Source organism: Glycine max, chromosome 18, assembly GCF_000004515.6.
Source record: "Glycine max cultivar Williams 82 chromosome 18, Glycine_max_v4.0, whole genome shotgun sequence".
NCBI classification, from domain to species: Eukaryota; Viridiplantae; Streptophyta; class Magnoliopsida; order Fabales; family Fabaceae; genus Glycine; species Glycine max.
The window spans coordinates 9,178,436-9,322,614 of NC_038254.2; the positions used below are offsets into that span (position 1 = coordinate 9,178,436).

General features: G+C 32.7%; 12 protein-coding genes across 13 annotated transcripts in view; 10 read left to right on the forward strand and 2 right to left on the reverse strand.

The window, feature by feature from the left end:
- Window positions 1-8,388: 8,388 nt before the first annotated feature.
- On the reverse strand, window positions 8,389-12,945 carry LOC100779533 (WRKY transcription factor 6). Of its 2 annotated transcripts, XR_005889798.1 has the most exons (7): window positions 12,541-12,945; window positions 12,362-12,457; window positions 11,907-12,047; window positions 11,335-11,628; window positions 10,775-10,888; window positions 9,191-9,859; window positions 8,389-9,108 (listed from the first exon to the last, which is right to left on the reverse strand). XR_005889798.1 is itself a non-coding variant. In XM_006602123.4 (6 exons), exons 1-6 carry the CDS (start codon window positions 12,742-12,744, stop codon window positions 9,272-9,274), a joined length of 1,437 nt encoding a protein of 478 aa, XP_006602186.1. In that variant the 5' UTR covers window positions 12,745-12,945; the 3' UTR covers window positions 8,389-9,271. The 2 variants fall into 2 exon arrangements, 1 of the variants encoding a protein (XP_006602186.1); XM_006602123.4 differs by having other exon boundaries at window positions 8,389-9,859.
- Window positions 12,946-24,413: 11,468 nt separating this feature from the next.
- On the forward strand, window positions 24,414-26,462 carry LOC100783637 (protein transport protein SEC13 homolog B). The gene is made up of 2 exons (XM_003551821.5): window positions 24,414-24,675; window positions 25,361-26,462. Exon 2 carries the CDS (start codon window positions 25,365-25,367, stop codon window positions 26,268-26,270), a length of 906 nt encoding a protein of 301 aa, XP_003551869.1. The 5' UTR covers window positions 24,414-24,675; window positions 25,361-25,364; the 3' UTR covers window positions 26,271-26,462.
- A 6,990-nt stretch (window positions 26,463-33,452) lies between these two features.
- On the forward strand, window positions 33,453-33,812 carry LOC102661325 (uncharacterized). The gene has a single exon (XM_006603118.1). It carries the CDS (start codon window positions 33,453-33,455, stop codon window positions 33,810-33,812), a length of 360 nt encoding a protein of 119 aa, XP_006603181.1.
- A 3,760-nt stretch (window positions 33,813-37,572) lies between these two features.
- LOC100527268 (stigma-specific STIG1-like protein) lies at window positions 37,573-38,390 on the forward strand. Its single transcript, NM_001250354.2, has one exon. The coding sequence runs from the start codon at window positions 37,688-37,690 to the stop codon at window positions 38,150-38,152; it is 465 nt and encodes a 154-aa protein (NP_001237283.2). The 5' UTR covers window positions 37,573-37,687; the 3' UTR covers window positions 38,153-38,390.
- Window positions 38,391-43,474: 5,084 nt separating this feature from the next.
- LOC121174069 (pyridoxal phosphate homeostasis protein) lies at window positions 43,475-47,558 on the forward strand. The gene is made up of 7 exons (XM_041012307.1): window positions 43,475-43,861; window positions 44,000-44,066; window positions 45,139-45,185; window positions 45,475-45,562; window positions 46,073-46,206; window positions 46,443-46,541; window positions 47,113-47,558. The coding sequence occupies exons 1-7, from the start codon at window positions 43,637-43,639 to the stop codon at window positions 47,185-47,187; spliced, it is 735 nt and encodes a 244-aa protein (XP_040868241.1). The 5' UTR covers window positions 43,475-43,636; the 3' UTR covers window positions 47,188-47,558.
- A 3,370-nt stretch (window positions 47,559-50,928) lies between these two features.
- On the forward strand, window positions 50,929-67,659 carry LOC100780600 (1,4-alpha-glucan-branching enzyme 3, chloroplastic/amyloplastic). The gene is made up of 21 exons (XM_003553012.5): window positions 50,929-51,359; window positions 52,274-52,345; window positions 52,599-52,663; window positions 53,109-53,768; window positions 53,881-54,053; window positions 54,173-54,262; window positions 54,780-54,855; window positions 55,984-56,091; window positions 61,697-61,787; window positions 62,010-62,111; window positions 62,436-62,538; window positions 63,263-63,400; window positions 63,526-63,597; window positions 63,679-63,783; window positions 64,103-64,180; window positions 64,266-64,376; window positions 64,669-64,749; window positions 64,978-65,082; window positions 65,712-65,797; window positions 65,907-65,961; window positions 67,007-67,659. Exons 1-21 carry the CDS (start codon window positions 51,064-51,066, stop codon window positions 67,037-67,039), a joined length of 2,700 nt encoding a protein of 899 aa, XP_003553060.1. The 5' UTR covers window positions 50,929-51,063; the 3' UTR covers window positions 67,040-67,659.
- A 3,584-nt stretch (window positions 67,660-71,243) lies between these two features.
- Window positions 71,244-79,433, forward strand: LOC100784529 (CCR4-NOT transcription complex subunit 9). The gene is made up of 9 exons (XM_003551822.4): window positions 71,244-71,564; window positions 74,408-74,479; window positions 75,124-75,213; window positions 76,311-76,353; window positions 77,364-77,470; window positions 77,757-77,852; window positions 78,478-78,668; window positions 78,796-78,865; window positions 79,051-79,433. Exons 1-9 carry the CDS (start codon window positions 71,367-71,369, stop codon window positions 79,159-79,161), a joined length of 978 nt encoding a protein of 325 aa, XP_003551870.1. The 5' UTR covers window positions 71,244-71,366; the 3' UTR covers window positions 79,162-79,433.
- A 7,602-nt stretch (window positions 79,434-87,035) lies between these two features.
- Window positions 87,036-88,098, reverse strand: LOC100785054 (uncharacterized). The gene has a single exon (XM_003551823.5). The coding sequence runs from the start codon at window positions 87,883-87,885 to the stop codon at window positions 87,343-87,345; it is 543 nt and encodes a 180-aa protein (XP_003551871.1). The 5' UTR covers window positions 87,886-88,098; the 3' UTR covers window positions 87,036-87,342.
- Window positions 88,099-106,724: 18,626 nt separating this feature from the next.
- LOC100785588 (GDP-L-galactose phosphorylase 1) lies at window positions 106,725-110,260 on the forward strand. Its single transcript, XM_003551824.4, has 7 exons — window positions 106,725-107,459; window positions 107,699-107,820; window positions 108,172-108,231; window positions 108,335-108,577; window positions 108,662-108,847; window positions 108,971-109,219; window positions 109,694-110,260. The coding sequence occupies exons 1-7, from the start codon at window positions 107,345-107,347 to the stop codon at window positions 110,024-110,026; spliced, it is 1,308 nt and encodes a 435-aa protein (XP_003551872.1). The 5' UTR covers window positions 106,725-107,344; the 3' UTR covers window positions 110,027-110,260.
- Window positions 110,261-132,554: 22,294 nt separating this feature from the next.
- LOC100781140 (stigma-specific STIG1-like protein 4) lies at window positions 132,555-132,983 on the forward strand. The gene has a single exon (XM_003553013.1). It carries the CDS (start codon window positions 132,555-132,557, stop codon window positions 132,981-132,983), a length of 429 nt encoding a protein of 142 aa, XP_003553061.1.
- A 641-nt stretch (window positions 132,984-133,624) lies between these two features.
- Window positions 133,625-137,632, forward strand: LOC100781687 (pentatricopeptide repeat-containing protein At5g15280, mitochondrial). The gene has a single exon (XM_003553014.3). It carries the CDS (start codon window positions 133,816-133,818, stop codon window positions 137,374-137,376), a length of 3,561 nt encoding a protein of 1,186 aa, XP_003553062.1. The 5' UTR covers window positions 133,625-133,815; the 3' UTR covers window positions 137,377-137,632.
- A 5,082-nt stretch (window positions 137,633-142,714) lies between these two features.
- The window catches only part of LOC100500353 (imidazole glycerol phosphate synthase hisHF, chloroplastic), a 13,968-nt gene continuing 12,503 nt past the window's right edge, over window positions 142,715-144,179 (forward strand). The window contains exons 1-4 of the mRNA XM_003551826.5: window positions 142,715-142,926; window positions 143,044-143,126; window positions 143,220-143,314; window positions 143,945-144,048. Of these exons, the coding sequence (XP_003551874.1) occupies window positions 142,776-142,926; window positions 143,044-143,126; window positions 143,220-143,314; window positions 143,945-144,048 (433 nt within the window). The 5' untranslated portion in view covers window positions 142,715-142,775. The remainder of the gene's footprint in view (window positions 142,927-143,043; window positions 143,127-143,219; window positions 143,315-143,944; window positions 144,049-144,179) is intronic.

The window sequence follows — 144,179 nt, forward strand, 5'->3', positions numbered from 1 at the left end:
GGATAGAAGTATGGTACTTGATAGAACATTATGGCGGAAGTTGATCCATGTAGCCGACCCCACCTAGTGGGATAAGGCGTTGTTGTTGTTGTTGTTGTTGTATAATTAATTAGCATGAAATATCATATCATATTTTTTAATCTACCCACAAGAATTAAGAAAAAAGAACATAATTTGATAGTTTTGTCATAAAGTTATTAAACGAGTCTAATTGAGTAGGACTTTAGCCAACGAACAAGTTTTATGTCACTAGATTCACGAATTAAGATGTGTTTGCATTGGTGAAACATGACATTTATTTAGTCTCAAATTGTCACGATGAACATGTATTTTTGAACTTTGTAGTTTCTCAATCTGTGAATATTTCTAATATCAAATGTGGTATTCTCGAGTTAAGGGGTGCCAATTATAAGGTTTGGAAGGAAAAAAGTTCTTTATTTGGGTTGGATGGACATTGATTATGCTATCAGGAAGAAAGAACCATCGGCTATTACTGAGGCCAACACTTCAGATGCGGCTGATCTTTATGAAAAAGTGGGAGAGGTCTAATCGCCTTTCTGTGACGTTCATAAAAACCAAAATTTTCGTTGGTATCTTGGGTTTTATTGACCAACATGATAAAGTCAAGGATTTTTTAAAGACTATAGTAAACAATTTACTACTTATGATAAATTTCTTTCCAACACCCTTATAATGCAGTTCTCATCCATGAAGTTCACTAGGATAAGAGGAGTGTGTGATCACATCATGCACATAAGGGTTATAGTGGCTCAACTAAAAGCCTTGGAGGTTACCATGTTAGATTCTTTCCTAGTACATTACATTGTGTGCACCCTACCTCATCAGTATGCCCATTTAAGATCTCTTATAACACACATAAGGATAAGTGGTTTGTTAATGAGCTTTTGACCATGTGTGTTCAAGAAGAGGAAAGGTTACTAATTGAAGAGGGCAAGAGGGTGAACTTGACTACCTTTGAAAAAACAAGAGGAATCATGCTAATCACAAGGGAAAGATTCTTGCTTAGCTAGTGATAAAAAATGAGGTTAAATGTTTCTTCTGCAAGAAGAGACATGTGAAGAAAGATTGTCCAAATTTTAAGAGTTGGCTCGAAAAGAAAGGTACTCTATTTGCATTTGTTTTTTATGAATCTAATATGGTTAATGTCCATCATAACATATGGTGGATTGATTCTAGTTCTACAATCCATGTTATTAATACCTTGCAAGCTATGGAAAACCTAAGGAGGCTAGTGCGAAGTGAGCAATGCATCTATTTAGGAAGCAAGATGAACTCATATGTGGAGGTCATTGGGGCGTGTGGTTTAGGTTTAAGTAGTGGTTTTATTTTGCTTTTAGAAAAGAATTTTTATGTTCCTAGTTTTTCTAAGAACTTGTTTTCTATTTCAAGACTTGCACCTTTGGGATTTTATTTTAATTTTTGGATTATGGTTTTACTTTATTGAATAAATATGATATTGTTGGTTTTGGTGAACTGCGTGATGATCTTTACTTTATTAATTTACAAAATTATGTTGCTTATAATTCTATGCATGTTTTTGTTGGGTTAAAATTATGTGTTACGAACGAGGATTCCTATATGTTGTGGAACCAAAGATTGGGACACATCTCCATTGAGAGAATTAAGTGATTAGTAAATGACATGGTACTCAGTACTTTAGATTTTGATGATTTTGAGACTTGTGTGGTTTGCATTAAAGGTAAGCAAACTAACAAGTCTAAAATTGGTGCAAAAAGGAGTTAAAACCTATTGGAGATCATTAATACAAATATTTGTTGCGCAGACAAGGATGAAAGTAGTCCGAGATACTTTAACACCTTCATAGATGATTACTCACGATATATGCATCTTTACTTACTTTGTTCTAAGGATGAAGCTTTGGATGCCTTTAGATTTTTTAAGGTTGAAGTAGAGAAACAATGTGGAAAACAAATTAAGATTGTGAGATTAGATAGAGGAGGAAAGTACTATGCTAGGTACATATAGAGCTGACAAGCACTTGGTTCATTTGTGAAATTTCTTTAAGAACATGAGATTGTTGCTCAATACACTATGCCTGATTCTCTATATCTGAATGGTGTGATGGAAAGAAGAAATTAAACTTTAATGGATATGGTGAGAAGTATGAGGAATAATGCAAAACTTCCTCAGTTCATGTGGATTGAACCACTTAAGATGGTTGTGTATATTTTAAATAGAGTTCTAACCAAGACTGCCTCAAAGACACCTTTTGAGTTATTCAAAGGTTGGAAACCTAGTTTGTGACACTTACACATTTGAGGATGTCTGTTTGAAGTGAGAATTTATAACCCACAAGAGAAGAAACTAGATTTAAGGACTATTATTAGGTATTTCATTGGATATGCTAAAAAGTCTAAAGGTTATAGGTTCTATTTTTCATCTCACAACACTAGGATTAATGCAAAATTTCTTGAAAATGACTTGATCAGTGAGAGTGATCAATTTCTAGACATTGCTTTTGAAAAGGGTCACTATGACGCTCAACCTTCTGGATCAAGTGAAAAAATTGTAGTCATTCATGCCCCTCAAGTTCAAGCGGGTGTAAGACAACCAATCATTGACGTTCCACAATTTGCTGAATATGATCATGTAGATCAAACTATTGATGAGGAACAAGTTCCTCAACAATATGATGAGGCAACATTAAGAAGATGAGGCAACCAGTCATTGACGTTCCATAATTTGCAAAATATGATCATGTAGATCAAACTATTGATGAGGAACAAGTTCCGCAACAATATGATGAGGCAACTTTAAGAAGATCTACAAGAGTCAAAAGGCCAACAATTCCTATGTAGTGTATCTACAAGAATTAGACTATAATGTTGGAGTCGAAAATAATCCTGATACATTTTCACAAGCCATGAGTTTTAAGGAATCAAATTTGTGGTATAATGCTATGAAAGATGAGATGGATTATATGGAGTCTAGCCAAGTTTGAGATCTTGTTGAGTTGTCTAATGGTGTAAAAGCCATTGGATGTAGATGAGTCTTTAAAATAAAGACTCACAAGGAAAGACTTGTCGCCAAAGGGTTCACTTAAAGAGAAAGAATTGATTACAGACAAACATTTTCTCTTGTGTTTAAGAAATATTCTCTTTGAGTAGTTATGACGTTAGTGGCTTATTTTGACTTTGATTTACATCAAATAGATTTGAAAATGACATTCCTCAATGGTGAATTGGTGATCTAGAGGAAAAGATTTACATGAAACAACATGAAGGATTCTTCTCTCGTGATGGTGAACACTTCGTCTGCAAGCTTAATAAATTCATATATGGATTGAAACAAGCTTTCAGCTAATGGTATTTAAAATTTCATGAGGTTATCTCTTCATTTAGTTTTGAAGAAAATGACATGAATCAATGTATATACTGGATGGTCAATAGGAGTAAGATTTGTTTTTTATTTTATATATGGATGATATTTTGCTTACGACTAATGATAAGGGTATGTTATATAAGGTGAAACAACTTCTCTCAAAGAACTTTGATATGAAGGATATGAGTGAGACATCTTATTTCATAGGAATTAAGATCCCCAAAGAATGACCTCGAGGCATTTTGGGTTTGCCTCAAGAGACTTACATCAACAAAGTTTTAGAAAGGTTTAACACGAAAGATTGTTCATTGAGTATAACTCCCATTGTGAAAAGTGATAGACTTGAATTGGGTTAATGCCCGAAAAATGACCTTGAGCAAGAACACATGAAAAGTATTTCATATGCGTAAGCTATTGGAGGCCTTACGTATGCTCAAGTTTGCACCAAACCTGACATTGCATTTGCTATTGGAGTTTTGGGAAGATATTAGAGTGATCTAGGTGTTGACCACTATAAAACTACAAAGAAGGTAATGAGATATCTTCAAGAATTAAAGGACTACATGCTCATATACAAACGAACTAATGATTTGGAGGTGATTGGCTACTCCAATTCAGACTATATCGGCTGCATTAATACCAGGAAATCCACTTCTGGTCATGTTTTTATGCTAGCTGGTGGAACTATATCTTGGATAAATGCAAAGCATTTTTTGAATGCTACTTCCACTATGGAGATTGATTTCGTTTTTGGTTTTAAGGGCACCTTGCATGGTGTATGGTTGAAGAGTTTTATATTCGAGCTTAGAGTTGTAGACTTTATTTCTAGGTCATTGAAATTGTACTATGACAACTTTGTTGTGCTATTTATGACTAAGAGCAACAAAAGTGGAAGTTGAAGTAAGCATATCAACATTAAATATTTAGCCATAAGAAAACATGTTAAAGAAAATAAAGTGGTCATTGAACAACATTTAGTTGATGATTGTTGATCCTTTGACTAAAGGCATGACACCAAAGAGTTTTAAGGATCATGTAATACGAATGAGACTTGGTTTCATGATGTGATATTAATTATGCATACATTTATAGTTTTGATGAAACTCTTATTCAGTTTGATGTTTTTTTAGCTATTTGTGAGCACATATTTATTTGTTTTGAGAAATATCATTTAGTTTTGACCTAGAATAAACATGTGGTTTATTCATTAAGTTAATAGCTAGTGTTGAGAGACTTAATATATTATGATACATAAGAGAGTTCTATGTTATTAACTTATTCTCTATTCTCGAATTTCATATAAAGAATTTTTGTAATCCATTGGAATCCAGTGAAAATCCTAGAAACTGACTCCTCATCATTTTTTTATATTACAGATTAAAGAAGCTAGAGATTATAAAATGTAGTGAACTCATTAAACAAATTAGGGAGAGACAAGTATGTGACTCAACTATTCACATTAGGTGCAAGCACAATGGCTAGCAAAAAAGGCAACTAACAAGTTCGCATTCTTTAAAGTCATATTAGAATATTATTATTTTAATCAACAACATAGTTAGTGTGCAGCACAATCTTTGCTTAAGTCAAATTTTCTAATGAAACTTACATAAAAAATCCATACATACTTCTCAATTAAATTTTTCATGAAATTGAAATGTAATTATCTCTTGTAATTATTTTTAATCAATTAATTTATTTATTTTTATTAAACCTAACTAATTCATAAAAGACTAAGTGAGAATTTTCACTCAATTTATTAATCACAATAGAGAAAGTAAGGGGGGGCGGGGGGGTACATAACCAATGGGTGTAGATATGAAATTTATTAGGCAAAAGCAAAAAAAGAAAAAATGGATTTCAACATAAACACTACAAAAAAAGGTATTTCTGACGGTAAAAATCCATTTGTAACTCTCAAAATCCGTTGGTAATTTAATATTTTCGACGAATCAAAATCCGTCAGTAAAATGCTCGTAGGAAATATCAGCTGACGAAATTTTATGTTTGTCGATAATTTCCTACGGATATATCCATTGGAAATACCAAAGACATTTTTCAACGGATATATCCGTCGGAAATTACTAAAGGACATATCTGTGGGAAATTTCCGAAGGATAGATCCGTTAGAAGTTACTGACGGATATATCTATCGGAAATTGTCGATGGAAATATCTGTGGGAAATTTCCAATGGATATATCTGTCGGTATTGCCCACGACCATATTTCTGATAGTAAAACCAGTCAGTAATTCTTTTTTTCCAAGAATTTATTGCTTCCTTTTTTCATTTTTATTATATAACATCGGTAATTTAGGAATATAATTTTTCCTTTATATTATTTAACATCAATATTTAAATTAATAGATACATGTAATTAGTGAAATGCTCAAATTCATAAATCTAAAACAAATGCTAAAACAAATTCACTTAAATTAATAAATCCAAAATAAAGCACAATGTCTAATATGTCAATAGTAATAAGTGTTGCTTAGTAAGTAATTAAAATATCCAGTGGCAGAGTGTCTCTGTTGGTCATCGTGTTGTTGCTACTGGTCATCTGGTTGGTTGTTGCTGCTGTTGGTCATTGTCTTGTTGTTGCTGCTGCTGGTCAGAGTGTTGACGTTGATGAATAATGTTTCGCGCTTTAGGTGGTAAGAACTAAAATACAACTAACTAAAACACTTGATTCATAAACATTCATTATTTCATAAATATAATAAACATTTAAAAAATAAAAAAGCATGCAAGATAATGGTCTCACATGTGTCTGCGTAGATCTATCATCGACAAATTGACCAGTATCCTTTTGTAGATGAGTTTGCTGAAAGACCTCATCAATGTATGTAGATCGACCAAACTCCTTTGACTATTTACGAATATTATAAAATAAACATTAATTGGTAAATTAAACAAGTACAAAGAAGTATATATTATAATTTTAATGTACATACCAAGCGAATGGTGTGATCCGGCAAGCTAATAGAACCACAAGTGTGCATACATCTACCTTTTTTGGATGTCCAATTTTTTTTTGGTTTGTGCACACTTGGAACAATAACTAGGTGCATTCCAATTTGATAATAGATCATTCCAGACACAATCTCCAATCCAATATAGCTTTTTATTTTTGTTTTGGGCATCCCTGCATATCTCAAAATGTCTATGAGAGACTTTCAAGTTAAAAGTTTTCTTAATTTCATTCTCTTCTTTAGGTCTCCATACCAATTTTTCCTAAAGTATCACAAAGTTATGAAATTGCACACATTTAGCAAAATACCCATTTGACCATTTCAAATGAAATAAAACAAAATCAACATTACTTATTATTGATTTTCTTGCACAAACGAAGGATATTAAATATAGAGCACAAATGAAGGATATTAACATGTTGAAGGAACAACCACATCATAATCACTTGAAGAAAACCTCCCTCACTCCCAATGTTTATGAATATTAAAACCATCAATTAAGCCACAAACAAAACGACAAATAAGTTATCATCCCAATTAAATTCCTTCCAATACAAGATCGCATCCAGCTTCTCATATTCCAAGATTCAACCAAAGACAAGACAAACAACACATTTTCATATACATATAATTTTGAAGTCTAAAGAATGAAGTGGTTGTTATCAAAGTTTCAATTATGCTACAATCTTATTTCCAAAAGAAAAAGCATTACCCAATTTTCAAATGAAAAAAAATCCTAAAACATGAGCTACCCATTTCAGCCATTGAACTAATTCATTAAGAGGTGAATAAGTTACCTTAAAATGCTGGAAGAAGAGTTCTTGATGATCTTTTGGAATTGCTCCCCAAGTAGGCCATGACTTAGCAAATTGTTGCCTAATGGACAATGTGATAGCCTTTGTCACAACCTTAGATGGATGAAACCTAAATAGAAAAAAAATTCATGAAAAATTAAAATATAAAATGATGTATGATATATAATGATAACTATTTCTTTTACTACTTACGCTTCATTGATAAGTGTAACCATAGGACAATCATTGAGGGGGGTCTTCCATTGCCATTTTTGGAACATCTTCATCAGTAGGCACGTTCCCTACAGTCGGGGATGAGGATGGTGTGGATGTAGATATCAGGGATGATTCATGTGCATTAATTGGAGATGGAGATGGTGTAGGTGCAACATCAGAAGATCTAGTTGGCATAGATACAGTAGACGATGATGGGATAGACGATGATAGATTATCTCTAGGTGGTAGTAGTTTAACCGCATATCATTTTCTATTTCCACTTGTCCTTTTCCTACTATTGTCATGTGACAGGATCGAAGAGGGTCAGAGTGATATATCTATATATAAAAAAATAATATTAAAATTTCATGAATCAAATTGAATGGGATGAATTAAAATTAGATAAGTAACATAATTTTATTTCATACAAAAAAATACACTAAAAAAGTGTTCAACTATCACAACAAAACAAAGATGATATTAATAATAAACATTAAGACGAACCAACAAACATCATGTCACTTAAAAAAACTAATACAATTACATAACAAAGGCAACAATTTCAAGAAAAATTATATAGTTTGTCTAATTTTTTTTAGAATTGTAAATTTCAAAGTCATCTTTTAATTCCCTTACATTGTCTCCTTCGAAATTATTTGATTCTCTCTTCAAATTATTTAATTCTCTTTGGTTTGGCAACATATTAGTAGGGTCCACTTCTTTAGCACTACCTCTTAAATCTTATAATCTAGAAACTCTCAACTTTAAAGACTTGGTTGACATGTGACATTTTCAGTACTTGGTAAGGCATGTCATCTTCTACATTATTAGATTCTATGTAATTCCTTGGATTCGTTTTAATTGCAACACGCTTGTCCCTTCTCTTATTGCTGGATTCAGCATATAAGACACTTGTCTTAAGTTATGTGGAACAATGGATGCATCAAACAGATTATATATCTTTTATTTAAATAAGCGAACAAGTCCAGATCTAGATTGTCGTCTTCATAAATTTCTTGAAAAGGCACTGTCTGTGTTGCCACGTATTTCTTGACCCTGAATGGTACGTGGACCCACAGATATCTGTTATGCCAAAGGTTGCTATCCAAATCTTCAATACACCTTTCTTAACCCTGAATGTTATATGAAGTTGCTGGATGCCATTTTGAAGGCGCTGGAGGTGACCTTCAAGGCTCTGACCCTGTCCCTCAGAATGTTGGATGCGACTTTGAAGGAGCCGGAGGTGACTTTTAGAATGGCGTCGAAACTGTTCTTCACAATTTTGAATGCGACTTTCGAGGTGATTTTCATGGTGTTGAACTTGTACTTCAGGATTTTGCATGCGACATTCATGGAGCTGAAAATGATCTTGGCAATCTTTAATGCGACTTCCAAGGAGCTGAATGTGACTTTGAAGTCACTGAAATTGGTTAAACTGTTCCTCAGAACGGTGAATGTGGCCATCATGACGCCTCTCTAGTCGATCACGGTCTTGATCCTCTGTTTATGGTGTTTATGTTTCATTCATGTCTTATTTATAAAGGTATATGAAGAAGAGAGGAACAAAACTGTTCCGATATAGTTCTATTTTATAACTCAGTTAATTACACACATCTAAATAGTCATTGCAAAAGCTTAAATAGAAAAACTATGAAGCTCCTTATTGGGAAAAGCAAAAAGTACTCTTGACTAAGCTAAAAAGAAAGCATAATGAGCCTGCAGCTACAACTTCTTTTTTTGAGCAGAAGCACCAAGCAATCATGTAAACTGCAAGGACATTAAAATATTTTATTATAACAACTTGGAAAAATCTCAATTGCCAACAAGTGCTCTAAAATTCAATTTCTACCTGGAACAATAGGAAAATGATTAACTGCACTTATTCCAAAACCAAGTGAGACTCGTAATTACAATTATTTAGTCTTAAATGTTATTGCAATGCTGGATCTCCACTAGTACCATTAATGTTTGGATGTGAACTTCCAATTATAGATGTTATGGCAGCCATAACAGCTGCACTGAATTTCGGGTCTCCAGTGATAGCAGCTGTAGCTGCATTTACCGTGTCCACAAATGAAGCAGTTTCTGTTCCCTGAGACCCATGCAAGCTAGAAACCTTAGTCTGGTGATTCTGATAAAAAATGTTGGTAGCTGATGACATAAACTTCTGAGCCAAAAGTGGGGAAAGGAGGCTATATATATGTTGGTTATCCTGTGGTGCCCCTTGTAGTAGCTGTGAGGAATTATTGGTAGTACTTTGAGTGAGATCCAAAGTTATAGTGGGAAATGGAGCTGAAGTTGAGAGGGTTGCTAAGTTCTGAGAAAACGGAAGTGATGCACTTTCTAATATGTTTGGGTATATAAGGCCATCTGAGCTTAGCATTGATCCTGAAAGTAGCATTGATGCAGCTGCTGATGTGGTGGATGCAATGGCCTTTGCAGTGGGAGGGAGTACATGATTGTGTTGCCCTTCATATGTTGTGATCAACACACTTAGATCCTCAGCATTCCTTTGTACCTTTAAATTAAAGAAACATCAGTCCACTAGTTAATTGGTGCAACTTCTTGGTAGCTAGAGATAAAAAAAATCATATGTTCTTCTTGGTAAAAATTTCTTTAAGTCAAGTGGCTTCCAATTTAATTTTTTCTTTATATGGATCTCAAATTTTATTTGTAATATGTCTAAATAGCAATTTGTCACAATTAGTTCAAAACTTATCCTACACGTGATTTATTTTTTTGGCAGATATTTTCTCTGGGAAATAACACTATTGTCAGATACTAAATGAGTACTGCTCTTCTAACAAGAATATGAATTCGCATAGTTATTGGAGTCTAGTCCCTTTACACTAAATTCAAATCTCATGTGATTTAATATACTATATAACTCAACACCTTAAACTTGTCAGGCCGAAGGGCGTAGTCAATGGACAACAGGTGAATATTCCTGTACTACCCTTTGTTGGTCCCGAGGGACGGAGGAGGCTAGGTTAGCCGAAAGATGGTTATCGGTTCAAGGATGCAAGGTGCCCCTGCTTTTTCAGGGTAATAAGGGATAGAGAAAATGTCTCGAGTCAAAGTTCCAGTATCAGGCGCTACAGCGCTGAAGTAATCCATACCATACTTCCAGGAAAAGCTCGAACGACCTTCAACAAATGGGTACCTGTACCCGAAATCGAAAAATAATGTATTGAGGTGTTTCCCTATTCAAGTTTTTTTATTAGTATTTTAAATGCTCGAAGGGTTAAATTAATTATATGCTATGTACGGATTGGTAAGTTCACGGAATCAAATTGAGTAATCTTAAATCACATGTAGTTTTCTGCTAGTGGCCTACGATTGGAGTGGGTTGTTTGCAGTTTAGCCTAACTTTCAAAAAAAAAAAGTAAATAAATTTTCATAAAGAGTGGATAGATCGAGAGAGAAAATATACTTGCTTCCGAACTGGACAAGCAGTTCCCATTGAGCAACGATAATAAGATCGCGGACATGGATTCCCTTTTGCCATCTTCTGCCCATACTTTCTCCATTGACATCCATCTGAAATCTGTGATGAATTCATGAAAAGAAAATTAATATCTAGTTGCAAGTATATATAAGTTATATATAACAGAAATTTTTAGCTTAAATTAAAGATATGCAATATCGCATGCAAAAATCGCTCTAGATTTGTTAGCGAATGCCATGTTTCAATATACAAATCAATTAAGCATTTATTCAATAAGAAATTGACATTTTAGTTACCAAGAACATGGCACGGATAGGAATATACATGCAGTTCGTATAAATAAATGATTCATCGTTTTTACATTATTATATTGTCAGAATTTTCGTTTATTTGAAGAGAATCTAGCTAGTACACATGTATGTAATATGGTGAGAAAATCTGGCATCTCGCACGACATCTTATAGTTTATTTTGTAAGTTTCCCCATTATACTTGTTGAAATAAATTAAAAGGAACTCAACTATATGTCACTTATTTTATACTAACCATAGATGAATCTGTTTTTGTTCGAACTGATACGCGAGCTTTCTTGATCATTGACATGGTTTCTGAACTCTCATGCTTATCTCTCCTAGATTTTGCACTATCCTTGCCAGAATCCAACTCAACAACATCTCTATTCTTGCACTCCATCAACTCAGTAATGTTTTTGCTTTCTTGCAGTTTTGCTTCTGAATGTTGTTGAGAAGGATCTTCCTTCGTAGCAATTCCAATATCCAAGAAAGACCTTGAAATAATCATATCATCTCTCTTATCCTTCTCCTCTATGGCTCCATTAATCTACATCAAAAACAATTTTGTCAGCAATTTGGAAACTGTAGAGGGATTTTATATATAGTTTATTAGATCATATTCGAAATATCATAAAAACATTCACCTAATATTTTTAAGTGGTCATAAAAGTAACTGTTAATCTTGATTTTATGTATAGTGGTACGTATGATCTAATTTAATAGTCTTTATTTCTCCAAATTATAAAAAGTATTTTCACTTACACACATGAATTACATGTATGCATGTGTATATCTTTGGTTTTCGTGAAGTAAAATTTTGATTACCTCATTTTTATGTTGTTTTTGCATAAGTTTCGTAAGATCCTTGTGCAGGTCATTGTACTTATTGTTCACCTGGTCAACCAGCTCTCTCAAGTGTTGATTTTCAGCATTTATGATGTGCAACTCAGCTAACATAGCTGCAAACTGTATCCATAGTAGGGAAAAAATATTATTCTGATATAAATCTCTTTCGTAAATTAATTATCCTAGAAAAAATTAAGATGCAAAGTAAATACGTGTGATGCAATTCAGCTAGCATAGCTACAAAATGCACCCAGAAAGAAAAAAATAATTATGATATAAATTTCTCTCATAAACCGATTATCACAAAAAACTTAAGAAGTAGAGTAAATACGCATGAACAATCTTGTATTATATCTCAAAAAAATTTCATCTTAAAAGCTATATGTTTGACAAAATTAAAAACTTATATACATGGCACAAAATAAGAAAAGTACCTTATTTCTCGTATTATCCCTTGACTCGGACGGTCCTTCTTCCATATTTGATCTATTGCTGGTTGAACTCTTCGTAATAAGGAGATCTAAATTGGTCTACAGATTAATAAAGAAGAAAATTAAAATAATTAATGCAGTAAAAACCAGAGAAATAAAGAAATATTCATAAGCCAGCCTACATTAATAGGAAGCTCCATTTGGTGGTGCACCAATTGATTATCAACGTCTTCACTTTTCTTCTTCTTCTCTGTGAAGAAATCTATCTCATCCACGACAAGTCGTTTCCCATTGAACGACATCATTGGAGAAGACTGTGTAACTGCAGCATTAGAGAGATCATTGTTGCAGGTATCTTCAATGTTGTTAGTTAATTTTTTATACATAACGAAGTTTGTATATATTTGAACTTTATGGAATGAGTGTGAATGGTGTACTAGGTTTGGGTATAGAATTACCACAAGAAAGTTGCTTGGGGACAAAGAAAGTGGTTGGATCAGTATTAAAGAAGAGTCCTATGTCTACTTTCTGCCCACAACTTCTGAAAGGAAGACGTGATAAAGAGAGAGAAGGGTTGAAGTCAGAGATAATGAGATGCAATAGACTCGGCTACAAATATGGCTTGGACTAAGACCAAATATTATGTGATATGAGTATTCATTAATATTAAAGATTTGGAAAATGAGGTAAGATGGTGCGTAATAGTGTCCACGTGGCAGTTTTCCATAGGGCTACAATCAGAAATATACTAACAAAGTCGTAACGACAGGTGTTTCAGACACAGTCTTATAGTAATATTGTTAATGAGAGACAGATCTTACTTCTAAATTCTCAGAATTCAGGGCAGCAACCTATGCTTTGTATAGAATTATTATATTATATATTAATTAGAATATGGTTCCTATATTATGTGTATGCAAAATGCTTTAATATAAATAAGTTAAGCTGAACTATTCAACCTCAACTCAATAATAACTTTATGTTTGTCTTTAAAGACAATTATATAAACAAAGTCAAACTTTATATAAGTCTTATACTTAGTTAAATTGCAATTTCATCTAAAAATGTTATCATTTCATATTTTATCTTCAAATATTTTTATTACTTTTATCCCATTTTGTACTATAAAAATGTATAATAAAAAATACTTTTTTTAGAATAAATACTAAATTAATAACATAGAAAACACTTTAAGAATAATTAAGAAGAAATAATGAATTTTTAAATGAGTTAAATAAGTCAAGTTTAATTTTCATATTTTCCCTAGAAGTCAAGCCTAATTTTTAAATTTGACCGTATTAAATAAGTTAAATTTAAACATATTTTTCTTTTTTTTAAAATCAAACTTGAAATTTAAAAATCTAATTTGACTCAAAATGTTTTCAGTCTTAGACAATTAAACCTATCAATCTCTGTATATCATAATTAATATTCCCTTCGTTCCATTGTCATTGTCATCCCAACTTATTTAATTAACACAAATAGAAGAAAAACTAATAAATAAATAAAAATAATAATAATTTTATAAAATTAACCTTATCACATTTAATTCATTTTTTTATTGTAACTCATATCATTAATATTATAAAGAATATAAGTGAAAAGAATAATTAATATTACATTAAAAAATTAAAATAATAATTATTTTAGAACAAATTTTTTCTTGTTACATGATAAGTATTATGAGAAGGAGGGAGTAATTAATTTTAGTTATTGAATGAGAGATAAGTGCAGACCCAAAAAAAGAAAGGGAAAAAGAAGATGGAAATCCTAAATGTACTTTATCCTCAGCATGTGCATGCTTCTACACTAGAACTACCCTATGTCTGTCGCAATGACTTTCATTAATCATAGTCATCGAAATTAGGTGATCAGCAATGAGAAGCATGCTAAAAACAGTGTTACATATGAAATGAATCCTTTGTAAAGTGTATTCCTTTAGAAGCATACATAGGATGAAGAATTCAAGATTCAACAATATTCATGAGCATGGATTTTGGCTTGGTTACATTGTCAAGGTTAAGAGGAGCTGCTCATCGGTCAACCACGTTTAATTGGAGAACTAATACTAGTAGAGATCTATCAATGGAGGAATTAATGCCAGGAAGAGGATCCAATAAAGATCGATATGAACTATATAGCTACATAAAAACATGCAGTGTCATTTAAAAATGAATGTATTCAATTACTACAAAAAAAAAAAAAAACTAATATCAGTGACAAAGCAATTTACATGTAATTTTGAAAATTGTCACCAAATGTTTTGTGATGTCAATATTAATGAATGACAAAAAGTATTTTCCGTCACTAAATTTTGTCACACTTTATTTATTGTAGTCATCAAAGGCCTCTCAAATTCAAAAAACTTCAATAAAAAAACTTTGATAATATCATATTTGGGTCATTATCTGGCATGCATATTTAATCTTTTTAACAACTAATTAAATATTTTTCTTCCTTGATCACAAAACCTATATTTGATCACCTAAAACAAATCTATTGACAAATTCCAACTTGTTTTCGAGTAAAAATAAAATAAAAATTAACAAGAAATAAATCAAAGAATAAGAATCGAACCGAACAATGAGAAGATTGTTGTTTACTGTACATGCATTGCTACTTATACCCACACTAGTTGAACCAATCGATCTGACTAAGAATCAGACTAGGGACTAGGTCGATTCACTTATTGGATTGGATATTCTAGAAACCTGGTGGTAATTAACGTCATAAAATCGAATTCAAACCGAATTAATCTGGTCTGTAATCCACTCAATCCAAATGACAAGGTTAGTGTCTATTGTGCAACACAAATGTCAAGGTTGTTGAACTAATAGCCCAAGGTATGAAAGTTGAATTGACGCGCAATCCTAATTCATGCAGTTCAACATTTGACTCAGTGGTTCTAATTCATGCAGCTTAATTATTGACTCGCTTGTTTAATCAATGATTCATCAATTAACTCAGTGTATCAATTAAGTGGATCACTAGTACGTCCAAATTCTAAAACAGTGGTTATATGATGATTTGATGACCAAAAGTATCATTAAAATATAATTTTATTCTCATTAATAATAAATTAAAATTCAATGAATTAATTACCCCAAAATTACTTTTTCCTCACAATTTTTAAGACCATTAAATCTTAATGATATATTTTTCAAAATTTACGTTTCATAACTAATTTTCATTTTTCTAGTAAAAACAAAGTTACTAATAAAATTCATTCGTAGAATTTTTAATTTTTTAGGAAAAAAAAATACAATTGACCATTCCTTTTGAGTTTTGTTATACATAATAATCTTATCTTACTCAACTCTAGTAGAGAATACTTAGGTTTATACTACAAAAAATATTATCCTCTCTTCTTTAATTTTTTTTAACTATACTTCTAGCTCTCTTCTAAGATATTAATATGATATCATTTAATTCATTTTAATGTGGGTTTGATGGGAAGGGAGAAAGGAAAAGAGATATCATGAATTTGAATTTCTCCTATTAACAAAAACTAAAAATTAAACATTTGATTAAAAAAAAATCGACTGTATGAAATTTGGGACTTCAAAGAATGGAAAGAAAAATTGTTAGTCAATTTTCAAAGTCAATAGAATACTTTGGTAGAATTAATATCTCATGTAAGAGGCATGTGACTTATGTAGGGACTAATAAATAAATAATTAAGGATTAAATTGTAATTGGGTTTAATAGGAAAAGTTTCTAATGCTACTTGATGAGAGTAATGGTTATAAAAGGGGATTAATACCCACTGACGTGAAATAAGGTCTCCTTCATGTGTTTTTTTCACCCATAGTCATCACGAACTTAGAGAGAGGCAGAAAGAAAGGTCTAAGGAAGTGAATCTTATTTCTCTTCTCTTTCAAGGAAATCAAAGTACAACAGAGATAAGTCTTTCTATGGAGAAAGATACAAGTCTTCAAAGGTACGCATTATCTATTTATTTATTGTTTATGAGAATCATAGGTTTTAAGATCCGGTTGGTTTCCTATAATTGATGATCTAGGAAATCCCTTAAAGTTTTTACATGTGGTATCAGAACATGTGTTATGAAATTTATGATTATCCAAGAATGATTTAATTTCTCCCAATTATGCATGAACCCTAATTATGAAATTTAGAAATTTTATTTTCCGTTGCATGTATTGTTTTATTGGCAATATTTTATTATTGTTGAATACCATTTTTTTTTGGAGAAAGATTATTTGAAAGCTACACGACATTACAAATTATGTTTCGTCTTGGAACGGAATGGAAAAAAGCACATATTCTTTTCGCGGTATGCCTGTAGGCCTACTTGTAATTTCAATGTTTTTGAAAAGCCGAGCGGCGTAGGATATGTAGGTAACTTTTAATTCCAATGTTTTTGAAAAAACTACCCCCGCTAGTAAGTTCGTTGTAGGAGAGAATGAATATTTTGGAAATTGCTATTTGCAACCTTTGTTTGCTATTTCTAATCCCACTTGCCTTTTTTCTTAAATGTTATTGAAGGATTGAAAGTTTGTCTTAGAATTAAATTAATGTGAATGTTTTGAAATTATTGGTAGTAGTAAATATGTATATGTTGCATATTTCTTTGAATGTGTTTGAATGCAAAACACAAATAAATGTGAATATTATTTTATGGCCTGAAATGAAATTAATAGAATGGCTATGAATTGTTAATAACAATAATTATGTGCAGACCATATATTTGGTTGGAATTAAATGTATGTTGAATTTGTTAGTCACCAAAGTGGCCAAATTTGTAAGGTTATTTTATTCCAAATTAATGATTATTTCAATTACTCATAGAATAATGGATGCTAAATTATATGATTATTGGTTTATGAGTAATGGAAATTCATTGTTATAAGGCATTTATGGATCGCCCAAAGGTTGATTAGTTGTTCTTATAATTAATGAATATAATTGTAGGCGATTTGTGTGTATCATTGGTTTTATTTATATACCCAAAGGAAATAGATACTACTAATTGATGCATATTTAATTGTCAAATAATGTTAAGAATTTTTATTAACATCATCATGTTTGTATGTTGTGTGTTGGTGTATCACCCAAAGGAGAACATCAATATACATTGACCGTTACCTGAATGAATCATATGTATGACATGTATTTTATGTCTCAAAATACTTATGTGAATTTTATTATGTAATACATGTTCTCAATTAACTGAATTCTTATGTATCATCTGTGTCAATTTTAATGTGCTTAACTTCTCTGACTAAAATGAGCAAGTCCAATTTCACCTCCGTGTTTTGGATCATGATCTTGCTATGTTGAAATAAAAGTTTGTTACTATTATTAATGCTAGTAGCAATGAAGAGAAAGCTCATTATAAAGTTTGGGAAATATCTAAGAGACTCACCCTAATGTTCATGAGAATGGCTATTGCAGACAGTATTAAAACAGGTCTTCCTAAGACCAATAATGCTAAAAAGTTTATGGGGTTAGTGGGAGAACACTCTCAAATAGCTGATAAGTCTCTTGCTGGGACATTAATGAGTACATTGACCACCATGAAGTTTGATGGTTCGCGTACTATGCATGAACATGTCATTGAGATGAAAAACATTGCAGCAAGACTTGACCTTGGGAATGGTTGTGAATGGGAACTTTCTTGTTCAGTTTATTCTAAACTCATTACCATCTGAGTATGACCCGTTTCAAATGAGCTATAATACCATGAAAGATAAATGAAATATACATGAATTGCACAGTATGTTAGTTCAGGAAGAAATGAGGCTTAAGAATTAAGGAAGTCACTCAATCCATTATGTAAGTCACCAAGGAAATCAAGGAGCTGGAAAGAAATTTATGAAGAAGCATGATAAAGGCAAAGGGTAATTAAAGATCAATACTCTGTGCAAATCCAGAGGAAGGTATCAAAGGGAAATAATTATCAATTTTGTAGGAAATCAGGACATTTCCAGAAAGATTGCCTAAAGTGCAAGTCTTGGTTCGAAAAGAAAGGTGAGCTTAATGCTCATGTATGTTTTGAATCAAACTTAACTGAAATTTCCCATAATACATGATGGATTAATTCTGGATGTACGACTCATGTTTCTAACATTATGCAAATATTCTTTACAATCCAAATCATAAACACAAATAAGAAGTTCATTTTCATGGGGAATAGAGTGAAAGCTCCAGTGGAAGCAGTTGAGACTTATTTTTAAAACTCGACATTGAACATTGTTTAGATTTACTGGAAACTCTTTATGTACCTAGTTTATCTAAGAATTTAGTTTCATTATCTAAACTTGATGTTATTGGATACTCTTTTAATTTTGGTAATGGATGTTTCAATTTATTTAAGCATAATCATCTCATTGGTACTGGTATTCTTTGTGATGGTTTATATAAATTGAAATTAGACAGTTTGTATGTTGAAATTATTTTAACTTTGCATCATAAGGTTGGCACTAAACGTAGTTTAGTGAATGAACGATCTGTTTTCTTGTGGCATAAACGTTTAGGTCACATTTCTAGAGAAAGGATGGAAAGATTAATAAAGAATGAAATTCTTCCTTATCTAGATTTTACAGATCTAAATATTTGTGTGGGTTGTATTAAGGGAAAACAAGCAAAACATACAAAGAAAGGAGCTACAAGAAGCACTCAGCTTCTTGAAATTGTGCATACTGATATTTGTGGACCTTTTGATGTTAGTTCTTTGGGAAAGGAAGGATTTATCATCATTATTGATGATTATTCACATTACGGTTATGTCTACTTACTGCCTGAGATTTCTCAGGCAATGGATGCCTTAGAAATTTACTAGAATGAAGTAAAAAAGGGAAATTAGACAGAAATGTGAAAATTATTAGATATGATAGAGGTGGTGAGTATTACAGAAGATATGATGAAACTGGACAACACCCAGGTCTATTTGTTAAGTTTCTTCAGAAACGTGACATTTGTGCGCAATACACAATGCCCCGTACACCACAACAAAATGGTGTATCAGAAAGACGTAATAGAACTTTAATGGATATGGTTAGGAGTATGTTAATCAATTTGACTTTACTCGTATCTTTGTGGATGTATGCCTTGAAAACTGCCATGTATTTGTTGAATAGGGTTCATAGTAAGGTAGTTCCAAAGACATCTTTTGAATTGTGGACAAATAAGACACCTAGTATAAGGCACCTGCATGTTTGGGGTTGCCAGGCAGAAATAAGGATTTATAATCCGCAAGAAATAAAATTGGATGCAAGAACAATTAATGGATATTTCATTGGTTATCTAGAAAATCAAAGGGGTATATGTTTTATTGTCCTAATCATAGTATGAGAATTGTCGAAACTGGAAATGCAAGGTTCATTGAAAATGGTGAAATCAATGGGAGTGCAGTTCCACAAGAAGTGGAAATTAAAGAAGTTAGAGTGGAAGTCCTTTTAGTTTGTGCCTCTAGCAGTAAGGTGATTGCTCCTTTTAGTTGTTGTTACAAAATTAATGAAGAGGAGCAAGACAATAATGAATCCATGATGCATAATGAACCTATTATGGAAAAACCGCAAGAAGTAGCATTAAAAAGGTCTCAAAGAGAAAGGAGACCAGCTATTTCAAATGATTATGGGGTATACCTACATGAAATAGAAACAAACTTAAGCATTAATGATAATGATCCAGTTTTGTTTTCACAAATTGTAAGTTGTGATAATTCTAAGAAGTAATTAAATGTCATGAAAGAAAAGATAAATTCCATGGAACATAATGGTGTTTGGGACATTGTAGAATTACCAAAGGGTTGTAAGAGAGTTGGTTGTAAGTGGGTCTTTAAGACAAAACGTGACTCTCATGGCAACCTTGAACGTTACAAGGCTAGACTTGTTGCTAAGGGATTTATTCAGAAAGATGGCATTGATTATAAAGAGACGTTTTTACCGGTTTCACGAAAAGATTCTTTCAAGATTATCATGACATTAGTAGTCCATTATGACTTGGAGCTACATCAAATGGATGTGAAAACCGTCTTTCTTAATAGAGATTTAGAGGAGAATGTTTATATGGACCAACCAATGGGTTCTCAGTTAAAGGAATGGAACACATGGTGTGCAAATTAAAGAAATCAATATACAGTCTTAAGCAAGCTTCCCGCCAATGGTATTTGAAGTTTAATGATACCATTGTTTTCTTTGGATTTAAGGAAAATACTGTAGATCAATGTACATATATCTGAAGGTCATTGGGAGTAAGGTTATTTTTAATTTTGTATATGATATCTTACTTGCAACTAACAATCTTGGTCCTCTTCATGAGACTAAGAAGTTTCTTTCTAGTAACTTTGAAATGAAGGATATGGGTGAGGCAAGCTATGTGATAGGAATAAAAATATTTCGTAATAGATCACAAGGATTTTTAGGCTTATCTTAGAAAACATATATCAATAAAGTACTAGAGAGATTCAAGATGGAAATGTGTTTAATATCACCTGTTCTAATTTAGAAAGGATACAAATTTAGTCTCTCACAATGTTCTAGAAATGATATGGAACGAAAACAAATGGAAGCAATGTTGTATGCATCAGTTGTTGTTGCATCTGAAAGCTGAATTTGTAGTATGTTTTGAAGCTACAATTCAGGCTAATTGACTGCGGAACTTTATTTCAGGGCTTGGAATTGTCTACAGTATTTCTAGGCCGCTGAAAATGTATTGTGATAACTTCGCAACAGGATTTTGTAAGAACAACAAGTACTCTAAGGGTGCTAAGCATATGAAATTGAAGTACTTTGTCGTGAAGGAAGAAGTTTAAAAACAAAGAAAGTCGATAGAATATATTAGCACAAACCTTATGATAGATGACCCTTTGAATAAAAGATTACCGCCCAAGACATTATAGAACATGTTGAAAGTATGGGCATTATTGTTATTGATGATCATTAAGTGTAATTTATCTTATGCATTTTAGTGACACTCTGAGCTCAATTATGATATGTTTCTGATTACCTATTCTTTATGTTTGCATGCATGTTTGTGTTAGAGTAATGTTAATAGGTTTTATCTTGAATAAAGACATTATGTTGGACCAGTTATGTACTCCTAACTAATGGTATATTAAGGAGAAGACTAATTTGTAGTACATGGAAGAGACTATGTCGATTAGATGATGTACAACCGCCATGACTCGAATTGGTTCATATTCTTAATTATGAAATTATGATGTACCCAATGTATAGAACAATTTAGTCATTTTTAATGCGCATCATGTTAGTTAATCTATTTGTTTATTTAGTCCATAATGTTTATTAATGTCACATGAGTCAAGTGGGAAAATGTTAGAATTAATGTCTCATGTAAGAGGCATGTGACTTATGTAGGGACTAATAAATAAATAATTAATAATTAAAGACTAAATTATAATTGGACTTAATATGAGAAGTTTCTATAGTTAATTATTACTTGATGAGAGTAGTGGTTATAAAAAGGTGATAATACCCACTAATGTGAAATAAGGTCTCCTTCCTGACAGAAAAGTATTTCTCTCACTCATAATCATCGCGAACGTAGAGAGGCAGAAAGAAAGCTCTAAAAAAGTGAAATCTTATTTCTCTCCTCTTCCAAGGAAATATACACCGAAGAAAAATCTTCCTACAAAGAAAGGTACAAGTCTTCTTATGAAGAAAAATACAAATCTTATTTATTGTTTATAAAAATCATAGATAATTGATGATCTAAAAAATCTTTTAAAATTTTTACATACTTCTTCAAAATATCATTCGTGACGTACATAATCAAATAGAACAAAGTTTAAAATTAGTTGTTAGTGCTATCAGTAATTAATAGACTCGTTTACATTGAAGTATGCTTCTTTTTTTTTTAAGTATGCTAAGTATATATACTTTAATTTCTTGTAGGAGATATATAAGTATAACTTTTGGAATAATAAAACCCAGAAAATGAAAATATATTTTGCTCTGAAAATAAATACAATATTTATGAAAATATTATTTATTTATGAGACATCATCGCTCACAGAGGAAATAATGGAGGAAAACTAAAGAAGGAAACATGACCTCATTAAGCAGTAACATCAATTTCAGGAAGGATTATAAGTCAAAATTAGTAGTTTTTTCATTACAATTTAGTAGTTTTTTCGTCTGCAAATAAAAAACATTTTTATTAAAGGTACCAGGAAGGATTATAAGTCAAAATTACAATGAAGGTAACTACTACTATCTCAAGTATATCTATATACTGGTCAAAGCTTTCTCATGAGTCTCACTTTTCTGCGCCTGCAACGATCAATTCTCAAGAAAGAAGAAAATATTGGCCGTTCCTAATCAATCAGTTGCGACATTTTAGATAAATAGCTATGACTTTCACGCTCAGATAACTGTAAAATGCACTGTTTTCTCTCGAATATAAAATAGAAATTATATTTATACGATAAAATTGTGCAATATTCTTTTATAGTAATACAAGTGAAATAATATAGGAGAAGAGGGAGAAGTATAAAACAAAACGGCAGGTTGGTGAAATAATAGAGAGAAATGTTGAAGAAGAAAAAAAAGAGTATGTAAAAAATATTATAAAAGCTTATGGATAATATTACTAAAAAACGAAAAATTCGAATGAAACTGCTAATGCACCACGTACTCTTTTATGGATCATTCGCACCTCCTTTAAAAATTCATTTTTTAAAATAAAAGAAAATTTAAATATAATATACGTTATGCATTCTTATTAATTGATAGAGATGCAATATTATACTAATATGCATATTGAAATTAACAAATTTAGATTCGTAATAACTTACGTATCATGAGAAGTATAGATAATGCGAGAACAATGTGTACCAAAATATCTACTATGCGCATTACTTAGTAATGCTTTTGCGTCTCTTTCTGAATTTTGAGGTGGGTTTTATCCTTCAACATTCGTTTTCCAAACACGCACATATCTAAGGTGATTTTTAAACCATAGCCTTTTACTCTTCAATTTCATGCTAGGTAGACCACTTTTATAATGATCAAAGGTGGTTATAGCTTTCACATTTTTGTTTTAATTCTCGCGTAACTAATATCAAACCACCCACATTGCTTACGTAAATTCAATGTTTGCCTGAATTGATCAAAGCTTTGGAATATACATTATAAGTAACTACCTATCTCACTTACCCATACACACTACCATTTCATTTCAAATAACAAAGATACACTACAAATAATTTTTTTTCCAATTACATATTAACTCTAATAATTTATTTACTGACTTAAGTATCAAAGTCTCTTTTACAGATATCTATCACTATTCGGAAGAGTCCGACATATTGAGAAGAAGTGGTAGAGATTAGTGATAAGAACACTTGTTGACATAATCAATAGTAAAAAAATAAAACTCATTTGGATGACAAAATCAATAAATATATCCTTAGTTCTTAGTAATTTAGTATTTTTTTGTTTTAGTCTTTATATTTATTTATTTTAGTCTTTGTAAATTATAGTAACTTATCCTAGCTAGTACACAAATCCCTCAAGTCACAAGTACAATTTGTGTAAAGTGGCTTAATAAAAAAGTTGGTTTGAGTTCCTTCTGACCAAGGTGTTTCATAACCCTACAATTTGTGAGTGTTGTAGGCAAGAATTGTAAGTCAAAGTGGCCTAATGAAGAAGTGAGGTTGAAAAGTCGACATATGTAATTTAAGGCTCAAAGTCAATGTAAGCAATGTAAGACTGAAAAGCTGATGTAGGTGTATACTGAATATGACATAATTGAGTAATAATAGAAATGTAATGGTAAAGTCCAAAATGAATGAACATGTTTGAAATTGATGAATTGGATGATATATAATAAAGTTTCTAAGTTCAAATCGAATGATGAATAATAGGTACTGATTTGAAGATGCATGTAATATGCGTGTTGATTTTAACATGTAAGTATGATAAAATGATAAATGAAATTGACTAAGTTGTGCAAGCATACAACAAAATTATATTTTCATTTTGTTAGAGAGTATAAAAAAATTACACAATAAAAATATATTTCCGTTCCACATGCGTAATTATACAATCGGATGTTTCCGTTGTAAAAATGGGGGTAGTTACACAAAATCAGGAAGTGCCAATAGCAGCTGCCTTATTAGAACAGTGAGAGACTCCTAGCCCATAAAATTAAAACAAATGAACAAAACGACAACGCTTCTTCTTTTTCTCTTCTCTCATTTTTCAGTTTCTCAGTTTCTTATTCGTTAGATCTCATCTTACACTCGCCGTCAAGTTCGTCTCGCGCCACCGTCGACGCAGCTCCGACCACCTCCTTTGGTTCCCTCACTTTCTCGCTCTTCTTCTTCTCAGGTTCCTTCTCTATCCTCTATCTCTCTATCTGTTGAAATCTCAACTTAGATCTTCCGATTTCGTACCCATTTCACGATTCTTCCTGATCATTAGAAATCTCTTTCTTTAAGGGACAATTTTCTCATTTAAATTCGCTTACGTGATTTTCCCCAATTGTTCTCGCAAGATTTTTTAAAAGAAAAATCTTTTTTTCCCATTTCTTTTTGTTTTAGGGGGTTTGGTTTTTTTAATTTTTCGAATTGTTCGCGATTCTGTGATCATTTACCGATCAAGATTCGCATGAATTTTCGTTTCAATTTTTCCAATGTGAAATTCGATGTAATTTTGTGCAAAATTAAACAAATTGTCTGGGTTTTCAGCTTTTCATCTGCGTGTGAATAGGGTTTGACTTTTGGGTATTATCGATGGATTCGTAATTATGTAAAGTGAATTGTTGTTTGAAGCTTGAATATCTGTTTACTTGGAAAATATTATATGTATATTGTATTAAATCTTATGGTTATGCTTTCGTTGATCCTTCATTGTCTTTTATTTGAGATTTGTTTTACCTTTTCAACATTGGACGTAACTAGTTAACATAGAGTTTAGTTTTGTTTTTGTTTTAGTTAGATTTTAGGTTAGTTAGTTTTATTTGCAAATGGTTGTTTGGAACTAACTGTTTGCATTATGTGTGTGTTGATAGCAGAAATATGCCTTCTCAGAAGGTTGAAACGGGTCATCAAGACACGGTCCATGATGTTGCGATGGATTACTATGGTAAGAGGCTGGCCACGGCTTCATCAGATCACACAATTAAGATAATTGGGGTCAGCAACACGGCCTCCCAGCATCTAGCAACTTTGACTGGTCACCAAGGACCTGTATGGCAAGTGGTGTGGGCTCACCCTAAGTTTGGTTCTCTTCTTGCGTCGTGTTCCTTTGACGGCCGTGTCATTGTTTGGAAGGAGGGTAACCAAAATGAATGGACTCAAGCTCATGTGTTTGATGACCACAAGTCATCTGTGAATTCGGTTGCTTGGGCGCCTCACGAGTTGGGTCTCTGCTTGGCTTGTGGCTCATCTGATGGGAATATATCTGTTTTCACTGCAAGAGCAGATGGTGGCTGGGACACTGCAAGGATTGATCAGGCTCATCCAGTTGGTGTCACTTCGGTGTCATGGGCGCCATCAATGGCACCCGGAGCCCTCGTCGGTGCAGGGTTGCTTGATCCTGTACAGAAGCTGTGCTCTGGTGGTTGTGATAATACTGTGAAGGTATGGAAGTTAAACAATGGACTCTGGAAGATGGACTGCTTCCCTGCTCTTCAGATGCACACGGATTGGGTCCGAGATGTTGCTTGGGCACCCAATTTAGGGCTTCCTAAATCTACCATTGCTAGTGCATCGCAGGATGGTAAAGTGATCATATGGACCGTGGCGAAAGAGGGAGATCAGTGGGAAGGCAAGGTTTTGAATGATTTCAAGACCCCTGTTTGGAGGGTCTCATGGTCATTGACAGGAAACATACTGGCTGTGGCTGATGGGAACAACAATGTGACATTGTGGAAGGAAGCAGTAGATGGGGAATGGCAACAGGTGACTACAGTGGAGCCTTAGAATGTGATTTTTCGTTTTGAAAATGGTTAGAGTTTTCGTTTTGAAATATAGTTGACATCTTGTTTCTTTGCATATTATACAGTTGATTAATTGTGCTTCATAATGCCACTAGTTCCTTGACGTTTGTGATCCATTGAGTATTCTGTGCTTGGAAGAATGAAAGTTGATTAGTTTGAGTTGTTTTAAGATTTATAATGATCGTTTCCAAGTATATAATTTGACAATATCTTATATTCCGGCAGTTGCATAAATTAATGGCTGTTGCGTTTAATTTTGGATTATCGAGATTAATCAATCACCATTACTGAATAATATCCTTGATAATTCGTTTTATAATCGAGACTAAATACATAATATGATCCATGTAATCAACCTTATCTTATGTAGTGGGATAAGGCTATTTTTATTGATGCTGCATTACATAGCTAGGGTAAGGGTAATATCTTTTATTTGACAACAATATATACGGTTAGTACTTCACTAATTATAACACAAATTGCTCTTTGTCACTGTCCTGTGATTCCAGAACTGAGTTGATGTATGGCAAAAGAATAATTTACTTTTAATACAGACATAATCAGAAGTGATATCTATGCAATAGAAGGGAACTACCCGTTTCCCCATTTTTTTGTATTCATAGGACAAATTTCTAACTTGTTAGATGCCGCAGCATGCTTGTTAACCACTTAGGTATAGATTTTTGCCCTTCAATTCTTTTAGGAAAATAGTATGCTATTAAAGCGAGAGTTACGAATTCACATGTAGCAGTTTTATTGAAAAGTGTTGTGCATTTTTAGTCACCAATCAATAAGGGTGGTCAGGTTGAGTTTAGACCAATTCACTAAACTTATGATTCAATCTAATTAAAATTTTATAGGTCTGATAGTATTTGTATAATTTTTTTTTAGGTCTAATCCAACCAACCCAATCAGAAACGAATTGGATTGATTGGATTTGAATATTTAAAATTTATTTTTAAATTAAAAATTTTTAGAACAAAAATTTGTTTTTGGGATTTGAATATTTAAAATTTATTTTTAAATTAAAAATTTTTAGAACAAAAATTTGTTTTTTCCTAAAGATGTGTAAATATATAATGACTAAATGTATTTAAAAGAGGTCAAATTATGATAATATTATTAATAAAATGAATGATTTCAATGCTAATTATTTTAGATAGAAATAATATATTATATTGACATGAAAAAACATAAATAAAATCAAGACAGATAAAAATAATGGCATAAAAAAGAAAAAAATCATAGATGGTTTAATTTAATAAACGATGTTAATTAAAAATTAATGTGTTTATGTTTAATAATTTTATTAATATCTGATCAAATTATTTTGATTTTCTTAATTAATTATCTAGGTTTGATAAAAAAAATTTAAATCTGATTCAATTCAGTTTAATTTAAACCGGTTTTGGTTGAATTAGTTTTGAGTTTCAGTCTTATTTTTATTTTTCTTTGAAAAAAATACTAAATAAATAGTAATATATATAATAAACACATTTTTCTTTAACTAATAGTAGTATAACTCTCCAAATATATACTGTTAAAAGTAAATTTACATAACTTAATAAGTAATAATTATATTTATGTAACTTTGTTCAATCAGATACATTTTTCACAAATAAATATAAGTTGTGATAATTTTATAAACCCAAATGCTGGATAGTACGAAAAAAATGATACACAGAAGATGTGGCTGAATGAAAACGATCTTTATTATATCATTAAACCCATATATGATTATAAATTCCTCTTATTGGTCTAATTCATTTCGTACCACGAGTATTCGTAAAAAATAGCATTGTTCGTATATAAAATTATAAAAAAAATAAATCTAAACAAGAGCAGTAACATAAATTTATTTATAAAAATATATATGTATATATAACTTTGATTTGGATTGGATTTCAAAATTAAATCTGAAATCTGATCCAATTCAATAAAAAATTTAGTTTTTTTTTTATAATTTTGATCCATTTAATGTTTTTGGTTTATTCAGTTTTTTATTTTTTGGATTGATTTATTTGATTTTGATTGAATTGGATCGATTCTTAATATATGATATTGATATAATATGATGGCATAACAAAAAGGAGCTGGTGACAGATAAGAGAGAGGGGGTGGGGGGAGGGGGGGGGAGACTGAGTGGACCATTGTGACCAGAGGGAGAGGTAGATAGAGAGAAGAGGTGAAAACGAGAGTGGATCCCAGACAGAATTACGTCTACACTAGGTTTGGACAACATGCAAATTGGAGGGAGAGAGACGACATCACAACCTTCTACTTCATGAGGTTCCTCGAACACACAACGGAGAAAGATCTTTGGGCCCAGTTCAAAAAAATGGGGGGATCTAAGGGAGATCTTCATCTCCAAACATAAGAACAAAGGTGGCAGGAGATATGGTTTCGTAAGGTTCAAAGGGGTGTCCGACGAGCGCAGACTAGAAAGACAGATTGACAATATCATAATTGAACTTAAGATGTACGTCAATGTCTCAAAATACTGGAGAGGAAATGAGAGGCATAAAGAACACAATGTCAAACCCAGGACCCAAGCGGATGGTGATAACAATGAAGTGGAAGCACCTGGACAAATGGCAATGCATTATAGGGCAACTTCCATGTCATATGCAAAAGCGGCGTCAACCACCAAAACGAACATCGGACAACGGAGGCACCCACAACCTATAACTCTCAGACCTGAGGGATCATACTCATCGGTCCAGCTCGAGATCCCAGCGGGGGAGAGGAAATGGTACACAGATGCATGGGTGGGCCGGCTAAAGAAATTGGGATATTCGAAAAAGTCGAGGACGAAATTCCCTGGGAGATAGGAACAAACGTGGTGCCGAAATACATTGGGGATGATATGATACTCCTCCTTGGTCTCTCGGATACCAAAGCGGAAGAGCTCATCATTGAAGAAACCAGACATGGCACATCCCCGTTCCATTCGTTAGAGAAGTGGAATCCGACGATGAGACCAGGACACAGATTGGTATGGACTCAATGTTGGGGCATCCCTTTAGAAGCGTGGGATATTGGGCAAATTCATAAAATCATGGCAGCAATAGGGGACTTGGTAGAGGTGGACCACGACATCGAAGAGCTGTGAAGGCTAGATAAGGCTAGAGTTCTTATCAGAACTCCATGGAGACCTTTATTCCAACATACGGTTGTAGTTCACATAAAAGGGGAGATGCACAAAGTACACATTGTTTAAGAAAATTGGAGCGATGCCGGAAAGTGCACTCACCATTATCGGAGTGCCATCAGGTCATCGGAAGAGATCGACTCTGACGACAGCGATAGCAGCACACCGAATGCAAAGACGATCGAAACCCCTGAACTCCACCACTCGCCCAACAGCTTAGCCGGCGACCGTATCGACGAAGTCGAGACCCAGCAGCGTGCACCATTACCCAACGGTCCTCGAGACATAGAGGACCCAATGGGTAACGACCGCGGTAGCTAGCCACATTTCCCCATTGATGAAACACGCGTGTGGTCAGATACGGAAATGGGAAAAGCACAGAACCCTGTGTCAACCCATAATTAAGTTGGGCCTTACTAACCACACCACTGCTACCTTATCACAAAATAATTGTGACAGCCCACAAGTTCACAAAGCTGATAATGGAAGTGCATGGAAGGTTTACTCGAGGAACAAGGGGTGCAGAAAGTAAGAGGCCCAACAAAATGGAAATGAAAATCTAATGGGCACAGTTAAAATGTTATTTAATCAACAACACCCCTTAGTGGATGCAGATTCAACATTTACAGGCTCCAAAGGACACAATTCTCCCATGGACAGAGGAACCTCACAACATGGAATGCAAAATAAAATTGTGGTGACCTCAACAAACACTGATGGAATCAGCACAGACCAACTACAGGAGGCAACATCCCAATGGGAGCTGGCAAAAGATATGGGGGTGACATTTGACACAAATCAAGCTATAATCATCAATAAAATCAGAGTAATGGAGAACAGAGACAAGAAGGAGGCAGAGGCACTGGGAAACAGAAATATTCTCTCATGAATATTGTATCCTATAATATAAGAGGGCTAGGGAGGGGGGTGAAATAGGCAGCAATCAGGAGGTTGGTCAAGAAACACCAAGTAGATATGTTATGCATTCAGGAAACTAAGAAGGAGCAAATCGACAAGACCATGTGCCAGGCTCTGTGGGGAGATTCGAAAGTTAGCTGGGGAATACAACCTGCAATAAATACAACTGGAGAATTATTATGCCTATGGAATGAACAAGCTTTTAAAGTGGAATGGAGGGTAAATGGAAAAGGTTTCATCCTATTGGAAGGAATGTGGATTCAAGAGAATCAGAGAGTCTTTATAGTTAATATATATGCTCCATGTGACATCCAAAGTAAGTGTGCTTTATGGGACTTTGTCAAGCAGCTGAAAAATCTAAGTCCTGATGGCTTGTGGTGTTTGCTAGGAGACTTCAACAGCATGAGACATCCATCTGAAAGAGTGGGTGTGTCTCAGAGGGGAGAGGATGTCAATACTATCAGTGAGTTTAATGACTAGATGGCTGACATAGAAGTAGAAGAGATACCAAGTATGGGGAGAAAATACACGTGGTTCAGACCAAACGGGACTGCCAAGAGTAAATTAGACAAAAAATTTTGTTTCCCACGAGTGGCTTAATAAATGGCCCGGATGTACCCAATTCATCTTGGACAAAAAAAAATTAGATCACTGTCCCATCCTGCTCAAATCCAAAAATATTGATTGGGGGCCAAAACCTTTTAGGGTTCTTGACTGCTAGTTGAAAGACAAGTCATTTGAGAAGCTAGTCAACGAGTGTTGGACAAACAAACAACCAAGGGGCTGGGGGGCTTTGCACTCAAAGAAAAAATAAAAAAACTTAAGGAGAGAATGAAGTTATGGAACAGGGAGCAGTTTGGAGATACACTCAAGAAGGTACAAAGGATTGAGGCCGATCTAGACAAGTTGGAAGATGCAAGCACTAATAGACACTTGTCCTCCCTAGAACTGATGACCTTCAAAAAACTACAAGAAGAGTTATGGTCAGCAACCCAATCACATGAGTCATTACTGAGACAAAAGGTGAGAGCAAGATGGATTAGAGAAGGGGATTGTAATTCGCGCTACTTCCACTTGTTGATGAATTCTAATCGTAGAAATAATGCAGTTAAAGGAGTATTTCTCGAGGGTTCATGGGTAGAAGATCCGATAAAATGAAAGAGGAAGTCCATAGGTTCTTCATGAATAGATTCATGCGAACCTGAGCAGTGCAGACTAGATCTTAATGGAATCAGATTTCATGGCATTGGACAACAGCAAAACGACATGCTGGTAGGGAGTTTTCGTGAGGGTGAAATAAGGGCAGTTGTGTGGGATTGTGGGAGTGAGAAAAGCCCAAGACCAGATGGATTAAATTTCAAATTCATTAAATAGTTTTGGAAGTTACTAAAGCCATATATCAGTAGGTTCCTTGATGAATTCCATGTCAATGGGGTCTTCCCAAAGGGCAGTAATGCATCCTTTATTGCCCTAATCCCTAAGGTGAAAGATCCACGAAACCTTAATGAATACAAACCTATTTCACTAATAGGTTGTGTTTATAAGATTTTGGTCAAGCTTCTAGCAAATAGATTGAAGAAGGTGATGCCAGAGATAATAGATGCAAGACAGTCCACATTCATAGGCGAAAGACACTTGTTGCACAGTGTATTGATAGCCAATGAAGTGGTGGAGGAAGCAAAGAGGTGCCATAAGCCATGCTTGGTGTTCAAAGTAGACTATGACAGAACATACGACTCTATCTCGTGGGATTTCCTATCATATATGATTAGGAGATTGGGCTTCTACCCCAAGTGGATTTGTTGGATTGAGGGTTGTCTTAACTCAGCCTCGATTTCTATATTGGTAAATGACAACCCCACAAACGAATTCATTCCACAGAGAGGCCTTAGACAAGGCGATCCCCTAGCACCTCTACTATTCAATATTGTTGCGGAAGGCCTAACCGGTTTGATGAGAGAAGCTTTGGATAAAAGTTTATTTAGCAGTTTCCTCGTGGGGAAAAACAAAGAGCTAGTCAACATCTTACAATACGCTAATGATACCATATTTTTTGGTGAAGCTACAATGCAAAATGTGAAGACAATTAAGACCATGTTGTGAAGCTTTGAACTTGCATCAGGCTTAAAGATCAATTTCGCAAAAAGTTGTTTTGGGACATCGGGAAATCAGATTAATGGCGGAGGGAGGCAACTGAATACCTCAACTGCAGTATGTTGTCCATGCCATTCCTGTATCTGGGCATCCCCATTGGGGCAAACCCAAGACGTAGCGAGTTATGGGATCCTATAATTAGAAAATACAAGAGAAAATTAGCCAAATGGAATCAAAGACACATATCCTTCGGGGGGAGAGTGACACTTATTAATGCAGTCCTAAAATCAATTCTCATTTACTTTTTCTCTTTTTTCAGGATACCCACAAAAGTAGTTGATAAACTGGAAACCATTCAACAAAGATTTCTATGGGGCGGTGGATCGGAACATAGGAAGATTGCATGGGTCAAATGGAAAATACTGTGTCTACCAAAAGTCATAGGGGGCCTCGACATAAAAGATCTCAAGACCTTCAACACAACACTGCTAGGGAAATGGCGATGGGACCTTTTTCAACAACATGGAGAACCGTGGGTCAGGATATTAGACTCTAAATATGGTGGATGGAGGACCTTGGAAAAAGGAAGAAGAGGTAGTCATGAATCCTCATGGTGGAAGGACCTGATTATAACTCACCAACAACAGTTGTACAATGCACTTAAAAAGGAAACAACATGGAAGGTGGGACGTGGTGACAAGTTTCGGTTTTAGGAGAACTACTGGATAGGCAATGATATACCATTAATGGTAAAATACCCAAGATTTTATCAGATTTCATGCCAACAATAGCAAATCATTATGCAGATGGGGAACAACACAAGTGCAGAATGGGAATGGAAGTTCAACTGGAGGAGACCTTATTTGACAGTGAAATTGCAATGGCTGATGACTTTCTTGGGGAGATAGCACAAAAAGAAATCCACCCACATAGAGCAGATACTTGGGTTTGGAAACCTGACCCAAGTGGACACTACTCAACAAAAAGCGCGTATGATCTGCTATGGGGAGAATCAATGGAGAAAATCGGGATGTTGTTTTTGAGGAGCTATGGAAACTTAAAATTCCAGCTAAATCATCAGTGTTTGCATGGAGGCTAATTAAGGATAGATTACCAAAAAAGCTAAACCTTAGAAGGGGACAAGTGGTGGTAAATGGCACGTTGTGCCCATTCTGCAGTAATAATGAGGAGGAGGCTGCCCACCTATTCTTCAATTGCAGCAAAATCCTACCTTTATGGTGGGAGTCATTGTCTTGGATTAACATAGTGATAGAACTCCCGCAAAATCCTAGGGATCACTTTCTGCAGCATGGAAATGGGAATGTTGGTGGAATAAAATCCACAAGATGGAAATGTTGGTAGGTTGCTTTAACATGGACCATTTGGCAGCAAAGAAATAAGATAGTTTTCCAAAATGAAACCTTCAATGGAAGCAAAGTGTTGGATGCTACAGTACTCCTAATTTGGACATGGTTCAAATCTATGGAGAAAGATTTTGTATTACACTTTAACCAATGGTCCACTAATCTAAGAGCAGATTTTTGTACCTAGGATAGGATAGTAGGGGCTGGACATTTATAATATGTTAGTGCGAAACTAGCTCGATTCCTTGTAACAACCAAAGGAACCAGTTGGATACATAACCCTCATTTTGTATATTTAGTACCACTGGTACTCCTAGGATATATATAAAATATCTAATTTTGTTGAGAAAAAAAAATGATGACATAACAAGAAGTCATATTCCTAAGATAACCAAGAGAAATCACCTTTATTGAAAAAGAAGCAAGTCAAAGGTTAACAATCACTCTCAAAGTGAGGATATCAAATATTGAAGTACTAAGTGATTCACATCCCTAACCAAGAATGACTTGAAAGAAAACAATTGACGCATATATATCAATTTTACTTTCATGTTGATTTTTTTTAAAAAAAAAAGACTTTAGCTTCAATATGGGTTTAAAAGTATATATGACAAGACATTTTAGTTAATTTTTAATTTTGTTTATTAACTCAAAAATTTACTTAATTGTTCTTTTTATCCAAAGCCCCTTACCTTAGTAGTTAGAGGTCATACATGAATGACTTAGTCTCTATGATGAGAAAGAATTAGGTTGTGTTTGGAAATTCTCTCTGGCACCGCTTAAACAATCGAGCATAAGGAAGATCCAACATTGAAGTCCGATCATGGTATGACTCCCTTCTTTAGAGGCTTTTAAGGCTAACTCCACAAGTTGGTATGAAGATGATGGACTAGCACTAGTCCAAGGCAAAGTCAAGTAAATCATGCATTTTTTTGTGACACATACTTAAAAATTTAAAGGCACTTTAGTATTTAAGTCAACAAATGAACCAATATAGTAACAGGATATAGAAAGTGAGTGGTTCTAGTAACCTATACTTGTGCTTTATTTATATAAAATTGAAATGCAAGGGAGCTACAACATCTAAGTGCAGGTGAATTTTCCAGAATGCAAACATTAAGAGTGTGTTTGGTTTGCAGTTGACAAACCTTGAACGTCCGTTCAGCAAGAAGTAACAAAATCATTTTTGTGCATTGAAAAATGGAAATTTCGGTTTGCATCCTTGCAAAGGGGTTCTCAAGCACACACTATATATTATGAAACTTTTAGCATGAAAAGTGTAAGTAGATATTGAAAATCCTCTGATTCAAGCAACATATGGAGTAGTGTTGACATATTCAGCTATTTGCAGGTTACTGACACATTGTGGCTCGAATAACCCTCGACCCAACTAAGGACTAGCTAAGCTAATTTGGACCTTCTTTCAACGGGGTGAGGCCTAGTGGGTTGAGCCTGTTTAATTGACTGGGAACAGACTTTAAATTGTCAGAATTATTACAACAAACTTTAACAACAATATATCAGACGTATGTTGCTTTTATGCAGATTTTTGTAATAAACTAATAATACGCCTTTAGCATTAGAATATTTCTTATATGTGTCATGTGTGTGGTGGCAAAATTAGGACTATCGTGTCTACATATTCATGGTTCTAGTCTTGTTTACATTTTACGTTTTTCTATGTTGATAAAACAAATTATTGCAATAATGAAAGCACAAGGACCTAAAAACTCCCTAGTCAAAGCAAAAAACAATCGGTCCAATATTCAAGGTCTATGTATCGATCAACCTATATTAATTATAAGGTGGCATTTGGAGCTCTTATATAGTAAATAGTTGCAAGCCCTTCTTTCAATCTTAATTGCTGATATTTGTTTATAAAAAAAAATTGTTAACGGGTCCTCAAGACATTATTAGTTTAAAAATAAAAAATAAATATTTATTATAAAAAAACGTAAAAAAATGTCAAAATTTATATACCCTAACAAAAATATTTTTTCTTTTAATTTCTTAATCAATACTTAGCATTTGATCATAAAAAAATGTTCATATTTGTGTGTGGTTTACACATTGCACGTGTACTAATACAACTCAAGTTCATTTTTTGCTTAAAGAAAAGTGGTATTCATAATGAAAATGCATCCAAATATATACTCCCAGAGAAAACACGAATAACATGTTGAAGCTACCGATAGAAGCTCACATAAAGGATTATTGTGTGTGCAAACTGCAGGCAATTCCACTTGTTAATTTACAGCTACGTACTCAAGACTCAACTAGACCATAGATGTTAGGAGATTTTTTTGAGAAAAATTGTTTACCAAACAAAAAAAAAGTGACTTCAAGAATTTGAATCCATACCTATAATGAAGCATGAGAGTATATTTTACTATATGTGTCTAGCCACATTTACATATAACATGAATTCTTGAAGTTTAGTTAACTTAGATAACGCATGCTTTAATTTGCCGACACAAAAATTGGTCAGATCAGTCCCACGGTAACCAGCCTTTCAGCCTTTGGACCCAAGTTTGTTTTAATTTAATTGGTGTTAGCATGTTAAACACGAAGAAGCGTAGTAACTGGATTTTGAGTTTCTGGAATTTGTTAAATATAAGCCCTTAACGTGTATGGTAAAGGCCCTTTGCTTATCATAGCAGCGTGTGCCTTAATTTCTTCAGGCCGTCCACTGCGGTTTCAACGTACAAATGGTGGCTGATGATGATGAAAAGTCATGATTGCCCTTTGACTTTCTCAAGAACTAATTAGAACTGGATACATGGACTAACTCGATCCACGGTTAAGTCACTCAAGTGCGTCATTGGTTCTCGGTTTTTCACTAAGTTGATTGGTTCTATGTTTAGTTTATTGTACATATTTAATTTTTGAGTTATTTAGAAACTCACAAATTATCCTAAATAAATTAGTTTTTATTAGTAAAACATCGTGGGTATTTCTAATCCATTAGATCAGAAACTAATTTGTTTATGGTGTGTTTATGTTTATGGTGTGTTTATCGTTGATCCAAATATTTTTTACACAAAAAGAATAAAAATACATCATCAATATATCTTTTTTAAATTTAAAAGATATAGATTAACTTAATGATTAAAGGATATTTAAGAGGATGAAAAAATCGTAGGTTTAAATCTTTCTAATAAAAATTAACAAATAAACAAATAATATTTGTTGATAAAAAGAATAATTTAAATTTGGCAAATGCTAAACCAATATGCTTTAAGGATATTGGTTAATAAACTTAAAATAAAAATATTTTTATTAAAAAATAAAAAATTATATTATTCTTAATTTTTTTATGATTTACACCATAAATATTTTTTTTTAATTTCTTCATCAATATCTTAAAGGTAGGTAGCAAGATCCTTTAAACTTTATGTGATTCAAACTTTCTTGGGCACGGTTACACATAAACCACTGTCCACAAATGGTAAACCCACCTTGCACAAGTACATAATAAACATGTTTTCATCATATAACTCATGAACCGAAGGGTATAATAGACCATACAGGAAAAAATGAAGTTTAAAAATGATGGATACTGTAGTGCTCAAGTTATATGAGTGGCGGAAGCTTTTAAAGGTCAAACCAATAGAATACACACTAAAATTACATCACACTCTTCCAATAGCATGCACCATGCAACAACCTCCCCACCTTTTACCACTTTTGCGGCGTCAACTTCTCCCTTAGTTCCCTACTTATAAACCCTAGCCCTCCCCATTCATTTTCTACCATCCATCTTCCCAAGAAAACAACACACAAAGAAGAATAACAATAACACACTCTTCTCTTCGATCATCTCCCTTTTCTCTGAGAGCTAGCACTCCTTCAAACTTTGATCCTGGCAAAGCCATGGGGTTCCTAAAAGCAATATTCATCATAGCAATAACCATGGCTTTGTCCATCACACTCACAATGAAAACCATCACTCATCAAGAGGAAGCAAAACCACCCTTTGTGCACCATGATTTGCCCTCATCAACCCCTCATCAAAAGAATCTCCTTCTTCCTTCCAAGAGGGTGAGTCGCTTCCTCGCTCAAGTGAAAAACCCTAATGCTGCTGATCACTGCAGGAAGGACCACGAGATTTGTACTTTGTCGGGTGTCAAGAACTCAACATGTTGCAACAACAAGTGCATTGATGTAGGGTATGACAAGCACAATTGTGGGGCATGCAAGATGAAGTGCAAGTTCACTGAGGTATGTTGTAGAGGGGAATGTGTTGATACCAACTTTGACAAGAGGCATTGCGGGGAGTGTAACCATCGGTGTGAAGTGGGTGCATATTGTGTCTATGGAATGTGCGGCTACGCCTAATAATTAAGCTTCATGCATGAGTCCCCAATACTATGTTATTATTATTATACGAGGTTTGTGATTTTTATTAAAAATGTTCAATAAAGTAGACCACATTTGTGGTGGTTCTCTAAGGTTCTCTAACCAGAAATACAATAGCATATAGTACCTCTTAAAGTTATATTGCAATCTTCTAAGTGTTTCCTAAAGCATAATTAATGCTATTCTCCAAGAAAATAAGTATATATCATCTCATCACACATTGTGACATGTTATGTGTTCTTTTTCACATTTCTTCTTCTTGATATATTATACAATGGATAGAGCTAGATAATCAAGACTACGAGAATGTGACAGAATATAATTTGTTTTGTTCTCGTTGTGTAATTAACTGAAAATTATTTTACTTGATCTCACAGACTTGATTAAATTAAGGTTGGAGTATTTTCTTATAGTTTCTTTTAATCAAATTTCGTACATGACTTACGAAAAAAATTACTCTTATATACACAAATGTTCAATGAAACATAAATTAATTATTGATAAAAAAAACTTCATATTCTTTTTCTCAAGTCCCATGTTTATTCTTCTCTTTGAAAAAGAAGTGTCAAATATAATCCATTCGCAATATATTGTTTAAATGTACAGTCACTGGTTGGGAGCACCATGCATCGATATATACGTACGCAGCGCAATTATTGGTGATTTTATATTACGATTTCGATCAAACTTTTCGTGTGTGTGCATTAAAGGTGTATTTGAATTATGCCCAAAAAAGTTTATTCCCGAGCTATACTTTGATTTTATTTATAATAAATTTTATTCAAAATTAACTATGAAAAGTAGTTTAGTGTTTAGATAAGTTAATTGAAAATGTCTAAATTAATATATTGTCTGAATAATATTAAAAAAATGTTTTATATATACTAAGATCTCAAATCAATGTATATTATAGACAAATAATGACCTTGAGTATATTTATCTCGAGCTAAATTTGGGTATTGAGTGTTGCTCAATCTTTTTTATATATATAAATTTGGGTATTAGAGTAAATTCCTGATTTATTTAAAATTTGTTGAATATTGAAGATGCTCTAAGAGTTGTGGGTAAATTTGGTAAAAATACGAAGACTACAATTCAGAAAAGAGTCATTTTTCAATTTGGAGTGTAGGATAAATAAAGTGCCACGAATCTGAAAACTTATCATTGAAGATAACAAATTGTCCAGCAAATTTAAGCGACCTTTATATAATTAACTACTAGTTATTAAATTGTTTCTGAAAAACGAAGATATCCAACTTAGTATAGATCAGAAGCAAATGCCATGGGCTTTTCCTCGAAATTCGCTTGCATTCACATGAATGCAGCCAATAGATCAGCTCCCGAAATCCAATGGATTTTCGTGCAAATGGGGCACGTCCACATGCATTCCAGTGTCTTCGTGAAGAAGATTATGAGAAGGGTAGTTGATCTTTCACTCTCTCTTGGAGGACAATTGTTTTATAATTGATCGATTGATCTTTGATTGTTGTTGGTGTCACACGTTCTTTTGTATTATTAAAAAAACAGATGTTGAAGTGTGTGATAACTGATAAATAAGGCTCAAAACAACATTTTTTTCTGCCAACAGAAGTAAAAAAATAAAAATAGCGGCTACCGGTCGGAGAGAATTTTGTTCTCCATAATAATTATATTTGATTTAAATAGGATTGTCTCTAATAAAAAAATATTTATGATCTAAATAAAAGAACAAGTAGAATGTTGATAAAAATTATTAAAATATTATTTCTAAAAAAATAAATTAAATCAAATCAATCCGTAATAAGTCAAATTGATTTCTGGGTTTAGACTTATTTTAACCTCTTTAATAAAAATAAAGGAAGTACATTGTACATGATAAAAATTTATTTTTATATAATTAAAATCATAATAAATAAATATTTTTGAATATATTCTAATTTGTAAGACTAGATACATTGTTATCACTCTTTTTAAAAAGATCTTACTTTTATGACATTTACACAAATTTATCTTGATAGGAGAGAATGTGTAAAAAAATAATGTTAGAGAATATATAACAACTTATATCTTGCATGGATATTAAGTTTACAATTTATATTTTTAATATATTTTTATATTTTGTATATAAGTATTTATTAGTATATATGCATATAAATATTTTAAAGATATATTAACATAGTTAAAATTAATATATATCTTTTATTATTTTGATTTATATAAATATTTGGTTCCAAAAATATTATCTTCTATAAATAGGTTTGCATTTGTATATAATTTAGATTTAGATATATACAATTTTTTTAAAAAAATATTAATAATAATAATTATATTTTATAATTATTAGTTTTTTAAAAAAATGTTTTTGTTATAGAGGAAAAATGAATAATATGGATAAATAATATAAAACAATCATTACTTTAATAAAACCCGTCTTAAATGTATTTATATTTAATATTCTAAGGTGGTTTTTATCAACATTTTAGAATGAATGTCGTAAAGTGTTCTTATTTTTACAATAATTACAAAGATGTCACCGCACATCTTTCTAAGGCGATTCTTTTATAGTTGTGTAAAAATCTTGTTGTAAAATGACATCTTTGTAGTAGTGGTTGTCTTTGTATTATTTTTTCTAGCAATTATAAATAGTACAAATATCATTACTTCTCATAAACCTAATAGAAAACCCTCGACAGTCATAGTCTTCATCACCAAAATCACGCCTTCGCTTCGGTCCTCCTCCTCGTCAATACAATAAGGATCTCTTTCTTTTTATTTTCTCATATTCCTCATTCCTTTAGGTTTTTGTTTCTTCAATCTTAGCTTGTGTAAATTTATTATCATTTCTAGCTCTAAACTAATTTTATGTTTCTTTCAAAAAATTTGTGGCACAACGCATGCTCAATCTCTTGCTTTTTTCTTCTTTGCTCGGTCTGACACTCGGTAAATTTGTCCCTGCTTATTTTTATTTTTAACATATTTTAATTAGATTGCAATGATATTTAAATGTCCTAAAAGAAAAATAGAAATTGACTAATAATGAACATGAATAAGAATAGAGAAATATAAATGTTGACATTCATCTAATATCAACATATTTGAATTAGATTACACTGATATTATATTTGTTATGCTGATATGTTTTCATGCTAAATCATGTTTATTTATTTTTATTAATTGCCTAGTACAATGGCCGTTGTTATTCTCTTTAATTTATAGCTAGTCCTTGTAATAATTCCTTGCAAATTGTATTAAATATGTTTCCATATTAAAGACCATTTTTAGATATCTTGTTCATTTGCATAGGATAATTACTCATTTACATGTGCTTGTTGTTGTTATCCCTCTGGTTGTTACGTCAGTATTTTATATAGTTACACATCTTAGTGAAACATTCCTAATTGCAAATTTTTTAATTTTCTTTTTAAAAAACAAATATTTTTATTTTATTGTAAGTGGGTTGGTGGATCAACTCGTGATGAGGCGAGCTAAGATATTTTTTTCTGGAATCAATTTTATGTGGGTAGGATTGACCCATTTAAGAGATGAATTGATGTGAGTTGAATTTATCAAGACTTGTTAACTCATTTTTGATAACTCTAGTTCTTATTTATAAGATTCAAATTAAAAGTAATATAACTTAATCCATTTTGTATCTTATATTAATTATTTTTAGACTAATGTATCTCTAATTAATTATACTGAGAAATAATTAAAAAAAGTATTAATAACAAAATAATTTAAAAAATATATAAATTTAGGATAAATATATTGTTATCACCTTTTCTAATCCCGATTAGGTCATATTTATTTTTAATCAAGGATTGTGCAAAATAAAGGATAAAATGTGGTTTAGATACTTATTTTTTGGTTTAAATTTATCTTAATCCTTATACTTTTAAATTAATGATTTGGTTATTTTATTTTTTATCACTCGTGTAATAATCAGTGTCATGCATTGGTGTTAATTAGTAATATATAATTTTTTTCATTTTTGCAATGTATTTTTAATTATTTATCATAATAATTATAATTATTTAAATGTAATTAATTTAATAATATTTAATAAATATAATAATTACTTTAATGACATCGATAAAAAAATTCAACAAATTTAAGAATACATTGAATAAAAATCTACTTTTTATATTATTGTATGTTTGTTTATTATTCATTATTTTAAGGCTTAATTTTAATTAAGATTTTAGTTTTAGAAATTTAGGATAAATTCAGTTTTTGTCTCTCAAATTGAAGAAAAAAAAAGATATTTCCCAATTTAAAAACGAATTAGTCACCTTAATTATCTATAACTATTAATGATGAAAATTATCTCATTTAGTATACATATTTCTCGATGAATAATTTTATCTTTAAACTATTTCTTAAATTTTCAAAATTTTCTTCTAATTTATATTAACTTTCCATTAGTTTTATATTATTAATTTTTTTATTCTGTCATTTTTTTATTAAGTATATTTAACTTGTATTTTTTATTATTTAAAAAATTTAGAGAGACACTCTTTCCTAGTTATAATTATTTAAATCTAATTATCTTAATGAAGTATATTTAATGATTTTTTGATCACTTTAATATTATAAAAAAATATTAATCACTTTAATTACATCAACAAAAAATTTCAGAAAATTTAGTAATTACATTAAATAAAAATCTAATTTAGCGGTAAGAAACAAAAAAGTAAATTAAAATTGATAAATAATTAAGAATATCAGGTATATAGGTAAAAATTTAAAAGACATTAATTTGATACAATAAAAAAAGAATTTTCTTACTAATTGTTTGTGAGAATAATCAGTAAAATTAATCCACATCTAAATAAGAAACAAAGTACGGAGTATTTTTTTCTTACCAAATAAGAAACAAAGTATTGAAATTATTTATAATGTGCATTGGATCATTATCTAACCTTCACATTTTACTGCAAAATGACGTTAAATTCTTTTGACAAATGCAACCGCTAATAAATTAATCATTCAATTATAAATTTATTTTTAATTAAAAAATTATTTTAGACTATCATTCAATTATAAATTAATCATTATGTAAAATATATTTATTAATTTTTATAATAATTATTTTAAAATAATGATTTTTTTTATTAATTTAGCTTGTAAAATTGTTATATGTCGTTAATATGTGGTTATTAAATTCTACTTTTTTAAACATTTTTTATTAACTAAAAATTATAATTATAAATAAGTACGATTACTTATTTAATGATTTTTTATTTTGCTATTTTTAATTAAATTTGACTAATAATGAAACGTATGCTAGAAAATAGTGTACTGCTTACATTGAGAAATTAGATTGAAAATCAAATTCATCTCTATCCATTAATATTCAATACTCTTTTTTCTTTTTTTCTGGCTCCTTTGGCCTCTGTTCTGTGTTCAGTCTTCAACCACCTCAACACATAGACGACGCGCCACTTGTTTTTGCTCCAAACCGCCCTCTGATTCCCGAACCCAATGACTTCTCCGCTGGTGGCGGAGGGCGCCGCCGTCACGGCGTTCCGATCGGTGATGCTCCGGGTGCAGCAGGCGGCGGAGAGATCCGGGTCCAAACCCGACCGGGTCCGGGTCGTGGCGGTTTCCAAGACGAAACCCGTCACTCTGATTCAACAACTCTACGACGCCGGTCACCGACACTTCGGCGAAAACTACGTCCAAGAAATCATTGAAAAAGCTCCTCAGGTGCTGCAATAATCACCTCTCTCCTTTTTTTTAAAATTGAAATTTTATAAGTTTATAATTAAAAATAAAAATGCTACGTTATTTTCGTCCTTTGTTGATAGAAATTTCTGATAATTTGGTTTTTGGGCATGCCTGCAGCTTCCCCCAGACGTTGAGTGGCATTTCATTGGGCATTTGCAAAGCAACAAAGTCAAAACACTTTTGGGTATTCTTTTTTTTTTCTTAAAGAATTTTGTTTCTCAATTTTATTTTATTTTTTTCGTTTTATTGATGTGGAATGAATGCGCTTCTATGCTTTCCCTGGGAGTTGAATTGAAAATGTGGCTTTTGATTGCTTTTGAATTTGATATTGGCATCATATCGGAGCTTCTTGTTTTGCATATATAATGTAGGAGACTACCTTGTTTTTTAGAAGGACTATGTTAGCAAACTACCTCCTTTGGGAGTATTTTAATAAAGAGTTTAATTTATATGCTCGGTCAGTCTAAAAATTTTACACTATCAATTTCAAGCATAGAATATTTACTCTTTAGTGAATCTCAGTTGTAACATTGCCAAAATACTTTAAAAAAAAAAAAAAAAAGAGTTTGATAGGAAAGCGTGGTCAACCGATCAAAAATGATCTTTAATACAAGTTTTAAGATAGCTATTATAAAAGTTAACAAACTTACCATGCATGCAGTTTGAGATTGGATGACAGTGTAACAAGCACCTTTACACTATCAGCATATATATTATTTATTCAAAAAATAATTGGGAGTATATTAATACATCTCTCATTTTTTAAAGAATATTTTATTGTGTTACACCACTGGGAGTATTTTAAAAAATCCAAAGTTATAACTTGTTAACATACTTCTAAAAAATCCATACAATTGATTTTAATTTGATTCTAATAAATACTAATTTTTGTTTTGAAAATGAGTGACACAACACAATTACCACTTTTGGTCCATTTACGTGATGATTATTTTTGTTTTAATCCCTATATGCCATATGAGCACACCATACCAATCTCATGGTGTTGTAACAGCAACAAATGTTAGAGATGAAATAGGGACAAAAATTCACATTTAAAGGTATTTGGTCCCATTCCCTGTTCAATTTTGCTATCTGAGTTGGGTGCAAAGTTTTGGACATCATTTCAGTTGGCTCTGTACTTGTTGAATATATTGCTATAGTTGTGTTATGTTGTTCTCTTGTTTGAGCTTGTTCAGTTGTTCCTTTCTTCAGCAGCCTTGTATTAGATGAATGTTAACCTTGCATACTTTATGCAGGTGGAGTTCCAAATCTGGCCATGGTTGAGAGTGTGGACAATCAGAAGGTAGAGATGTAGAATCAATGTTACTTGTAGCTCTTGGAGATATGAACTTGTTGCTGTTTATTTTATTTTATGCTCTAATAAAATTTGAAGGAATCTAGATAAATATGGTCTTCATGTTGTGCTCAATTATTAACTATGATTTAGCATTGCTGTTGCTGTGGTCAAGGTCTACACCTAGCAAACAACTAGTTAAAATTTCAAAACTGTGATTTTGTTACAGCTTATTTTTAATGAATATCATTAGCTATTTGACAAACCTTAAAGTGTTATTGTACCTCTGGAACTGCAGATAGCAAATAATCTTGACCGTATGGTATCAACCCTTGGAAGAAATCCTCTGAAGGTTTTGGTGCAAGTAAATACAAGTGGAGAAGAATGTAAGTTCAGCTTAAAATAATGAGTTACTCTAACTTCTTGTTACACTTTTTGGATCTTATGAGGTTTCCTCACTCCCTTTGGGTGTGAGGCAAATTCTTGCTTGAGGTATTGGAAATCCTTTCTGTGTATATTGTAACTTGTAAATTTGTGTTACTGACTTGTCTTCACGTACTGAGACTTCTTAATTTGGCATCAGGGAATTGTTATTCGTATTTAGCTCTTTAGCGTTTTCCATGGAAATCCATCAATTCTAATATAAATAATTCAAATATTTTCCCCATATCCCAGGTTATTGTATTTTAGATAATGACACAGTAATGTTACTTAATTAGTCACTGATTGCAGCTATTCTGTCATTGTATGTTAACACAATGTATCATATTCTATTATGTCTTGGCAGTTCATGTACTTTGTTGGCATGCATTATTTGTCAGAGTATATTAAAATGCTCTTTTTTCTTACATATTTTACATAAATAAACTTTGTTTATTGATTATTGTATTTTGCAGCCAAATCTGGTATTGATCCTTCCGATTGTGTTGAGCTTGCAAAACATGTGAAATTGAGCTGCCCAAACCTAGTGTTCTCTGGCCTAATGACGATAGGAATGCCAGACTATACCTCAACTCCACAGAACTTTCAGGTGATAAATTCTATTCTTATATTTTGAAGCATGTAGATAACTCCTTGAAATGGTGTTTCTTGTTTGTGAGAACTTATTTCAGAATTATATTTCATTTATTGCCGTATTATTGTTTTATTGAAAATTGATCTGCATTTTGCCATCATTTTGATGGTTTTGTAGTTCAGTTTTATGTGCCTTGTATTCAAAATTCTATTTGTCTATTTACTAAGGTTTTCTCCTTTGTTAAAAATCAGACACTATCAAATTGCAGAACTGAAGTATGCAAGGCACTTGAAATGCCCGAGGAGGAATGTGAACTGTCAATGGGCATGTCTGGTGATTTTGAGTTAGCGGTATGGAATAGTTTACTAAAGTTATTTAGCAGTTCAAATTTTCTTGATAGTTACGTTGCATGATTGCACCTGCAATTATCTCAGTTCTGGATGCTTTTTAGCTCATCAGGGAATGAATTGACGATTATCATAGGAATGGGGTTCTTTGATACTTGATGTGATGATGATAGTGTATGAAGATTCCTAACAAACAACACACTAACATATTCTTTATTATTGAATAGAATTCAGACAGGTCCCACTAAATAAATGAAAATCATTAAATTATACAGGGGGTAAGACCCACATCATTTAGTGAACCTCTCATGAATGCCACCCAACAATAGAGTAATAGATAGCTTGTTGTTAGCATTTTTTATGGTTTGTAGATATTGTTATGATGACTCTGGCACATTTCTTTTAATTAGTATTGGTTGTGATTGTGAAGCATTTTGGAAGTACTTATTGATAGATAAGTTACTAGAGTCCTTTTTTTGAACTACTTTTAAGATTTCTCAACTAGCTGATGTTCTTTTACTCTTGATCAATTGTATACATGCAACTGTTGAAAAATATCTTTTTGCCTTTTCAGATTGAAATGGGTAGTACCAATGTAAGAATTGGATCCACAATATTTGGACCGAGGGAGTATGCAAAGAAACAGTAATAGCAAGAATTGGATCCACAATATTTTCAGTTTTATGTGCCTTGTATTCAAAATTCTATTTGTCTATTTACTTATATACTGACTGTATACCTTAACACTTTGTAATTGATACGATGGAATTGGTAATAATAAAGTTCATAGTTGGTCTCTACAAAAAATGCTAACTAGAGAATGTGTGCGTGTACTTGTGTGAGTGAGACTGGGAGGGAGCGTAACAAATACAGTAAAATGGTATATAGTTGCAGCATACTATACATAATGTTTGGTTCCTGTTTCTAGCCGTGTCTTTTTTGTGGATTATAATTGTGCTGTAGGATGTTTTTGGTTCTTATCTCGCGTAAGAAATAAATATGTTTTGCTTCAAATTTTAATTTGCTATCTAGTTTGCATTGTGATTCATCTTGATGATCCTGTCTTGAAGCAAGCAATTATTTTATTCTGCTAGCTAACTGGAATATAGCTAAAGCTAGATGCTTTTTTAGCTTCGAATTATGTTTTGCAGGCCAATCCATGGTATTATTTGTACACTTGAAATTTATTTATAATGGGGGTTTAAAGATCATGTTATCATTTTTTATGTTAAATATATGTATAAAATATTCATTGTGGGTATTTTTTTAAAGTTTAATTGGAACACAATCACAGTGTAAAGATTCTTTTACATGAAATTATCATATAATTGAAAATTGTTGTCTTTTGTAACTAATATTTTTTTTAGGGATGTCAAAATGGTTTGAGCCTACTGGATTAACATAATTATCCCAAAATTAAACATGATTTGTGTTAATAAAATTTACCCTCGGAACTAGAAATGAAATGCGATGAATATTCAATAATGAGCTCCGATATTTTGACAGCTGCACAGTAACATAGAATCAGTAGACAGCTGCCTATGCGGTACTTTCTTTCTCTATTCTTTATTGAGTTTCATATTTTATTTAATTTTATCTTTAGAGAAAACTTTAACGAGGGAAAAGGAAAAAAAAGAGGTTCACCAAATAGATGAGGTTCAGTCCCTCGATACAAAGCACCAGACTGAAGGCTTATGAATTTTTTTAAATCGGCAAAATAAATTTTATATATATATATATATAATTAAAAGGGTACCTGTGGTACCATCGTATGATTACATAGATCCTAAAAACCGGTTATCTCATATTACCACTCTACTGCAGGTGTGATAAGATGGAAAAGAGAAAAAGATAAAGATCGGGCATATAATTTAAAAGTTTATGCTTATATAAATGATTAATGCAAAATTTTACATGAAAAACCATATAAACGTTTATGCAAAGGATTTCCTTATGACTTGTGCTTTATGATTCATGTATATATGTACACGTTAAGGCACTCACCAAGACATCGTCTCACTAGTTTAGTTTCAATATTCCAGATTAAGTAGGAATGAAAGATATTATGCATTAGACTTAAAGATTATTACGTCTTGATCTTTTATACTTAGAAGTTGTGTAATATAGGCCTAGTGTGAGATGCTAGTTTATATTGTTTTTGTTAAGGGATCTACCCTTCGTCTGGAGATGGCATTACATAGGGAATTATGATTATATTTTGGAAAATTGTATGTACAAGATTTATATCCTTAAGAAATGTCAGGTCATAATGTACGATTCTATCTATTTTCTTATACTTTAAGTGAAGGTAATTCTTAAGGTGTTACACTCATCCTTTCACCTATCAAGGTTAATCTATTGGAAAAAAATTCAAGTACTGTATTGGTTAAAAATAAAAACAACATAAAATATATATATAAATAAATTAATTATTAGATCAAAATTAATTATCACAAAATTTATTATCTAAATTTACGTACGTATTAAATATATATTAGAAATTTTAGTGTTATATATAACGATATTAATTATTTTATAATATAATTGACCTATTAACTCAGTTGGTTAATAATGCAAAAGTCGTAGGTTTGATTTGTGCTTAAGTCATTAATTTTAAATTAATTTGTAAAATATATTTTTGAAAAAAAAATGAATTGCCTCCTATCCATATCAGATTTATGAATTACTCAATCTATATCAATTTTATAGAAAGATAAAAAGAAAATTGTGCAAATTATGTTAAACGTACAAGTAATTTGCACCTCACTGTATATATGTTGGTGAGGTGAAGTCATGGGCAATGTTGGCTATCAACTCTCGATGTACCTTCCTTGAAAGCAACCCTTCTAGTATATATATCTGGTACTTTGGGTATAAGCCATATTGTATATGCATTATATAAATAAAAATTAACTGAATAACTTATTAATTAATCATTGATCATACATATAAAAAATATGTCAAGATACACAACGAAAAATCAGCAAACTAAAAAGAAAATGAACTAGACTGCATTGGAGAAAAAGATGCAAAAACTCACTAAAAACACAGAAGATTGTAGAAGAATAAGTGAGTAGATGAGAGAGGATGTGAATATTGAAGAAGGGGTGGGGGAAGGGGAAGGAAAAAAGTTTTTAAGAGGAAATGAGTGTGTGATTGAAAGTAGTTTAAGAATTATCTAAATTTTCAAAACATATAAGGGTGTGAAGAGTAAAAATAACGGTGCCAGTCGGCTTAGTTCACGAATCAATTAAAAGTCATAATTAAAATGTTTTCTAATGAAATGAAATAGCAAAAAAAAAGTTCATTTATAATTATTAATATTTTTACACTTCTAACTTAACATTTTACATATGTTTATAATTAAATTATTTTTTCATTATAAATATGTTCTTATCTTATATTTCATCAACTTTTTTCCAATAGTATTTTCTATTAAACATTAAAATTTAATTTGAAAAGTTCATATCCTTTTTCCTGTATCATATAAATACATGTTTCTAATCATTCCTAGGGTGTATTTTCAAAGGATTTTAATTTTTCTCAATGAAAAAGTCTTATATATTTAATCAAAACTTTTTAATTATAAAATTAATTTTTATAGTATTCAATTGGAGCACACTCGATATGATGTTAAGATAATTTGAAGAAATGACGATTTTGGAATCTATATTTGATAGTGAGATTTTAGGAATAATTTTTTTATCACCATGTCATTAGTGCAGAGTATTCACCCATCTTATTGAAAATTAATCTCTACTGAAAAATCTGATTGACCATCTTTAGTGAGATTTCTCTTCTTTCATTAAATTTTTTTCATTCGCAAGACTCAAACTCAATACTTTAATTAAGGAGATCGAGTTCAGAATCACTAGGACGATCAACTTGTTGGTTATATACATACAAAATTGGTGGGAGACTTATAGCAAACATTTTAAAAATTTTATGCATTTGAGGTCATACATTCAAGATGCTAATACATAAAATACTAATATAAATTTTTGGTACGTGGAAAAACATTATATATAAGAGGATATTACTTTATAATCAATTAATTATCAAAAGATTATATTGATTTTATTTTTCTTTATCCAAAATTTATCTATTATTTATTAAATTTTTAATATTTTTAAAAAATTCATAAAATCCTTTCAAATTTAAAAAATCTATAAAGTCGTTTCACATGTTATAAATCTATCAAAATCTAAACTATCAAATTCTAATCATAAAAGAAATCTTACATTCTTCTTATAAATTCTTTTAAATTCCAAAATATTTTTTAAAATCCCAATACACCCCTTAATCAAATATACAATTTATTGTATTTCACATTATTTTTTCAATTGAAAAGTGAGAAGATATGCTTTTTTATATCCCTTTTGTAAGATTCTTGCCCATTCACTGTGACTGGTCGACTCAAATGAAAAAACCTTAAACCTCTCTAAAAACCGAACACACAACACAACACAAAACACTGAGCATAGTCGTCAGTGTTATCCTTCTTCCTTATCTCAATAATCAAACAATGTCGTCAACACTTTCAATCCCACTCGGATTCTGCTTCCCTCCAACCGTTGCTACCTCCTTCCCTCACTCCCAAACCAAACCCCAAAACGTTACTTTCCAACGCAGAAAAACAACAACGAAGGCTTGTGCTGCCTCAGAGAACCCCAACCAACGCCAAAACCCGAAGCAGAACCAGAAAGAGGCCAAAACCAAGAACGCTGGCGACGATGATGGCGAAAAGGGTATCAACCCCGCTGGCTTTCTCGCCAAACGCGGCATTTCCCACAAAGCCTTTGCGCAGTTCCTCCGTGAAAGGCAAGAATTTTGGAAAATGAGAATGGAAGTTGTGTGGTGTTTAGTGGAATTTGCGTTTGGCTTTTTTGGGTCTGTTTGGTTTTAGTGATTGTGATGGAAAGTTGGAATTTTTTAGGGGTAACACTCTTCACTTGACACTACACTGACACTTTCCTTTCCTTTGAGTGAAGGGAATTATTGTAAGTAATAATTTTAGCATATAAATAAAATCAACATTGATATTTTTACACATTCATGATTAGTTATGCATGTGCACATAATATTAACCGTTGATTTTTTTCATCAACAACTGAAATTTCTTACTTTATTCTGTAAGGTAAATTGTTCACTTTAGAAAAGCTGCATCCCTTCTTGTAATATTTAGTAGAGGGGGTAATTACATTATCTTCACACGATATTACACTGACACTCTCCATCTTTTGTTTTTTTTGGAGTAACGGTAAAGTAAGTAATTTCAGTTGTTAATAAAAATCTACAATGATATTCCAACATGTTCATGATTTGTTGCGTACATAGTATCAAAGTTTATTTATTTATTTATTTTTCCTTTCAACAACTGAAATTGTTTACTTTATTCTGTAAGGTGATTGCTCACTTTAGAGGAGTTAGATCCTTTCTTTTGGACACCTTGTGCACGGTTACTACCAAAAACAAAAAACAGGGAAGTTGTGTGTAATTTCTTAAATAAAGAGGGCCATTCTAGGGAGAAGTTGGTGTAGTTTTTCATTGATAAGCGTGTCAGTCTAGCAAGTGTAATTATCCCTGCATAAAATGGGGGAAACTTGTTTGTTTTCAATTTTGGTTGTGCAAGTGAATAATGACATGGCTATGATGGGCACCTTTTATTGTTGCCACTGGATTGATTTGAAATTTGATGTTTGACATTATAAGATGTTAATTGTTGGAGTTTTCAGGTATAAAGTATTGAAGGACATGAAGGATGAAATTTTGAAACGGCATGAGAACTTCATGATTTTGGCTTCTGGGTTAGTTCCGTTATTATGTGGCTTTAAGCTTGTAATTTGGTGCACAATTTTGCAGTTTGATTCTCTCAGCTAGAAGCTACATTATTCCTCCTAATGGGTGTTTGTGAATATTTTGACTTACTATCAATTTAATCAACCATGAGTTGGAATATGTGGTGTGTATTATGTTTCTTATCTGTGTTCTTGAAATTAGTTATCATGGAGTTATGATAGTTAGTATTTATTTTACAAAGCTGCGCATGTATTGCTCCAGGTTTGAGTTACTGGGTATGCATCGTCATCCAGAACATCGGGTGGATTATATGGAATGGGCTCCAGGTTTGACATTATCCCCTAGGTTTTCTTTTACAGTCTTTCTGATTCTGAAATCCGTAGTCTAATTTATTTTGTTTATTTTCAGCAAGAATTATTTCTTAATGTTCGATTTTATCACCCTGAGCTTTATATTATCACCCTAGATATTTGGCAAATCAATATGTTTGATATTTCATATGGATGTTCCTCAACTTGAATTATTCTATGCTCTTTGAGAAATGTAGTTGGGTCTTTTATGTCTGAGCTATACCTGCTTTGATCTGTTCCCTGGCATTAATGTAAAACCTCAACTTCTTGCTACTAGTGGCCAACACATTGGCCCTTGCGAAGAGATGTGATACAGAAAAATCATTATTTTGTCAAGTTGCCATTGTCACCAAGAAAAATATGTTGTTTGAACATGATTTTGTCCATCCTTTCTTATTTTCTGACAAGCAAGTAAATGCAGGGGCCCGCTATTGTGCAATTATTGGTGACTTCAATGGGTGGTCACCTACAGAAGATTGTGCAAGAGAGCATTACTTTGGTCATGATGATTTTGGATACTGGTTTATCATTCTTCAAGATAAGCTGAGAGAGGGAGAAGAGCCAGATAAATATTATTTTCAAATGTATAACTATGTAGATGATTATGATAAAGGGGATAGTGGTGTCTCTGTTGAAGAGCTCATAAAGAAAGCAAATGAAAAGTACTGGCAACCAGGAGAAGACCGATTTGTAAATAATCGTTTTGAAGGGCCAGTAAAGTTATATGAGCAGATATTTGGTCCTAATGGACCTCAAACCATAGAGGACATACCGGACATACCAGATCCAGAAACAAGATACAAAGCATGGGCTGCAGAGCATGGACCTTCCCCTACTGCTGCGATTGATAGTGGCAAGGAGTATGACATATATAATGTGATAGTTGATCCTCAATGGCAAGAGAAAATTCGTGCACTGGAACCTCCTGTACTGTACTGGTTTGAGACACGTAAAGGTAGGAAGGCTTGGATGAAAAAGTATAGTCCTGGCATTCCTCATGGCAGCAAGTACAGGGTCTACTTCAACACTGCAAATGGACCGTTGGAGAGGGTGCCTGCTTGGGCTACATATGTCCAGCCAGGTAAATCTTATATTGATTCTTGGAAGTCAGTCAGTTGTCTGTGTGTGTGTGTGTGTGTGTGTGTATACACTGATTTGTGTTATCTGAATGATGCTGATTTAATGCATTGCAGAGGTAGATGGAAGGCAAGCTTGTGCAATCCACTGGGAACCATCCCCTGAGCAAGCATACAAATGGAAAAATATGAGTCCCAAAGTACCAAAATCCCTGCGGATATATGAAGCTCATGTTGGAATTAGTGGTTCTGAGCCAAAAATATCCTCATTCAATGATTTCACAGACAAGGTTTCCCCCCTCATTTCTTTGGGTTGGAATTTGTAACTAATCAATTATACATATCTTCCATGTCTATATATTGTAATGGGCTCCATTGAATTTTTACTTTTATTATATGCACAATGCAGGTGCTTCCTTACATTAAGGAAGCTGGATACAATGCCATCCAGTTGATTGGAATTGTTGAACACAAGGATTATTTTACTGTTGGTTACAGAGTAAGTTAAATGTTGTAATTCTTAACTATTTTTCTCACTGTAATTATATTGTGATTGAGATTCTTTAGAAGTTCTTCAAGTTACTAACATGATGCTCACTGGAATGCATGAGCAGGGGTAGGGTAGGAACATTAAGTGGTCTTAGTGTCAGGTGTGTAAATCTGAATGTGAAGCTTCTATTATAGGTTAATGTAACCATGTTAGGCTTTATACTTCTAAGTTGTTAGAATATGGAGAATTACCCAATATATCTATTAAATTAAGTATTATTAAATATTAATATATAAGACAAAGTCAGTAGCAATTGATGCTGAATGATTTGTTTGACAAACCAGATTGTAATAATTGATGTGTATGAAATGTGTAAAAGGCATACATTGCTTTTCCTTGTAAGTCATGGCACAGGCTATGAGACTATGTGCACGTATGCCACTTGTATCTGTTCATAAGTTCTGTTCGTTGTTTATTTCTACTCTGACCTTTAGTGACATGTTCAAACTTTCATCGGATTGTGCAGGTTACAAATTTTTTTGCTGTTAGTAGTCGATATGGCACCCCTGAGGACTTTAAGCGATTAGTTGACGAGGCCCATGGTTAGCATTTTTATGCTGTACTAACTGTTGGAATTTTTAATTGTTTCTTCTGATTAATGATGACCTACTACTTTATAAGTTTTGTAGAAGTTCTTTGCACTTAAAAGTGTCAATATTATTGCTGTTCTGAAAAAAAAAATATCAGAGAACTGAAATGTGATAACATGCTGATCTAAGTTGAGATCTCCTTTGAATTCAATTATGACACTCTTTTTATTTTTTTTGGGGATAAAACAATAATTCATTTTGAAAGGGGAGAACACAAAAGCAGGTGGATCAATAATCCTCCTAAATTTATTCAGAAAATAAAAAAGGAAAGAAAGAAATATTACATAGTGAAATAAAAAAGACAACCCAGGCAAGTTAAAAAGTTGTGGATATGAACCTAGAGAAATTCTTATGAAAAACAACAATGTACATAAAACTACATTTTGGCTATGAACATAAGCATGTTCCATAAAGTTGTGGATATGGAAATGTATTGCTGATATTGAATATTGAAAGGAACAGAAACAGAGAAACAGAATTTTGAGAGGCTTTAGAGAATGGGAATGCTTTATTATTTTAGTATAATGTAGTATATAGGTTATGCAAGACTCTCTTAATAGCATTAGTGGAGACTGTTTCCTTGACTAATATTAAGAGTGCAATTTCCTAGACACTAATACCCATGAACACTAAATGCATTTTGACATGATATACATGATCATACTATTTCCTAAGTAAATTTACTATAATATTTCCAACAGCTGAAAATCCTGGAATTATGCTCTGGCCTAACACAACAAAATCCTGTGGAAGGAGCACAATTCCAGGCATTTTAACATTAAAATTTGGAGACAAGAAGAGCATGCTAGATTATATTAGGTTACTCACTTGCCTTCATTACAATAGAAGGATAACCTTCACTGTGACCAGCAAGCCAACTGGATATTTATCTAAATTAAAGGAAGAAAAGAAACAAAAGCAAGTTAAGCCAGAAATGGTTACTGCACCAGTACATAGTTTCCCTGTTTTGCATTAAAGGCTAAAAATATAAAAATCTATTATATATGATGACAAAATTCTCCTCTTTGTCTTTATTCTGCAAAAGAGACTATTTTGCTAACTCTTCTTTTGATCACACAGGACTAGGACTGCTCATCATCTTAGAAATTGTCCATTCATATGCTGCAGCAGATGAGATGGTCGGATTGTCAATGTTTGATGGATCTAATGACTGTTTTTTTCGTTCTGGTACCTGTTCATACTGCTGAAAAATCGTCATTTAGTGTCATGCAATTTTTTTTGTTTTTTTCCCTTGCCATTCTACTATTAATCAGCCAGTCTGATGTGACATCAGATATTAGTCTGTGAATGATGTTTCCTGATAGGGAAAACACAGATCACAGAGCAGGGGTACAAAGAGAACATTCAGCAGAGGTGCAGAATATGGAAAAGCCCAAAAGGAGAGTAATGAGGCCAGCTTACCTTCAAGATTATGCGTAAGGGTAGAAAAGGGATTTAGTGGGGATAGTGCCGTTAGAGCAGGGGACAAGCTTAACGGAATTGATTCTGTGATATTCCTCTTGCACCAAAAGATAAGAATTCTGTTAGCAGAGGATAGTATAAATAAGTATGTAAATAAAATCAGAATCATGAATGAGAATATATCTTCCTTGCCTTATTCCTTCTTCCCTTTCTCTATGGAGGCCCTGGTCCTCGAAACCAGTTAATTAGATCTTTCCCCTAACATTGGTGCTCTCGTTCCTTCACCATGACCGAACCACCTCCTTCTTCCGCCGACAAATTGGAAGAGCTTCTCATCCGCCTCACCCACCAACAATTATCCCTCACCAGCAAAATTGACGATCTCATACATCACGTTTCCCCTTTGATACCGCCCGCACCGTCCTTCTCCTCCCCTTTGCCTCGTCATTTCCCTGCTCCTGTAACCAACCATAGAATGAAATTAGACGTCCCACGGTTCGATGGTACAGATCCTTTGGGCTGGATTTTTAAAATAAACCAATTTTTCGAGTATCACGGCACCCCCGAGTACGAGCGTTTAACGATTGCATCGTTCTATATGGAGGGCCGCGCACTCTCTTGGTTTCAGTGGATGACCAGCAATGGTCACCTCACATCTTGGCCCGTGTTTCTCCAGGCTTTGCAATCCCGGTTTGCCCCTTCGCAGTACGAAGACCCCACAGGGGCACTGTGCAAACTCATGCAGAAAGGGACAGTAGCTGCTTACCAAGCGGAGTTCGAGGATCTTTCGAATCGTGTTTCCGGCATTCCTCCAACGGTCCTCCTCAGCTGCTTCATCTCCGGCCTCCTTCCGGAAATCCGCCGCGAGGTGCAAGCGCACCAGCCCCTGACCCTCTCTCAGGCCGCCGGCCTCGCCCGCCTGCAGGAGGAAAAACTCATCGACCACAGACCCCCACCGCCACCCCCTCCCCACCGCCCTCGCCCACCGCCACCTTCTCCCTCGAACCCCATTTCACTTCGCCCTAACCCTCTTCCCCCTCTTCTCACGACTTCCCCTCGACCCCCACCGCCACCCTTCAAGCGCCTCACCTCCGACGAGATAGCCTCTCGCCGTGAGCGCGGGCTCTGCTTCAGCTGCGACGAGAAGTACCACCGGGGGCACCGCTGCGCCTCTCGGGTATTCCTGTTGCTAGCTGAAGAGGAGGATAACCCTAACCCGCCTCTTATAGAGCCATTGGACCACATACCCGAACCCGCTCCTGACCCGCCCGATACCCATGACCTGTACCCGGCCCAACTCAGTTTAAACTCCTTAGCAGGCCACTTAGCCCCTGAAACGCTCCGTTTCGTAGCCACCATTTCCGGTCGTGACGTCGTGCTCCTGGTGGACGGAGGAAGCACGCATAACTTCATCCAACTGCAATTGGTCTCCCAATTGGGCCTGCGTCCCATGTCTACGTCACCCCTCCGTGTCATGGTTGGCAATGGCCAACAATTAGAATGCAATTCGTTGTGCTCCGCTGTCCCTATTACTATTCAGACCACCACATTTCACGTTGACCTTTATGTACTACCAATCTCCGGTGCGAATGTTGTCCTTGGAGTGCACTGGCTCAAATCCTTGGGCCCAGTGCTCACCGATTACAATCACCTGACAATGCAATTCTTCTATGAAGACAACTTGATTCACTTACAGGGGGACATGGATGCTGCCCTGAGTTCACTTTCTTCGTTACAATTTCGCAGACTGAGTCGTAAGAACAGGGATGGGCTCTATTACCATATCACCCTCTTACCCAGTGTTGACACCTCCACGCAGGACTTGCCTCCAAGTATCCTTACCTTATTGACCAAATACGATACCCTGTTCCACCCTCCGAACACACTACCCCCAACCCGTGACACCGACCACCACATACATCTCCTTCCCCAAGCACCTCCGGTCAATGTCCGCCCATACCGTTATCCCCATTACCAAAAACAGGAGATTGAGTCTCAGGTGGATTCAATGTTGCAAAAGGGCCTTATCCAGCCCAGCTCTAGCCCCTTTTCTTCTCCTGTTTTGTTGGTTAAGAAGCAAGATGGTTCATGGAGGTTCTGCGTCGATTACAGAGCACTGAATGCGTTGACCGTGAGAGACCGGTTCCCAATTCCGACGATCGATGAGTTACTCGATGAATTGGGTGGCGCAAGGTATTTCTCTAAGCTCGATTTGCTCCAGGGCTACCATCAGATACGCATGCACCCTCCCGATATCCCTAAGACTGCTTTCCGCACCCATCATGGCCATTACGAATTCAAGGTAATGCCATTCGGGTTGTGCAACGCCCCCTCATCATTTCAGGCCACCATGAATGCTATTTTCCGGCCATACCTCCGCCAATTCCTCATTGTCTTCTTCGATGACATTTTGATATACAGCAACTCCTTGGATGTCCATGTGCACCACCTCGAGCTCACCTTTCAGGTACTCCTTCATCATCAATTCACACTGAAGCTTTCAAAGTGCTCTTTTGCCCAGGAACAGGTCGAATACCTAGGTCACCTGGTTTCCCACCGGGGAGTTGAACCATTGCCGTCAAAGGTCGATGCTATCCAACAGTGGCCGACTCCAAGAACTGTAAAGACCTTGAAGAGTTTCTTAGGCCTTGCCGGCTTCTACCGCCGGTTCATCAAAGGCTACGCAACCATTGCGGCCCCTTTGGTTAAGGCAACCACTGGTGATGCACTCCGATGGACGGCGGATACTCAGACTGCTTTTGATCGTCTCAAACACGCGTTATCGTCAGCTCCGGTCTTAGCCCTGCCGGACTTTACCCTGCCCTTCACGGTGGAGACAGACGCCTCTGGGGTTGGCATGGGCGCCGTCCTTTCGCAGCAGGGACACCCCATTGCCTACTTCAGTAAACCATTTAGTGCCAAGCTCCTCTGGTCATCAACATATGTCCGTGAATTGTTTGCTATCACGACAGCCATTAAGAAATGGCGTCAATATCTCCTCGGACATCACTTCATCATCGTCACTGATCACAGAAGCCTGAAGGAATTGCTCACACAGGTAATCCAGACCCCGGAGCAGCATACCTACTTGGCTCGGTTGCTTGGTTATGATTATGAAATCCAATACCGGGCCGGTGCTCATAATCAAGCCGCCGATGCTCTCTCCCGATTGCCGGAAAACACTGCTTCTCTTTGGGTGTTATCAGTTCCTTGTCTGACATTCTTCGAGGAACTTCAGCAGCAATTACAAACCCACCCTGATTATGTCCGAAAACGCCAAGCTATCACGGAGCAACCCTCCAATCACCCTGCATTCTCTATCTCGAGTAATTTGATTCTCCATAAGGGGCGTATCTGGCTCCCAGAGGGATTTCACTTGATTCCCGCTTTAATTGCAGAATTCCATTCAACACCCACAGGGGGTCACGCCGGCATCGCGAAAACAGTTGCTCGGGTCTTGGAGAATTTTTCATGGCCTAAGCTCCGGGAGGATGTCACACACTTCGTGACCAATTGGGCAGAATGTCAGTGCACCAAATATGAGACTAAGCGCCTGGCCGGATTGTTGTGTCCTCTTCCGGTTCCTTTCCGGCCATGGGAGGACCTTTCTCTCGATTTCATCACGGGTTTGCCGGCATACCATGGACACACCGTCATTCTTGTCGTCGTGGATAGGTTCTCGAAGGGAGTTCATCTGGGTACGCTTCCCACAGCTCACACAGCATTGACAGTGGCCTCGTTATTTGTCGACATTGTGGTCAAGCTTCACGGTGTTCCTCGAAGCCTTGTATCTGACCGCGACCCTCTCTTTATTAGTAGATTCTGGCAGGAGCTCTTCCGGCGCAGTGGTACCCAACTCCGCATGAGCACCGCCTATCACCCCCAAAGTGACGGCCAAACTGAGGTACTCAATAGGACTATTGAACAATATTTGAGAAGCTTTGTTCACCGGCGACCCAACACTTGGGGTAAATACCTTCCTTGGGCGGAATGGTCACATAATACGTCTTGGAACTCAGCCACCGGGACAACTCCTTATGAGCTCACCTTCGGAAAGAAACCATTCAATTTCCCTGAGTACATTGCCGGGACCTCTGCTGTGGATGCTGTGGATTCCTTGTTACAAGATCGTGAGGAAACCTTCCAATTGGTCCGCCGGAAGCTTTTGAAAGCCCAAAGTTGCATGAAGGAACAGGCTGACCGTCATCGGCGTGACGTAAGCTGCAATTCGGGTGACTGGGTTTGGCTTAAATTGCGACCTCACCGACAAACATCAGCTAAAGGTCCTCAGAGTTCTGCGGGGAAACTAGCAAGAAGGTACTATGGGCCCTTCAAGATTATCGAGGCCATCGGCAAAGTGGCTTATCGCCTGCAGCTTCCCCCGGCGACGAAGATTCATGATGTCTTCCATTGCTCTCTACTCAAACCGTTTCATGGTCAATTGGACACCACTTCTTTCGCGCCTCTACCTGCTCAATTTCATAATGACCAACCCATTATCACTCCGGCAGCAATTGTGGATTATCGCAAAACCCCTTCTGAAGCTTGGGAAGTCTTGGTTCAATGGCATGGCTTATCCCCAGATGATACGTCTTGGGAGGATTGGTCTGCTTTGCTTAATGACTATCACCTTGAGGACAAGGTGATTTCCCAAGGGCCGCGGGATGATAGGGAAAACACAGATCACAGAGCAGGGGTACAAAGAGAACATTCAGCAGAGGTGCAGAATATGGAAAAGCCCAAAAGGAGAGTAATGAGGCCAGCTTACCTTCAAGATTATGCGTAAGGGTAGAAAAGGGATTTAGTGGGGATAGTGCCGTTAGAGCAGGGGACAAGCTTAACGGAATTGATTCTGTGATATTCCTCTTGCACCAAAAGATAAGAATTCTGTTAGCAGAGGATAGTATAAATAAGTATGTAAATAAAATCAGAATCATGAATGAGAATATATCTTCCTTGCCTTATTCCTTCTTCCCTTTCTCTATGGAGGCCCTGGTCCTCGAAACCAGTTAATTAGATCTTTCCCCTAACATTTCCTCTGTTATTTGATGTCAATTCTTGATATAATAAATTTCATCTCTGCATTTTAAATATTTGAATATGCAATTCTTGAAATATACTACTGTTAAAAGGGTAGCCATCCTGTCTCAACAAACTTCTTTTATTTAGATCTCATTGAATTCTTTCTCTGTTTGGTAAGTTGTTTGTTGTCCAATGATAGACTTTTATATGTTTCCTGAATATGATATTTATATTTTCTTTTGGTTCCTTTTTATAAAGAACATGTTGTGTTGAATTTTCCTTTTCTGCTTTGCCATCATTCCAATACCTGTAAATACCAGTTTTGATTTCAACTTTCCTTGTTGAATAGGTAAACGAGGGCAACACAAATTTTGGGGAACGAGAATGTTCAAATATGGTGACCCTGATGTTTTGCATTTCCTCCTATCAAACTTGAACTGGTATATGCAATTGCAAAGCAAAGACACTGTAGAGTACACTTCTCGCTGTAGTTGTCTCTTTGAGTCATGGCCTTTCTACCTGATTGATCAATTAGTTAATTATTTTATACAGAACTTGATTTTTTTTATTATTTGTTATTCGTTTGTTACTTTTTATTGCTTCAGCATTTGGCAGGAGGGGTTGGTATACGCTAAATTACTCATGAAATGATTTCTGAACAGGTGGATTGTGGAGTATCAAATTGATGGTTTTCAGTTCCATTCAGTTTCATCTATGATGTATACTCACAATGGTTTTGCTTCTTTTACTGGAGAATTGGAGGAGTAAGGTCTTTTTCCAAAGTTTATTGCTTCTTATGGATAAATTTACATGAGTTTTAGTTGGTTTTTGCAAAGATATTTTAGTTCCAAGACATTGCTGAATCCTAATGCTGTTATGAAGGCATTCACATTGTATTTCTCCCCTTTCAAAAGATTCTTTAAGGTTTCCTGTATCATTGTCAATTTTTTGTTTGTTTCTCCTTATGATACAACTTGACATTTGCAGAATTTCAAGACAATTGATCTGTATTACTTATATTGCTTTTAAAATAGGATACACAATGACAATTAAAAATTGTATAGATTACATATGTTAGTTTCATTCAGGTACTGCAACCAATATGTTGACAAGGATGCGCTAGTATATCTTATCTTGGCCAACGAGATACTGCATTCTCTTCACCCAAATATTATCACAATAGCAGAAGATGTAAGTATTTATGTTCTTTTCTTTTTATTTTATAATTTTAGGTACTTTTGCATACTTAACTTGGGTGCATAGCACTTTTTAAGAGTGAATAGAAAAAAGACAAATAGGCCATTTATTGTGAATTGGAACTATGTGCATGCTTCCAAACTGTTTGTTGCCCATGCAGTCAAATGGAAAATAGACTGACAAAAAGGCATGAAGGATGATGAAAGTAAACTTTAGGAGTAACCATTAAAAGAGACTTTACTCTAAATGGGTTTGCAAAAAAGAAATGATTTTTGTTATATCTCATCTCATTGATATCATTTAATCTATGTAGCTGGCACCACCTAGTTGTGAGAAGACTTGGTTGATGTCAGATTAAAAGGCTCATCAAGTAGGTAAACATGTTAAAAAGATAAGCATTTGTCATGATTCAATAAGCCAATATAACAAAAAAAGGAAAAAGATAATCTGCTGTGTCTTTTTTTTATTATTTTTTCTTTCTTTTTTTGGGGAGGTGGGGGGTTACTGAAAATGTGCTTTGTTAATTATTTAATGTAATCTTCCTGATGTTTACATAGTGATTTGCATTTATTCAGTGATTTCCTCCTGTTTCTTTAGTCATTTGCATTTATTCTTCTACCATCCCCTGCCCATAAGTTTTGGGGAGCGCATTTTGGAAGCTAAACAGTCATTATCCTGAGGTCTTCACATTAATATAATGTTTGTATCCATTGCTCAGGCAACATTTTATCCTGGATTATGTGAGCCAACTTCTCAAGGTGGATTGGGATTTGATTACTATGTCAACCTTTCTGTGCCTGATATGTGGTCAACCTTTCTTGAGAGTGTTCCTGATCATGAATGGAGCATGACTAAGGTTGTACTTGAATATAATTGATTATTCTTTCATTAAATGAAATGTTTTGGTTGGCCCTGTTAGTATTTTATTTTATTTTTTTTAATTAAATTCTATAATCATTGTTTTTACTTCTAATGGTGTAGATTGTTAACACATTAGTTTCCAATAGAGAACATGCTGACAAGATGCTTATGTATGCTGAAAATCACAACCAGGTAACTTAACTTACTCAATTTCTAGAACTATGAGCTCTATTTCTTTGCTATTGTTTTGAATTATTCTTTTCTTTTTGTCAGTCCATATCCGGAAGGCGATCATTTGCAGAAATATTGTTTGGTGAAATAGATGAGAATTCAAATCACTATAAGGAATCTTTATTGAGGGGATCTTCATTACATAAAGTATGCTGTTCACTATTCTCTAAATTTACTATTTAGAAGTTAAAACAAGGATTTTGAAATTAGAAATAAAATTTGGTTCCCCCCCCCCCCCCCTCTCTCTCCAAGTTGTTAAGCATTACTGTTATAACATGGGTAATTATGCAGTAGGTTTAGCATAAATAATTCTGTGGGTTCTGCTTCTGAAATTTTTCCAAAATTTCTTCCTCCATTTCTATATTAAAAGTAACATGCTTCTGGTATCTGTGTGTGTGTATCATGTAAGGTGAATTTTCATTCAATTTTAATCATTCTTGATTAATTTTCTTGACTTTTGGGCTAGATTATCCGATTGATCACATTAACGATTGGTGGTCGTGCCTATCTGAACTTCATGGGTAATGAATTTGGGCATCCAAAGGTGAGGATTCCTCGTATTAAGTATGTGCATATTCATACTTCCTTATTCGTGACTGATAATGTATTTGATGTTTTGCCTGTGCCAGAGAGTTGAATTTCCAACATCAAGCAACAACAACTCGTATTTGCTTGCCAATCGTCAGTGGGATCTTTTGACAAAAGATGGAGTTCACCGTGATTTATTTGCTTTTGATAAGGTGATCTAATCTCTTGGTATTAAAAGTTGTGTTCTTGGAACGTAATTGAGGTTGAACTGCTCAAATATTAAATGCATCAATTTGTATGGTGTTTAGAGTTTGCTAATAATTTTTTATTCATAAACAGTATAGGCTGCTAGCGGTTTCTTGAATTCAATTTAACCATGTATTTATTAATCATATTTGACTTGAAGCTGCCTTTTGGATTAGGACACTGTATGTAACTGACCTGTAAGCAAACAAAGATTATTAAAATGCCAAGCAATGAAATTACTTGTACACTTATTTTCAGGATATGATGAAGCTGGATGAAAATGTCAAAGTGCTCTCACGAAATATTCCAAACATTCACCATGTGAATGATAGCTCAATGGTATATTGAATTTTTTTAATTCCTTTCTGGCATATTTGTTGACAGTTCAATGGTATATGTTCTTTTCCTCATTTGTCTAATGGCATCATGCTTTGCTTTCTTCTGTTTATATATGCAAGCCCTTGACATATTTGTATTATATATTTTTATGATATACCTTGCCAACCAGTGTCAATTAATTAATAATGTATGTATTAACAGTAGATACTTCTATTATTTGCATTGCAGGTCATATCTTACATCAGAGGTCCCCTTCTCTTTATTTTCAATTTTCATCCAAAAGATTCTTATGATAGTTACAGCATAGGTGTAGAAGAAGCTGGGGAATATCAAGTAAGAGTCAGTTCATCATGAATTTGTAACTTCTCGTGTTATTTTTTTTTTGGCTTAAATCCAATTTTGGTTCCCCTATTTTGCTCAATCTGCAATTTTGGTCCCTCCATTTTAAAATAGAGACATTTGGTTTCTCTATTTTAAAAAATCCACGATTTTAATCCCCTATTTCAAAATAGAGACATTTGGTCCTTCTATTTTGCAAAATTTTCAATTTTAGTCAAGTTCACAATTTTTCCTATGTTTTATTTCTTTTATTTTGATCAAGTTGAATCCTAGACCTAACATATTCATTTAAGATATCATAAAAAAATGATTTAATTAATTATAATGTAAGAAATAAAATGCAGATAAAATTGAAGATTGGACCAAAATTGTGGATTTTCTTTTAAAATATGGGGATAAAAAGTGTGAATTTTCTAAAATAGAAGGACTAAATGTCTCTATTTTAAAAGGGAAGAAGTAAAATTGCAGATTGAACAAAATAGGGGGTCCAAAATTGCATTTAAACCTTATTTTTTTCATCCCTGTACTGTTATCTTTGCATATTTCAATCTGTTTGAAGGCATAGTTTTTTAATTATTTTGTTTTAGGCCCTTTGTAGTGATAACTAAGTTTTGCTGGCACAGATTATTCTAAACACAGATGAAATAAAGTATGGAGGTCAAGGGATCCTTAAAGAAGAACAGTATTTTCTAAAAACTATCAGCAGAAGGTACCAATGCTCTTTAAATCTCTTTCCTTTTTAAAGATTTACTTTTGTACTTTTTATTTATTTATTTTGTATCTTTGATGTGTGCAACAAATGTATTGACTATTGACAGAGTTGATGGCCTTCGAAACTGCTTAGAGGTGTCACTACCCAGCAGAACTTCTCAGGTTGATAACTTCGTTGCTGTTATTACATTTTACTTTATTCCCAAGAACTATATGTATCATAGTTATACAATCAAAGACTTGAAATATATCTAACTTGAAGTTATTTTTCTAGGTTCTTATTAGCCCTTATTTGGTGGTATCAATAACTATCACCATTAAGAAAAAAAATGTAGATGTGCAATTTACAGATAAATGCAGAAAGGTTGAAAACACTAATTATCTGATTTTATTGAACTCTATTCTTTCGGTTGAAAACATTGTTCTCTTTTGATGTGTGGGCTCATACCATACCAGCAACTTTTTGATATTCAGTTTGGTGTCCTCTCAATTGTAAAACACTAATTATCTGATTTTGTTGAACTCTATTCTTTGGGTTAAACATATTGTTCTCTTTTGATGCGTGGACTCATATCATACCAGCACCTTTTTGCTGAGGACATAACCTTTTAAGAAATGGCTTTTTCATACACTTTTATAACATAAGTTTATCCTTGAAATTTTCATCCCTTTTTAAGGGGGCACTAAACTAACCCTTAGACCAATGTTTCCCTACAACTTAGCCACAATCTTGATCCCAAAAGCCAACTGTTGCAGTTTGTTGTCAATTTATCTATATATGTGTATCGATTCGAAGTGTTGTGTTTTCTGAAACTATGGATATAATAATTATATGACACTCATTAAATTTTAAGATGCTATAGGGGGAATATGTTGAATGAAATAATGAATAGTTTCAATTTAGACATGTATATTGCTTATATAATAAATAAAACCATATCTACATTTCAGCGCTCAAGTTCTTTGGCACTTATTGTAATTAATTTCTAAGTCTATATTCAGGGATTTTCCTCTATTAGTTTATATAAATATAAATTGCACTATAACTATATTACTCCTAAGATTACTCATTGCAAAAGTCATGTATATTACAATTTACAAACCTTCAATCAGATGTTCTGTGCAGAACTTTTGAAGTAATATGCATATGTTTGTATTGACTATGTCTGCTTGACAGTACTAAGGATAAGGACTTCTACCTTTTCAGGTTTACAAGTTAAGGCGGATTTTGAGAATATAAGGCACACTGCATCTATGGAAGTAACTTTCAACCAGAATTTCATGACATTTTACCACTGAATGCTTTTCTTTGGTATGTCTACCAATGTAAGAAAAGGATAAGATTAAATATGATCCACAGCATACATGTAAATCTACATGAAGGTGCAGATGTTAATTGAACGGGTTGATGGAAAGCCACTTTCTAAGATGTGGGTTATTCTAAAATCCCTGTGAAAGCTTTCAGAGCAATGAATCCTAATCCTAAATTTATACAGATGCAAGATACTGAAATATGGCACTTCATGTTTTAATTACATAAAACTAAGATCATGCTTGCAAACCCCATTGATTCATGTACCACAAATGTGCTAGGTTCTGTGTAGAGTTGCTTTAGGCTTATGAGGTGGTTTTTAGGAGGAGGATTTTATAGGATAGGAATATTTGTTTTTTCATATTTAAGTATTTAACATTATATTCATAAAGCAAAGGGGAGTGAGGTGATTTTTTTATTGATGTAATTAAAGCCATTAGTTGCACTGGGACTGACTTGTTGGTTTCTTTTACCTTAAATTATAGTTATGCATGTATTGTCTGTATATTTCAGCCTAATTATGTCATATGAAAATGTAAATTTCCTAATTAGAAGATGCATCAAATATCTGCTGGAAGATGAATCTTCACATTATGGCTAGTAAACATTTTGATCCAGATGCCAAGCTGCCAAAATTGCCTGATGAATCGTGGGCGTTGAGTGAGGAAAAAAAAGTGATTAATGGATGTATGTTCATGTTGAGAGCACCTTGAGTGTGCATTTTTTTTGCATTTTTTTCTGAGGTATGTTTGTGTTAGAGGGTGAAGGAATAATGTATACGGTGAACATGAGAGTTTAGAGTGTTTATGCAATGTGTGTGACCTTAGAGTTGAATAAGGGGGAAAAACTGAAAGAAAGGTTGAAAAAATGAGTGATCATTAATTTTTACATTAATTTTTAATTAAACTTATACATTTTATTTAAGGCTTAATTTTTTTGTTCTTACAAATGTTGAAAAAATGAGTGATAATTAATTTTTAATTAAACTTATACATTTTATTTAAGGCTTAATTTTTTCTGTTCTTACAAATGTCACTTTTTTCTTTCAGTCTATGTATTTGTTTTTAATTTTCCATCCTTGTAATATTATTTTTTTCATTTTTAGTCTCTGTAATTAAAATTTACAGTAAAATTATATTAATGATTATTTTAGTCAGAATTCATTAAATTTATTAAAATTTTATTTTCATTAAAATTATATTCATGATTATTTTAGTCAATATTCATTAAATCTGAAATTAATCAAAAAATTGTTTACAAATTTAATATACATTGTTCATTATCATGTGCCTTAAAAACATGTCTTGTACTACTAATGTAGAGTCATTAAAATTAGTTTTTAATGATTTAATTAAATCTACTCACTTCAACTAAGGTATATTTTATTCAAAGATGGAAAATTTTATTTTTTATAGTCTTATTCAACTCAAATAAAATTGGCTCTAATGAAAAATATATGCACCTCTACATAATAATAAAAAGGAAAATATATGTAACCTATAAAAAATTTATTGCAGTATTCTGTATTCCTCTAGTGTTAAAAATAAGCAAAAAAAAAAAATCAATAATGCTAATAAATAAAGTTAATTAACACTATTTAATTTTATTGTCATTTAAAAGTTAACTTTTTTGCTTCTCAACCTTGATATCAATAATAAAAAAGAATTAATAAAAGTAAAATCTCAATTAAGTAAATAATATTTTGAAAATGGTTTCGTTCAAATAGTGTGAAATTACTTCCAATTTATTTATATTTAAAACTGAAAAGAGTGTAAAATTTCAAATGGATATTAATAATATATTGTTAACATTATATTTTCAGTATTTTTAAATTTTCTTTATTATTGAATAAAATATTATATCAATTTCACCAAATTATTTAGAATATGAAATTTCATCAAATAATAAATAAATATCAATACAAGTACTTTTTCTGGTCAAAAGAAATTTATTTATTTAAACATCAATAAAGTGAGTACTCTCTCATCATTGATTAAGAAAAAAAAAAGAAATACATTTCTGGTACATAAAAAGGGAAATATATTTAATAAAAAAATTATTTATTGAATTAAATTACAATATAAAAACATTTAAAACTTAAACAATAAAAATGTTTAATAAAATCTGTAAATGCTTCTCAATTGAAATTTTTAATTATATTTTGTAATTTTTAACATACATATATATATATATATATATATATTATCTAATACATGAAATATATTAGGTTTAATTTCAAAATCCGCATTGATTAAAAATTTGATCAATATTTTCTTAAAAAATAAAAACTTTAAAATTGTTTAAGGAAAAACTAGAATCATAATCCTTAAAGTAAAAAACATACTCTTCTATAACTATGCTCAAATACTCATTTAAAATTTAAATTTAATTCTTTTTTAATTTATTATATTTTTATATTATATATTATCTTTTAAAATATAATTTATAAGATTAAATTCTATTTTCACATAAATTAAAATATGTATATTTATATAAATTTTATTTTTATTTTAAATATTATATATTATATTTATTTTTTTAAATAATACTTGTGATTTAGTGACAATATTTTTTAACTATATTAAGATATTCATGTTATTTATTATAATATAGATAAAAAAAATAATATCAATAAATTACATACATAAATATTTTAAAAAATATAAAATATTATTATTTTATTTAATTATGCATCTTTACTATATAATTTAATTCTTTAAAAAAATTTCATACCTAATTAATTAAAGTTAAATATAATTAAAAAAATACTATTATAATAAATAACACGAATAACTTAATATAGCTAAACAAATACTGTCATTAAATCACATATATAAATATTAAAAAGATAATAAAATTTTATTATTTTATGAAATTATAATTTATGTAAAAAAATATACATTAAAGATAAAAATTATATTATATATTTACTTTGTAAAATAAGTTTTGAATAGTATGATAAAAATACATAATATTATAAAAATATAATATAAAATAAAAATAAAGCTTATATAAATATGTATTCTAATTTATGTGAAAATAGAATTTAATCTTATATATATTATATTTTAAAAGATAATATATAAGATTATATAAATATAATAAATTAAAAAAGAATAAAATTTAATTTTTAAACTATTTTCACATAAAACTTATATTAACACTATATTTTATACTAAATATTTGAATGGACACCTAGGTATAGTGATAAAAAAATGTATTTTTTTACTTCAAAAAATATGGTTCTAGTCATTCGAATTAGTACTGTGTTCATGTTTGGTTTAATTTGATTTTGTATGAAAAGTCATCCAAATCAAATTTTAAAAATATATGTGATTTAGTTTTTATTTAAAATAAAATTGGAACTAAACTAAATCAATACTTTGTAGGTTAGTTCGATCTAATTTTTATTAAAATATTATTTTGTTAAAAAATTATATACTTTTTTCATATTTTAAATAAAATTACATTAACAAAATTGTTAATAACAATATAAGAAGCTGATTAATATGCTAAATCTTCTATAATAAAAGTATGCAAAAATTCATCTACTTTTAAATCAAATATATTAAAAAAAATTATATATAAAAGAAAGTAATATGTATTACACTTATCTATATATATATATATATATCATTACAAAAATATTAAGAAACTCAAATGACAAACACATGGAATATATAACACTAAAGTAACATGTGTTAATACAAGTATTACAATTTGATTCTATTTGAATTAATTTCAAAACATAAATGGTTGTACACTGAATTGAACTAACTGATTTGAGGAAAAAATATCCAAACAAATAAAAAAAATTAATTTAATTCATTTTTCAATCTCCAACCATATCCAACTTTTGATGTTTGAGCTTAGATCGGTTTAGATCTTAATATCCCTACTGAATAGCATCCATAATCCTTAAAAACAGAAAAACAAACCCAAAGTTATGCATCGATCGCAATTCGCAACAGGTGCATTTCTGTTTAGTTGCATGCAAGCCACGTGTCCCTCTTCGCATAAAAAAGTAAGAAAAAAACAAAGAAATCACGGTTTCAATTTCAATTTTCAAATACAAAAAAAAAAAAAAAAAGAAGTCTTGGTTGGGACATGCGGTGCGGTGCGTCGTTGTCCTTTTTTTTTTTTTATTTATTGTTTCTTTAAAATGAGTAAAAGAAGAAACAAAAAGAGACCAAACCCAAAACAGAGTTAGTAGAGTGAGGCGGAAGCAGAAACCAAACACAACTCAATCGCGAAAATGTCGAATTTGCCCCAATCGCTGTCGATGGGCGCGGCCTTCGGCGGCGGTGGCGCTCCAACGCCGTCTTCCAGTGGCGGCGCCGGAGCACAGGGCTCCGGCGCTGGCAAGGATCGGAAGATGGCGTCCGCGGAGCAGCTCGTGCTCGAACTCAGCAACCCTGAACTCCGTGAAAACGCGCTTCTCGAACTCTCCAAGGTAAACCCTAATAAATAGCCCTTTTTACTTGCTCTTTCGAGTTTCTGCTTCATTTTTTCCTCGTTTGAATTATTTTTGAATGTGAATTGAAGATTGGAGTCTCTGCTTTTGATTTTCTGAGGGTGTAATTAGGGTTTGTTTTGTTTATTTAATTGTTTGTTTTTGTGTGTGTCTGTAAATATGAGTTGAATATTTTTTTCTTCTGATTTTCGAGTTGGATGGCTGTTTTGGAGCTCTGTGTCCCTTTATTGTTTGTTTCCCTCTTTTTTCAGTCACTTTGTGTAAAAAATGTTTGTATGTATGTAACTGGTAGGGGTGAGAATTGGTTTCATGGCTTTGGGCTTGTGTGTTCTTAATTCCCTTATGTTAAATTCAGCGACATGAATGAGATGGGTTTATTGAATGTTGGTTAGGATACATTTGAATTTATTTTCTAAAAGTAAGTGGAATTTGGAAACAAGAAATTAATTCCCTTGTTACACGTTGCTGGGGTGTTAGATTGCCGTGTTTTTCATATCTGGAATTGTATAGCTGAAGTTGGAAAACTGACTTCTCAACAAAATTGAATGAAAGACAATGGTAAAAAATTGATACTGCTGTAGGGGCTGGATTAAGGAAATGGTCCTTTTGCCAGTCTGGTCACACGTCCTAAATCAATAGTGAAAATGTGGTCAACCTGGCCGAATCGGCTGTTACCAGCCTCTTCTTCACAAGGTGCCTCCATCTTGTTTCTCGGACTTCTTTTTCTTTTTACTCTTTCGGTGGAACATCGAGGATGCAAGCGTCATGGACTAAGACATATTAGTGCATGCACAATATTTGTAAAGAGACATTGGCTTTACTACTTATATCTCAGAGACTCAAAATCCAATGACCAACACAATTTATAACACAGACCCAGCATGCTACAACACCATTCTCCACGATCTAGAACATCTCAGAACAAAGACCCAACTCCATAACATAGAGAATAGAGACCCAACCGCTTACCAAGAGTGGTGTTTGGTATCAAATGCGATTATTCACAGGTTTGGAGGCAATGCATAATGGTTTGTGGTTGTGGGTGTCTGTGGTGGAAGAAAGAACGAAAACAGAACTTGGTATCAATCTTTTCGTTGGCAAGACCTAGGATTTGAAACAACTTACATAGTAAAAGACTAAAAGGTAAAGATTAAAAGAAACTTAAAAATAAAAAATATTATTATTATTATATATTTATTTGAAATGAAGCCAAATGTTGAGTTACCCAGCCTTAGTTCATTTGAAGCCATATTAGGTAATCATTTTGAAAATAAATTAATGGATGCTTTTTGTCGTTGCCGAGTAGTGTTAGATGCATATTGATATAGGATATATGTCGGACATTGATACTTTTGCATTTTCGGAATACTTGGGTTTCATAGAAGATGACTTTGTCATAATTTATAGATTAGTCATTGTTGGAACCCAAATTTTTAGTTTAAAATTTTGGAAGCAAGAATGATTAGCCGAAGCACCTAGAAGTTGACATTTAGCCGAATAAGGAGATCAGTCAGCTTATGCTGATTAAGCAAAGAAAGAAAGGGAGATATATTTGCTTTGATTATATTAGCATTTGACTAATATTTGGCTGGTTAGCTCAAGCGATGTTGGCTACATTTAGGCAGATGGGTTTGTGGAGTTTGAGCTAGTTTATAATTATGATTTAAGATATTTATGTGAACCTGTGTCTTGATCTGATCCAAAAGATATGGTGTTTTTGGGCAAGTGCGTAATTTCAAATTTATTTTTTTGAGTAGAAGATAGTGGTTCCATAAAAATAGGAACTGGTAGTGGGTTAAGCGTGCCTAGAAAATAGGAGATGGTTTAGCCAACGTACTTAAAGTCGAGTTCCAGCAAAGCTAGCTGAATTCAGGTGATTGAGATGAGAAGCTAGCCGAGGTCATCCAAATGGAAGAGTTGCGGCAGTTATAGGCACTTTGCACGATTTAGGCAATTATCCTGACTTATGTGGATATATTATAGTATAAATATGTGTTAAGAAACTGTACCCAAGGACCTTTTGCCAAAAAATACAATCAAGTTATTCATTTCCAGTTCGTTTTTGCATTCCTTTACAGTCTTTATGTATAAATATATGAATCAAATGATGACATAATGTTGTATTTTAATTCATGTCTTAGATTAATTACACAGACATATTATTTAAAACTTATAATATTATTTATCAGAGCTACCTATTTGAATAGATTGCTGGTTGAAATTTGAAAGAAAAAAAATTGAACACAATAGGTTACTACTATTTTCTAAAGAGTGGAACCTGGGTTCAAAATTGAAAACTTTGAAATGAAATGTTAGGTTGAACAAGAACATGAACAGGATGCTAGGTTCAAAATGTTAGGTTGAACTTGGGTTCATAACAGCTTTGATCAATTCGCAGAAGTTGGCTTCACCATGGCTTTGATTGATGTGAAAATACTAGGTTCAAAGAATTTAATGTTTAACTGTTTATGGTTTCTTAGCAACACTTGTTTGGTAATTTGGATCAAATATTAGATCCCCTTTCAGACTCATTCGCCCGCAGCTAGACTCATGATTTTGTGCAAGTTTGATCAATTCTACTCAAGTCCATCAAGTCTATTAAAAATTAGTTTGTGAGTGAGTTAACTGACTGAGTTTGCAGCTTTACATCCCACTTCAGTTCTTTATTTTCTCTGTTCTTTTTTACAAGCTCTTGTCTGGTTTGTCTTCTAGTTATTGTAATTTGGCTTCTTCTTTCTTGTAAATGTTTGGTGTTGCTGATTTATGATGCAGTCATAGAGGCATCTCATCAATGTCTTTCTTCCATGTTTTTTGCATTTTAGAAGAGGGAGCTATTTCAAGATCTTGCTCCGTTGCTATGGAATTCTTTTGGTACTATTGCTGCACTTTTGCAGGTATGCCATCTGACTTGAGTTACATACTCCTTGCCTGTATTGTTTACCATACTTTGCTTTAATCCTTCTTGTGAATTTTTACTTAGCAAGTTTGTAAAATTTTGAGCTTATACGTTTCTCTTTTCTCCATATGTTTTTCTTACCTATCATTCCATTATGATCAGTTATATCTTTTGATAAGTTGATGTCTTGACTTGATTCCGACTTTTTTCCTTTGCAAAACCTACTTTTTATTTTCATAAAAAACTGATGGGATGGTGATTGGATGATAGAAGTAAATGGTGATTGTGTGATATAACTCAACTTGTTTGAAACTGTTAACTCTAAAATTGGTCATAATAGCTTAGCCAATCATGTTTCTGTAATTAGTGAGCTTTTATACTCTCCAAACTGCATTTTTTCAGTGCTTTGTTCCTTGTTTAATTTGTATTTTATATTTTAGTCTTTGCGTGCTATGTGCATTGTGCCTTCATTTTCTCCAGATTTAATTTGTATTCATATTTTATAAATGTTCATGCCCATGAACAAACTTATGTCTCGTTTCATTCCTTAAGCATTGGATTTTTGTTTGTTTTTTTTCCAATGGCAAGTTTCCTCTCAATTGTCCACCACTTACTAGGATTTATTTTTTATTTTTGTTTCAGGAAATAGTTTCAATATACCCTGTTCTTTCACCACCAAATCTTACTCCTGCACAATCGAACCGAGTATGCAATGCTCTTGCTCTTCTTCAGGTCAGATGACTTATTGTGTTCAGTATTTTACTGTGACATTTATTTTATTTGTTAGTGAATTGCTTCATTATATGACTGCCATATTCTAGATCACCAAACTATGCTATTTGGACTTTTAAATTGTTTTTAATAAATTTTTTATAAAAATGTCTAGGAGGTTCGATTTTTGGGGCGTCCTAGACTAGATAGGATTAGCAATGAATGCATTAGAGAAAAAATGGGGATAGCACGCACCTATTGTAGAAAAAATGGCAGAATCTTGCCTTAGGTAGTTTGCACTTGTGTGGAGAAGACTTGTAAAAGCCTTATTAAGAAGAGTAGATCAGATGGAGGATAACCCTATCACTAAAGGTAGAGGGAAAATTATAAGTAAATTAGTAAAACCATTTAAAAAGGTTTAGAAGTAAATGGTTTGACTAAAGACATGATTCACTATAGAACATTATGTCATCCTTTAATTCATACAGCTGATCCCACATAGTTGGCAAAAACTTGGTTGTCGGAAAAATGTCAAGGAGGCATAACCCATATAAAAAGCATAGATACCAAACTTTTTAGAATAACGTTTTAACCACATTCTTGGTTTTAACACACTAAATTCTGTTACTTCAATGATGTGTACTGTGGTGGCCATAAAGCTGTGAAGTGTGAACCATTGCTTAACAGAGAAGAATTATATATGCATCTTACATGATTCTGACTAGTTAATCAGCCTCGGTCAATGTAAACATGCAATTATATACACACGAGCACACTCCAAAATACTCCAAAACTCTCCAAGTAAATATCAAATTTAAAACATGCATTTGTCTATTACATTTATACCGACTAATATCAAAAGGACTGGAACAGAATACATTATGCAAGTCTGGTTATTTTGTTTTTGACTGGACAAAAGAAAAGAAGACACCAATGAGTACTGTTTTTTTAAGTTTCTTATTTCTGAAAATCAGTTGCTTAGAAATGAGCTAGTCATAAATATTATACTTCCTGTGTGATCATTTTGTCATCTTATCTTCTTTCAAAACATGTTATGAAGAAAATAAACAAAACACTAATGCTGCCAAGTTTTTTTCCCTTGTAATCTCTTTTTTCAGTGTGTAGCATCTCACCCTGATACAAGGATGCTATTCCTCAATGGTATTGTCACTTTCCTCATTCATGTTAAGGACTTTGAACTTCTGTCTGATTCTGTATTGATCAACTTTGTGTTACATGTTCTGATAGTGATAGAATTAGCATGTTTGTAAAATAAGCATTTTCTATTTCCTCATGTGCTTTAGAAGATGCTGTCAGCTTGTATTTGGTTTATTGCCATCCGGGTAATATGATGAATTGGAAGCTCTGGAAACTATAAGATCAAGAGAGCATTGTAGGGACATAATACAAGTCAAGTTGATGCAAAATAATAGACTGCATATGGACTCGTGATTTAAGGGGGGTTGATTGAATTGTCAATATTAGCCTTTTAATTTGATTTCTCTTTATGATAAATGTACTGTATAAACAGAATGGCAAATTCTCTCCTTTTGCATATTTAATTCCTTCTACTTGAAAATTTTCACTGTAATATATAATGCATATGTTGGAATTCCTGTTTGCTGATTGATTTGGCTTAGTCTATGTTTTATTTTTAATTGATATATAAGATGGTTTTCGAGGGTATCTTATCCTGAATGATATATAAGATGGTTTTCGAGGGTATCTTATCCTGAATGATATATAAGATGGTCTGCTGAAAATTTTCCATCCAATAAAAAGCTTTTCTATGAATAGAAGTTAATCTTGTCATTGTCTCATCTTTGGACTTCCTATTTTTTTTTTGGATTGGCTAGGACTTCCTTTGTTGCTTGAAAATGGAGTTCCTTTCTCCCTCTATATATAGGTTGTCACACCTGATTTCCCATTTTAGCTGTCATAAGATTTTCCTTGTTACTGTCGTTGGATTTTTTACTTCCAATATCTATACACCTCTAAGCCTTTTAGGCTAGAAGAATTTAGTTTATTTATTACCTTTTTCACATTGAATAGTAGTGGGATTTCTTTGACGTCACAAGATCCATTCCAGTTTTTGCTTGTTAAAGGATAGTACATGAAGTGTTTGATATTTCATACAATAAATTGTTGCACTTGCTTTTTCTCCTTTGCAGCTCATATACCTCTATATCTGTATCCCTTCCTTAATACAACAAGCAAGTCAAGACCATTTGAGTACTTGAGGCTTACCAGCCTTGGTGTCATTGGTGCATTGGTGAAGGTATTTTTTCCTTGCTCATTAAGTTGTTGGATGCAAATATCACAAGAAAACAAAATTATATGGCAATCAATATTGAAAAAACTTATCACCAAAATCCTTGACAAAAAAATCTCTAAATCCAATTTGTTAGGATGAATTCATCCCTATTATCAAGGAACAAATTAGTGTTCCCACTATTTATGTTACATTATCATTGTTTTTAAATTTTTTTTTGTAATCCCTATTTCATCTATTCTTTTGTTTTTGTTAATTCTGACATTTTTCCTGGCTGATTTTTATTCACCAGGTTGATGATACAGAAGTTATAAGTTTCCTTCTTTCAACAGAGATAATTCCTCTATGCTTGCGAACCATGGAAATGGGCAGTGAGCTATCCAAAACAGTTGAGTTTACTGATTCTTCATTCTTTGGTAAACTTATAGCATCACATTATTTCTGGTAAATTGGATTTATTTTCCATTTCCTCCCTATTTCTTTGAGCTTCTGGTCTCTGTTTCATTGACATGTATATATGCATTTTTTTTGTAAGCAAATATGTGTGCCACACTATCTTGCTTGTTCCAGCACAGCTAATCATACCTATGGCTTATCTGATTGTGCATATGATTCATATGATGATTAATGAGATAGCATAAGATAAATTGACACAGGAACCTTTACTTGAGGAGACTGCCTTTGAGATCTGAGATTATTGTGAAGCATTTTGAATAGTTGGTCTCAATTTAAGCTTCAAGCTATTGTTATGGGGCAGTATAAACTTTATCAAGATGTAATTTGAGCACTGGCATCTGTACTGTATGAGTTCAAATACAATTCCATATCTTTAAGCTAAATGTTTGTCATAGATTCACGGTTGTGTTATAATAAACTTTTGATCTCCTGTGTTCTGCAGACGTTAAGCCTCTTGATCTTTTTAAATTGCCACTGTTGTTTGATCATCTATATTTACATAAATAAATAATAGTATATTGGAGCATGGTTGTCTAATGAAAGCTCTACCACCCCAGGTTGCAACATTTATTGTTCAAAAAATTCTGTTGGACGATGTGGGCTTGGACTACATTTGTACTACAGCGGAGCGCTTTTTTGCGGTAGGTCGAGTTCTGGGGAACATGGTGGCAGCTCTAGCTGAGCAACCCTCATCTCGTCTATTGAAGCATATCATTCGATGCTATCTTCGCCTGTCAGATAATCCAAGGTTGGTTACTAATTTACAACTCCATGCATGTTTGTTCCTTCTTCCACCTAAACTGCCTCTTGCCATACATACCCTTTTTGTTATCAATTTTCAAAACTCTAATTGAATTTCGGTCTGGTTAAAACAGGGCTTGTGATGCATTAAGAAGCTGTCTGCCAGACATGTTAAGAGATGCTACTTTCAGCACTTGCCTTCGTGTAAGTACCTCTAGTTCCCGTGATATACGAGTGAATTGCTTGATTAAAGAAATCATAGGTTGTAGAATATTCACTCTGTACACCAAAAACTTTAATTTCAGAGCTAAAGATTTTCCATTGGCCCTCATAAGAATATACATGCTTTGTTTGTTTGACATTATCTGGTCTTGATTTGATTTATTCAGGAAGACCCCACAACTAGGAGGTGGCTACAACAATTGCTTCACAATGTTGGAGTGAATCGGGTTCCTGCACTACAAGCTGGAGGAGGTTTCGATCACATGATTGTGACCTGAGTATACACCAAGATCTTGCTTCATTGGTGATATCAGCATTTTAGGGTCCGTTATATCTATATTTCATGGAACTTGGTTTTTCAGAGGAAAAGGTTGTAAATTAGTGGTGCGTGGAAACCAAGTTAGAAGACATTTTCTTTCTTTATACCCCTCCCCTCCTTGTGCGGTTAAGCTTATATCAAGACATTGAGGCAGTTTTTACTCCTTAAATGAACTTTGAGTAGGTACATTATGATGTCAAATTTTCAATAAAGTTAAAGGTATTCTTAGAAGGTGGCATTTTATAAACGCAATCCTTGTTTAAGGTTATGGATAAGATTTGGGGTCTGCAATAATATTTTTCTCACAAAATTATAATCAAAGCGAAGTAATTAAATAGGGCAGAATATGTTTAGTTTCTCAACTTTTCACACTTTTTGATTTTAATGCATCAGGTTTTGGTCTCAGTTATTTTTTCTGTTTGTTTTTTAGTTCATCATGTCAAGTGTTTTTGTTAAATATTGATGTGGCAGTAAATTTATGATAATTTATTTTTTGGCGGTTAAAAATTATCAGAAATTATTTGGTGGAAAAATTTAAAATGCGTGGATCATTTTTGGGGGGTTAAAAGTTGTCGGAAATAGTCATTGAGACACCATCAAAACACCAACACTACACAAATTAATTAAAGAGAATAACCTCTTCTCTCATTAAACTGATCCACGACAGCTACTTTACAAACATGAGCACATAAAGTTTGTGCATCCCGTGTGTTGTGATTTTTCATTTTGATTCTATTTCAATTTGCTTGTTAATTCTTTCATTTAGTCATTTGTTTTGGAAATTGGGGGTTTAGGGTCTTCTATGTATTGGTTCTAGTTGGGGTGGTGTTCTTGCTTTTAGAGTGTGTCATTTTGCCATAACATAACACAGTGTCCACCAAGTGTTTGATGGTTTGCCTAGATTACCTTTCTCCTTGGTCGCCGTGGCAAATCTCGAGAGGAGGAAGGATTACTTGATTTGAAGGCATTCCTTGATGGAAATGGTGGTGGTGTGGCTAATTGCCGAGATTCTATACAAGTGGGTTGCACGGATATGTTGAGAATATGATATGTGGAGTATGAGATCTCACAAAATGGGTAAGATATGTGTAGGGGTTGATAGTGAATGCATCGTCAGAGTCGTTGTCGCTGGAGGTGTCATCGGAACCACCATTCGAGCTTTCATCAGGGACTTTGGGGGAGGGAGGGATAGAAAGGAGATGTTTTGATGAGGGAAGATCCATGATAATATTATGTACTTTGATGAATCTAAGGGCTCTTAAAAGTGAGTCATGGTGGATCATTTATGAAAGTTGTTCACCTTTGACATCGTTTATAAGAGTGAAGTCATAACACTAGAAGTTGTTTGGCAATTGTGTAATTGGATTATGGCTACAATAAACCCGTAAATTAGTACAACTCCCTAGGCAAGGACGTTAGATATATTCTCAAGTATATGTGGAGGAAATTTTATTATGTACTTTTGTGGTGGGAATATTTGGGGTTGATGGTAGTGTTATTCTTCCATGATGTTAAGGCCCTTTTAAGCAACTTATGGCAATATCTACATTCTTTTTTTAGGTGCTCACGTTTCCATTATTCAATGGATGAATTTAAACTCCTAAAAGTAGAATGAAATCTTCATGTGTAAACGGAAGTTATATAAAGTCTAATTAAGATATGTTTCTGGTACATAAAATAAGGATTAGAATTATCTATATTTTTTATTTGAATGTTATTCAATTTTTTTTTTAGTAAAATATGGTAGAATGGGAAGACATTTTTAGTGGCATCTTGGGGCTGTTTACAAAAGCCTACTTAGAGGATTATTGAACAATATTAAATCATTTAGTAATTTTATTCAATCATAACTACTAAACTGTGGATGATTTTTTTTTAGGAGGGTTGCTTATCAAATGGGTATTGATAGAATGATAGCTAATTTTGAATCATTATCTACCTCTCACCTTGACTTATTATGTGAAATGACTTCTTTTTTTTTTTTATAATTTGTTAAGACCGTATTCAGGTGATAGGGTATATATAAATAATTCATACATAATGAAAACTATAATAGACTGAAACCTGATCTCAAGGATCTGGCAAGCTAATTTCATTTGAAAATATTAATGGTCTAGTCTTAAAAATACTCTGGAGACTCTATGACCCAAGACTATATATATATATATATATATATATATATATATATATATATATATATATATATATATATATATTAAACAGAGATAAAGTCGAAGATATTCTTTACTCACGACCACCACCGCCAAAGAATATTTCTTGGAGCATAAATTTAAAGCGTCTTTTTCCTTTTAAGGGTGAGAATCAATAAAGGGACCATGATGTAGATTGGCGAGCATATACGTATATGACTCGGGCAGAGAGGCAATTGGTCAATTGTACTCAAGTATTAGCCTTAGATTGAATCTGTCAACAACTCATACTGCAAAAATTATTTTTTTATTCATTTAAATAAATACAAAACATCTTGTAAATTTCTTATCACTAAAAATGACACCTTCTATAAAAAATTGTTCGTTTTAGTTTATATTTAATAAAAATTATGTAATTATAATCTATCATCAGGAACTAAAAACACATGATTTTGTAATTTATAAGGACTATAAAAATAACATTTTTTTATAGGAATAAAAAAAAAATCATAATTTAAGGGAGTGAATATAATTAACCCTACAAAAAACCTAGGGTAAATCTAACAATAACTAGAGTTAAAAAAAATGAATTTAAGTAGACGTAAGTTCGAGCTCTATAGACTTTCCTCAATAATTAAACTATTAGTGTTACTTTGTGATTTATCATTTCTGAGCAACAGTACTCAAAAAGGACAAATCATATGTATAAGAACTGAGACTACATGAAAACCTCGATATAGCTTGTACAAAACCTGTTAGCCAAACTACGAAACATCATGAATTTTTGTTCCCTTGCATTTAGACTAAGCTTATTTTAAATTATTTCTAATATACAACAAAGATACATTGCATAGTCACTTCTATACAGTCTACTTGTTTTGGAAGTTGGAATATTTCTGAACGTCATTCATGTAGTTTTACACATTATGATGTGTCACATTAGGTAGGTTTTATGCGAGTTGCTTAATCGAGTTGAGTGTGCACTTAAAAAATGTCGATTTTTTATGCCATGAACCTTCTTATAGTGAAAGGGCCAAAATAATAATATTGGCCAGAGACTTATGCGAAGTTGAGCTATTTGTAAATTATTCAAATTTAACTCTTCAAATATATTTGATTGAGTTTATTTGCTTAATCATAAAAATAAGCCTGGATTGAGCTTAGTTATTTAAATGAATGACGTCCAAATTTTATAAGTTCTACATTAGTTAAAAATTTGTAAATAGTTTACTTATTCATTATAGAAATAGGTGGAACTTTGTTAAGAGTATTAAATATTATTTTGAAGTTCTTTTTTAAATAATCAAGAAGTTGTAAAAAATTATTTACTTTATAGTCTACAATATATGAATTTCACATAGTGCGTGCGAAGCACAAATTTCTATGTACTTGATTATCATCTATTATTAAAAAATATTTATTAAATACTAAATTAATAAAATTAAAAAAAAAACAAAATTTTTAAGAAAACAAAAAATTATTAAATTATAAATGAGCTAAACAAATTAAATTTATTTATTTTTAAATAAATGAAGTTTAGGCTTTCAACTAGAATCTTTTAAATAAGATTTAATACTTAATTTGGTTTTTATTAAAGTGTTGAATCGGATCTCCCATATCTTAAAAACTCAAATTAAGTCTTAATATTTTAAAAAATGTTTCAATGTTATCTTTTCCGTCAATATCAACACCGTTAAAAAGTACTACGTTTCCGTCTATTCTCTTGCTGTAAATTCCGACGGTTGTGGTTTATAAAAGTGGTGTTTAAAAATCGTCACAATAATTACTGACGCATAAATTTTTTTGAGAAGAACAACCCAATCCACCACCCCACGAAAGTCACCCATCAACTGTTCGTGAAAATGCCAAACAAAAACTCCTCCCTTCACACCCAATCCACCATCCCACAAAGGTCACCCTGATTCCTCCCCCACAAAATCCTGACACTCCCAATCCCAAAATTGGAAAATGCAATGTTAAGTGCCTTGTTGGGTCGAGATTATCTCTGAGATTGAACAATGTTGAACAACAATCTCCCTCTTTGATATGGATTGGCCATGGAGTTTGGTGCGCCACGGATCTAGGTGTTTGGCTATGGTGAGGTAAAGGAGTGGCAGTGTTGTGTTGTTTTGGTGGTGCAGTGTGGTGGAGAGAGTGGTTTTGGTGGGAGGTCGCCGGCGTTAAATGTTTTTTAACGGTGTCTGTTAAAATTAATGAAAAAGATAACATTGAATCATTTTAAAAAATATGTAGACTTAATTGGAATTTTTTAAAATATGAAAATCAAATTGAATACTTTAATATAATTTAAGGATGAAATTGAGTATTAATAATTTAAATAATTGAATCAAGTTTGAATAACTCTTTTTTTTTTCTTCAAATAAAACATAAATTTCAAATGTTGACCTCGATTCGACTCGTTTAGATTCTTACAAACAAAGGTTAATATTTTAGCAACATGGACATCATGTTTATCATAAAATAACATAGTAGGTCATTTTTGTCGAACTTGAGGTAGGACCATAATAGGAAATTTTGGGTCTCTTTGCATATGCAGGAAGATCAAGATCAAGAATAGTGGGAATAATATTCCATGAAAAATTCTGATAAGGATCTTCACTGCCAATCTCTCTATATAGGGCACGTACCAAACGAGGAGTGGAATTACTAGTGTGAAACAAATAAAGAATATCTTACATTTTGTCTCACGACCACATCATCTCACTAATGCACACAAATGAAAAGCAAAAGAGAATTCAACCTTATAAGAAACATATAGCATATGAAATCCAAAAAAATATAGCACAATTGAAAACGAAAATCTGAATGAACATTCCAGGCATCTGACCCCACAAAACCACCAAATTAAATAGAAGAGTATTCAATACCTTTCCTTTTTGGAAGAGAGATAAAGACAAAAACTGTCCATTCTTATGAGTTATGACTCGTCAAAATAAGGTTACAACTTAAAAAGAATAAAAAAAGAAGTTACAACTTACAAACATGTTTGGAAAAATTGCAGCATTTTTATATTAACATAAGAATAAAAAAGTTAGAAATGCTTTGAGTTAAATGATTTGATTTAATCTATATAATATAATAAATTTGAATTGATTTTGTAGTATATCATGTGATCCTAAATTTGGGAAGAGTCCTTGCCTTAAGTGTCTAGAGATACTCAAGATTAGTCTGAGTATCTTTTTTTTTTCTTTTTTACTTAGTGTACATTGATTGTCTTATTTTTCATTTTATTTTTTTGACAAATTGGTTATCTGATTAATCCATATTAAGTTCGATAAGAACACTATAACTTATGAGCTATTTCCACAAAGACAATTATAGTAGAAACCACAGCAGAGAGGTTTGATTTTAAATTGGTTTAGAGAAATAATAATTAAAATTAAAAATAAAACAATAAGGATTATCTTTCACAACTTTTTGAAATTAAGAAAACAAAAATGCAAAGAAATTGAGTTTAATGTAATTGATAAAATGTGTGTTAAGAAGATATCAAACTTTATGAGCAATTTAAAAATAGAGATTCATGGATTATATACACTTATTTTTTTTCTTCTATCTCAATTTTACTTTACTTTTTTCTACTTCTTTTTAATTTCTTGTTATATTATCTGTTATGTTTATCACTTTTTCTTTTTTATTTATTTTATCTCATTTTTTTCCCATTCCACTCATATACCTCATATTTTAGATGTTTAACATTTCCCAAAGAGAAATGATGATTTAAACACTCCAATTTTTCAATAATCTAATTAATACTTTTTATTTTTCTCTATCTCTCTTCTTATTATATCATCTCTCTCATTATACCAATATTTTCTCTTTTTTATCTCTCTCTCTCTCATTAGGGCTATGTTCAGTTCCTATGATAGAAATAAAAGGTCAAAGAGGGAAAAGGATTTGGTGCAAATGATTTTAGAAAGAAATAAGTAACCAGCTTTGTGGGCCCGACTATTTATTTTTTTTCATTTTATTCCTACTAAACAATTATATAATATTATTTTTATTCTATTTCTCACCTATCTCTCTTAAAACAAATAATACAGCTTATTATTTTATTTTTATTCTATTTTTCCTTTTTCAAATTATCTCTCTTTTATTTCTATTTGCCATCTTTTTGTTTTCCAAACCCAAAATATGGCCTTTTTCATACATAACATAGGGAATAGCCTGTGTGACATTATGGCAAAAAACTTAGTAACGTTCTAGTACTTCACTTCCATATAGGCTAATGCAACACGCATGTACCTGACTTGCATTATGGGTAAAACTTTAAAGGAGTAAATGTGGTCATAGATTTTAGTATACATAATGAATGACTTACCTGGCTATGCTTGTCATTCGACATATGTGGCTGTCCTTTTTTTTTTTTTTCCTCTCATGCCAGAAAAAAAGAGGCCACAATTTCAATATGATGACAACAAGCACATTAAGATATTTTTTTTGTGAACAAATGAAAATTATACATCTATAAGAATTTATATACATAAATAAGGGCACCCCTGCAAGGATTCATTGTTTAATTGATATATAGGAGTTTGTTCTGGCAAAATTTTATAACCTAATGAAGTTTATCTCTATCTTATGAAAGGCAGGTCTCATAATGTGTTTACCTACGCCAATTGCACCTAACATTCTTGGTTCTAAATGGAAGTGTCTATGCAATAGTTTAGTAATAAAAATATATATAAGATGTGGCTTTCAAAAATTTTTTTGCTATTTTTCGAACTTTTTTTCCCAAGTACATTTAAAAGTATTTGTTCTCTGATCATATTTTTGTTTTCTAACAATATTCGTTTTATGAATATTTAAATTATAAACAAAGCACTTGAAAAAGAATAGAAAAGGAATATGGGAAACCATCTCTAAGCTATTTCTATTTTTTGTTTTTAAGTTTTAGATTTTGGATTAAGTACCAACTGGTTTGAAATTGTTTTAGAAAACAGTTTATAAAACAAAACGTGAGAAAAGAATCGAACAAGCCATAACTCTCAACTTAAAAAAATAATTTATCTGGACAAGGTGAACAAAAGGATACTTCAAATTTTTTTCAGAGAAGATTTAGTCATGGTTTGGAAAATTTAGAGCTCAGACCCACATGTGTTCAAACAAGCATGCATGCTGTTTACATAATTGACCTTGGAAGCAAAAATAAGCAAATGAGAGCTCTTTATTTGTGCCAATGTTTCTAAGTGAAATTCACTTGGGGACCAGAACATGGTCCCCCTTCGCATTACGACACTGTCCCCTGCTTAACCTTAGAGGGCCATATATTTGAATCATCAACTAATTTTACTGTGCAGTTAATAATAAAATGGATGTGACAGATTATTGACAGTTGTTTAACCACAATAAAGTGTGATCTCTATCAAAGTAAATTCAACAAGTCTCCTTTCTTTTCTTCCCATGAAGCTGGCAACATTCATAATTTACCTGCCCCTTATTTTGGATATGAAATGCCACTTTTAAGAGTTCTTCAGCATATTTTTTAAATTAGTCCAATAACATCATACCCTTTTTGAAATATGATATTCCTCAAGTTGGCCATTTCATCAGTCATTCAGACAAATAGCATAGCAACTTAATTAATTAGTCATAAAAGAACTACTACTCTTGCATATTTTTAATGATGAACCAACCTAAGAGACTCAAATATAGATGATGAGACAGGCACAAACATATGTCTGATTTTGTATATCATCATTCAGAACCATCCTCCTTTTTCTTATTGTATGAAGAAATCTAACATCACCACACGAAAACCCTCTTAATTGGAACTTTATCTGATGATGATACTAATTAGGAAACATACTTGATCTCAGAATTCAGAAGTTAAAATATGTACAAACCCAATGGAAGGGGAAAAAAACCCATCAGAGAAGAATAATATGGTTTCTCAAAAGAACCATTTTTTCCAATCTAGCACACTAGAGAAATCACATTATTCTATTGTAAAAGCTAATGCACTTCTCCTAAAGAGCTTTTTGATAAATCCAAGATTCCTCACTTTGCATCTTCAGTTGCTTGTAGAAGTTCCCAATGAAGGCCTCAGCTTTTGCAAAAAGCTCTTGCCCATTAACTCCTCCAAGCTCCTCTTCTGCTTCAAGCTCTTCATCCATGACTTCTTCATCAGCTTCTCCACCCCCTATGAAGAAAAGGGTAGGCATTGAAGGAGAATTCTGCACCTTGTCCACTTTGGTGACACAAACAACTCTCTCAGATGCAGACTTTTCAACATGTTCTGAGACATCACCAACAACAACAGTGGGGGTGGAATTGGAAACTTCTCTTTTCTCAGAAGTGGAATTGGTAACAGAAGCAGATTGCTTTTTATCTTCTAAAGGCCTAGCAAAACCTGAAATGAGGCCAGCTTCAGCAAAAAGTGCCATGATGAGGAAGTTTATGATGAAATACAAGTAGGTTGGTCTCAAAGAGGAAGGTAAAAAGGGTGTTACGAGAAGAAGAACAACTAGAACAAAGAGAACTAGAACTTGAGATTTCTTAAACTTGTTCATGGCTTTGGCAAATGAGAGAGAAAAAATAGCAACAATCAAGGAACAAAGAAGAGTGATGAGAAAGAACAAGATGAAGTAGAGGTAATTTGGAATTGGAAGTAGTAGGAATAAGTGTGGGGTTCCGAATGTGCATATATAGAGAGGACATGAAAGTGGGATGAGTGAGATAAATGAGGGAAAGAGAGAGACGGAAAAACCATGGAAGTTGTGTATTAGATGTATACTATAAAGTCAACAAAAAGTACTAATAAAATTGTGGATGCTGAAAATTCTAAGAAAATTCTCACACAGTGGAAATATCACTTTACAAAAAAAGTTAACAGCAATGTAAAGAAGGTGAAATACCCAATGATCTTGACATTTTCTGAGAGTGCAGGGTTCGTTCATGAGGTGTACTACGTGGATAACACAGTTACAAATTAGTAGCACTTCGTCAGTCATAGTCATGAATGAAGTCAATTTTATGTTCAAGTTCCAACTTGATTAACGTGTAGTGAGACAACTGCTACTTGCTAGATAGAAGTGGTTATTGTTAACTAAATTAATCATATAGGGTGTGTTTGTTTTAACGTTTGTCCATTTTCCAATGCAGTTCAATGTGACTAATTGGAAAAAAGGTTGGATTGGCGTTGAACGGAGTTTTAGACGGAAAAACAAACATAGCTATAGTGATATGGTTCAACCAGAAAGAAAAATCTTGTTATTTGGTGACTGGTAATGCTAGGTGGTCCTACACCATATAATTTAGATTAATCTATACATGACATGTAATGAAACATTGTTACTTTTTTCTTGTAAATTGAAAATTTGGAATACATGTTATGTAGAAATTAGTTAAAACCATAGACAGGTAGTGATCCTGGATTACTTTATAACAAGGCTAATTTTGAGGGAGAAAAAAATGGGTAAATACATACAAAAGACACTACTGTTTGAGTTAGTTATAATCCCAAAAAGTAACAAATGATAATAAATGCATACCTCATACAATGATATTGGGTTGTATTTGTAGAAGTACAGAATAGATAGAATTTCTTAATGTGAGACTTTGGTGAGTTAAAACAATAGGTGTATTTACACAAATAATAAGTTTGACTTTGAAGTTCACTGAAATTAAGCTAAAGATTATATTCATAAGCTTGTACACGAAGCTTTACTAAAACAAAACTAAAAACAAGTTATATAAATGATCACAAATTAAATTCAAAATTCAAACAAATTCTTTAAAATTTAAACACCAATTTTTAAATCATTGCAAGAAGAATATCTAAATCTTATCAGTGACAATATCAGATAAAACCAATCGTGCGTGGCAGATAAAAATTTTGAGGCTGACCAAGATCAATATCACCTTTTCTCCCTGCTTTGTAATGGCATAGGTTGTGATTAAGTCATTTGTGTGCATGACCACATCAGAAAGAGGTTATTAAGATTGAGAATTTGCCTTTGGCTCTAAAGTGTGACAAGATGACGTTAGAGCCACCTTGATAAATGAGGTTAGTAGGGACAAGAGAGGAGGATGCAAGATTGCAAGAGACAAATGAATTTGAATATATAATTGGCCAAACAAGGTCGGTAAAAAGCATATCCCGAAATTTATGCTAAATGTTCTTCTTAATATAATTTTTATTTTTTTTAACATTTTGGTTTTTTCTTGTTTGCTTTAAAAACATTTTTAATTATTAAGCGAGTATGAAATATGGTCCAAAAACAAAATTAGCATTTGACGTGTGAATAAATAGAAACAAGATGTTTTATTCTGTGTTTTTCATTTTACTATTTTCAATAAAATCAAAATATACAACTTTTTTACTTAATGTAGTATATTTTAATTTAATATATCTACCTAATTTTTCTATAGAGTTTAACAACAATGTAAGGACGTTGTAAAATAATTTTACATTATCATTCAATCACAAATCATTATTGTTATGATTTTTAAAATAATTTCTTAAAAGTCAACAAATTTATCATAAATTATAATTTGTGATTGAATGATAATGTAAAACTGCTTTACATTATTAGTGCATAGTCTTTTTTTTTTCCTATAATGTGTGTTAGAAAAATGTTTGGATGTGTTAGAAAAAAAATGTTGAAAAAGCATTTCTTACCATTATAGAGAGAATTTTATAACTCAATGATTTTATTTGATTTAATTACAATTGTTTTCTATAAAAGATACACGTCATCTCTTTAAAAAAAAATTGTCTTAGCAAACTTATTGTATAACTAGAAGAAATAACTTTCTAGTGCCGAGTTTAAGATTTAAACTTGAATGATTAAAAGTAAAAGGTCGTATTGTTCATTGTCTATTTTTTAAAAATTAAATTGTGGTAAGGGGTTAATTATGTTTTTATTTGAAACTAGGGATTGGGAGGGGGTATACACCAACAACCTTGATGACAAAGATACTACACACTAATGTAGGCCATTTACAAACATCTATTTTAATTACTAAGTTAACTCACGAATTTACACTAGCTAGTTAATTGAACTAGCAAAACTTTTTAGAAAACCTTTTTTAGATTAGGATGTTCTTTATTTTGGACCTGGTGAGAATCATTATAGCCTAAATAGCATTTCAAAGCCCCACTTGAATTAGTGGAGTGGTGGTCCCCCAAGGCTGAGGTTGTGTTCTCTGTTCACGGTCTGGAGGAGTATGAAACACGATATACACCACAAGAGCCTTATTTAAGTGGGAACCAACATGATGTTACTTACAATCCACATCAAATTCTTACTTGTTTCCATCATAAGAGGGAAGTAAAGATATTTATTATTAAAAAGTTAATTATAGTTTCAAAATACTCATTTATATACTATTCGACAGTGGTAAAAATAAGCTGTAATTTTAGACACTTTATCAACAATAAAAGGGGGAATAAGGGCTTAAAAAACAAGATAAAAAAATAGAGTAGGAGTGAGGGGGTCAAATTGGGAGTATATAAATCTAATCACTGTAAGACAAGTTTTCTTTGTTATGGAGGTTTCAAAGAATAATTCTTGTACAGTATTTAATTGAATCTAAAACTCAAATTATTGGTTTACAACACGGAAGAAACCCATGTATATAACATTAGAAATTCAAGTTTGTGAATTCGTCTTTCACCTCAAAACTAATCTCACGGTTTATATGCTTGTAAAGATGTCTCTTCATAGACAAAAAAAATGACTTAATTGACAAGTTTAGCTACCCAAAGTAAACTAGGGCAGCATAAAACAAAAAAGTAAACGTATTTACATTTTGGTGAAAAATTATATTAACTAACATAATATTTAAACTAAAGTTTTGTTCTCCTTTTGCCATTTGGTTCATCCCCTCCCCCCAAATGTTGTTTGATCATTTGTTTTTTCTAATAATTATTTGGCTTGGAAATCTTTGAAATATATTTAAACTTCGTAATTGATCCTTAAAAATTTTTTACTTCTCGTTGGGTCACTAAAACATCAAAAGTTTTGTAAAAGATCTCTATCATTAGCCTTCATCCAACACGTGATAAATGTTTATTAGTTGGACATGTCAGTAATACATGTGTAAAGTCACATTAGAGATATCAATGACATAATATGTCACCTGATTTTTTCTATTTTTATATTTAATCTAAAAAAAATTGGCCGCAACCATTTTTCTTTTTTCCCCCTCCCTTCCTCCCCTCTTCTCTTTTTTCCCTGTTCTTTCTCCTTCTTTGACATCTAAACTAGCAAAAGGATCTTCTGGTACAATAGTATACAGACTTCTTCTGGTACAATAGTATACAGCGTGTGAAACCAGCGCTTTTATGAGCAAAAATAGTATATCTACAAAAGGATTTCCAGGTTAGCAGGAAAAGAAAGGATCTTCTGGTACAATAGTATACAGTCTAAACTAGCAAACTTTAATAAATTGCCATCTAAGCATGGCCAATGAAAAGAGCAATGATTCTTTTATCTTTTATTAATTATCATATTTCGTTAACCGTTGTTTTTTCACCTCAAAACTTTGATGGATTACACGTAGTTCACCCCTATTAAGGTCAATAAAAGTCATGCATCCATGGGATTAGTATGAGTTGCACTATATCGACAACTAACGGATATATTAAAAAAAATACCTTACTACTTTGGTGTGATAATCTAATTATTATGCATTATATACAATTTAATTATGAAATGTTCTGTGAATTATTCAGTCTCATCAGTCAATTAAATTTAAGTTTTTTATTTTACAATTCAAACCTACAATTTTTATAACAAATCTTATTTTTTATTTTGATTTTTAATTTAATATTTTACTAAAAGGTCACTTTATTTTTAATCTTCCTAATTTAATCCCTAATGTTTCACTCTCATGATAGGCTCTTCCAATCTCAATGCATCCTTTTTTTCATCTCCACATAATAGATGCATCAGATTTATGGGTCTTCTCCTCATTTAGTGTTCAACTTTTCAATTTAGACATGAGACTTTACCTTACATTTGTACTCCAGTACTTTTCCACACTTAGGTTTCCCGAATCAAAGTAGTTTCCTCGATCCTTTTCACATTTGCTGTTGTTTAGCTTCCTGCCTCAGATTTTCTCTCTTGGACTTGCTATTTTGTTTTGCTTGAACACTCCTGAATTGAACGATGCAACTTCACAGTCATTTTTTTTTTTAAATTTTGGCGCTCTTAAATAGAAAGGAAAGAGCAAGTATCAGTTATGAAACCTGGTGTTTGGTTAATAAGCTTATCAGTCGAATGGAGAATATGAGAATATATTCCCTCAGCTTGAATATTAAGACTATAATATAGCAAATTAACGAAATATATTTGGCAGATACGAGCTAAATAATCTCTTAAAGGATTGGTTGTTCTACACGTGTATTCTCTACTTTCTTTTTTAATTTGTTTTTGTTTATTTATAGTTTGCAGAGCATAGAGTGTTTTCGGATTTTTGGCCGTATATACGTGCTTAAATGATATTCTCCCCAAGAGATTAATTGGATTTTTGTGTTTTCGAAGGAAAGGGCAGCATTGAGATTGGAAGAGCCTGTCGTGAGAGTGAGAGTGGAGCACTTAATTAGGAAAATTAAGAATAAAGTAGTCTTTTAATGAAACATAAAATTTGTGATAAGATTTTCAGGTTTAAATTAAAAAAAAAACAAATTTGATTAACTAACGTGACTATATAATTCTCATGATATTTCATAATATACCGACAAAGTATCAGCCAAAAAGAAAAGGTTGAAAAATGCATTCTCTCACCCTACTATATAATCATTTTCTCGTGTATTCAGAATCAATTTTAAATGAGATGGATAAGGATTGCAGACTTGATCATAACAAATTAACATAAAGTAGTTTCAAACATGATCAAATGTAACTTGGACTAAAATATAACTGAGTTGTGTAAGATCTACACACATTCAATATAGAAATGGCCATCACATTCACATATCAATGAAGTTTACTACAATTAATTGATGATTACATTTTTAAAATAGATTCTTAATAATTAATATATGTGAAGTAATTCTATTAAAGGAGACAAAATTAACTGTAATGATATTTACGTTGTACAAATCTTTAATCATTAATTAGTTCAAAGAATAAAAGAAAGGAAATATTATTCATCGAACAATAGAATGTAACACGAGAGTCAAAATATATACATTATTTTAATATACCAAAAAAAATATTATGCGTATTAATATATATATATATATATATATATATATATATATATATATATATATATATTATTTTTCCCGCAAATACATATTATTTTTAATTGCACTATTCCTAATCCTCATCATATTGACAATAATTCACATAATATACTTATACTTTGTAATAACTCACATAATTTTGAACTTCTTAACCATTTACATCAAAACTGGTATGAAATGTTGGTTGTCTTCCCTTTCCAAATTCCGAGATACTCCTACAATGATTCTTCTTTCTGGCACGGTGAGAACTGATGACAAAGATGGTTGTATTACAAAAGTATTCAATGCTCAAATGAGAAAGAATTTTAGCTGTTGTTTTTGTCGAAAAGGTGCCATTTTTTCATAAATTACAAAAATGGATAAATTAATGAAGAAATCATGTTTCAAAATGTGATTTCACTTTTAAAAAAAAATATATCACAACTAAAAATGGTCACAAATTACTTTTGTAACGACCTCAAAATGAACATTTGTCTGCTACTTATGTTGCAAAGCAATTTATGATAGTTTTAGAAGTAATTCATGACAGTTAAAAGGCATCATACATTACTACAAAAATAATAATTTACGACACACCTTCTACACCGGTGTTCAGAACTCGTTGTAGTTGCTTAAGCGGTGACATTTTTGTAATTACGATGTTCTTCAACAACGACGGTGGTAGAAAAGACCATCTTTGAACACTATTTTTCCCTTTTTCCACCATGATTTTTGAAAGCATCGTCTTAGAGTTGATCATGATTTACTCATGTGAAATCAGCTGGTGCCCTTAGTCACTACTAGACAACGTATATGCGCATGACATTCGACCCTCGTTGAGGTCACGGTCTCTGCCGTAGCTAGCTATCTTCCACGTCGTGTCGCCCCATCGTCGAACATCTTCGACCGCCATTCACTTACCGTCGTCATTGTCGCAGCTAGGTCAATATCTCATTTCCCCTATTTCATTGTTACATTACAAAACCTTCAAGGCTTGCTGATATTGAACAAAGAAGCATCACTTTCAAGCACTTTTGAGGATGTTAAAAATCCTCCCTTAAATGACAAAAACTTTTGTTATGCTCTAATATTTTATGGTTGTTTGAAGTTGGGTCAAATTCTCTCTAGAATTTTGGATTCTTCGAAATTTTGTTATAAACCTTTTTCATGGTTCTTAAAATCTATAGGAAGCAAGTAGATGGGGAGAGTCAACCATTGTTGCAACAGCAAGAGGTAGTTCGATTGCAAGATATTTACATGCAAAGCAGAGCTGAAGCACTTCAGAATGTTGAGTCCACTATTCATTAGCTTAGCAACATTTTCAATCAACTAGCAACACTAGTTTCCCAACAACAAGAGATTGCCATCAGGTTTTTATATGTCTCACTTGTGCGCTATATATATATATATATATATATATATACACACACACACACACACACATTATTATTGTTCATTGTTTCTGTATTCCAATATGATATTCAATGTATGTTACAATGTGATTAAGCCTTATTTGCTTTGCCCGTAATTCTATTATCAATTGAACCTCTGCCGGTTTCATTGAAACTGAAACGAATTTTGACCCTGACTTCAATGACCTTGTAATATGTCTAGTAAACTGTATGTTCAGTTTTTGGTGGTCTGTGGAAGATGATTGGGTTGTTTACTGCATTGTATAATGTCATGCCTTCCTGTTTGAATTGCTTGTTTTGTTGCTTACTAAGCAGATAAATAGCTTGAACAAGAAATTAGCTCCTATAAAGTAGTAAGCGAACTTTGGATGGCAAAGCGTATGTTTATTAGGTTACTTGTCTGTTGGAGATGATTAGGTTGTTTTACTTCACCTTGACTATAAGGCTATGGATGATGTGTTGTTTAAGTTGCTTGCTTTACTGCTTATTGAGTGGAGAAATGACTTGCATAAGAATTTGGCCACCTTTATAATACTGTATGAAGTTTAGAGACTAAAGCATAATTGGATGAGTTTTAATAAAAAAAAAAACCAACCTCAGGTAAATGAGGAGGGTTGTATTAGGCTTTTGGCAGTCAACATAAAACTTTTCAATACATATAACTAACATGAATCACTCATGAATCTTTTTGTAAATTTGGTCTTTAACCTAATGATGTCATGTGATTCATGTAGCCGATCTCACCTAGTAGAATTAGGTTTGCGTTGTTATTTGTTTGTTGATGAAAAACAAATTATGTCACGATAATTTTATGAACGAGTTTGTACTTGAAAGGTTTTGAACCTTTGACGTGTTCCTTATGAATGGTCATTGACATGCTTGTTGGTCTCTAAGGTGCATTATATAATTAGACTATTAGAGGATTTAAATCACATGGCTTTCCTGTATTGCTTTAATTATTTCATTTATCCTATTTGTTCCTTTGGATATGTGCTGATGTTGCCATAGAAATATTTTGTTGTGCCTTTAACCCATGCTATAAGAGGAGGGGTAAAAGGAAAGGAGATGAGTTAGGAACAAATGGGCTAAGCATGGGAATGCAAAGACAGAAGTTGTGATATGCATAACAGAATGTCCACATGGCAAGAGGACATTGGACTGGAATATTCTGCCATGATGGGAAAGATAATGGAGGATATGTTTATAGGATAGGGGCATAGTAGCAAAGGGTCATAACAGAATTTGGTTAGGCATTTTCCCAGGGGACAGAGATTGCTTCTTGCAGTTGTGGTTGTTATTTTCCTATTTTGCATTGTTATTCCTGTTTTCTCTTTTTTTTTCCTTTTTCTGGGATTTAGTTATACTCATGTGTTGTAAAGGAGTTGATCTCCTAGAAGTTGACCTATTTCCTTTAATATGCTACCAATTTCTATTACATTCCCTCATTTTTCCAATGTACAGTTAAAACATTGAGACATGTTTGGTTTCTTTTTTTTTAGGGGGGGGGGGGGTAGGAGGCTAATTGGCAATGAAAGTTTGTGCTCTTTCCTTTTCCCTTGTTGTTTATGACCTTTTTAAATAATTGTTTCTTATGTTTTGGGATATCTTGGAAACTATGTATACAATAGAAGTAGGACATTGTACACTAATTAGTGTTTTTCCTTATTTAATCTTAAATGAGGACTGGTTTCATGGATATGAACTGGTGGAAGAGGTAGTGAAAACTTGGTTTTTTAATGCGTGTCAGTCAATGCTGGGATTTATCTTGGCTACATTATTCAACGTTTGAATTTTTTTTTTATCAGTTTCTGAATATATGTGATTTTTTTATTCCAGTCATAGGTTCCACTTTGCAACATTTTGCCTCAAGTTCAATTGGATGCTATTGTCTGGGGTATTGGAACAACTATAGGGGAGCTTCCTCCTGACTTTATCTCCAGGGAAGGTACATTTTATCACTGTCGTTCCCTTACTCTAACAAATTCACTGTTAAGTTGATATAAAGATATAGTCTAATTTTAATCCTAAACTATTCAGAGAATTGCTTACCATGGGATATCATTCTATGTAGTATATACTATTTGCACCTAGCTTGTGGTTTTACCTGCTTCATGAATAAGATGGTGTGAAGCTCCGTAACTTCTGTTATTTGCTTACTCCTCTATAGGTGGAGAAAAAAGAAAAAACTAGCACAATTCCCAACAGATAAAAAACTGATTTTGACTATTATTTATTAAATTTTATTGATATATTTCTAAAGCAGAAGGTCAATCCTCTATTGGTGGAAAACAATAAGAAAATTTCTGCACAGTTTCCAATACATACAAAATTGATTCTGAGTATTTTTTATTAAATATTGTTGATATTTTTCTAAAGCAAAAGGTCAATCCCTGCATCTAAACTTTCTTTTTCATCATGGTTATCTGCATAGTGCAGAAGTATAATTACTAATTAGGATAAGGGCCAACTTCGAAGATTATGTGTTAACTTCCAAGTCTTAAGGCGATCTATTAGCCTTCATATCTAAATGTGTAATTGGGATAAGTCATGCTCTTACAAGAAACAATAATCTATGATCTGATTATTGGAATTTGTAATGCTGAAGTTTAGGGGGAGCTCTTTTACAAGCCCTTCGAACCAGTTTTTTTGTAAACACAACTCTCGCAAAAAGATTTTCTTAAAAGGGCTAAATATGAAATTGTCTAATCTGTTGTTATCTAAAATATTTTTAGAAAGATTTTCTTAAAAAGTTTAAATATGAAGGGGGAGGATGTCATTTCAGAACTGAACAGTTTGGTTGATAGCATCTAGGGTTTTCTTAAAAAGCACCTTATCAGGGTTTTCAATCCTAACCTATTCTCCATTCTTAATGGGCTCTCCTTATATATGGTAAACATGAGCATATTAGATTGCAAAAATTATACAAATATAAGCCAGATAAAATACAACCACAATTTTCAGTTAAACACACCCATGTTTGATCCATGAGAAGATTACTAGGATTTTTACCAAAAATGAAGATTACAGGGATTTGTACCAACTTTTTAATGGAACATGTTAAAATAAATTTATTGTGAGTTCCAACGGCAACAAATAACTTCAGTTGTTGTTATCTTCATTGATAAATATCCACAATTTGGCTCAAAAAGAAGTTATTTTTTGTATAACGAACACTGGTAGCAGATTTTGTTGTAGACAACAGCGAATCCGTTTCACTAATCAACTTCCTATTGCTTTGATGCGTACAAATTACATAAGGAAATACAACAGAATTCTTTTCAACAAATGTGAATAAATGCAAACTGATTCCCATGTGCTTGAAACTGTCCATAATTGCTCCCAACTAATACTGAGATCGCAGAAGTTCATCCTGTATTTCTTATTCTCTCAATATCCTTTATCAAATTGTTTGTGCTTGAGACAGTATCTTGTGATGAACTTCTATGCTTACAAAGTTCACTTGGGTCCTTACAGTCCTTTAGCATATCAGAAAATGTTTCGGCTTTTCGCATTATAGATTTTCTTCGTGCATAGGCATCTTCTTTGACTTCACCATAAGTATTTGGCAAGTTCGGAGAATAGGGAACAGAACACAACAACTTGCAAAGTTTTGGAGCCATTTCAGTCATACCTTGTTTCTTTAAATTAGCTTTCATTCTCTGGAAAGTGAGATACTGAGGAACTATACCCCTCTGTATCATGTCCTTAGGGAACATAAGTTCAATAAGGCCCATTATTAATGTCGTTGCTTCCACTTTTATGTTTATTTTTCAATCAAATACAATCCAACTTGAGTTACTAAAAATGTCTTTGAATATATTAGAATGTTTTATTTGGTTGTAGATAGTAGGTTGAGACAAAAAGTTACGAAGTAAATTCTTGTTTGACAAGCGTCGGAATTGACTGTAGACTATTGTCTTTGGTTTGCCAATGCTCTGATCCCACTTGTACCTGTTGTTGTTAACCGTATTTCTCAGGTATGTATTTGTTTGACTCACACAAATGATAATTACATGATTATTTACCTATGAATTTTGTGTTATATAAGCAATTATGTGCGTTGTGAGTGAACCTTAGTTTCCCGTTTGAGATTCTATACGATGATTAATACGGAAAAGTTTGCGTTAATCGCTGTATGGAATCTTGAATTATCTGTTTGGACAGTTTGAGCAGACTCATGTTGTATAGTAGATTAATACGTATATGTTAATTGTATTTTCTTAAATTTGTTAAAATTTCGGTATACTTCATTTCACTTTGTTCTCCAAGTGCATAGTTGAATGTAGTGGACGAAGACTTGTCACCGCTTTCATCTCGTGTACTTGGGGACTTAGGCGAAATGCTGTTGAAATTTCAACAAATTTATAAAAAGACAATTAACATGTAGTATTCAATCTACTATACAAAATTGTCTTCTTGAATGGGATAGGGTTACACCTTTAATGAAAAAAGTGAGGTTTACATGCATGTTACATAACTTGATAAAGTCTTATAGTAAAGGAAAAACATGGATCGAAGTTGGATGCAAGCATTGTGGTCCATTTTCTGTGTCCTGCCATATACACTTTCACAGTCTTCAAAATTCATGTGGTTCAATTTTTTTTTTAATCAAATGCATGCCAGTGGTCCACCTTTTTTTTTTTTAATAAAAACACTACAACTTGAACATATAATAATGTAAAATAGAATGAATTAATTATGTTAATTATATGATGTTGAAATGGAAAATGGTGCAGAGCTACTATGGTGTGCATGGAGGAGCAACAACACAATACCCAGTTTATGGAAGTGGACCTGCTTTAGCTGCAGGAGGGATGATGAGCGATGGTGTAGTGTTCTACCTATATCTGTAGTATGGAGGAGAAGGTAGTGGTGGCGGCAGTACTACCAGACATGGTTATGGTGTGAACTACCCTCCTCAGGCTTATCTTTTTCAGTATTCTCCCATTGCTTCCACGGCTGGCTATGCCCGCCAGTACTAAGGTACACCTATTATGTCTCTTGCTCCTTCCCCTGCCTTGCAATCAGGTTGGTTTCTTTCTTTCTTTCCTTTCCTATTCCCTGCCTTCCCTACTTTGTAGTAGCATTATTTTGTTTCTTCATTTGTAATTTTCTTAATTTTCTTTTGGGGTTTCAAGGTGGAGCAAAGGTATAGGCAGTACCACAACTAGATGAAGATAATGATATCCTCATTTGAGCAAGATGCATTTCTCCAAGTGGAGTCTAAACAAATGTAAACCCTTCAAATTTATTGAGTTCAATAAAATGTGGATACAAAAATAGTGTTGAATCTTCTAACTGGATACTGTAGGAGTGATTGATTATTACACACCTATTGTGCTATTTTTATATCATGTAGGGCGATGACAAGGACTGTTTCAAATTCAAAATAGGTTATAATTAGGTGAGAGATGTCATCATTTAATGATTAAACTAGTTACTTGGAAGTTGACTAGGATCTTTGTTATACATTGTGAATGCTATTTTATGAACAATGTTTATATTGTTTGTTGCTATGTGTGAACCAAGTGATCTAGGATGCCAGAGGGTCTTAACAATTTATAGTTACTTGGATTAAAATACTATTTTTTTTTGTAAATTAATCTTATATTTTATGTTCTTTTAGTAATTTTGTATTTCCACCATTGAAAATGGGGTTGTAGAATGCTCTTTTAGGTTTTAGTTAATTTAATATTATATAATTATGCTTATTGTTAATTATTAATCTAATTAAGTTACTTTTTAAATATTTATTCATAATCATTATTTATCATTATGTTGCTTAATTATATAATATTAAATTAACTAAAATCATAATATATAGTAAAAAAATTATATGTACTTATCATAATTACTTGACAATAATAATTTTTAAATTTTCAAAACCATAATATATAGTAAAAAAAAAAGTAAATGTACTTATCATAATTACTTGACAATAATAATTTTTAGATTTTCAGCTTATACATAGATTTTAGTTAATTTAATATTATATAATTATGTTTATTGTTAATTATTAATCTAATTAAGCAACATTTTAAATACTTATTGATAATTATCTTTATTTGGCCATCATTATTTATAAATAAAAATTTATATTTAAATAAATTAATAATTTCATTTCTACGTTAGTGCTTACGTCAATATCGACATAGGAATATACTCTTTTCAAGATGGTGCTTACGCCAACATCGTCTTTGAGAGCGCGTATTGCTACGTTGGTCTTGATGTAACCGTCGTCGTAGAGAGACGTGATTTCTAAGTCGATGCTTATGCAAGCACCGATGTAAAAAATACTATTTTCTATGTCGTTATTGGTATAAGCAACGACTTAGAAATCATCACGTCTTTCTAAGACTCTTCTTTTATGATCGTCGTTAAAAGATTCACCCTCTACAACGTCGTTAGTTTCAAAGACAGGTGTCCACCGTCTTTGAAAGTTTTTTTCCACTGATGTAAAAAGTAATTTTTTTTAGTAGTGATAATTTTTAAAAAATAAAAAATTGAAAAATAAAAATCATCTTTTTGAAACACTATTTTTGGTATTAAAATCACGTTTGAAGCACGATTTATCAATTTGTATTATTTTTGCTAAATCCACTCATTTTAATAATTTATGAATAAAATTACACCATTTTGATAGAAAAGCCAATTTTAGCATAATAACAATAATGGTCAAAAGGACGTAGCCAACAAAGTTCAGAACGTTCTATCTGTAGGAATAATATATGAGATGAGTTGAAATGGAACATGCATGTCACGAGGCTTTTTTTTATATAAAAAAAATATTCACTAGTTTAGTATCATTATGTTATGTAATTACTCCTAGTGGAGATGTAAACCTGTTTTGGGTGAAGCCAATTCACCTTACAATTGAGTTCTTTATTTCTAATTTGGACGCATTTAAGCTTTGTACTTGTGTTATACTTATATAAAAAATAAGAAATCATATTTGAAACGTGAAAGCTATAACTATTAATTTCTTAAAATTAATTTGGAAACATAAAAAATTACATTCCAAATGTACAACCAAACACATTAGAAGATAAATGAGTCTAGCTTAATTGATTGAATAGAGTATATCAATTGTTCTAAACTCTCTTAATACTTATCTTTAATTTCTAAAGATAAAAAAAAAAAAAAACACTAGAATGAGTTATCGGAATTAGGCTTGTTTCATCCGTGCAGAAAAACATTCAAGAAAAAATAGATGTCAATGAGGGAATTACTTCCTACGTCCCCTTTTTGCTTCTTGCACCCCACATTTATAATTAAAGGACAAAATTACCCTTCTTTCACAACCTTAGCTGTCAACCTCCAACACCCCCGTGCCGCACGCAAATACCACCACCACACACCATACCACCCGAACCCAAACTCAACAACCATCACGCTCACCTCCACCCAAACTCAACAACCAATGCAAATGAAAAATAAAATAATTTGGAGTGCATGAAGCAAAAAATGGTATGCAAGAAGCAATTGACTACATATATATACTTCAACGACTCAACTGAAACCTAGCTAGATGTCTTCTATACTCTCTTTTTTTCTTGTCCATTCTAAGGTTGTTGCTTCCTGCACCTCTTTCAAGCTTTTGAAACATCGATTCCAACATGTAAAATTACATTCTAGAAGAGGTTTTTATCGAATATAAAAATCTACATTCCAAAAAAGACCTTTTCAAAATATAATTTTACATTCTAAAATAGGTACAAGAAGCAAATAGAAGGTGCAGGAAGAACACGTCTCATTCTAGGTGTCATTATTAAAGATGCAACCTCACCAAATTCACTACTAAGCACTTTGGCCTAAATCTAAATTGAAAAACGTAAGCCTCATTGACTTTGGCTTTTTTGTTGTCTCTTTCCATGCTGTCCCTGTACTGTCCCATGAAAATAACACTGCATGACAGCTATATTAATATTTAATGATAACATTTAATTTTAAAAATAATCAAAACTGTATAATTTTAAAGGGACAACACAAGGACAACACAAAGAGGGTCAGCAGAGAAGCCAGATCCCTAAATAGGTCTTCCACCAGGGGAAAGTAACACGGGTAATACACACCAAGACCTCCATTTCTCCTTCTCCTGGTTATGGTCTTCCAATTCACCAAATGGACCTTCCTCTCTATATCACCACTCTAGATAAACTACCTCCGCATCATGTCTAAAGATCGAATTACAGACTTCTTGAGGTAACCATTACATGTGCATGGTGTACGTAGGAATGGGTGCTTACTTAATCAAGTAGCAAGAGTGCTACTTGATTAAGTAAGCACCCATTCTTACTCGATTCTTTAGACATGGTGTACGTAGGAATGAGTGTCCTCAATTCCTACTCGACATCATGTCTAAAGAATCACTCTTCCTACTCAATTAAGTAAGTGCATTTATCAAGCAACCAAACGCCTTTGAATTTTCTCCACCAAGAAATCAAATAAGGATAATGTCACTCGACCATGCACCATTTGGAACCCTAGGTATCTACCAAGGTTATTGGTATAAGAAATATTAGAGACATTAGCAATCTTGTTCCTCCTCCTACGAGTGACACCTCTTGAAGCAAAGAAGATAAACTTCTTTAGGCTCACTTTAAGGCCAGATTATTGTTAGCCATAATACAAAACTTGGAGGGTTTAGCCCTGGTGAAAAGAAGAACATTGTTCGCAAAGAACAAGTGGGAGAGTTAAGGCCCATTTCTACTAATAGTGTTAGGCTCCCAAGTTCTATTATCAACAACCTCCTTGATCATATACCCCAATCTTTCCATGCAAAGGAGAAAACAACAAGAAGAAAGGGGATCTATTGACGTAAACCTGTCTTGGGGGAGAAAAAACGTACTCAAAATGCTTTCCATTCTATAGCAGAAAAAGATATGTTATTGGCACTAAATTTGTAAATTAATAATAGCATGTTGGGGGGAAAAAATTATAGTAAAAGTATTTGTTAATTAGTTGTTGGCACTAAAATTAAGGGTGTATTTGGAATAATTATGATTATAATCAAAATAGTTTTTAATAAGTTTACTGAAAAGTGATTTTAAGATAATTAATTTTGTTTGGATGCAACGAAATAATAATCTGTGTTTACATAATAAAAGAATATAAAAACAACTAGAAAGGAAAAAATTGTTAAAAATAATCATAAACTATAAATTTTTAGATTAAAAAACCAACTTATGTTCAGGAAAAACAAAGTTTTTCTAAATTTCAGCTAGGTTTTCAAACATTTTGATAATTTTGCAAATAATTTGTGTTTATCATGAAAATAACTTAAATGAGAGATTATAATCTTTTCCAAACATAAAATGGATCGATCTTCAGTGAAATTGTTAAATGGGTTGCATTTCATTTAAGCCTAACAACTAAAGTTTTTTTCTTCTAAATATAATTACTTCTACGGTTAAATTTTGCAATAACCTTTTTTAATTTTAATATTATATAATTTCTAATATAATTATACTTCTACTTCATTTCTAATATATTTTTATTCATCTTTTTTTGAGTCTTAGAAGATTCATTTTTGCAATGAATTTTTTTCATATTCATATTTTCATATAAAAGAACTTAATTAGATTGATATTCATAAAATAATTATTTAAATCAATTCTTTTTAAAACAAAAAAATTTTGTAAAACAAAAACTATTATTTACACCGAACATTTAAGTTATAATTAAAATATATAATATTAAAAAAACAAACTATTGTTTGTTTGGTTTTATAATATGATAGTTAATTGGGTTACCTAACATGAATGCGCATGCATGTATACATGTTAGTAGTTTTATTACATGCATCAGTTTAAGAAAATTTTAATTTTTGTTTTAATCTTAAAAACTAATTTATTTATTTTAATTAAAAGATATGATTTTTTATTTAAAAAATAAAATATAATATAGTAATAATTTTGGAGACAAAAGAAAATGAAAGTGATAATTTATTTTTTGATTAAGAAAGATCAAATTAATTTTTAAGATTGAGATAAAAATTTTAAAAAAATTCTAAACTGATGTATATAATAAAGCTACTTATATGTGGTTGCATGCACATATTTTATTTTCCTTCAGGAGGAAAAGATGCATGCATATATTAGTTAAACCCTAGTTAATTTATCATATCTATTTATATCTTGGTACAAAACTGCCATTGCAACCTAAGTAGGATGATTATTTTGAACACGTTAATAATTGGGAAGTAACAACCACGACGTATTCTTAAAGGGTACAAGTAGCCCTATTCTTCTGCCCCACTTTGAGGGTTTCAACTTTCTGATTATGGCACCAATGGGGCCCACTTTGTGTACAGTCAAACCACACCGCTTGAGCAAAAAAAGGAAGGAACCCAGCAAACTTCATATCTCTCTCTGTTGTTGTCTTCGTTTCCAACAGAAATCCTAAATTGTGTGGTTGTTTTTTGTTTTTTCTTTTTTCCAAATGAAGTAACGATACTCATTTTGTTTATTTCATTCCAAAAATTAATAATAACAAATATTTTTTAATTATATGTTGATTTAAAATAAAATACGACAACAATTCAACTATTGTCTTAATACATATTCTTTTTAGTTTTAATATGTAGTGTTTTATTAGTTTCATCTCAAAATTCATTAATTATCGAAAAAAATTATTTCAAGATAATGTTTGAACAAAACGAGAATTTGTCACTGAAATTCGTATTATAGGTTAATTTAATTTTTCATACCGTGAAAAATAATTTTAATGGGTTAATTTAATAATTATAAGTGAATTTATTTTCTAACTTTAAGAATGAATTAATACTTACACACCAAAATCAACTTCTAAATTGTCAAAATCAAGAATTAAATTAATTTTTTACTATAAAATTAAAAGCCAAAATAATCTAATAATTATTAAATTGTCAGACTAAATCAATATTCAAAATCAAATTTACTATTAATATCAGTTTTAAAAACTAAATTATTGTCTTACTCATCATAATTTACCTAATAAAATTGTTTGAATGAGCAAAGGTCAAATGAACATTTTGTTATTTGTCTTATTTTTTTTATTATTTTAGTTTAATCATTTATCTCTTAAAAAAATTATTTTAATCTTTTATCTCTTAAAATATTTAATATAATCATTTATCTTTAAAATATTTATTTTGATATTTTATATATTTAAAAAGTTCCAAATGATTCTTCATTTATTTAAATATATTCTAAATGATTCTTCGTCTAATTTTTATTCAAAGGATAAAGTTAAATATATTTAAATCGTTGAAGGATAATTTTAAATCTTTTAGATAAGATAAGACAATAAAGTAATTTTTTCAAAAATAAAAGATTATATTAAATATTTTTAAAAATAAAACATCATGTTAAATAAAATAAATGAGATAAATGACAAAAATAATCATTTAGTTATTTAAAAACCAATATTTTATTATGTTTCTTCAATAATAAAAATATTTTATTTATTGAATCTTAATTTTTTTAGAAGCATCATCTTGAAAACTAATTTGATATTAAGGTCTAAAGTTTAAGCATCATTTTTTAGTTTTAATATGTTTAGAAGCATATCAAGATGAATATAACCTTGTTTTATTAAAAAAATTAGAGGCCTGTATTTCCTAAAACGAGCCGCATTCTGCCCCCCTTGCCACGAAAGCCACAACAACCCTTTCAATTTATGATAGTATTTTGGATATATAATATATATATATATATATATATATATATATATATATATATATATATATATATATATATATATATATATATATATATATATATATATATGTACGAACACAGACACAATCACAACTCCCTCTATATCTCTCATCATCTCTTATCTCTCTCTCTCCTATAATACAAGACCCTAGTCCTCCTTCACGCCCCAACCACCACCATCAACCAAACCTTCCTCTCTCAATTTCCCTTCAATTCCCTTCTGGGCTTTGCAATTCGGCCAATTGGGTCCCCAAATCTGTAACCTTTTCCTCTGTCTAACGCGAAACGGAAGAGAAACACCCACATAGAGAAAGAGAAAAAAAAAGGAGAGGAAGAAACAATTTTAGGGTGTGGGGTTAAAACCCGGGGTTGAAGCATTGCAGACATCACGGCTATTCAAGGAGTTCGCCACTCTCTTTCTCATGCCCGTTGTGTCCGACGCAAGGGTTGTGTGACGGAGAGCAATCCTTCGCCGCACGGCGGGCGTGGCGCTCTGCCTTCCGAAGGTGGCAGCCCCTCCGACCTCCTCTTCCTCGCTGGCGGTGGTTCTTCCCATTAGCATTCTAAAGTAGTATTAGCCATTAACATTACATCCTACACCTTCAAAAGTTCTCTCTATTAGCGGTTTCTGGTTTCTTTTGTTCTTCTTCTTTGGTAGTTGTTAGGTTTGGTGAGGTCTAAGATGTTGAGCATTAAGAGGGTTCCCACTGTGGTTTCAAATTATCAAAAAGAAGAGACAGGGGAGGCTGCTGCCGGAGGTTGTGGTCGTAACTGCCTCAAAAGTTGTTGCATTCAAGGTGGTTTTTTTTATGGTTTTTGTTTTTCTGGTTTGAATGTGTGATATGAGGTTTTAAATATCGGTCCGCGATTGCAATTTTGGCTGCAAGGTTAATGATTTGTGGTTGCATTTGTCTGCAATATCCTGCAATGTTAAGGATTATTATGTCAGAAATGCGATTGGACGGCAATTTATACCCTTGTGTGATGTGTTTTGGATTTGGCTCACTTGTGTTTTTATGTTGTGTTTCGGGGACAGGTGCGAGACTGCCTTTGTATGCTTTCAAGAAGGTGGACAAGGTTTGTGGAAATGAATTGCCTTTGCTTGGATGCAAGGAGCAGCACCCTGTGGCCTTTCTGGACTCGCTTGTTCTTGGAGAGGTAGTTATGAAATTTTGATGGTTTTGTTTGTGTGTAGGTGTGTCGTTATGTCATGTCATGTCATGTGATTTGAGTTTTTGAGCTGATGTTTTAATTTGTGAGTAGGTGTGTCATTATGGTATGTGTTTTGAGTTTTTTAGCGTTTGATGTTTTAATTTGTGTGTAGGTGTCATTATGTTATGTGTTTTCAGTTTTTGTAAGATGATGTTTTAATTTGTGTGAAGTTGGGATATAATGTTCAGTGTTTTATGTTTTTTCTTTAAAGGTAGGTTTGGTGTTTTTTTCTCCCTTGTGTGTTGCTGTGTCATTATATGTTTTTTTTTTTAAGTATTTTGAGTTTTGATTGTATAGTGGGAAGATCGCATGCAGAGAGGGCTTTTCCGCTATGACGTTACAGCCTGTGAAACCAAGGTCTGATTTATGTATCCATTTAGTTTGATTCACTTTCTAGTTGTGTTTTTGTTTTGCTTGTGTTTGCATGGATGTTGTTTGATGTGTTTTGTTTTGGGTTTAGGTGATTCCTGGGGAGTATGGTTTCATTGCTCAGCTGAATGAGGGTCGTCACCTCAAGAAGAGACCAACTGAGTTTCGTGTTGATAAGGTCCTCCAGCCCTTTGATGAAAACAAGTTTAACTTCACTAAAGTTGGGCAAGAAGAGGTCCTGTTTCAGCTTGAGGCTAGCAATGATGGGGAGGTTCAATTCTTTCCAAATGCACCTATTGATGTAGAGAATTCTCCTAGTTTTGTTGCCATCAATGTAAGTTTCTTTTAAAAAAGTCCTCCAGTCTGTCAGTAAAATAGGTGTTTATATGATACTTTTCCTTGTACCTTTTTTTAACAGGTGAGTCCTATTGAATATGGGCATGTGCTGCTGATTCCACGGATTTTTGAGTGTTTACCTCAAAGGATTGACCATGCAAGCTTCTTGCTTGCACTTCAAATGGCAGTTGAAGCAAGGAATCCATATTTTAGGTTGGGTTACAACAGCTTGGGTGCATTTGCAACCATTAACCATCTCCACTTTCAGGTACTCATTACTGATCAACTCGAGATCACTGCAATGCACTATTCTTCATGTTGATTATTGGCTTGTTTGAATTAGTGTTCTAGCAGTATTCAAATTGACATTTTGTGATTTTGACAAACCCAGGCATATTACTTGGCTCTTCCTTTTCCAATTGAGAAGGCCCCTACTAAGAAAATTGCCAAGTTAAGCGGTGGTGTGATAATATCTAAACTGTTAAACTATCCAGTCAGAGGCCTTGTCTTTGAGGGCGGTCATACACTAGAGGATTTAGCAAATGCTGTTTCAGAAGCCTGCATCTGCCTTCAGCACAACAACATACCTTACAATGTACTTATTTCAGATTGTGGAAGGCAAATATTTCTCTTACCACAGGTAAATTTGGTTTTCCAGTCCCCTCCCTCCCTAAAATCGAATTCCTTAGCTGCTTAAAATAATTATGTTGGCTTAAATATGTTTCTGGTCCCTTAAATATATACCTGTTTTATGGATTTAATCCCTATAAAATTTCTTTGTTGGTTTTGGTTCCTAAAAAATTTTGTTTACAATGGTAGTTCTCGTGCTGTTCACTGATGGCATGCCAACTATTATCTAAATGGACAACAAGCTCATCATCTACTTAAATACTAGGGACTAGAATGAATATCTTCCAATATAGGTGGGATCATTATTAAAAGTTTGTGATTTTATAAGGACTAAACGAATAGCATCAGGGACTAAAATCGCAAAGCAAAATTTTATAGGGTCCAAAATAAACAAAAGTTTATAGTGACTAAAATCATCAAACTGATGTATTATAGAGACCTTTAAGCATAAAATGTGTGATCAAAATTGCAAATGGTTAAACAGTGCTATGCAGAGAAACAAGCCCTTGGAGAAGTGAGTCCTGAGCTTCTGGAGACCCAAGTGAATCCTGCTGTGTGGGAAATTAGTGGGCACATGGTGCTGAAGAGGAAGAAGGACTATGAGGAGGCATCTGAAGCCAATGCTTGGAGGCTTCTTGCTGAGGTTTCCCTCTCTGAAGAGAGGCTTCTAGAAGTCACTGCTCTTGTTTTTCAAGCCATTACATCATCGGTTGAGATGAATGTCAAGCCTCAACGTCTTGAGGAAGTTGATGCCGTTAGCCCAAACGCACAGCATGCCATGGTGGCTGGTTCACATGAATGCCTTGTTCTCCAGTAACAAGGCTATGAACAAATTCGTAGTGATTATGAACTAAATATTGCTTGCCATGTTACGTTTCAGTTCTAATAAGTGTAGTACCTTATATTATGGTCCAGTTACTGGAGTCTGAAGTATTTATGTTTTAAGGACTTAAATAATTGTGGTTTGTATTTTATTATATGGACTCGCTGTACGGTGCTTGATTGTCCTTCGTGGTCTATGTAAAAATACAATGACTGTTCTTCTGAGCCTTATTCAGTGGTTAGTGTTTCTGTGTTTGTGGTTTGATTAATGTGACATACTTTCATATAGTGAGGCATGGGAATGTGCAAGTAGCATTTATATAAATGGTGCTTGATCTTTTTCTATTTTTTTGAAGTCTAATGGTATTTGATCTAAACTTAATCTCGAGTAATAACATATAGCACTTTTCTTTGGTCTAAACATAAGATTAAAAAGAGAGGAAATTCAGGATTAGTATATGGGACTATTTCAGGACATTGTTTATCAAATAATCTTTTATGTCGTATATGATGTATGTTTGATAATATTTTAAGAATTGCGTATTGTTAACGTTTTAAAATTTTAAGATACATGTTCATCGGCAAAATATAGATTATTCTCCTTTAAGTCATAGAGGGTTACATGATAGGACTTTATCTTGGTAAGGTTGGTCATAAACTAGAATTTGTGGAAGGGGATGAACTGTATTATCAATCATGTAATGAAACAAACTTAGTAGCTTCGGAATATGATGTTTTATGAAATTTCAATGACCAAAATAATTTTTACATATAGACATTGAAGTCTTTAACTTAGTAGTTACAGTGTTTTTCCATATGGGCATTGCTTTATTTTATTTTATTTTATTTTTTTCATTTTTACTGGCATTATTCTTCGAAAACAATTTTATTTAAAATATGCCCAAATATTAAAACAAGGCACCATTATAATAAAAAAAAATCAAAATTTGGTTATACACATTGTGTGAGATTAATACCAGATCCAATCTTCAATTATTTAGTTTGACTCTAAAGAATTTTATCATTAATTTAACGCCCAAGTTTGTGATGAGTAATGATCAATATAATTTAGTTTTATAAAATGTTAACATTAGTTTAGTCTATCAATTTAATTCTAGTCTCATAATTATATTGATTAAAAGAATGATAATTTTTCATGCCTCTTTTCTTAATTTAGGAGTCAAAATAATATTAAAAATCTTAATAGCCAAAGTGATGCTACCTTTATTATTGGAGGACTTATACATTTTTTTTATTTTTTTTGTTGAAGTAAATTTTGTCAAAAACAGTGATTAATCCTTATTGAAAATCACGAGCACACATAAGATAAATATTTTTCTCCCAGCATAATTTATTTCATACTCAACTAGAATTTAAATCTTAAATCACTTGGTTAAGAGACACTTATCGTTATTACTTATGTTAATCGTTGTTGTTAGCCAGAGGACTTGTAATGAGTTATGTTCTCTTATGTAAAAAAAGAGTTATATTTTTTTTACTATTTCCCATATTCACTCGCTAATGGATGAAAGATGAAGGCGTTATTAAGAGTTAAAAACATAGATTTCTCTTAATTTCTCTCAATGATATTTTTTCATGTTTAAGAAATTCAAGTACTTTTATTAAAATTAATATACACTTCAAACATTTAATCATTTTAAAATGAGATAAATATAATAATGTAAAATTGTAATTATCTATTTTTATAACTTACATACTTGAAATCCCTCAAGGCTATCAATAGGGCTGCGATTTTCCTGCTCACTTGGGAGTTTCTCTCTTCTTCCTCCAATCGGGCTAGTCTGCTCAATAGCCCACTACGCCAAATCGTCCATTCAGCCAAGTATGTGTCAATTCATTAGATCTATCTTAGAGGGAAACTTGTGGTCTATTGGAGATGGAACAAGGCTCAATTTTTGGACTGACAAATGGCTTTCAAGACCTATTGTGGACTTGCTAGACATTCCTAGCCACCTTTATCTCTGTCTGGAAGCATCAGTTAGTAACTTCATTCAGAATAGGAATCATTCTGGTGCAGCCCTATGAAGGCAACTCATTTGGAGTGATTCCCCTTATAATGTCTCTCTCTTCCACCTTCCAAGTCTTTTCTTATATGGAGGCTGCTTCATAGCAAGATTCCCACTAATGAGAACCTACAGCACAGAGGTTGCACCTCTATCTCAGTTTGTTCCCTCTGTGGAGACTTCACAATATCTCTTTTTTGGGTACTGCACCTTTGCCAAAAAGCTCTGGTCTTGAGCTCTCAGTCCTTTTAATCATTCTTGGATCTGTTTTTTGGTGGATCTCTTTTCATCATGGGTTTGATCTAGTCCCCAACCTAGAGGGATTTGATCCCCTCCTTTTGTCTCTCCTTCTCTCATTTTAAAAAAAAATTATCCTAATTTAAAAAATTATCCATGCCCTTTTTCCCATTTTTTTCATCCAAACATACCTTTACTTCTCTAAATTTGCTTTCACGTTTAAGCCGGCAAATTTTCCAACAGGGGCTCCTTTTCGAAACTAATTCCCGATATGGTACTGTTTTGGAACTTATTCATACATGGGACTGTTTTTAACGTAAGCTGCATGGAAATCGCCAACCCCATTGGCGACTTTGGCTTGGCGTGGACACGTGGCACTGGTCTCGCCAATGTTACTAGCGATTTCAGCATGCATGGGACTCGCCAGTTTGACTGGCGAGTTGCGCTAGGGGAGCCAGGCTAGGGTTACAGGCGTAACAGGCGTGTAGGGCGTTGCAGGTTACGCTGGGACTAACAGAAGAAGAAGAGCTGCAGGTTGCAGGACCCGCCAGTTTGACTGGCGATTTGGTTGGAGGAAATCGCCAGCTTCAGTAGGGCAAATTTACGTAACAGGATTCTATTTACAAACAATTTACGTAACAAGGTCTGTTTTGAAAGTATTTGCACAGGGGGTCTCTTTTTGCATCGAAGCCGCCATTAGATTTGGCGATAAAGCATGACCCGCCAGTGGCAATGGCGATACAGGCGCTGACGTGGATGATCCTGCCATTGGCACTGGCGATACGAGCTGACGTGGAGAGGTGTCGCTAGGGGTGGGTAAGCGGGCCGGCTCGCCCCACGTAAGGCCCGCCCGCATAAGCCCGCATTGGTAGTGGACCGGACCAGTCCGCCCGGCTTCTTACACGGACCAAATAAATTGGTCTGCCTCCGCCCCACGGACCCCGCGGGTCAAACGGGCCGGTCCGCGGGCCTAATTTTAAAAGAATTTCAATTTTAATAAAAATACAATACAATAAAATTAAATTCAATACAAATGTAAATAAAATCTCAATAATTAGTCAATTATATCAATAAAATAAATAATGTCTTAACAAAAGAAAGTCCAAGCAATAAATCTAAAATATGAAATTTAAACATCTCTAATAACAAATGATTCCATATTTGAAGTAGCTTAAGTCTTCTCCATCTCTGATATGAGCTATTTTTTATAATAAAAATATATTAAAATATCTTTAAAAATATTTATTTAACAATTATTTTTGGCTTAAATGATAAGAATTGATATTTTTATTATTTATGGCTTGCAGATATGAAAAAAATAGATTAAAAGAGAAAAAGATCGAGAAAATATCAAAAAGGAAGATTTTTAGCATGTTATCACTTATCTTTTTTTATCTTAATCTTTTATTTCTATTATATTTTATTTTATCTTATCTTATCCTTTTTTATCTGTATCATCTATTAATTTAAATCTTTTATTTTTATCTTTAAATCTTTATCTTATCTAATATATTTCTTTATCTTTTGTTTTAAAAGAAAAGTTTAAAGTGAAAAAGAAAAATAAAACCTAACATAATTGGATCAACGTTACATAAATCAAATCTAATGCGGGTTGCGGGCAACCCACGGACCCCACGAGCCAAACCCGCATAGTCCGCGGGTTAAGCGGAGCGGGCCCAAAATTATGACATAACTATGGATTATTTAAAAAAATTGGTCCGTAACCCGCGCGGACCGCAGGTCCCGCGGACCAGTCCATGGACCTGGGCCCGTTTACCCACCCCTAGGTGCCGCTGGTCCCATTGGCGAGACACGCCACGTGAAGAGGTTGCCGCTATCATCAATGGCGATACTAACGTGGAGGAAGCTCTCGCCTCTCCCATTGGCGATACTGACGTGGAGGAATCAGCCATGCAGTGTTACGCATGCTAGGGTTGCAGTGTTTCTGATGAGTGCAATGATAGGTTAAGGTTGCAGGAAAATGGAGGAGTAGGCTTGTGACCGTTGCTTCCTTACGTTTTCTCCTATAAAAAAATGCTCCATGAACATAAATTTTTCTACACTTCTCCTCCCCCAAGTTGTTGCTGAGCTTTTCCTTTCTCCCTGAGTGTGTGTGTTGTGCTTCCTTGAAGTTTCTTGGGTGCCCTTTCTCCTCCATAATTCCTGGTAAGTGATTTTTAAATTAAATAAGAATTATATATTCTGTTGTTAAATTATAAAAATAGTAGGTTAGTTAGTATTAATAGATATTCTAAGCTTAGGTTAATTAGTATTAATAGGTATTCTATTCTTAAGTTTTATGTATTAATAGATATTCCAAGGTTAGGTTAGTTAGTATGAAAATATTATTTGGTTGTTGCATATATTCTTAGATATTATATAGATGATATATATATATATATATATATATATATATATATATATATATATATATATATATATATATATACACGTATGATACTTTAGTTAAGGCACACTTAATATAAGTTTTTGTAATATTAGACACAAGTTAATATTAGCTTTAGATATGTATTTGTAAATTTTAGGCTCACGTAAAATTTATATATTCTGGTAAGTGATTTTCAAATTAAATAAGATATATATTTGGTTGTTAAATTATAAAAATAGTAGGTTAGTTAGTATTGATAGTTATTCTAAGCTTACGCTAATTAGTATGAAAATATTATTTGGTTAGTTAGTATGAAAATATTATTTAGTTGTTGTATATATTCTTAGATTTTATATATGTGATATTAGCTTTTGTAGTATTAACTTTTGTAGTATTAGGTATATATTTACACACATGATACTTTAGCCAAATAAATATATCTACATTCATGATACTTTAGACAAGGCACACGTAATATTAGCTTTTGTAGTATTAGGCACAAGTTAATATTAGCTTTAGGTATATATTTGTAAATTTTAGACACACATAAATTTTTAGTTTTTGTAATATTAAATACTTCACACGTAAATAAATAATTATAATATTAGACACTTCACACACGTAAATTTATCTTTTTAGTATTATAATTTGGTATGTTATATATAGATAGTACGGTTTAAAATAAATGAGTTGATAAGTTAATATTATTTGAGTTAATTATTTTTAGTTAGAATGTTATATATATCATTTGTTAGTTTTAGTTTGTAGGTTAATATTATTTGTTTTAGAAAATTTACGTGATTAAATATATGATACATTATACATTATTATTATTTTTGTATTATACGTTGTTTAAATAATTTTTTTGTATTTCAATATTTGTTTGTATTTCAATTTATTTGGTATTCCATATTTTATTTATCTGTGTGTATGTATTTGAAATTATTTGTAGAATATATTTAAATTTTATTATTTGTATAATATATTTTGTTATCAAATAAATATATTTTGTTATTTATTTAAATTTGTCTTCACATGTATTTTAATTTATCTATAGAATATATTCAAAATTGCCCAATTTTATTTATTACAAATTTATTTATGTATATTTAATAACGTTTTTTTAAATCTGCGTAGTTTTATTTATATTATCTACAAATAATGTATAAATTGTTTTGTGAATTTATTGTATCATATTTTATTTTGCAGTATCAATGACATCTTCATCGTCATGTCCATCACATATTAAAATTAAGTTTGGCCCAATCGATGGTGATGTATTATGGATGCAACCTAAACATGTTTCAGAACATGTTTGAAATGGAGAAGAAGATCGGAAATTACATATCAGATGAGTTGTCCCCACGTATCAAGGGGAAAAAGAAATTCCAGAACAAATTTTTCCTTTCCTTCGACAATCTGGTTTTTACTGGATTATGAAGATGGGATACTTAAAAATAAATGTCTCATTAATTAGTGCTTTAATAGAAAGATGGAGGCCGGAAATGCATACGTTTCACATGAGATGCGGAGAGTGTACTATTACTCTTCAAGACGTCTCTGTATTGTTAGGTCTACGTGTGGATGGTTTACCATTAATCGGTCCAACAAATCTTAATTGGGCTTATTTATGTGAGGAATTATTGAGAGTCAGACCACAAGAAGATGAAATTAAAGGTAGTGTGGTTAAACTAAGTTGGCTGGCTCACCATTTTGCACAAATAAATAACCACAACGACGAAGAAAAAGTACGAAGGTTTGCCCGTGCATGAATACTAAGATTCATTGGAGGTCATCTTGTTCGTTGACAAAAGCAGTAACAAAGTTTCGCTAAGGTCCCTTCAATTTTTACGTGACTTTGGAGACTGTAGCACATATGCATGGGGACCTGCCGTACTTGCTTTTCTATACAGAGAGATGTGCAGTGCCACCGATTATAAAACTAAATCAATCGGAGGTATGTGCATCTTACTACAAATGTGGGCATGTGAACGATGTATAACCTTGGCTCCAAAGAGGACTCCTTCCCAAGTTGAAAATAAACCACTCGGGCACAAGTTAGTCATTTTTAAAAGCGTCTTTCATTTCAAAAGAATAAATGGTTTTAGGGTATATTAAATTTTAATCTTTGTAGGTGGCTGCAACGTGGACATATCGGTGATGATGTGAGAGTTTTTCGTCGCAAGTTGGATATTATGAAACATCATGAGGTAAGAACATGGTATTGTATTTGTAAAATAAAAAATGATGTGTTATTTTACTAAAATGCTGACAACTATGTTATTATATGCAGTTTGTGTGGGAGCCTTACATAGTAACTGTTATATCATTGTTGCCTCCCATTTGTGTAGTCGGAAGTGTCGCGTGGTGTGCGGTGGTGCCACTAATTTGTTTCCAAGTTATTGAGTGGCACCAACCGTATAAAGTATTGAGACAATTTGGAATGCAGCAACCAATTTCAGAGTCTCATTCGCAACCCTTGAACATTCGTGGCATAACATTAAAAGGGAAACATGACGAAAATTGGGGGCAATTGTTCGCCCCAATGATTGATCAGTGGAACAATCGCCATGCTTTTAGGGTCGACGCTTATCCCAGACAAGAGGGCCTATTGAGCTTTAACTCGAACTACATGGTCTGGTATAGGCGAAAGACAAAGATGTTTGTTGACCCATTAATTTTTTGACCCTAATAATTGCAGGCTGAAGTTGCGGAGACATTATAGTATATGGTGTCACCACAAGGGAGGAAGACATGGACAATTGATGATCTCGTGCCTTATGTAGAGAAGATAACAATTTTCTCCGAAGAGCAAGAGAGAATCACTGAGCCTGTGGCACATGGTCCAGCATCAGAGCGTCGATTTCCACCACAAGAGTTTCACATGCTTCAGTCAAGTGTTGAAACTCGGGGTTTTGGCAGATGAAGGGAGGCTGTTGAAGCGCAAGAATTTTCCCAATAAATGGAGGAGCGTGGCCATGGAATGTATTACATGCCACCAACATTTCCTCAGTATCCTTCACAGATGTATCAGCATCCTTTCGAAGGTCATCACACTGATATGTCTGCAAGTGAACATTCGTTCAGTGATGTTACAGACACACATCCTCATTTTTCATGGCCGACTATGACCCATTCATAGTAATATCATGGCCCAATTCCAACACCTAATGCCCCATTAGGTACACGATGGAATGTACCGGGACCAATACCTAATATCGATGACTTATTAGGTGTTGATTTGCGTCACGAATTTTCTGCGGGGGTGACGAAGAAGAAGAGAGGAGACATCGGGGTAGGAGAAATCCTGATCACCAAGCACAAAGATGGGATCAACCATGTGGCACATCCTCACGGCATCACAGACACCAAAATGAATGATTTGCGTGTCTCTGTTTAAATACGATGTTGTATATTTCTCATTTGAATTTGACATTTAATCTATCGTATGCAGTTTATTAAGGCTTACTAATGGATACAGTTTATGTCGCGCATCAAACTATAATAATAAATAAAGTTAAAAAAAAAAACTAAGGTACACAAAAGAAAATAACTAATGTTTCTAACTAACGATAAACACCAATGCCATATGTGCACTAAGGTAGACAAAAGAATATAATTAATGTCACTCAACCTGGATTGATCCACTCCATTTATTTCAACTTCTAAATGTAATTTTATGTCATTAGATGCATATGAGTCTAGAGTAATTTTATTTAAACCCTAAATCCTAAGGCCTAAACCTTAAACCATAAAACCTAAACCCTAAGGCGTAGACCCTAAACCCTAAACACAAAACCCTAAACCATAAATCATAAACCATAAACCCTAACATTAAACCCTAAACCCTAAATCATAAGCCATAAACCCTAAGGCCTAAACCCAAAACCCAAAACCATAAATCATAAACCCTAAACCCTAAGGCTTAGACCCTAAACCCTAAACCCTAAACACTAAGGCTTAGGTGTTATTATGTAGTGTTTAGGGTTTATTCTGTAATGTTTATTCTGTAGGGTTTAGTCCTTGTTCCAGATAGTCCATAATGACTAAGTCCATAGTTTGTCATTGTAGATAGTTGTCCTTTAGTATCAATTTGAATACCATTAAGTACAACATTGTAGATAGTTCTCCTTTAGATACAATTTCAAAAATAAGTAATGTATAAATTTCCTGACAAAAGTACACATTCAAAAATAAGTAACTGACGATTTCATTGAACACCACAAAGTAAATACATTGACCAAAACCTCAACAAATACAAGTCACTCATCTAACATACATAAATCAATTAAATGAATTACTCCCACGGTCATATTGCATTGGACATCGGCGCCTATTGTGCCCTTCTGCTTCAAATCTACTACATTTTTGTCGGTGGTCAGATGGCTCCAGCCAATCCATCTCATTCCTTATCCTTGTTGATTTTGACCGACCTTTCACACGAATTGTAGTTTGGTCAGGGATAAGTGTCCATGCATCATCAGAAGGAGGAATTGTCGCTTCATTCCCAAGAGGCCACCACTGTGCGGAGTATGCTTTTAAGATGTGCTCATTTATGTAAACAACATCTATATATTGGCAGTAGTTCATGCTCACGTAACCACAAGCTACAATAATGTGTGAACATGGATAGTGAAGTGCAGAATACCTTCCGCATTGACAATAATGGCCATTCAAGTTAACTGCCTACTTTTGCCCGCCACGTTGCGTTATAGGATTGAAGGTCTCCTCTACTTCAAACCTTGTCAAATGGATATCATACATGCGAACGATATGCGAACAAGCTTGTTCTTGATTTTTCCTAAGTTCTTTAACAAGCTTAGAACAATATACTTGGCCTTCTTTTAATTGTCTTTGGGCTTGGGGACCACAATCAACAAAGTACTTTCGGCACCTACTATATGTTGACTTGACCAATGCTGTTATTGGAATGTTGCGGCAATCTTTCAACACCTTATTCACACATTCTGATAGGGTTGTTGTCATGTGACCATATCTTCATCCAGATGTATCGTAAGCCATGCTCCATTTTTCCTTTGAAATGCGATCAATCCATGTTGCTATGGCTGGACTCAATTGACGAAATTTTTCTAAGTTTTGATCAAACACATGCTTGCAAGGAGTGTACGCTGCATCAAATTTGTTACCATCAAAAGTTGTAGGTAGATATGAAACTCAAATTTACTTAATGTATAAAATAAACCTTAAGCAATTTCTTGAAACTTCTCTTTTTGTTTCGCGTTGTTGAATTTGTGATTGAAATTGCTCGCTATGTGTCGAACGCAGTATACATGATAACTGTGGGGAGGTTGCCAACCAAGTGCTTCGTTAGCGACAACAGACTTTATACTCGCGTGACGATCAGATATTAGACAAATTTCATTCTTATCTGTGATGTGTTCACGCAAGTGGGCCAAAAACCATGATCATGTTGTTATCGTCTCACCTTCGACCACGGCGAATGCTAGAGGAAGAACACCACTATTTCCATCTTGTGATGTGGCCATTAACATGGTCTCATGGTATTTCCCGTATAAATGTGTGTCATCAACTTGTATGATTGACTTACAGTACTTAAAAGCCTCTTTGCATTGACCAAATGTCCAAAATACTCTATGAAACTGACAATGTTCGTGACTCACCTTATTACCAACAATAAAATCGTCATATAGTATTTGAAAGTAAGAGCCTGGAGAATGATTTTGCATGTGTGTTAGCCATGACGAAAGTTTCGCATATGACTCTTCCCAATCGCCATATTCAATTGCAATCGCCTTTTGTTTTGCCATCCATGCTTTTCTGTATGAAATCTTTTAGGAAAATTCATTATTTATCCTTTCTTGAATCAAAGAAATTTTTATTGATGGATCTTCTCTGATCATGCCTGTAATTCAAATAATAAATTAAAATAACAAATAACACAAAAGTAGGATAATATGAACATAAAAAACGTACCTACTACACAAGTAGCAATTAAATCTGAATCAAACTTCTCATGGTCTTGTGTCATACTCATATTTAGACATGTGTGCGGTCCACCCCATTGTGTCACTTTTCATGTATCAGTTTTTTTTAGATAAAATTGTCCTCATATAAAAAGGACAAGGAGACTCTGCGCTGTTGTTGGGGCAACAAACGATATATTTGTGCGATTTGGTTTCAACAACCTTAAAACTTTGATGCACCTTCATCACATATTGTTTTAGTGCATTTTTGACCGCATCTTTACTGTCAAAATTCATGCCAACATATAATTCTTGTCCAACATTAAAAGTCGATGGCATGTCCAAACCGCAAATGTCCTCCTCGTCCGGATGACTCCAATTGATATTGTTATAATGCAAAGCATCATTCCAAAATGGATTTTGAATTCCTTGTGCACCTAATAATTTCAAAAAAAAATCAGGTCAATAAACTACTCGTATTTAGTTACCATTAAATACAGTTCTCATAAAAAGATAGATGTATTAAACTAATTTTTTATTTCATCAAATTTACCTTCGGTTGGGTGAACAATTGAAATTGGTTCAATGATGTCGGTGACTTCATCGTCTGTATCAGATATTCCATCAACACTATCATCTTCATCCAAAGAGTCTTCAACGTATGAGTTAGATGCAAGATAATCATCATCATCATCATGTAAATTGCTTATATTTCTTGGCAGTTCCGACTCATGATGAGATATATTATGTCCACATGACGTAACAAAATTTGCAGAATGATACATAGAACCACCAGCAACATCTTTTTTTACGTACAATTCTAGAACTGACATTTGTTGTTGTTGTTGAAAACTTTCGATCATAGTTTCAACATCTTCGTCATCACAAATTTGCAAGGCAACATATTTTCCTGAAACTAAAAATCTACAACTTATAGTGGAAATAATTTCATTATTTTCTAACTTTACCTTATCTCCAATTTTTTTCTTCAAAGCATTGAAACTAATTTCGCGTTTAATCTGAATCGCCTTTTTACTGCCTTCAAATATTACACCATCATTGTCTTCATATACTCTTCCGTTGAAATACAACACTGTAATAATTGAATTCATGATATACCTACATGAACAAAATTTAAAATAATTAATCATAACAAGAGTAGTTTTAAAATAAATAAGTGTATTTGCCTGCTTCATCTCCTAACTTAATCTTAAACTTAAACTACAAATTAAAATTTCATTCTAACTTCAAAAAACTAGAAGCGAATCAGGTAAATATTTGTAAGGCCTGAAAAACAATCAACAAAGGCTTCTAAATAATTAAACATAATTAAAATAACTTCAAAGTAAAAAACCTAGTTACAAAAATTAATACGCTTAAACTTCACGTTCTAATTTTTTTCTAAAAAAAACAATTATTAGTTCAATTAAATATTTTGCCAATGATAAAAATAAAAATAAATCTATTTGCTTGCACTATTAAACTTAAACTAGACATTGATACTTCATTCTAACAAAAAAATTATTACTCCAATTAAATAATTCTAAAAAAATTCCTTAAATCAGAAATAGCATCAACGAAAGCTTATAACCCGAAGGGTCACACGTCAAATTTCTAAGCCACAAAAACCATGAACAAAGACACTTACAAATAATTAGTCATAATAATTTTAAAATTAAAATTCTAATTCCAAAAATTACTACACTTAAACTTTACCTTCAATTTTTAGTCTAACAAAAAAAATTATTACTTCAACTAATATTTTGTCAATGATAAAAATAAAAAAAAATTATTTGCTTGCTCTATTAAACTTAAACTACACATTCATACTTTATTCTAAAAAAAAAATTATTTGCTTGTTCTATTACTCTAATTAAATAATTTATGAAAAATTCCTCAACTTCAAAATCTGCAACTATCACATATAAATATTCTTAAGGCTGAAATACCTTCAACGAAGACTTATAAATGGAACACTTACACTTAAAAAAATTTCACACACAAAAACCTAATTCAAATAATTACTGGTAATAATTTTCAAATACAAAATCTAATTCAAGAAATTACTACACTTAAATTTCAGCTTCAAATTTGATTCTAACCACAAAATTTATTACTTCAAAATAAACAATTTGTAAATGATAAAAATTATTACAAAAATTAAGTTGAAACTGAATAAAATAATGCTTCTAAAAATTTGACTCAATAAAAATTCGTTCCTTAAAATAAATAAAAAAATTCTTAGTTTCAATAAATAACTAGAACTTTGAAGTTGAAGATGTAATAAAGATACTTCAAACACAAACAAACGTTTCAGCCTTTCTTTCTCTCTTCAAACAAGTTTCTTTCTCGCTTTCTTTCTTGCTCAGGAATGCGAAATTTTACGTTATAGCATGCTTCTATTTAAAGGAAAACTACACAAAGTCTGGCCATTCTACCCGAAGTCGTCTGGAGCCATTTAACATGCATGTGACCCTCCTGCAAGCACACTGTATGCATGTGACCCAGCTGCAAAATGGTTCAGCCCTAGCCTGCAATGGCTCAGCTCATAAACAGTGTCCTACTCAATGGTTCAGCCCTAGCCTGCAATTGCTCAGCTCACAAATAATGCACCTGTCCCGCCAACAGGAATGGTGGGATTGCTTTTGGTTGGTCTCGCAAGAAGCAATGGCGGGACACGTTCCACGTTGGCACATGTCTCGCCATTGCTGTTGGCGGCATGTGCTTGTCCCGCCATTGCCCTTGGCGGCTTGGCTACGTGGAAAGCTTCCCGCTGCTCCCACTGGCGGCACACTCTTCTCTCAGCCATGTCGACGCCTGTATCGCCATTGCCACTGGCGGGTCATGCCTTATTGCCAAAGCTAATGGCGGCTTCCATGCAAAAAGAGACCCCATGTGCAAATACTTTCAAAATAGACCCTGTTACGTAAATTGTTTGTAAATGGAACCTTGTTACATAAATTTGCCGCTTCAATAGCGATTTGAACTCCATAAATCCCCCTCCCCCGTAAACGAGCACCCACTTAAATGCAAGAAAGAAAGAAGCAGTTGTTGTTGGAGTTGCTCTTGGTGTTGGAGTGAAGCTTTACAAGAAGGAGAACGTGTTCTTTCACTTCCAGTTTTCAAAGTTGGTAAGTTTGTTTCATTTTATTTTATTTGTTTAATTGTTTGTATTCTGATAATTAAATTAGTTATTTTAGATATTATAAAATTTGTATAGGGTTTTAGGTATAGTAAATTAGTAGTGTATTAGTTTTCTATCTTACCTTAGTATTAAATGGTAAATTAGGTTTACTTTGATAATTTAAGTTTTGTACGGTAGATTTATTTTTAATTATAGTTTGAAATGATATTAGTTTTAGTTTTAATTTTAAATGATATTAGTTTTGTACGTTAGGTTTAGTTTTGGTTAAATATATTTAAATTTTCTATGGTAGGTTAGTTATATGATACATTGTATTAATTTTGTATATATATTGTATTAATTTTTGTCCATAAATATATATATTATGTTATTTATTTAAATTTCTGTTTACATAATTTTAGTTTTAAATGGTAAATTAGGTTTAGTTTGATAATTTAAGTTATTTACGGTAGGTTTAGTTTTAGTTATAGTTTTAAATGATATTAGTTTTTTACGCTAGGTTTAGTTTTAGTTAAAAATATTTGAATTTTCTATGCTTGGTTAGTTATATGATACCTTTTATTAATTTTGTATATATATATATATATATATATATATATATATATTGTATTAATTATTTTCTGCAAATATATATATTATGTTATTTATTTAAATTTGTGCTTGCATGTAATTGAATTTATTTATGGAATATATTTAAATAATATTTTATATATTTAAATAATTTTTTATATTTAAATTATGTTATATATTTAAATTTTGTGGTTGGTGGGTATCTAAAATAGTTTTAGTTTATAGGTAGTGTAAGTTATTATTTAAAAATATTTAAATAATAACTATGTTATCTAGATTTTATATGCTAGTTATATGATACCTTAGTTTGTAGTAATTTTGTATATATATTGTTTTAATATTTGGCCGGAAATATATATATTATATTATTTAATTAAATTTATGTTTGCATGTAATTTAATTTATTTATAAAACATATTTAAATTTTTTTATTTGTATAATATATTTTGTTATTTAAATATATATATTTTGTTATTTATTAACATTTTAATTATGTGGTATATATATTTAATTAATTTTTTGTAAATGTAGTTAATTTTTTTTCTTTACAAGTAATGTATAAATTTTTTTGTGAATTTATTCTATTATATTTTATTTTGCAGTATCAATGGCATTTTCGTCGTCATGTTCATCAAATATACAAATTAAGTCTGTCCGAATGACGGTGATGTATTATGGATGCAACCTAAGCATGTTTCAAAACATGTTTGGAATGGGGAAGAAGACTGGAAATTACACATTAGACGAGTTGTCCCCATGTATCAAGCGAAAGAATAAATACCAGAGGAAATTATTCCTTTACTTTGGCAATCGGGTTTTTATTGGATAATGAAGATGTACTACCTAAAAATAAATGCGTCATTAATTATTGTCTTGATTGAAAGATGGAGGCCCGAAACATATATGTTTCACATGAGATGCGGAGAGTGTACGATTACTCTTCAAGATGTCTCTGTATTATTAGATCTGCGTGTTGATGGGGCACCATTAATTGGTCAAACTAATTTTGATTGGGTTGAATTATGTGAAGAATTGTTGGGGGTCAAATCATAGAAAGGTGAACTTCAAGGCAGTGTGAGTTGGCTGGCTCACCATTTTTAACAAATAAATAACCATGACAGTAACGTATAACAACTACAAATGTTTACCCATGCATGGATCCTTAGATTCATAGGAGGTGTCCTATTTGTTGACAAAAGCAGCAGCAAAGTTTTCCTAAGGTACCTGCAATTTTTACATGACTTTGAAAAGTGCAATATGTATGCATGGGGACCTACTGTTCTTGCTTTTTTATATAGAGAGATCTCCAGCGCCACCGATTACAAAATTAAATCAATCGGAGGTATGTGCATCTTAATCCAATTGTGGGCATCGATGCCCGACTTTGGCTCCAAAGAGGACTCCTCCCGTAATAGAAAATAAACCACTCGAACACAGGTTAGTTGTTTAAAAAATAAGATTTCATTTGAAAATAATTAATAATGTAACGCGTCGCCACTGATGATTTCATATTTTTTTGTAGGTGGCTACGACGTGAAAATCAGCATATTGGCAATGATGATCTGATAGTTTTTCGTCGCAAATTGGATATCATGAAACAACATGAGGTAAGAAGATCGTAATATATTCGTTAAATAATAAATAAAATGTCATGTTTAAGTGAAAATTAACAACTGTGTTATTGTATGCAGTTTCTGTGGGAGCCTTACACAACAACTGTTATGTCAGTGTTGCCTCCAATTTGTTTGGTTGGTAGTGTACTGTGGTGCGCGGTGGTGCCACTCATTTGTTTCCATGTTGTTGAGTGACACCAAACCAATAGAGTGTTGCGACAATTTGGAATGCAACAACCTATTCCCGAGGGTCCTTCACAACCACTGAATATCCATGGCCTAACGCTGAAAGGCAAACAAGATGAAAATTGGTTCCAGCTGTTGGCCCCAATGATCAGTCAATGGAACAATCGAGCTGATTTTAGGGTCGACGTTTATCCTCGACAGGAGGGCCTATTGAGTTTTAACTCCGACTACATGGTCTGGTATAGGCAAAAAACGAAGATGTTTGTCGACCCAAAGAATGCAAACACAGCTACATTTATATTTATTTCTTTTTGAATATTTAACTTCAAATTATTTTTTAAAGCATCGGCATTAATTTCCTGACCCTAATAATTGCAGGCTGAAGTTACGGAGACATTACAGTATATGGTGTCACTACAAGGGAGGAACACATGGACAATTGATGATCTCGTGCCTTATGTAGAGAAGATAACGATTTTATCCGAAGAGCAAGAGAGAATCACTGAGTCTATGGCACATGGTCCAGCATCAGAGCGTCGATTTCCACCACAAGAGTTTCACATGCTTCAGTCAAGTGTTGAAACTCGGGGTTTTGGCAGATGAAGGGAGGTTGTTGAAGTGCAAGAATTTTCCCAACAAATGGAGGAGCGTGGCCATGGAATGTATTACATGCCACCAACATTTCCTCAGTATCCTTCACAGATGTATCAGTATCCTTTCGAAGGTCATCACACTGATATGTTTGCAAGCGAACATTCGTTCGATGGTGTTGCGGAAACACATCCTCATTTTTCATGGCCGACTATGACCCCTTCGCAGCAACATGATGCCCCAATGGTAACACCTAACGCCCCATTAGCTCCGCAATGGAATGTACCGGGACCAATACCTAATATCGATGACTTATTAGGTGTTGATTTGCGTCACGAATTTTCTGCGGGGGTGACGAAGAAGAAGAGAGGAGACATCGGGGTAGGAGAAATCCTGATCGTCAAGCGCGAAGATGGGATCGACCATGTGGCACATCCTCACGTCATCACGGACACTATAATGAATGATTTTGATGTCTCTATTTAAATTTGTTGTTGTATGTTTGACATTTGAATTTGACACTTAATCTATCATATCTCATTTATTAAACCTTACTAATGGATACAGTTTATGTCGCACATCAAACTATAATAATAAATAAAGTTTAAAAATAAAACTAAAGTAGACAAACGAAAATAAGTAATGGTACTAACTAACGATGAACACCAATGTCATATGTGCATTATGATCCAGATACTTCATTGGACTCCTCACTCACTCAACCTGCATTGTTCGGAAGAATTTATTTCAACTTCTAAATGTAATTTTATTTCATTAGATGCATCAGTCTGGACTTTTTCCACCTACCTATTTGCTCAAATTATAAGGTTTAGGATTTATGGTTTAGGGTTTTGGGTTTTAAGGTTTAGGGTTTGGGGTTTATGGTTTAGGGTTTGGGGTTTAGGGTTTAGAGTTTGTGGTTTAGGGTTTAGGGTTTTCTGCGTAAGACTTAGGGTTAAACTACAGAAGCCATTAAGAGATTGCTACATTCCAAAATAACTATTGTTAAAAAAATAACTAAACTACACAAACCAAAATAAGTAATGTTTCTAACTAACGATTTCATTGAAGACCACAAAGTAAATACATTCAAGACAACTTAAACCAATACAAGTCACTCGTGTAGCATACATAAATCAATTAAATGAACAAATCCCACGGTCAGATTGCATTGGACATCGACGCCTGTTGTGCTCTTCTGCTCCACATCTACTACATTTTTGTCGGTGCTCAGATGGTTCGAGCCAATCCATCTCATTCCTTATCCTTGGTTATTTTGGCCGACCTTTTGCACGAATTGTAGTTGGGTCAGGGATAAGTGTCCATGCATCATCAGAAGGAGGAATAGCCGCTTCATTCCCAAGAGGCCACCATTGTGCGGAGTAAGCCTTTAAGATGTGCTCATTTGTGTAAACAACATCTATATATTGGTAGTAGTTCATGCTCACATAACCACATACTGCAATAATGTGTTAACATGGATAGTGAAGCACAGAATACCTTCTGCATTGACAATGATGACCATTCAAGTTAACTGTCCACTTTTGTCCGCCACGTTGCGTTATAGGGTTGAAGGTCTCCTCTACTTCAAACCTTGTGGAGTGGATATCATACACGCGAACGATGAGCGAACAAACTTGTTCTTGATTTTTTCTAAGTTCTTTAACAAGCTTGGAACAATATACTTGTCCTTTATTTAACTGTCTTTGGGCTTGGCGGCCACGATCAACAAAGTACTTTCGAAACCTACTGTATGTTGATTGTCATGTGGCCATATCGACGTCCTTCTCTATCATAAGTCATCGTCCATTTTTCTTTTGAAATGCGATCAATTCACGTTGCTATGGCTGGACTCAGTTGACAAAAATTTTCTAAATTTTGATAAAAAATGTGCTTGCAAAAAGTGTAGCCTGCATAAAATTAGTTAGGAACAACAATTTTAAGTATATATGAAACTTAAATTAACATGACCATGATAAATGAAATCTTACCCAATTTCTTCAACATTTCTTTTTGTTTGGCATTATTGAATTTGCAATTGAAATTTCTTGCTATGTGTCGGACGCAGTAAACATGATAACCGTGGGGAGGTTGCCAACCAAGTGCTTCGTTAGCCACATCAGACTTTATACTCGCGTGACGATCAGATAGGAGAAAAATACCATTTTTATCTGTGACGTGTTCACGCAAGTGTGCCAAAAACCATGATCACACTGTCAACGTCTCACCTTCGACCACGACAAATGCTAAAGGAAGGACACCACCATTTCCATCTTGTGATATGGCCATTAAGAGGGTCCCACGGTATTTTTCGTACAAATGTGTGCCATCAACTTGTATGATTGGCTTACAATACTTGAAAGCCTCTTTACATTGACCAAAAGTCCAAAACACTCTATGAAACTGACGGTGTTCGCGACTAACTGTATTCCCAATAATAAAATCGTCATGTAGTATTTGAAAATATGATCCCGGAGAATGATTTTGCATGTGTGTCAACCACGACGATAGTTTCGCATATGACTCTTCCCAATCGCCATATTCTATTGCAATGGCTTTTTGTTTCGCCAACCAAGCTTTTTTGTACGACACCTTGTAGGCAAATTCACTGTTAATCCTCTCTTGAATCAAAGAAACTTTTATTGATGGATCTTCTCTGATCATGTCTGTCAACAGAATAACAAAATTTAAATGACAATTAACGCAAAAGTAACATAATATGAACATCAAATACGTACTTACTACACAAGTGACATTAAATCTGAATCAAGCTTCTCGTAATCTTGTGTCATGGTCATATTGAGACATGTGTGTGGTCCACCCCATTGAGTGACTTTCCATGAATCAATTTTTTTAGATAAAATTTCCCTCATATAGAAAGGGCAAGGACACTCTGTGCTTTTATTCAAGCAGTAAACGACATACTTGTTCGATTTGCTTTCAACAACTTTGAAACTTTGATGCACCTTCATAACATATTGTTTGATTGCATTCTTGACCGCATCTTTACTATCAAAATCTATGTCAACATATAATTCTTGGCCAACATTAAAACTCAATGGCATCTCCAAACCACAAATGTCCTTCTCATCAGGATGACTCCAGTTGATATTATTATAATGCAAAGCATCATTCCAAAATGGATTTTGAATTCCTTGTACACCTAATAGTCCAAAAAAAAATTCAAATCATACTTATTTAGCATTAAATACAATTTTCATCAAATGATAAATGTATTCACCTATTTTTTTAGAGGAAATTATACCTTCTACTAGGTGAACAATTCTTACTGGTTGAATCATGTCGGTGACTTCATCGTCTGTATCAGATATACCGTCAATATTATCATCTTCGTTTAAAGACTCTTCCACGTATGAGTTAGACATAAGATAATCATCATCATCATCATCTTCATCACCATGTAAATTGCTCACATTTCTTGACGGTTGCGCCTCATTATTAGATAAATTATTTCCACATGATGTAAGAGAATTTGCAGAATGAAACATAGAACCACCAGCCACATCCTTTTCTATGTACAATTCCAGAACTGATATTTGATCTTGTTGTTGAAAACTTTTGAGCATGGTTTCAACATCTTCATCATCACAAATTTGTAACGCAACATATTTTCCAGACACTAAAAATCTACAACTGATAGCACAAATAATTTCATTATTTTCTAACTTTACCTTATCTCCAATTTTTTTCTTCAAAGCATTGAAACTAATTCCACGTTTAATCTGAATCGCTTTTTTACTGCCTTCAAATATTACACCATCATTCTCTTCATATACCCTTCCATTGAAATACAACACTGTTATAACTGAATTCATGATGTACCTAAAAAAGCAATATTTTAAATAATTAATCATAATAAATTCAAAATAGTAAAATGTAATCACAAAAAGTTGCAACTTGACATTAAAACTTTATTCTATAAAAAAATTATTAACTTTAAATAAATATGATGGTAGACACTTAAAAAACATAAACGATTCCAAGGTAGTAATTTTAAAGGCAAAATAAACCATAAACAAAGTTAGTATTATAAATAATTAATCTTAACAATAATAACTTCAACATACTTACTTCAAATAAATATAATGCCAAAAAAAATATTTTAAATACCGTTCAAGTTGAACGCTCATAAATTTTTAACAAACACCAACAAACCATGAACATCAACCTAATGTAATTAAAAAATTACTACAACTTCATATTAAAAAAAATTTCCACACTCAAAATACTTACTTCAAATAACTACGATGCTACAAATTTTTTTAGTTTTAAACACTTTTGAAAGTACACGGTTGATAAATTTTTAACACACTAACAAAGCATCAACATCAACCTAATCTAATTAAAAATATACTAAAAACTTCATATTCAAAATATTTTTTCCGGACTCAATATTTTCTTCAAATAAATATGATGGCAAATTTCTTTTATTTTAGACACACACGAACAAGCATATGAAATATAAAACGAATTTAATAAAAAAATTAATAAAAACTTCACATTCAAACTGGTCTAAAAAATTACTTAAAAAAATATTTTATGCCACAAATTGTTTGACTGGAAATTACGAACCTTATGACTGACAAATTTAAACCTCAACAAGCAAAATTTGAACCTTATGGCGGACAAATTTAAACCTCAAGAAGCAAATTTCGAACAACAAATTTAAATCTCAAGAACCAAATTAAGACAGTCAAGAAGTTTTCAAAATGCTGAAATCTGGTTTTTAACACACACTAAAGCAATTTCACACACTGAAGCAATTTCATACACTGAAGCAATTTCGAAGGAATGGGCGTATATAAAGGCCCTAAATCGCCAAAGCCTTTGGCAATTCCCTTCTGGCTAACTCGCCACTGCTAGTGGCAACTCCAATTTTGCCTAACTCACCACTGGCAGTGGCAATTTCCCTTTACTGAAAAAAGCACGTCTGCCAAGCCTGCCAACGCCTGAAGCCTACCCTCCCAGAACTCGCCAGTTTGACTGGCAACTCCCATGCATGGCAAAATCGTCAATGGAATTGGCGAGTCCAGTACGGCACAACAAACTCGTCAATGAAAGTGACGATTTGCTTTGTGCATGTATACATTTACGTCGAAAACATACCCATGCATAAAATACTTACAAAACAACCTCATTTCGAGAAATTATTTGTAAAAGTGCCCCAAAGTGGGCAATTTGCCCGTTTAAGCCACCCTTCCTTTGTTTTATTTTATTGTTATTCAATCCCTTCCTTTCATTATGTCTTTTAGACCTGGTTTACCGGAAAAAAAATCAAAAAGTTGTACGATATTTCATGCCAGTGTTCTTCCTTTCTCACTGTTCTTTTTCTTTTCTTTTTACACATATACATGGGAAATAATTTCTCACTGTTCTAAAAGCGAAAAACATAGCCCTTTCCACGTGATCTATCAAATTTGAACTAAATTCGTACAGATCACTACTCAATTTTAATGATTGATCAACAAAAAAAAAACAAATTAATCCTAACGCATCTATTAACACCCCAGTTTCTCATCATCCAAGTAAGAAAAACATGATGTGCATCCCAAAGACTCTTTTAGAGTTTAGATTTGCCAGCAAGAATAAATAAACAAAGGTTATTTTATTGACAATAAAATCAATATAGCATGTTATTTGCACGAAAATTGCGTAAAAATGTGAAACTATCAACACGGCATCAAGCAGCTTTAGATATAACGCCAGAATAAACACTAATTTTTTTAATGGACCGCTACACCAAACATGGTATGTTTTTATATACACCGTCTAGATTCCAAGTCCTTTAGCCACACATTCAAGATGAAAGCAATATTGGTACAAACTTTGGCACTTGTGACACTTCTCGAGTTGTTGGTTTTGATCCCAATTGAGGGAAAATCAACACCAAAGACATTGCACCAAAATGGTACTACTAGAGTCCCATCATCACCAATTTCACCATGGGTGAAGAATGTGGTGAAAGCAAGATCATCAGGGTGCCGTGGTAGGTCATGGGTGTGCAACCAAGGAGAATTTCCACCAAGGAGCTTGTGCTGTAGGAACCGTTGTGTGAATGTGACTTCTGATAGGAACAATTGTGGGTTGTGTGGGATTAGGTGCCCCTTCAATTGGAAGTGTTGTGGAGGCTTATGCAGGAACATAAACTTGAGCATTTTCAACTGTGGCAAGTGTGGACATAGATGTCCCTTTGGGACATTGTGCTTCTTTGGGACATGCGGGTATGCATAGGGACATGCTTCATTGATTCCTTCTTAATTAACTAAGTCACCAAAGCAACCGCAACCACCGAGCATTCATTTTAGTGGCACTCCAGTTTCTCATCATCCACATGAAAGTAGAAGGAACAAAATTAATTGATTATTAATCTTGATTTATTTGAGTCCAAATTTTTGTAATAGTGTCATTATTAATGTTATTATAAAAACATTGTTGTTTGGTCATATTTGATCTACATATGGGAGCAAATTACGAGGCCGCTTCTTTACTATTTTGTTATGTATGAGAAATTATTGTGTAGACGTACACCTATTATCTTATTTTTACACACAATTAATAAAAAAAATTGAAAAGTGTTAAAATATAAAGAAAAAATGTTCTGAATTTATTAACTTTTAATTTTCTTTGATAAAGATTTGATCTTTTCTTTGATAAAGATTTGATCTTATAAAGATGTGTTACATTTATAGAAATAAAATAGAATACTTAACCAACTAACTAAACCAAAATTTTTATAAATAATTTTCTATGTATTTTTAATAATTTATAATATATAAATAATTTTTTCGCTGCAGATAGATAAATAATTTAAACAGATTAGTATTTATATGTTTTAAAATCTATTTATATATTCATTTAAAATACATATAAAATATATTAAAAAAACATAAAATTTATTAATAACATTTTATTCGTTATTAATGAAATTATTAAAATTATTCAACGGGATATTTCTCCAAGGCTTAACCTTCCCACTTTCCGTGTGTTTGGCTCACTCTCACCGCCACAATCAGTAGCGAGAAATTTACTGTTGAATTCTGTACCCTTTTGCCGATGCCATCGAATGCTCCACTCTCTCTTCACTCTCCGCCGCCACCGTCACCGCCTTTGTTCTTCTCTCTCTAACATCCCCACCGCCCAAAACCACAACATTAACCTTCTCGACAACAATGCCTCTCTCAAACCCCACTTATTGGAGCTCTCCCTCGCGATCCCCGAAACCACTCGCACGTGCTGGAGGCTCCCCGCGCTGGGCCCCTCGCACGTGCTGCAACTCCTGCTGGCTCTCCAGTCCCACAGCGTCACTGTCGAAAAGGTTCGATCTTTGTGGGAAATTTTCAAATGGGGTGCTCACAAAAACGTGGCTTTGAATTCCAAGCACCCTTCACAGTCCCTTGAAACCATGACCTCGCTTCTCGTGCAAGTGGGGTTGTTTGAAGAAGCCGAGGACTTGCTCTTCGCGTTGGAAAGTAATGAGATTTTTTATGATCTCGTTAAAGGGTATGTTGCTGCGAGAGATTGGGAAAAAGGTGTTTTTGTGTATGATGTTATGAAGGGTCGAGGGAAGGTTCCTTCGAAGGATTGTTATGGTGTTTTGATTGATCTCTTGGTGAAGGTGAAGAGGACGGGTCTTGCATCTAGGGTGGCTTTTGATTTGGTGGATTTGGGAGTACCGTTGAGTGGTGATGAAGTGAAGGCGTTGGAGAAGGTTATGGTGCAGCTTTGCGTTGATGGGAAGATTCAGGAAGCAAGGAACATGGTGAAGAAGGTGTTGGTTCTTAATTCTGAGGTTAGTAGTTTGGTTTTTGATGAGATTGCGTTTGGATATTGTGAGAAGAGGGACTTTAAAGATTTGCTTAGTTTCTTTGTTGAGGTGAAGTGTGCCCCTAGTGTGATGGCTGCTAATAGAGTTGTGAATTCGTTGTGTAGCAGTTATGGCGTAGAAAGGGCCGGGTTGTTTCTGCAAGAGCTAGAGAGTTTAGGTTTTAGTCCTGATGAAGTAACCTATGGGATATTGATTGGTTGGAGTTGTCGCGAAGGGAAGATGAGAAATGCATTGAGTTGTTTGTCAGTTATGCTATCGAAAAGCTTTGTGCCGCATGTGTATACTTATAATGCTCTTATAAGTGGGTTGTTTAAGTTAGGTATGTTGGATCATGCACGGGACATTGTTGATGAGATGATTGAGAGGGGGATACTGCCTGATATTTCGACTTTCAGAGTCCTTATTGCGGGCTATTGTAAGTCTAGGCGGTTTGATGAAGTGAAAAGTTTGATTCATGAGATGGAGAACCGTGGATTGATTAAGCTTGCTTTGATGGAGAATCCGATTTCCAAGGCTTTTCTGATTTTGGGCTTGGGCCCTTTGAGTGTGAAGTTGAAACGAGACAATGATGGGGGACTTTCGAAAACAGAGTTCTTTGATGAGGTTGGAAATGGACTTTATTTGGATACAGATGTTGATGAGTATGACAAACACATTACTTTGGATCTTGAAGAATCCATGGTACCCAACTTCAATTCATTTGTAAGTAAGGAATGTAGCGATGGTAACCTGAAAAATGCATTGGTTTTGGTTGAAGAAATGCTTTGTTGGGGACAAGAATTGCTATTTCCTGAATTTTCAAATTTAGTGAGACAACTTTGTTCATCTCGGTCACAAATCAAGTCAATGACCAAGCTTTTGGAGCAAATGCCAAAGTCTGCACATAAACTTGACCCAGAAACTCTCAATTTGGTTGTACAGGCATACAGCAAGAAAGGCTTACTTTTCAAAGCAAAAATTATACTAGATGGAATGCTTCAAAACGAATTTCATGTCAAGAATGAGACATATACTGCCATATTAATGCCTTTATGTAAGAAAGGAAACATGAAGGACTTTAGTTATTATTGGGATGTTGCTTGTAGAAATAAATGGTTACCAAGTTTGGAGGACTTTAAATGTCTTCTAGTCCATATCTGCCATTGGAAAATGCTTAAGGAAGCATCACAATTTCTTGAAATCATGCTTTTATCATACCCTTATCTAAAGTCTGATATATGTCATGTATTTCTAGAAGTACTTTCTAGTACAGGTCTTGCTGACACTGCACTTGTAGTTTTAAAACAACTGCAACCTTGTTTCAACTTGGATCATACTGATTATAATCATCTTATAAGGGGTTTATGCAATGAGGGAAAATTTTCTCTAGCCTTTACAGTATTGGATGATATGCTGGATAGATCTTTGGCACCTTGTTTGGATGTTTCAGTCTTGTTAATCCCTCAATTGTGCAAGGCTCATAGATATGACAAAGCTATTGCTTTAAAAGATATCATTTTAAAAGAGCAGCCTTCATTTTCTCATGCTGCAGATTGTGCATTGATATGCGGATTTTGCAATATGGGGAGCACGGGGAAAGCTGACACTCTGTTCCGTGATATGTTGTCTAAAGGGTTAACTCCAGATGATGAACTGTGTAACATAATTATTCAGGGCCATTGCCATGTTAATGACTTGAGGAAAGTGGGGGAGCTACTGGGTTTTGCAATAAGAAAAGATTGGGAGCTATCCCTCACAAGTTACAAGAATTTAGTACGATTGGTTTGTAGGAAAGGTAGAGTCCAGTTCGCACTGAGCTTAAAGAACCTTATGCTTGCACAATGTCCACTTGATGGGCTTATCATATATAACATTCTTATGTTCTATCTTTTGAAAGATGGAAACAGTTTGGATGTTAATAAGATACTAACTGAAATGGAAGAGAAGAAAGTTGTACTTGATGAAGTTGGTCATAATTTTCTTGTATATGGTTTCTTGCAATGTAGAGATTTATCTAGTTCTCTGCATTATCTAACTACCATGATTTCAAAGGGACTTAAACCAAGTAACCGCAGCTTGAGGAAGGTAATAAGCAAGCTGTGTGATGCTGGGAATCTGAAAAAAGCCCTGAAGTTGAGTCAAGAAATGAGATTAAGAGGCTGGATGCATGATTCTTCCATTCAAACATCTATTGTTGAAAGCCTTCTTCTGTGTGGTAATATACAAGGAGCAGAAACCTTTTTGGACAGGATGGGAGAGGAATCTCTAACTCCTGATGATATCAATTATGATTACCTTATCAAGTGTTTTTGCCAGCATGGAAGATTGAACAAGGCAGTTCATCTTATGAACACAATGCTGAAGAAGCATAACATTCCAGTTTCCACCAGTTATGATTTTATCATTCATGGATTCTGTGCACAAAATAAACTGGACATAGCTTTGAATTTTTATTCTGAGATGTTGAGTTGGAATCTCAAACCAAGAATTGATACAGTGGAAATGCTTCTCCATAGATTCTGCCAAGATGGGAAGACAGAACTAGCAGAACAATTCCTTGTGGACATGAGTCATGGAGGTGAAACTCCAACCAGAAAAATGTATTGCACTGTAATTAAGAGTTATCACATGAAAAAGAATCTTAGGAAGGCATCAGAGCTCCTGCAAGCCATGCAGGAAAATGGCTATCAGCCTGACTTTGAAACACATTGGTCTCTCATAAGCAACTTAAACAGTGCCAAAGCAAAGGACACTGATAATGCGAGCAAGGGATTTTTATCAAGACTTCTTTTTAAAAGTGGCTTTCTTCAAAAGAAATGATTCAAAGAAATAGCCCTTGCCAAAGGGGTATTTGTTGGTTGTATTTGTAAGAATGTAAGTACACTGTACATTGGACTTCACTTTTTGGGAAATGATTTTGGACAACAATAGTTATCAACAATCAAGAGGATCTGTTAATCACTTTGAGTGTAATAATCCAGTTATAAAGTGACTTTATCCTCTTTCTATATTTGGATTGGGGACTTCATGTCAACATCAAATAGTTTTGGAATAAAATACACACATCCTTAGCTTCTTTGCAGTATGCATTATTTCTATAATTCCTCCTAGAAAATAACATAAAATCTTCGTACCAATATACCATGTTCAGCATTCAGCTGTTTTTTTTTTTAATTTGTTTTGTCTGTGGGAGAGATAATACAACAAAAACAGAAAAACAGACTAACTACTCAAACAGTAAACACTCCCAAGGGGAGAAAATACTCCTCTCTATTTATTGGAATTTTCCACAAGAGAGATATAAACACAATGGACTTGTGGGTCTCATATGCTTACTATAATTTTTCAATAGGAGAGATATAGACACAATGGGCTTGTGACTTACTGAAATATTCAAGTAACCGGAGAGAATCACAACCCCCCATCAGGTCTACAAGCAGCACACTGTGAAGAGCATGTGGCCAGTATGTCTTAGTTTGCACGGGAATATCAGCAACAGCCCCTCTCATTGTTCGCTAAGTGAATTAAACTGGTGTTCAAACACACTCATAATATTGCCTTAGTGGTGGGTATATATTATTTTTGATGCCCATGAGCCAAGCCTATTGAAATTTTGTAATCACTAGTACTTTCAATTGAAAAAAAATGAATATGATCAAATGCCTTGTGACATGTATATATTCACACAAGATTTTATAGTTTGAGAAGTAGTAGCTACCCCTCTTTGTTTTTATTAAGAAGATAGTAATATAGCTGTGGAAAAAAAATTTGACATATATTCATGACTCATGAGAGATGCTTCCAAGAGACCGTACTAGGGCATTTGAAACTGCATCAGGTCAAGTAATACGTTCAGTATTTACGTTTAAGGCAAAAGCTACTTCCAATAGTTTTATAGCATGCATGGATCAGATTTTATTTTCCTAGAATTAATTCCAAAGTAACAAATAGTAATTTTTTTACTTTTTTAATGTTTCACCATAATTTTGGATCTTTGAATTAATTTTTGGTAGCTATCTAAACATGTTATTAGACTTTCACGTTTTTAACATAAGTTTTGAGCTTTGAACGTGAACTAAAACATACATGTTTTGTTTGAGCGAAACACATTAATATTGCACATAATCGTTAAAAAATTATAGACTGAAGACTTAACATCAGAGTGAGATGTTTATGTTCAATGTATTATTAAGATATGAACTTGCGATTAGAAGCACTCTGCATCTTACGTAAATAAAAATTAAAAATCATTTAATCCCAACAAACTTTAGCATATTTAATAGATAAATTGGTTTGTATGACAAAGATTTTATTAAAAAATATAATATTAGTTAAAAATAAACTGGGTGTAAACAATAAAAAAAGAACCTTTTAATTACCATAGTTGACGTAACTTTTTTTTTAAACATGTGTTCAAGACTCAAAAGTACATTTTACATTTATGTGTACAAAGAAAAAGTTTCTGAAATCTATAAAAAAAAGTCTCTGAAATTCAAACTAATTCGTCTTATGTTTAAATAAATTAATATAATTAAAATTTACGTGAAAAATGATTATATACTAAAATATTTTACACGGACATTTAATTATAATTCATTATATATGATAAATTTGTCAATTTTTAAAATAATTATCTCAAAATAATTCAAACGATAATTTATAAATAATAATATAAAATTATTTTATATTATTATGGTATAAATATTAAATTTTTTATTTTATTTATTTCTTTAAAAGAATCAAACATCACTTGTGATTGACAACCTGTTAGGAAATATCAGCTATCAAATGTGGAATTCTTTGAATCGTGTGGCTGCTATCTTGGAAGGCAACCTGGTAGGAAAGTAAATAGATGTTTTTTGTTCTTATAAATAGTAAAATATTCAGAATATGTTTTTTTCTAAAATTTTTAATATAATTTTTTTCTCCTAACTCCCAACATGTAAATGCATGATATGTTGACATCTGGAGATCTGATCCTACGTCACAATATCGGTGGTTCAACACGTAAGTTCTAGTTCTAATTAACACGTGATAAGGATTTAACATTAACAAATAACATCTGATCTCCCAATTCTAATTCTGAATCAAAATATCACGGAGTTCTATTTTACAAAATGAAATTTATATTTTAGGAGAATGAAAGATATACTCAAAATTTCGTATAAACAAATTTCAAACATTTTAATATTTATAGGAAAAATAAATATTTTAATTCAATAAAAGAAATGTAAGTTTTGTAATCTAGGCATACTTTTGGTCTGAAAAGTTAACAATACCCAAGGTAGTTCTTTAAGGAGAAATCAAATTATATCAATATAAATTCAACAATTAATATCCCAATTTTATAACTTGATATAAAATGTGATTTTTATTAATCCAATCATTTAATTATATTTATATATTATAAAAATTGTTTGTGTTAAGTTTTGTCAAAATTGAACAACAACAAAAAAGTAATCAAATGATTCGTATTTTAATATATTTTGAAATGTTTATATTACGTCAATTTTAATCTATATGAACAAGGTACCAAATGATTTTAGATTAATATTAATTTTTGTATATATGATCTATCTAAAGGGAACTTTCAATCCAACTAGGATTGTTCGCAGACCAATTCGGGTTGGTTTTGACCAAATTCATAACTCAACCCAATCAAATTTGATCAATTAGGTTAAGTTTAGTTTTCAATTTTTTTTTCAAACCCAACTAAACCCAATCCATTCATGAAGGATTTGGTTTGGTTCAAGCCAACAAGTTACCCATTTAAAAATTTGATCTTTTTTTTTCTTAGAACTACTATTTTATATTATGATTCATTCAAATATATAATACAATTAATATAATTAACACAATATTATCAAATGTCTAAAAGTTTTAAAATTGATTCATTTAATACCATCAACATAATATTCTAAAATAGATTAATAAAAATTAAAACAAAATATTCTTCAAAGAGATTTACTATAATAGTCTGAATCACAATTATTTCTTACAAACTAATTTCTTGCAAAAAGTTTTGCTGCAATCAGATTTGTTATAACCAGATTTGTTGAAACAAATAACAATGTATCAGAAAGTAATACCTTAAAAAGTTCTAACACTAGTAGTCCAAATACTTGCAATTCCAACACTTGCTGTCTCAATATTAGTAATTTCTAAAGTCAAACCAAACAACTATAAACATTTTGATCGGTTTGATTAAGTTTTAATTGGATCTATAAATCTAAACTCTTGATCCAATTCATACACGAACGATTTTGATCGGTTTGATTCAATTTTGATCCAAATACATAAATGACTCAACTCAAACTATTCAGGAGTCAATTCAAATTTGGAGAACATTATCAAGTTGAAAGTTATAGAATGATATAATAATTATTAATGTTACACCAATCTATTTGATTCGTATTTATTATATAATCCATCATATATTCTTTTGGTTCATTTCCTTAAAAAATATTATACATAGATTTCATTTAATATGGCACACGTCTATCTATACTTTATAATATATGTAAGGATATGATCTCATTACATGTAAGTCTAAATATTTATAACAAATTTACATATTTAATATATATGTTAATAGTGTGATTTATAATATCTTAATAAATATGATAACTTTAATATATTTAATGATAATTAATTAATTAATTATCTTTAGTAGATTTCATTTAATATGGCACACATCTATTTATACTTTATAATCTATGTAAGGATATGATCTCATTACATCATATGTAAGTCTAAAGATTTATAACAAATTTACATATTTAATATATATGTTAATCGTGTGATTTATAATATCTTAATAAATATGGTAACTTTAATATATTTAATGATAATTAATTAATTAATTATCTTTAGTTAATAAGTTAGATATTTGATTGATTTGATTTCTAAAATTAATTATTTATCAAAATTATTAATAGTAATATATTTTTACATTTTTTTGTGAAATAAAATATATTTACTTGTCTTTATTATTTTTGTAACAATAATTTATTTTTTACTCGTTAAAAAAATACACTTATAAGAAAATAAAAAATAAATGTATAATGTAATTATGATTTAAACTTATGTATAAATTTATTGTCCTGTATTCTTTATTTTATGCATTTTATTGTAAAAGTATTATGTAGCATTTTTTAATCTATATTAACGGTGAATAATGTATATCATAAGTAGAAAAAATGAGTTTAATATCTATGCATTAATAGTGTAAAACAATTACATATTGTTATCTAATTATAAATTACCGTTTGAATTGTTTTAAGATAATTATTTTAAAAGTCAACAAATTGATCATATATGATGAGTTGTGATTAAATGTCTATGTAAAATTTATGCATAATTCTTTTTCTCAAAAAGAATATAGACTTTGTTACATGAAATATTTGTAGAAAACATTATTTTGTTAATAGTTTTTATAATTTTCTTAAAAAATAATCAAATAATTTAATTGATTAATTAATAAATAATCATAAAATATATTAAAGTTATGATGTTTATTAAAATATTATATATCATATAATTAACTTATATTAACGGTGCAAATTTAGTGGAAGTCTTTTAGACTTATATTTGGTGTCATCAGATCTTATTCTTTTAAAATATTATTTAAAATTATTTTTTTTAATAATTTTATAAAAACATCAGTGCAATTTATAAGTTACTTATTTGCTATTTTTTAAAACTTAATTTTCATGGAATATGTTAGTTATTTTTTTAATCAGTTTATCCATTTGAAAGATTTTAACATTTGTATCATCTTTCTGTAAAAAAACAGTTGTCTCATATCTTTTTTTAAAAGTTTAAGTGCAAAAATAATTCCCATATTTATCTCAACTCTTTCGGTCCCCCTTGTAATTTGAATAGTGATAAATTAATTTTAAAAAATGATAAATTAAATTGAATTTTTGAATATATAAAAAATACAATAAATTTATTTTAAAAACAGTTTAATAATAAATTAATCTTAAACTATATAAATTAATGTTCAATTGGTATTTTAAAAATTTAATTTAATAAAAAGATAATGTCAAAAAAAAGGATGAATCTATAACACTTTTAAACATTTGATAATTAAATTTAAATTTTTCATCATACTGTCAGGCTATCAAGATAAATATTTACACTTATTTCAATTTTAAAATTTACAACTCCAACTTAAAAAGACACTCTCAGAGAATCAGCACACAGCATCAACAACAATGGAGGCGCCGCCGCCATTTGCTTCTTCTTCCTCTTCCTCTCTCTTTTCTCTTCGCAACAAGCCACTCTCATCCCCCACAATCACCCATTTCGGCAACACCAAACCATCGAAGAGTTTCTCGGTTCGTGCCTCCTCTTCTAGGGATTCTGGTTCGTTCTCTCTGGTTTCTGAAGATACCCTCTTGCAAAAATCTCCGTTTTTTTTTTTACTTTTTCGTTTCTGGGTCTTTTGCACCAGAACCTCTCATTTTTTCTCATGTTTTTCAGTTGTGACTTTGCTTGATTACGGTGCTGGCAATGTTCGGAGTGTCAGGAATGCAATCAGATTCCTCGGGTTTGAGATCAAAGATGTGAGCTTTTTGCATCATTACATACTGGGTTGTTTTTCTTTTTTTCTTTTCTTTTGGTGTCTGGTTTTGAATCTGAAGCAATATTTTTACTAGGTGCAAACTCCGCAAGATATTCTGAATGCAAGTAGGTTAGTTTTTCCTGGCGTTGGAGCATTTGCTGCTGCTATGGAGGTGTTAAGCAAAACTGGGTATTTTTTTTTTTATTTTGTTTAGTTTACAAATATTTTTCTTTGGATGACGTGGTAGTAGCAGTGGTAGTTCTATGATTGTGGTATGATATATCTGCTGGATTAAAGTAGTAGTATATTGAAGAAGGGTAACACAGGATAAAACATGGTGTTGTTTTCAAATCATACAATACTGGTGTTGATTTTCATACTCTTTTGTTTGATTAAAATTTGCAATGTGCAGTAGAAATGGGTTGGACCAAGACTCTGTTATGTATTGGGGTTTACTACATCTACTGACATCTACTAATTACTAAATTACTAAATAAGATGGGGTTAAATTTTTGGGATGATTAAGCTGGAAGGGATTGGTGGCTGTTTTAGCTTTTGATATAATGTATAAAATAAACTCATTTTGTGCGTCTGAGGTGCCTTTTGAATTGTGTAATGTCTTGTTGTCTCTTTAGCTGATTTTATCTGTTCATATTTTTAATTTTAACTAGGCATTGTCATGCATACATTTGAAGTTCTTTTGGGATAATTTTTAGTTTTGATCTTTGAATGGTTGCACTCTGAATTTTAGTGAGTCAAATGTTTTATTTTGTTTATTGTTTCAGTATCAAGTTTCAAGTGATATCATACTTTTTGCAGAATGGATGAAGCACTATGTTCATATATTGACAAGGATCGTCCATTTTTGGGCATTTGTCTTGGACTTCAACTACTTTTTGAATCTAGTGAGGAGAATGGACCAGGTTACTTATAAGCCATCTTTAGTTTTTGACTTTTTGTTATCGTTACACCTACAATTTTGAACATTTTTTTAATATTATAGCATAAATGAATGCCAAGCTTTCCATCCATGTAGATGTGAAATTAAATTAAA

Bases quoted from the DNA above. Each gene is read 5' to 3' on its own strand.
- LOC100779533 (XM_006602123.4), bottom strand. From the start codon at position 12,744: ATGTATAAAAAATTAACTAACAACATTGAAGATACCTGCAACAATGAT. The intron at 12,458-12,540 runs GTAGGCTGGCTT...ATTAATCTGTAG, and splicing joins AAATGGAGCTTCCTATTAAT to ACCAATTTAGATCTCCTTAT. The intron at 12,048-12,361 runs GTACTTTTCTTA...CTATGGATACAG, and splicing joins GGGATAATACGAGAAATAAG to TTTGCAGCTATGTTAGCTGA.
- LOC100783637 (XM_003551821.5), top strand. From the start codon at position 25,365: ATGCCTTCTCAGAAGGTTGAAACGGGTCATCAAGACACGGTCCATGAT.
- LOC102661325 (XM_006603118.1), top strand. From the start codon at position 33,453: ATGGGGAGAATCAATGGAGAAAATCGGGATGTTGTTTTTGAGGAGCTA.
- LOC100527268 (NM_001250354.2), top strand. From the start codon at position 37,688: ATGGGGTTCCTAAAAGCAATATTCATCATAGCAATAACCATGGCTTTG.
- LOC121174069 (XM_041012307.1), top strand. From the start codon at position 43,637: ATGACTTCTCCGCTGGTGGCGGAGGGCGCCGCCGTCACGGCGTTCCGA. The intron at 46,207-46,442 runs GTGATAAATTCT...GTTAAAAATCAG, and splicing joins CAACTCCACAGAACTTTCAG to ACACTATCAAATTGCAGAAC. The intron at 46,542-47,112 runs GTATGGAATAGT...TTGCCTTTTCAG, and splicing joins CTGGTGATTTTGAGTTAGCG to ATTGAAATGGGTAGTACCAA.
- LOC100780600 (XM_003553012.5), top strand. From the start codon at position 51,064: ATGTCGTCAACACTTTCAATCCCACTCGGATTCTGCTTCCCTCCAACC. The intron at 64,377-64,668 runs GTGATCTAATCT...ACTTATTTTCAG, and splicing joins ATTTATTTGCTTTTGATAAG to GATATGATGAAGCTGGATGA. The intron at 65,962-67,006 runs GTTGATAACTTC...CTACCTTTTCAG, and splicing joins TACCCAGCAGAACTTCTCAG to GTTTACAAGTTAAGGCGGAT.
- LOC100784529 (XM_003551822.4), top strand. From the start codon at position 71,367: ATGTCGAATTTGCCCCAATCGCTGTCGATGGGCGCGGCCTTCGGCGGC. The intron at 75,214-76,310 runs GTCAGATGACTT...CTCTTTTTTCAG, and splicing joins ATGCTCTTGCTCTTCTTCAG to TGTGTAGCATCTCACCCTGA. The intron at 78,669-78,795 runs GTTGGTTACTAA...TGGTTAAAACAG, and splicing joins CGCCTGTCAGATAATCCAAG to GGCTTGTGATGCATTAAGAA.
- LOC100785054 (XM_003551823.5), bottom strand. From the start codon at position 87,885: ATGAACAAGTTTAAGAAATCTCAAGTTCTAGTTCTCTTTGTTCTAGTT.
- LOC100785588 (XM_003551824.4), top strand. From the start codon at position 107,345: ATGTTGAGCATTAAGAGGGTTCCCACTGTGGTTTCAAATTATCAAAAA. The intron at 108,578-108,661 runs GTAAGTTTCTTT...TTTTTTTAACAG, and splicing joins CTAGTTTTGTTGCCATCAAT to GTGAGTCCTATTGAATATGG. The intron at 109,220-109,693 runs GTAAATTTGGTT...ATGGTTAAACAG, and splicing joins AAATATTTCTCTTACCACAG to TGCTATGCAGAGAAACAAGC.
- LOC100781140 (XM_003553013.1), top strand. From the start codon at position 132,555: ATGAAAGCAATATTGGTACAAACTTTGGCACTTGTGACACTTCTCGAG.
- LOC100781687 (XM_003553014.3), top strand. From the start codon at position 133,816: ATGCTCCACTCTCTCTTCACTCTCCGCCGCCACCGTCACCGCCTTTGT.